The 143,384-nt window shown below is 47.3% G+C and overlaps 2 protein-coding genes and 1 long non-coding RNA gene across 6 annotated transcripts; 1 reads left to right on the forward strand and 2 right to left on the reverse strand.

The window, feature by feature from the left end:
* Window positions 1-480: 480 nt before the first annotated feature.
* ANXA6 (annexin A6) lies at window positions 481-57,104 on the reverse strand. Of its 4 annotated transcripts, none has more exons than XM_054487458.2 (26): window positions 56,730-57,071; window positions 46,809-46,852; window positions 39,073-39,163; window positions 38,273-38,367; window positions 37,598-37,711; window positions 36,126-36,216; window positions 35,153-35,232; window positions 33,340-33,396; window positions 32,010-32,103; window positions 31,364-31,459; window positions 30,121-30,179; window positions 28,304-28,426; window positions 27,089-27,147; window positions 25,296-25,374; window positions 23,192-23,273; window positions 21,827-21,921; window positions 21,060-21,173; window positions 18,214-18,304; window positions 16,663-16,742; window positions 16,032-16,085; window positions 9,545-9,562; window positions 8,681-8,774; window positions 7,404-7,499; window positions 4,251-4,309; window positions 2,560-2,682; window positions 481-883 (listed from the first exon to the last, which is right to left on the reverse strand). In XM_054487458.2, exons 2-26 carry the CDS (start codon window positions 46,824-46,826, stop codon window positions 824-826), a joined length of 2,022 nt encoding a protein of 673 aa, XP_054343433.1. In that variant the 5' UTR covers window positions 46,827-46,852; window positions 56,730-57,071; the 3' UTR covers window positions 481-823. The 4 variants fall into 4 exon arrangements, with proteins under 4 accessions (XP_054343433.1, XP_054343434.1, XP_054343435.1 ...); XM_054487459.2 differs by having other exon boundaries at window positions 56,573-56,828; XM_054487460.2 differs by lacking the exon at window positions 9,545-9,562 and having other exon boundaries at window positions 56,730-57,104.
* Window positions 57,105-80,122: 23,018 nt separating this feature from the next.
* On the reverse strand, window positions 80,123-123,720 carry CCDC69 (coiled-coil domain containing 69). Its single transcript, XM_054487461.1, has 9 exons — window positions 123,493-123,720; window positions 104,982-105,057; window positions 100,733-100,839; window positions 98,150-98,237; window positions 86,447-86,520; window positions 85,101-85,202; window positions 84,500-84,619; window positions 83,424-83,521; window positions 80,123-82,691 (listed from the first exon to the last, which is right to left on the reverse strand). The coding sequence occupies exons 1-9, from the start codon at window positions 123,538-123,540 to the stop codon at window positions 82,514-82,516; spliced, it is 891 nt and encodes a 296-aa protein (XP_054343436.1). The 5' UTR covers window positions 123,541-123,720; the 3' UTR covers window positions 80,123-82,513.
* LOC129036402 (uncharacterized) lies at window positions 111,657-116,382 on the forward strand. The gene is made up of 3 exons (XR_008502533.2): window positions 111,657-111,818; window positions 112,318-112,638; window positions 114,188-116,382. It is a non-coding gene; the product is annotated as an uncharacterized LOC129036402 (long non-coding RNA).
* Window positions 123,721-143,384: the final 19,664 nt, after the last annotated feature.

The following is a 143,384-nucleotide window of genomic DNA, read 5'->3' on the forward strand; positions in this document are numbered from 1 at the left end:
CACCCTCAAGCTCTAATGAGGAAAATCCAGGCTGCAGGTTCTAGGTAGAAGACAGAGGCCCTCACTGGAAATGTGTTTATGTGTTTGTGCATCTCTTTTTATTTCTTCCTTAGAAATAAAGTGTCAAGGGAATGAATCGGAGGCATACTTTAGGATGTTAATGTTAGAAGGGAAGCCAAGATTTTTTTGTCCAACTCTCTCATTGTAGATAAGAAAATAGAGACTCAGGGAGGGAAAGGGGCTGGCCTGAGGTCAGAAACAAGTGCATGGCAGATGCAGATTTGAACCCAGGCATCCAAATTCCTGGTCCAGTACTCTAGCGCGGCCTGGATGGAGATGGGTGGTGAAATGGATGGGAAGATTTGTCAGTTTGCCCCAGCACATTTACTATCCTTCCCACCACCCCGCCCAGCACATTCAACTGGCCCCTGCCACCAACCCTGCCACCAACCCCCTCATTCAAAGTACAGACACTACTCATTTTACAGACAGAGGTCCGGGATGTTTTTGGATCTGACATAGCCCAAACCAGGACAGAGGCTGTAGCAAGGGGAGGAAGCTGGGAAAGCCTGAGGGTCAGAGGGGAGTGGAGGTGGACAGGATCTATGGCTACGGTTTTTCAGCCGCTCAGCCGTGCTGGGCCCTCGATGGCCCGTGGGAGTGGGAGCCTTTCCTAAGCTCCACTGAAGATAAGAGCCCAACCCAACCCCTCCCCCCACCCCTGCCCCTTCCTTAGTCTCTGGAGCTGGAATAATCAGGCTTGGCCATGGCGGCTGGTGCTGATGACCATTTCTTGGCAGAGGTGCCTGCCAAAGCTGTGGCCCTAGTCCTCGCCACCACAGAGAGCCAGCAAGGCCTTCAGGAAGTCTCCGGAGGTGTCGCCCTGGCAGAGGCAGAGAGCAGAGTGAGTGAAAACAGTCCTTCCAGCCTCAATGCCCCCTCCTCCTGGCTGCCCATCGGTCTGGACATCTCCCTCAGCTTCTCTCCATGACCAACATAGGATCCCATGCCACATGTAGGCTAGTGGGATCTCCCAGACACATAAATGTGACCACGTCCCTTTTGTTTATCCCCAGGAAGATATGCAAGCTCTCGGCTTGGCTTCAAGGCCCTTTGGGATCTGACCTGTGCAGAGCTCTGCAGCTTCACCTGTTCCTTTCCCCCAGGAGCATCTCATTCCTCTCTCCACCTGCCACTCCCCTGTCCAGCATGCCCCTGTGCACTCCCAATCCCATCTGCCAGCAGGGCCCTCTCCTCTGAGAAGCACCCTGGCCACTCTCTTGTGTCAGGAGGCAGAGTGAACTCTGGCCTCTCTTGGTTCCCCTGGCACTCTGCTGATACCCTCCCCCATGGCCCTTGGCATATCGTGTTAGGTGATTTCTTATTTGAACAAACAATATTGAGCGCTAACTGCCAGCCATTGCTGGGAATGGGTACAAACACCATCACGCTCACCACACATCACAATGGTCTGGCATACGTTCAGACTGGGGAGGCCAAACTTCCTGACCCCTATGGTATGGATCTCCTTTCTGAGGGACTCCTATCATTGTTATGAGACATGGTTTTTGGGATTTTGTTTGTTCTTGTATTTTTTGATGTATGATTTTAAAACATAATATAGTATCAAAATGTGCCAACAATTTACTTACATTCCTACTAAGTCTGTAAGAGATTGCCTGTGAGATGCCCATAGTCTTGTTAGCCAAGTAGAACCAAGCATCAAACTTTAAGATCTTGGCTGATCTCAAAGAGCAAAAATATAAGCTCCATATGTCAAAAAAGTCAGACACAGCCAGGTGTGGTGGCTCACACCTGTAATCCCAGCACTTTGGGAGGCCAAGGCAGGTGGATCACTTGAGGTCAGGAGCTAGCAACCAGCCTGGCCAACACAGTGAAACCCTGTCTCTACTAAAAATACAAAAATTAGCCAGGCATAGTGATGCATGCCTGCAGTCCCAGCTACTCGGGAGGCTGAGGCAGGAGAATCGCTTGAAGCCAGGAGGTGGAGGTTGCAGTGAGATGAGATGGCACGAGTGCAGTGGCGTGATCTCAGCTCACTGCAACCTCTACCTCCTGGGTTCAAGCGATTCTCCTGCCTCAGCCTCCTGAGTAGCTGGGATTACAGGCATGAGCCAACACACCCGGCTAATTTTTGTATTTTTAGTAGAGACAGGGTTTCACTATGTTGGCCAGGCTGGTCTCAAACTCCTGACCTCAAGTGATCCACCTGCCTTGGCCTTCCAACGTGCTGTGATTACAGGTGTGAGCCACCACGCCTGCCCATGATATGTAAGTTATACTTCCATAACATTGCTTTTAAAAAAAGCAAAAAATGGGCTCTTGTTTTATTTGGAAATCTTTAATTATAAACCTTTGATTCTTTTGGAATTGATTTTGGTATAAACAATGCAACACAGACCCCCTTTCATTTCAATATCCTGGCTGTTCTAAGCAGTAACCCACTGGGAAAAAGTCCACGGGAATAAAGACTTCTAATCTTATATTAGGGATCTGACACTCACCCCCTTCCTGCTAACCTCTAGCCCCTCTCCTTACCTCAATGGCTTGGTGGAGAGACTTGTCATATTTCTCAATGAATTCCCTCCGGATGTTGAGCAGGTCAATCTCACTGCGGGAGACCATGATCCTGGTGAGAGTCTTCTCATCTGTGCCAGCACCCTGGTGGAGCCAGGCAGGAGGGAGACACAGGCAGAAGGAGAGACAGAGCCCAGTCAGGCAAGAAACAGTGGTATCCCATCTGCCTTTCTCCCTTGTTCCTTCCAAAAACAGGGCGGATATTCCACCTCTATCTTCTGCAAACAGTCCTGACCAAAATCCCCTTGTGCCCAGGACTGGCCAGACTGACATGCAAAAAAGATGTGTATGGGTTGAATAGTGTCCCCATGTCCACCTGGAACCTCAGAACATGATGTAATTTGGAAGTAAGGTCTTTGCACATGTAATTAGTTAAGATGAAGGCATACTGAATTAGATTGAAGCCTAAACCAATAACCAATATCTTTAGAAGAAGAGGGAGGGCACAGACATACACACAGCAAAGTGACTAGGTGAGGACAGAGGCAGAGACTGGAGTGATGCATTCACAGCCAGGAAACACCAAGGACTTCTGGCAACCACCAGAAGCTAGGAGAGGCAGGGGAGTGTTTCTCCCCCAGAGCCTCCAGTAGGACCCAACCCAGGTGACACCTTGATTTTGGGCTTTTGGCCTCCAGAACTATGAGAGAATAAATTTCTGTTGTCACCCAATTTGTGGAATGTGTTACACCAGCCCTAGGAAACTACCAGCGGGCCCAAGGAGCAGGCACAGGGCATGGAATGTGTAGGCAGCCAGAGCTGCCTCTGCCCCCAGGAAGCTACAAGCACCAGCCTAGGAGTCAGAGCTAGGTTCGAGTCCCAGCTCTGCCTCTTAGGAGCTACATAAATGTGGGCAATGTTTTACCCTACCTAGGCCTGAGTTTCCTCCTCTATCAAATGAGGATGCTACCATAATTTCACATGACTGCCATGAGGGTCAACTGTAGTCAGAGAGATGAAGCCCTTGGCACAGGCTTGACACATAGTGAGTGCTCAATGAACGGTTGTCACATTTGGAGACTGTAGGGTGAGGGTCTCAGGTTCCTTCCTACCCTCCCACCTACCCAGGCTGTCAGCAGTTGAGACTCCAGTGGCTGAGAGGGTGGCCAGTGTGGCTTGGGCTCTCCCGGAAGGGCAGGCCTAGACTCAGAGGGGAGCGCTTGTGACCTTTGATCCTTTGATGACTATTTGTCATAGGAGACCCTGTGTCACCTGATAGATTGTGAGCTCTGAGAGGGCAGAGACTGTGTCCTACCCAGCCCTGTGTGCCTCCAGAGCACATTTCTCAACCTTGGCATTTGGGGCTGGATAATTCTTTGTTGCACAAGCTTATCCGTTGCACTAAGGTTGTTTAACAGCATCCCTGTTCTCTCCCCACCAGATGCCGGTGGCAACACTCTCCAAGTTGTGATGACCAAAAATGTGTCTGGATATTGCCAAATATCCTCCGGGGGAGGGGGAAGGTGGGGGAAATATCACCCCCAACTGGGAAATACCATCCTAGAGCCAGACAAGGGCAGATGCTAATAAATGTCAAATGGGAAGAAACAGCTGCCAGGAATCCTGATCTGGGGGATGGTGCACATCTGTTTGTCTGTGTGTGTATGTAAGTCAGTGCTTGAAGGGAAAGGAATGCCAGCACGTTTTCTTACCTTCATAGATTTGTAAAGTTTGTCGGCAAAGAAGAGAGGCTTGTTCTTGACACTTTGAACTGGTAGGAAGAGCAGAGAGATGCAGGGAACGTGGTCAGAGGCTGTGAACCCAGATTCTGGACTGGCCTCCCCCATCTCCCCACCTCGTCTATCCCTGCATGGGTCTGCAGATCATTGTCAACCCCAGGGTCATGCTCAGATGACACCTTCGCTCCCCTTCCCCATGCTTCCTCCTCTGGCCCACGCTTAGGCCTGGCTCTTACTTGGTTGCAACTCTCTTCCTTCTAAGGTGCTTACAGCTAACCAAGGTCAGGAGAGGATTCAAAGGTAATTAACACCTCATGAACCCAAGGCACGGGGCCTCAAACTTTTAAATGCATTGGAATCACCCAAGAAGCTTGTTTAAAACTCAGGGTTTAGGCTCCACCCTAAAGACTCAGATTTTGGAAAGATTTTGAGCAGTGGTTCTCAAAGTGTGGTTTCTGGACCAACAACATTAGCATCGCTTGAAAACTTGGAAGAAAGGCAGATTCTCATGCCTCACCCCAGAGATGCTGAATCTGAAACTCTGGAGGTGAGTGACCAGCTTGTCCTAGTTTGCCTGAGACATTCCAGGTTTTATTAGGTTGGTGCCAAAGTAATTGCAGTTTTGCCATCAGTTTCAATGGCAAAACTGCGATGACTTTTGCACCAACCTAACAGCACTGAAAGCCTTGCGCAAATCAGGATGGTTGGCCACCCTACTTTGGTGCAGCCTAATGCTTGAGAGTTACTGATTTAGAGAAATATTGCTCCAAAGAATAACTGTCTGTTGGTAAAATTTAAGGGACCATGCAAATCCCTGGGGCTGAGTGTTGCCCCACTGCTCCCTACCCTGGCCGCAGATAATGCCTGCCTCGTTTCACCAACCCCGCCCTTTCTCAAGGCCTAGGGTTCTCTAGGCCTTTGCAGCTGCTTGACTGCAAGGCTCCAGAGCCCACGCACGGGTGTCTCAGACAGCTTAAAAAGGAGGAACCAGACACCAGTACTATAGCTGGAATGACTCTGGATATAATGAGAACAGATGGCAAGAGGCTGGAGTTGCGTACCCCAGTGGCAGAGTCAAGCAAGACTCCTCTGCAACAGGCTCAGAAACCCCGTGGGAAAGATCACATCACACACCTCCCGTCTCCAGCTCCTTACGTATCTCCCTACTACCTCCCAAACAAATCCCAAGCTCCTTGGCTTGAATGTCAAAGCTCCTGGCCTCCTTTGGAACCTCATGGCCCTTGCTCCCCCATTCCCAGAACAAACTGCAAATTCCTGTGTCTCTCTGTCCTTCCTGGATAGATGCATTTCCTATCTGCCCTTCACTATGTTATCTCTCTAAATCAAATCTCATCCTGCAAGGCTGTACTTGCTGTCCATGTCCCCAGTCATGACATCACCTCCAGGAAGCCTTCGCTGACTTCAGACCTAGGGCTTTATCAGTCTGGCTAAGAAGCAAGCTGGGCAGAAACTTCTCTCTTCTGTAACCAACCCCACAAGCCTTCCTAAAAACTGAGCCTGTCCATCTGCCACGGGGCACCCCGCTGCCTGCCATTGGATGGAGGGGTGTGAAATGGTGTGTTGTGGTGTGTGTTTGCACGTGTATACCTGCTCAAGGTGGGAGGAGAAAGGCAAGAGGGAAATACATGAGGAGGGTAGGAATCTGAAAGTGTCTCCAAAGGCTAATTATTCTGGTGTTAAGAACATGAGCTTTGGAGGTAGGCAGCCTGTGGTTTGAGTCCTGGTTCTACTGCTATAAACCTCTCTGAACTCAGTGTCCTCTTTTGTAAAATAAGCTGGTAAGAGCACCTGGTGAGAATGTAACTAAACCTGCGTGCAACTAACTTTGCACAGGGCTTGGTGGGAAACAACAATACAAACTAACCCTTGCCCAGTGAGTATTACATGCCAAGAGGCACCGTTCCAAGTGCTTTACATATAATTAACTAATTTCAGTCTTACAAAATCCACCCTATGGGCTGGGCACTGTTGTTATCTCCATTTTACAAAGGAGGAAATTGAGACACAGAGGATTTGTGACCTGCCCAAGGACATATAGTGAGTAAGTGGCAGAGCAGGGATTCAACCTGGATTCCATGCTTTTATTCACTGGGCTATCCCACCTCCTAGATATTGCTCCTGGGTGGTAAAGGCCCATCACACGCTAAACAACACCCCTACCACCACCTCCACTTCACCCAAATCTAACACACCTTTCCCCCACATTTTAATGTCTCTGAAATCAAGATGTGTTTTATAATTGATGGCAATTATGTGAAAATCTTCCACAGACACCTCTTGGTAAGATTTTTTTAAAGTGCATTGATGCAATGCGTTTTATAGTAAATGAAACAGGATACCACTAATGATGAATATTAATGAGAATAACTTCAGTCCTAACCCATATCCACTCATCCATATTTATACATGGTGGAATTAAGATCCAAAAGGGAAAAACCTTTTCAAAGTCAAGAGCTCAAATTATATAAGCGTAACCAAAAAGCCAGGTACTGAGGGGAGACGAGAGTGTGTGTGTGTGTTGTCTGCATCTAGCGTGTATGTGTCTTGTATGTGTGTGCATGTGTGGTGTGTATATGTGGTGTGCGTGGGTCATGTGTGCATAGTGTGAGTGGTGTGTGTGTAGGTGTAGTGTCTTGTGAGGGTGTAGCATGTATGTGTATGTATAATGTGTTCTGTATGTAATGTGTGTATGTGTGGTGTGCACCTGTCACATGCATATGTAACGTGTTTTATGTATGAGTGTGTGTCACATATGAGAATGTGTGTATAGTATGTGTCTTGTATGTTAGGTGTGTGTGTCAAGTGTGTGTGTGGTGTGTGTGTATATACACCCTAGTTGTGCAGGACAGCGTGCCCCCTCCCCTGCCTGCCCCAGTCTTCCTGGTCCTTCCCCAGCGACAGTTATTTTCTCACCCTCTCCTGCAGCCTGGAACAGACCTCATGACATTCCTGCACAATCACACATTTGGCAGCACCCCTGGGGGCGAACTGTGGCAGTGTTTACTTCCCAGTACTAGCTTCGGAGGCTGCCAAGGTTCTATTCTTCCAGAGAATCTGGTCAAGTTCCCAGTGCCCCCAGCCCTTCCCTTAGTCCCTGCCAGTTACCAATGGCCACAAATGCGTCCCTGACATCCCCAGACATCTCCTTCTTGATGGTGTGCTCCACGTCATAGTTGGTCATCTTGATGAATTCCTGGAAGACTGGCCACAAGAGAAGCCCCAGAGGTGGGGGTGAGCTTCAGTGCAAGAGGCGGAGGACCCCTCCTCAGCCCCACCCAGCGCCTCCCACAGGCTATGCCTGAGAAAGTGGAAGGGCAGCAGATACGGCCACAGCCCAGGACTAAATGCATTGGGCAAGATCATCCTGATAGAGAAGCTCTGACATCAAGGCTGCTGTGGGCTCAGAGCCAAATCTGTCCCAAGTCAGTCCCCGTGCCTGGCCAATGGCCTTAGAACCTCGGCCAAGTTCTGGGAACCCAGGCTGGGGTAGTAAAAGGAGCACGGGTCCTAGTCATGGTTCTGCCCCAGCTCACTGAGGGACCTTGGGTGATCCCTCTCCTTTCTGGGCCTCCTCTTCCTCCTGTGTCCGCTTGGGATGAAGACACAATGATAACACTCAGGAAACACTCACTGAGTCAGGCTTGCGCCGGTGCTTTTTGTGTGTTATGTTTTTTGTATCTTCACAACAATCATATGAGGTAGAGCTAAAACCCTGATTCCTACGTAAGGGAGCTCAGGCACAGAGATTTGGTGACTTGCCTGAGGTCACATGGCTGTTAAGTGAGGGATTCAAATCAAGGCGGTCCAGTGCCCAAGTCCATTCTTTTAGCCACTATGCTAAAGCACCTTAAATACTGAGAAGTGCCAGACAAATGCATGTTAAAGTGTAAATGTCTCAGCGCAGGACACTTGATTACCAGGCGCCAGGGCCACTGCATACAGGTGTGCCCTGAGCATGTGGCAGCCTGTGGTTTAAAGATGTCTATGTGAGTCTTGTGCCGCCACCACCTCTTGCTGCCTTGCTCCTGGCAGGCATCGCCAGTGAATCATGACACGGGGCCCCAGAATCCTTCACAACCCAGCACTCTAGGCAGCTACTACCAATCAATCAGAGTTGGCCTTTGAGGTGAAATCCAGTTGCTATACCTAATCCTGGGCATCCCACCTGCTTCCCTAAGGAGGAAAAGGAAGGTGAGGTATAAGTGGTAGAGCCAGGACTAGAACCCAGGGCTCCAGAGTCGCTGTCACCCATGATACGTTACTGCTGGGTTAAGGAGGAGGTGGGTGGGCAACGGGCTCCTCCTGCCACAGAGAGCTGAGAGGCTCTCATCAGATTCTGAGATCTTCCTGCTCAGCTGGGAAGGGAGGAGATCAGGCCTCACCTCTCCGGAGGTGCGGATAGCTCCGGGTACACAGGACCGTCATGAAACGTGTCTCCAAGGAAGTTTTGTCTCCGCTGGGTGTGTCTGCTATTTCCTGCAGAGCCCCAGTTGGAGCAAGGATTTGGGAGGGGAGACATGAGAAAGCCTTGGTTATTATTCACTTTCATGTCTTTGCCTGGGCTGAGGGCAGTCAGAAGCTGGGCTCACCCAGCCATCCAAGGGGGCCGAGACTGGTCCCCTCTTCCTTCTTCAAGCACAATGGCTGCTATACTCCCCTCTCCAGTTCACAAGGACCCTGTGAACTGCCTTAGCACTGGGTACTTCCATCCTAGCCTCAGGACCATGGGGCCGGGGCTCCTGGGAGGACCCACATAGACTCTGAGCGTAGCGACTGGGAGTTCCCCTTCCATCCCTCAACCTTTCTGCAAGCCCCTCTGGGAAGTGTGTATGGGGTCATATGCAGAGAAGATGGCCTGGCCAGTGTTTCCCCAAGCGGGGTCAAGGGCAAACATACCCGATCACACTGCATATTAGTGTTTCCACGGTTGTCTTCTAGCCAGCTACTAGTTCTATTTATACTGATACTAAATTCCCCTTAACTCATTTTGGGTTTAAAAGTGAGTCGATTTAAAGATCAGTATTAACAGCTGGTGGTTACACAGCACAAATGATGCCAGAGATGACTAGCTGAAGTTTGGGAAACACTTGCCTGGCCTATCTTTTACCAAGCGGGGCCCTGAAGGGGAGAGAGAGAAGCCGCACAGCAAGCTCCCAAATCACTGCTCGATACTGCCCCACTTGGCCCAGTAAAGGCGGACTTTACTCAGAGGCCGTTAAAACCCAAATGAAGAACAGGACACTCACCAAGATCTCAGCAGCCACCTGAGAGCAGGGAGGGGAGAGAGGAGGGAGAGAAGGGAGGCAAGAGTCAGAGGAGGTCGGGGAGGCTGGTGCTGGGGCCCTGGGGTGCAGGGTGAGGGGCCTGGCTGGGAGTGGGAGAGGTCCCAAGAGACCTGAGAGAACCCGGGATGCGATGGGAAGGGGGGTAGGGACAAGAGAAAAATACCTTCCTATGACCTTTTGGGCTGGAGCTCAGAATGCGGATAGGCCTGGCAATAACTAAAAATGTATTCACTTGAAGGATAAGAGAAAGACACAGAAACGGGGAACTCTGCCCTTCGCACCCCAAAACACAGAGCAGATTCCAGGCGGCCTCTGTTTCTTTGTCTGAAAGTGGAAATAATCCCTGCCACTTCCTTACAGAACCACTGAGATGTAATTGTGAGCAGTGCAAAGTTCTCTGCACCCTTTAGCATATTCAGAGTTCCAAGGCAAGAGACATGTAATTTTAGCCTTCATGTTACAGACAGGAAAGACTGGCCAGCTGAGGCCTTAAGGGGAGCTGACCTGCCTGGGGGCACACAGCAAACAGTGATGGGAAAGTCATTTTACAAGGGTTACTTTTAATCACTGCACTGTGCAGAGCGCAAAATTCTGTGGTTAGGACACTATTTTGTTAGGCAAATAGCTGTGACTTGGAGAGCCTGGGAACAAAATACCCAGGCTTGTGTACCTAGGCTGCGTATTGCTTTCGCCTTTCCCCCAGAAACTCTGCTGACTTTATTCTATTGGATAGACCGAACTCTTTATAAACTTCGCAATAGCCTATACTCTGGAAACCTTCGTCTTCTTTTCATCGCATAATTGGCAATGTCCGTTAAAAGTTAAAAGGCATATGCCCTTTGATCAAGCAATTATATTGCTAGGAATTTGCCCTACAGATATACTGGCAAAAGTCTTCCACGATAGAATACAAGACAGTTCACTGCAGCATTCTTTTTTCTTTTTGGAGACAGGGTCTTGCTCTGTTGCCCAGGCTGGAGTACATTGGCACAATCTCGGCTCACTGCAACCTTGACCTCCTGGGCTCAAGCGATTCTCCTGCCTCAGCCTCCTGAGTAGCTGGGACTATGGGTGTGTGCCACCACATCCAGCTAATTTTTTTATTTTTTGTAGAGAAGGGGTCTCACTTTGTTGTCCAGTCTAGCCTCAAGCAATCCTCCTGCCTTGGCCTCCCAAAGAGTGCAGTGGTGTGATCTCAGCTCACTGCAACCTCCGCCTCCCAGGTTCAAGCGATTCTCCTGCCTCAGCCTCCTGAGTAGTTGGGATTACAGGTGCATGCCACCAGCCCAGTTAATTTTTTTTTTTTTGTATTTTTAGTAGAGATGGGGTACTGCCATGGTGGCCAGGCTGGTCTCCAACTCCTGACCTTAGGTAATCCACCCGCCTTGGCTTCCCAAAGTGCTGGGATTACAGGCACTGCGCCTGGTCAGCATTTTTCGTAATAGAGAAAAACTGTAAACCACCCTGAGATTGACTTGTTAAACAGGCTATGACTTATCCAATCAATGGAAACAATCCATGCAGTTCTTACAAAGGATAAGATTATCTACAACGCTGATAAGGAGAGTTTCCATTTAAATTAAGTAAAGAAGTAAAGTATAGCATATTTTTATGTAATATAGTGTTTCTTTTATCTAGATTCAAAAAAAAATAGACACTCACTTTCTCATACTTCCTGGGAAGTACTTAAGAAACTGTCAAGACACCTTTGAGGAGAGGGACTATGTGGGAAAGCTTTTGCATTTTTTTTTATTCTTCCTGAAAATTTCTTAAATATGCAAATATATCATTTCATTTTAAATTTAAATGTTAAATAAGAGTTATGAAGGCTACTAGGATTATGGTCTGCTTCTGGTTTTTAAAATATGTTTCTGTATTAAAAACAACCTATGCCAGGCACAGTAGCTCACACCTGTAATCCCAGGACATTGGGAAGCCAAGGTGGGAGCATCACTTGAGCCTATGAGTTTGAGACCAGCTGGGACAACATGGAGAAACCCTGCTCTACCGAAAAATTAGCTGAGCATGGTGGCGCACGCCGTTAATCCCAGCTACTTGGGGGGCTGAGGTGGGAGGATTGCTTGGGCCTAGAAGGCAGAGGTTGTGGTGAGCCAAGATTGTGCCACTGCACTCCAACCTGGGTCTCAACCCTGTCTCAAACATCACAAAACCAAAACCTAGTTGAACCCTGAGGACATCATACTAGGTAAAGAAAGCCAGTCATAAAAGCATAAATACAGTATAATTTCACTTACATGAAGTCCCTAGTCAAATTCACAGACATAGAAAGAATGGTGGTTGCCAGGGGCTGGGGGAAGGGAGAATGGGGAGTGACTGTTGAATGGGTCCAGAGTTTTGGTTTTGCACGATGAAAACAGTTTTGGAGGTGGCTGATGGTGACAGCTGCCCAACAATATGAATGTACTTAATGCCACTGAACTGTATACTTTAAAATGATTGGCCAGGCATCATGGCTCATGCCTGTAATCTCAGCACTTTGGGAGGCCAAGGCAGGTGGATCACCTGAGGTCAGGAGTTTGAGACCAGTCTGGCCAACATGGTGAAACCCTGTCTCTACTAAAAATACAAAAAATTAGCTGGGTGTGGTGGCAGGTGCCTGTAATCCCAGCTACTCAGGAGGGTGAGGCAGGAGAATCGCTTGAATCTGGAAGGTGGAGGTTGTAGTGAGCCAAATTGCGACATTGCACTCCAGCCTGGGCAACAGGAGGAAAACTCCACCTCAAAATAAATAAATAAATAAATATAATGACTAATATGGTAAAGTTTATACGTATTTTATCAAAAATTTGTAAAAACTTATGTTAAATAAAACTGTATCATTTTTAAAAAGAGAGAGAGAGGGACATGTTTAAAAAATTTAACAGAAAAGAATCCAAAGTCCCAATTGTTCTCACTTACGCAGGTCAGAGAACCCTAGACATATTCGGTTTTTCAAAGCATCTTTAAGATAATAATATCTGTAATGTAAAAAAAAAAGTGGTGGGGCACTAAATTAATATTCACCACAAAAGCTTGTTCTTATTAGCCTAGCTACTTCATGCAAAAATTAATCTGGACAGTTCCTCAAATGGTTAAACTTAGAGTTCTCATATGACCCAGCAATTCTATCTAAGAGAAATGAAAACATATGTGCACACAAAAACTTGTACACAAATGTTTAGAGCAGCATTAGTCATAATAGCCAAAAGGTGGAAATAACCCAAATGTCCATCAGCTGATGAATGGATAATAGAATATTATTTGGCAATGAAAAGGGAGTACCAACATGCTACAACACGGATGACCCTTGAAAACACTGTTAAGTGTTTAACATAGTGTTTAAGTTAGTGTTTTCTTAAGTGAAGAAGCCAGTCCAAAAGGCCACGTATTATATCACTGTATTTACATGAGGTGTTCGGAAGAGGCATATCTGGAGAGACAGAAAGTAGATTAGTGGTTGCTTAGGGCTGGGGGGTTAGTAGGATATGACGAGTGACAGCTAATGAGTATGGAGTTTCTTTTGGGGGTGATGAAATGTTCTAAAATTGATTGTGGTGATGGTTGCATTAAGTCTGTGAAGATACTAAAAACCACTGAATTGTACACTTTAAATGGGTCAATAGTATGGTAGATGAATTCTATTTCAAGAAAGCTGTTATATTTTTGAAAGTCTGGGCCGGGCGCGGTGGCTTACGCTTGTAATCCTAGCACTTTGGGAGGCTGAGGCGAGCGGATCACTTGAGGTCAGGAGTTCATAACCAGCCTGGCCAACATGGTGATATCCCATCTCTACTAAAAATACAAAAAAATTAGCTGGGCATGGTGGTGGGAGCCTGTAATCCCAGCTACTTGAGAGTCTGAGGCAGGAGAATTGCTTGAACCCAGGAGGCAGAGGTTGCAGTGAGCCAAGATTGTGCCACCGCACTCCAGCCTGGGCAACAGAGCGAGACTCCGTCTAAAAAAAAAAAAAGTCTGAGTATTGATTATCTAAAAATGACCACAATCCTTCATTTCATGGTGGGTCTATAATAATTATTTATAATTTATTGCTCAAATTGGACAACAGAGTGAAAGGGGAAGCTATTAACAATTACTGTGGGGCCACAGTTGGAAACTGGACATATGTTCAACTGGTTAATAGTCCCAGACTTCTAAGAGCTTGAGGGCGTTCTAGACATCCAGAGTGAGAGACCGCCAGGGAGGGAGGCAGTGTAAAACAGGCAAATACAAACTGCCAAGTACTCATGTGCATTATCTAAAGGGGAGCTTCACTCGGCCCTATCAAATGCCCTTAATTTTTATATACATTTTGCTCCCACATTTCCATTTCATCTCTGGAAATTCATTCTAATGAATAATTCATGAATGTGATAAAAGAGTTTGCTACTAGGAAGAAGGCTGGTTAAATAACACGGTAGATTCAGATATGGAACAGTATATAGCCATTAAATGATATCGTTGATTTAAAAATGCAACAATATTCACATAGTATTAATTTTTAACTGTCAGAAATAAAGAATCCACTTTTATATATACATAGAGAAACAACTAGAAGAATGTATGCCACAATACTGACAATGCTTATTACTATTAGGTTATGGAGTCTTTTTTGGTTTCTCTTTATTTTCTAGTTTCTATAAAAGAATGTACTGCTAGTTATAAGAAAATGAGCTTGGGTCTAGCATCCTAAATCTGGAGAAGCAGCCGAGTTGGGCGGGGATCTGGCTCAAGGGTCCCTTAGCTATTTCCACCCGGGTTCTCTCTCTCCACTTCTCTCCTTTTGCGAAGCAGCTGTCAGCAAGGCCCACCACTGCCCCCTGCTAGCGGCAATTGGAAGCACAGCCTCATTGGCAAACGAGGCACCAGGCAGAAGCAGTCCCTGGAAGATCAATTCAGGGTTGGAGGATGGATTTGGGGTGAGAGCTGAGATTTTAAAAAAACTCTCAGCAGCACACGAGACTGTTCACAGTAATACTTAATAAACGTCTGTTGAATGAGTGAATGAAATGTGGCCTCAGCAAGCCACCCTAGTGTCTGGCTGGGTTCTCAGCCTAACCCCCATCCATGTGCCCACAATGTAGCTGAAATGCCATACATTTAAATGTAACCCTGCAGCTTTTGACAACCATATTCCAAAGCAAGGGTTGGACAACTGGACAACAACAGCTATTTGATGTGGAAGCTGCAGGGGACCTTAACTCTACTGGGTCTTGGAAGATATTACTGTAAATGGAATTAAGCATAGACTCTGGCATCAGGCAAGCCTGAGTTCAAATAAAACAGCACCACTTAGAAACTGTATCATTGAATAGGTTAAGGAGCTTCATTTTGCTCTAGTAAAAAGGGGGAACATAAAAACGTATAGAATAATCTTGGCATCGTTCTCAATATATAGTATGCATTCTAATAATTATAATTACAGTTCTGTAACTGTCAGGTTCCAGCTAAGGATTTTTCTAGCTCAGATGCTGTTGTAGCAAACCACACTTCTGTTATGGGACCTGGGAACAGAAAAGTTGGTTCCCTGACTCTCAATCCATCAGTGCTCTTTTCAACTCACCACCTATAAAATAAGGGGGCTGGATGTCTATAAAAGTCTGTGGTGTCTGTGCCCCACATCCCTGGACACAGCTTTTGGGGACAGGAGAATGAGGCAGTCAGAAGAGATGGAGATGTGGACCTAGGTCAGGCTACTGGGTGCTGGGATCAAGGTGCAGGTCAGTTGGGGACAATGCACTGGCCTCAGGGACTGCCCAGCCACAGAACCCTCAGGGAAAATGAATTTGGGGTTGTCCAACCTCCATAAGAAGCCATTTCCAGACCTCAAGCTCACTGGGCTAAGGAGGAGGGCTGAGGCAGAGCAGCCAAGAGACTCCTAGAGAACCTTTTTCCCTGCTATTCATTCAACAAATATTTATTGAGCACTGATCATGTGTTACTTTGGATATATCAGTGAACAAAATGAAGATTCCAGCCCTTGAGGAACTTACTTTCTAGGCTCGTCCCAGGACACTCCCTCCAATCTTGGTCCCATTTTACAGACAATAAACCGAGGCCTTTAGCACTCAGGCCCCCTTCTCAGCAAGTTCCCAGACCAGCTCTTTAGGGGTCAATTCTACTGGGGCCACTGATTTGCTGTGTGACTTTCAGAAGTCATTTACCGTTTCTGGACCTCCATTTTCCCACTGTAACATGAGGGCTTTGACCTGGGTGATCTGCAGGTCTCTGCCAGCTCTGAGGGTCCTGCTATTCACCTAGGAAATGCCAGTAATACCAGCACCACACTTCTAAACCTCATTTCTACAGTCTAAGTATCAGCCAATCAAACCAACCACGCCCCTGCCAGGAGCCTTCACTCGCAGACAGGGCCTGGCGTAGACAGGCATAAGCTGGACCTACATCTCAGGGACACCCGGCAGAGGTGACTGGGGTGGGCTGGGGGTCTTACCTGGGCATCTTCCCGTGCCTGGTCCAGGTTTTCTCCTCCCTCCTCACGATTCCCCTGCAGCAGGAGCAGCAAGAAAGTTCAGTCCCCAAACATCGACCCATCTCCATCTCTGTACCACCACACACCCTGCTCATTTTCACCTCTCTGAATGCTCTTCCTCATCAGTTACACAGGGACGAAAATCCTGCCTCTATAAGGTAGGCTGTTGTGGTCATTAACTGAGAATGTGTGCAAGGCACTTAGCACCAATGCCTGACACACAGCAAGCTCTCGGTAACTGTCAATGACGGTCTGCCGTTTTGGTCATGGGAATTCAAGAGATGGTGACAGAAGCTCCCAGGTAACAACACAGGAGAGGGTCACCCACATGGCTTTGTCCTGTGAGCTGGGGGCCCAAAAAGCCAGGACAAGGGCCACCAGAGAGGACTGTCTGGAGAAGGTGGTACCACGCCAACTTTGACAAGTGAACAACAGGAGTAGGCGGTGGGACTCTAAGGAGGCAAGTGGGGAGACACCCCCTCTCCATCAGGAGTGCACTTGAAACTCCCCTGTGCTCTCCACTCAGTAAACCTTCCCTTCCTCCCAGGCCTCCCGATGGGCAAGCCGACCTGGGGCCGATGAATTCACTCACCGTGGCCAGAGAAATGAGGATTCTCCTGAAGTGGCCAGATGTGTCTGAGCTCAGAGCATCCTCCAGGGACTTGTGATAGTCTGAGGCAGAGAAAGGGGGTGTGGGTAGCTGCTGGCCAAGAAGGATTTGGTTCGGGGGAGGGAGGTCCAGGAAACTCAGGCTTGAGCCAGGGCAGAATTGGCAGGGGGAGGTGGGAATGAAAGGGTTTGTAACTGGCTCATGGGGGCATCCAGCCATCCTCTTGCTGATTTTGTAAGACAATGGGCATTCCCATCAACCCATCACCTCCCCTCCATCCCCTCAGCTGTCCCAGTTGAGGTCCCATTGCATCTCGCCTTTAATATTTAACAGCCTCTTAAGTCACCTCCCTGTTGTCATTCTCTCTTCTACCTTCCCTCCTGCACGGCAGTTGCTAAACCCAAAAGCAGAGCTCTGACTATGTCACTCCTGTACTCAAAAATTCAACCATTTTAAAGCTGCTTATTAGATAAAAAATTTAAACTTTTTTTTTTTTTTTTTTTTTTTCAAGACAGGGTCTCACTCTGTCACCCAGGCTGGAGTGCAGTTGGCGTGATCAAGGCTCACTACAGCCTCGACCTCCTTGGGCTCAGGTGATCCTCCCACCTCAGTCTCCTGAGTAGCTGGGACTATAGGCACATGCCACCACACTTAGCTAATTTTTTTGTTTTTTGTTTTTTTTGAGATGGAGTCTCGTTCTGTCTCCCAGGTTGGAGTGCAGTGGCATGATATCGGCTCACTGCAACCTCTGCTTCCCAGGTTCAAGTGATCCTCCTGCCTCAGCCTCCTGAGTAGCTGGGGCTACAGGTGCATGCCACCACGCCTGGCTAATTTTTGCATTTTTAGTACAGATGGGGTCTCACCATGTTAGCCAAGTTGGTCTTGAACTTCTGACCTAAAGTGATCCACCACCTCGGCCTCCCAAAGTGCTGGGATTACAGGGGTGAACCACCGCACCCAGCCAACTTTTATATTTTTTGTAGAGATGGGGTTTTGCCATGTTGCCCAGGCTGGTCTCAAACTCCTGGGCTCAAGCAATCCGCCTGCCTCAGACTCCCAAAGTGCTGGGATTACAGGTGTGAGCCACCGCACCTAGCCAATTTAAACATTTCTGACTGGTACTCAAGATTCTTCAGAATGAAAATATGGGGCCACTTGCTTAAAAATTAAGAATTTCTGGACAGTGATAGCATAGCTTGCAACCAAGTGTGGGGCCCTTCTGGCTGTGGGGCCCTGTAGAACTGCATGGACTACACACCCCTAAAGTTGCCCTCCCTCTCTCCAGCAGGCCAGAATGTTCTCTGTTCCCACTTCCAGCCAAGCCCTTTTCTACCTCCAGGCCTTTGTCCTACCAGGACACCTGTCTTTTCCCCAGACACAGGGATGGGCACACCCAAGAGGCTTATTAAATCCTCAAGGACTGAGGGAAAGGAGACAGGCCAGAGTCCTGGGCAGAGCTGTGGGCTGGGGTTGGAAGCTGGGGGGCCTGGCTCTTCTCCTCCCAGCATCTGGGCCCAGGCCTCCCAAACTCACCCTCCTTATAGGCCTCATTGATGGCCCGGATTTCAGCATTGGTCCGAGTGGCCAGGATTTCAATAAGAGTCTTTTCATCTGTGCCGGCTCCCTGGAATGTCAAGGCAAAGATGATCTCAGCCATAGTTCTGACCTCCTGTGCAGAGGTCCATGGGGCCCGGACGGCTAAAGCTCAGGCCAAGCATTCCTGGATTTTCTCCTCACCTCCAGACATGGCCCCCAGGCCCAAGACCTTGGCACAACCAAGGCTGACTATGCCAGCCTCTCAAGATCCCCAGAACCTCCCATGTGAACTGCTTTGCCTTCCAGCCCCCCAAAAAGAAAAGGTATATAGGCGTGTGTGTATAACACCACATATACACATGAACAACTGAATAGAAATTTCTACTTGTAAGTATTGGAAGAGAACAGAAGGACACGCACGTGCCTCACAGTGTTAACTAGCAGTTTGGTCTCTGTGTGAGTGAAGGATCACAGATGATTGCTATTTTCTTCTTTTTTACTCTATATTTCTTCAAGTCTTCACAGTGAACATGTATTATTTTGTTAGAAGAAAAAAAGTTTTGAGCTTAAGATAAAATGCTAGATTTTTTTTTCTTTTGAGACAGAGTCTTGCTCTGTCGCCCAGGCTGGAGTGCAGTGGCGTGATTACGGCTCACTGCAACCTCTGCCTCCCAGACTCAGGTGATCCTCCTACTTCAGCCTCCCAAGTAGCTGGGGCCACAGAAGCATGCCACCGTGCTTGGCTAATTTTTGTATTTTTTGTAGAGACAGGGCTTCACCATATTGTCCGGGCTAGTCTGGAACTCCTGGACTGAAGCCCAAAGTTTTAGGAATACGGGCGTGAGCCATCATGGCTGGCTTACATTTGTTTATTCTTGGATTTGGGGAGTGATTTATGAACTGAGGCATTACATGCCCTGGACTAAGGCAGGCTGGGGACCTGTTATGCAAAGATCTGCACACAGGGAAGGGGGGAAACTATCAGGGAGGAGAGAAGGCAGGCAAGATTGACTGACTGATTGATTGACTGAATGAGTCAATTACTAATTCACTCATTCAGATACTTGTTAAGATACCTGTTATGTGCTAGCCACTGTGCAAGGTGCTGGGGCTACAACTACAAAACAAAACAAAACAAAAAGTCCGGGCATGGTGGCTCACGCCTGTAATCCCAGCACTTTGGGAAGCCGAGGCGGCGGATCACCTGAGGTCAGGAGTTCAAGACGATCCTGGCAAACATGGTGAAACCCCTTCTCCACTAGAAAGACAAAAAGATTAGCCGGGTGTGGTGGCGTGCGCCTGTAATCCCAGCTACTCAGGAGGCTGAGGCAGGAGAATCACTTGAACCTGGGAGGTGGAGGTTGCAGTGAACCAAGATCACACCACTGCACTCCAGCCTGGGCAAAAGAGTGAGACTCTGTCTCAAAAAAAAAAAAAGAAAAAGGCAAGAGGCAAGACATGTTCTCTGTCCTCAGAGAGGTTACTGACTAGTGCTCTAATCGTCCTGCCTTCTCAGATCCTAGGAGATTCATCCTGATTGAGATCTTCAATAATTTCTTTGTTAGAAGCAGGTATGTGATGAGGCAATCAAGAAAGTCCTGAGACTAGGGTCTAGCCCTAGTCTCCCCCTAACTCACTGACTCTCTGAGCCTGTTTCCCACTTGGAAACTTTGAAAATGGAAAGGACTGACTTGGGTTAACTCATTGATCTCTTCTATTTCTGAATGTCTTTAGATCATTTGCTTTTTGGCTTAGGTATTTTAAGAAACAATCATCTCAATCTGCTTAGCCTAGGCAATGTTTTTATAAAGTCCTCTAGCTCCCCATTGCTGCCCTCCTCTTAATGCTCAAGGGGCCAAAAGCACTACTGGTTTTATGCGGTTGTCAAGACAGGCTCCAGAGTCAGAAAGACTGGTCTGAACCTCGGCTTTGCTACTTCATAGCTCTATGACCTTGACCAAGCAACTTAACCTCCAAGTCTCAGTTTCCTCATCTGTAAAATGGGGACAAAATAAGAGCCTTGCCTTGTGCCTTGAGGAAGCAACTCATTGAACTAATGTACCTAACCTGGGATAGTTACCATATGCTCTTTATAAACAGTAGCCACTAGTACAATTGGTACCTTGGGAAGCAAAGCAGTTCTAGCAACTTCTGGGCCAGGACATAATGCTTTCTTGTTTAATGTAGGGTCAGGTCTTCGGAGTTAACAATGCCCTTCATACCTGTGACCTTGATTGACCTGTCCTAGTTTGAAGGGCAGAGGTGACCATTTCCATTTCCCAGATGAAGGCACAGAGGATTGGGAAGTGTAAGGAATGGCCCAGTCACACAGTGAGTGAGTGGCAGGGCTGGGCTGGAGTACAGACTCCAACTGCTGCTGCTTTTGTTCGAGACCCAACCCACTTCCTCCAGTGGCTCCATGAGACCCTTCTGACACCAGTGGGCATGTGACTCAAGCTGAATCAACTTGGAGTAAATGCCAAGACTGTTGTTGGAGCTCCCAGGAAGAAGGAACTCTTTCTGCTGGAGCTGCTAGCTGGCGGGATGGACATATGCCACCATGGGGAGAAAGGCTGCCTGAGAGTGAAGCCATAAGAGAGGACAGCAGAGCCAAGACGGGGTGAGCCAAGGGTCCACAGAACATCATTTGAGTCTCTGGACTCGGATCTAGTCCTGTAGTTTTCAGTTATAGGAGCCAACATCTCCTTTTGTGTTTATGCCAGTTTGAACTGAGTATGGGAGGAGTTCTACCAAGAAGTTACAGCTAATCCACCTGGGCTTATGAGGGTCACCTGTATCCCTACCGGCACCCGCAAACACTACCCTCTGGTGCCACACTGTACCTCCATGGCCTTCTTCAACTGCTTGGCATCATAATGGGCCGGTGGCATCATGAGCCCCAGAATCAGCCTTGCCAGGTCTCCAGAGATCTCAGACTTCAGGTCAGTCATTAAGTCCTGCAAAGGGCAGGGCCACAGTCATGCCAACATCAGCACTTGCCCACACATGACCCAGGATGGGGGAGATGGAAAGAGAAAACGGGTTGCACATGAGGGATCATGGAAGCTTGTGTCTGTCTTTGCTGATGTTGCACTTATTATTTAGATGAAGCCAAAGAGGGTAGGGAAAAAACAACCAGGAGGAAGACCCACTCTCCTTGACACAGGAGACAGGAACGGGAAGGGAGCAGCGCTGAAGGACACTGTTTCCACCCAGGGGGAAACACATCAACCTAAGCCAGATGCCACCAATGTGCAATAATCCCTGACACTCAGTTGGGGCCTTGAAGCCAGCTGTATCTGTGTAGAGGAACTGCAAGATGCCCAAAGCACACTGAAAACAACCCATAGCCCTGATCTTGGCCCCATGCTGCACCTCTGAGTCCACTGAGCATCTCACACAAGTGTTGCCCATCACAAGGAACTGGGGGCATGGAAAGATACGTCTGCCCAAACCCAGTGCTGGAGACACTCTGAGATCATATGACCACACAGGGTCCCTCTGCCATGAAGACCCTGGTGCCCAACTGTGCAGAACCGATGGGGACAGGTGAGCTCAATCAGGCAAGGTGCATGCATGTCTCACAGAGAGCCCAGGAGGAGGTCCTTACCCGGCCAAAGTGAGACTTGAAGGTCTGCCGGATCTGCTGCCGCTGGGCATTGCTGCGGTGCGTGATGATATCGATGATTGTGTCTTCGTCAGTCCCTGAGTCACCAAAGCCACATGCCTCAGAAGAAGGCCTGTGGCTCTCGGCTTTCCCCATGCACTGCCCACTGATGGCCCCTCGTCGATCTTTGTCAGGGTAGAAGCCTGGCTAGGCGGCCATGTGCTCCTGAGTCCCTGCAGTCCACTTGCCTATGACTCAGGCCACTGATTTCTGCTGGACTCCTCCCTCCCTTTCCTTTTGACACGCTGAGGAAAAAGGACAGCTGGGAGGTAGAGAGTACTGGGTTGGGAGTCAGTGCCTCTGAGTTCTAGTTCTGGCTCTGGCAATGGCTGCCCACCCTGGACAAGTCCCCTTCCCTTGATGGGACTTGGTTTCCACATCTGTAACATGAAGAGGCTGGAGTAGTCACAAAGGGATCCTTCCAACCCTGACAGTCCAAGTCCTGTTAGCGACTCTATGTCCTTTCTCTTCAGCTCTCTGGAAGCTGGACCCTGAGTCCCCCTAACCACAGCAGGTTGACTCTGGAAGGCATTAGGATACCACTTCCTGCTTCTCAGATTAATGCCATCAACCACAGACCCAGCACAGGGGTCTCTCATGGCATTTTTACCTCTAGCATCCTACAGTCCCAGGCGAGCTTGGCAGGTATCATCATTCCCATGAGACACATGGAAAGGAGGCTCAGGAGGTGATGGACTTAACCTAAAGCCTCCTGGGAGTTGCTGTCAGACAGATGGGGCAGAAAAGGCAAAGAAAGCCAAACCCTAGATGGCCTGTCCCAGGCTGGACTTTCTGAGCACAGGCCCAGCTGATCTGAACCTGCGGGTGCAGTACTCTTCCCATTGGTGCCAAATGTAGGTCTGAAAGACCTGCCCAGCAGGGCATACTCTAACCACAGAACCAGAGTTCTTGGGTTCCAGGGTCCACAGCCCTGATTTTACACATGGGGAAATTCAGACCCAGAGTGGTGGAGAGGCTCACCCAGAGTCACACGGTGAGTCAGCGGTAGAGCCAGGGCACCATGCCGATTTTGTGACCTGGTACTTTCTTCAGTGCCAGGATACTGCTCCCAGGAGGCTGGGGGACACCTTGGTCCCTGGAAAGGGCTTCTGCCAAGTTCCTTATGAACCCTCTCCCGCCCCTCCTCTCTATATTCCGGGAGCTAGGAGGGTGGAAACTTCAGATCAAGCCTTCCTCATCCTGCATACTCTAATTTGAAACCTCACTCCATCGCCTGCCAGCCCACGGCCAAACCCACCACACCTGCTGCCCCGGAGACCAACCCTGCTCCATTTCCATCCCCCATACCGAGTCCCTTCATGGCTTTCCGCAGCGCTTTGGCATCTGCGTCAGGGTTGAAGTCATTGGCTGGGCGCACAGTTCCCTTCAGCTGTGAGAAGCAGAAAGAGACTCAGCAGGTGTCTGAAGGCCCCCCTGGGGACCAGGCTGAAAGACAGCATGCGAGGGTGGGAAGCTCACCCCACGAGCCCAAACCAAGCGGCGTGGGTGGGGAAAGAGGCAGAGGTGAAGCCACAGCAGACAGACCCTGCACGAGAGCTGAGAAAGAAAGAGACAGAAAGATACAGAGAGAGGGAGAGAGGGACTCAGGGCTGGGAGCAGGGCAAGTCCTGGTCAAGAGAAACTGGCTAGGCTCCCGCCTGCCACAGGATCTGCCTCGGTTCTAGTGCCCCTTGGCTGCTTATTCCACCGGGGCCTCCCCAATTCTTCTGAATCCTACCCTGCCCCCGAGGCCCCCTCTGCCTCTTAAAGAGTCATTCCCCTTGAAAAGGCAGCAGAAATGTTCTGAAATACCAGAACAGAGTTTCCCAAATTTCAGTCTCTCCTAAAGGACTTTCACTATTCCAAATTAGCACACACACCATATGCCATCTCTTAATGGTTTTATGTAATTCAGCGTAATTCAACTTCTTTTCTGTCTACTTAAATGCATCAATTTTTGAAGTGCATTTAAAATTACTCCCAAAAGGCAAGGAATTGTATCCGTTTTATCCTGTTACATATCCCAGGTGCCTACAACAGTGTCTGACATAATAGGCACACTCAAAAAATAATTGTTAAGTGGATTAATGAGGCTTGGCACAATGGCTCATGCCTGTAATCTCAGCATTTTGGGAGGCCAAGGCAGGAGGATCACTTGAGCCCATTAGTTCAAGACGAACCTGGGCATCATGGTGAAACCCTGTCTCTACACAAATTAGCCAGGTATGGCAGTGTCCACCTGAAGTCCCAGCTACTTGGGAGGCTAAGGTGGGAGGATCACCTGAGCCTGGGGAGGCTGCAGTGAGCCATGATCGTGCCACTGTACTCCAGCCTGGATAACAGAGTGAGACCCTGTCTCAAAAAAAAAAAAAAAGAATGGATGAAATTAACTTTATATGACTATCATGAATTAGGAAGTTGATACCATGTATCATAAACTGAAAATTTACCACAAAAATCAATGTAATAAAAACAAAAGAGGTGAAATACCATGAAATTTAACATGATGCCTCTACTTGCCAGAAGCTCTGAAACTTAAAGCGAGATCTCTCAGCTTTCTCTTTGTGAAAAAGGAAAATCAGCAAGTGTTGCAGAGATGGCGGCACCAAACTGAGACTTCCTCTTTGACATAATCAGAAACGCTGATGAAATTGGAAAGGAGTGCCTTTCTCATTCACTCTGTGGAGTTCAGCGTTATTCAACCCTGTCAAACTAAATTCACTTCTCACATCACCTACAATCATCTGCAAAGATCTCTTGCCGTATCATTTGGGGAACACTGTCCTAGAACATCAGAGCTCAAGAGCCCTAAGAGATCACCGAGATTGCCATGTTAACCCCTCACTTTAAAGATGGAGACATAGAGGCCCAGAGGGAGGGGGAACCTTCCAAAGGTCGCACAGCGAATAAATAACAGAGAGCTCCAAGGTCCCACGCTTTTTTGTGTGGACCAAGTGTTGCAGTCTCTGGAATGGTTTGCCTAAAGTACTTTAGTGAAATCTTTCATTCCTGTCCTTTGTGGACCCCCAGTCTGAGGATGCTCAGGAGGACAACCTGAAATCCTCCAGTGCACCCAGGGACACCCATCTGTTCTCAGCTTTCACGTCTGAGGCCAACTGTTTCGACTCCGGGTGGGACAGGCCCCTCCATGGAACCAGCCAGGTCTCCATTTCAGCAAGCCCTGTTAGTAAGTGGGCCAGAACCCTTTCCAGAGTGTCAGAAGCTAATGCAGAAACCAGGTGCGCCCCTCCACTGATTCACCACTCCAAGGGAGAAAAGGAAGCTTCAGATGTGAGAATCAACGTGTCGGGTTGGCCGCCAGGGGGCAGCTGGGTGCCAACCAGAGCAGCAGGAAGGTGCAAGCAGAGAAGCCGTGGTCAAGAGGTCAAGCAGGAGGAGGGGAAGGTCTGACCTCTACTCGGGCCACTGCACTAAGTTCCCACATCTGATAGGCCACCTGCGCTGCCTCCGGGAAGAACTGGCCAGCAGCACTGGAATGGAGGGGTTTAGGGAGAGGACAGGAAGGAATGTCATCACGGGCAACACTCCACACAACAACACACACACACACACACCCCAACACGTACACACACCCCCCAACACGTACACACACGTGCACACACCACACACACATTAAGCTTTCTTTCTCTCCAGCCTATGCCTCCTCCGTTCGCCAGAGTCCTCCCTCCATTTCTGAGAGCCTTCCATCTCTCTTGAGACCCCCTGCAATGCTGCTTTTTTTTTTTTTTTTTTTTTTTGAGACGGAGTTACGCTCTTGTCACCCAGGCTGGGGTGCAGTGGCGCGATCTCAGCTTACTGCAACCTCTGCCTCCCAGATTCAAGCAATTTTCCTGCCTCAGCCTCCCGAGTAGCTGGGATTACAGGCACCCGCCACCACACCTGGCTAATTCTTGTATTTTTAGTAGAGATGGGGTTTCGCCATGTTGGCCAGGCTGGTCTTGAACTCCTGACCTCAGGTGATCCGCCCGCCTCAGCCTCCTCCCAAAGTGTTGGGATTACAGGCGTTGAGCCACCGCGTCTGGCCAATGCTGGCTTTTAAGGGCAGCCTTCCTGGCTGCAGAATCCAAGTAGGATAGGATTTTTCCAATCCTTCAGCCTCCCCTTTCTTCCTTAGAATTTGAGTGGCTTCTATCCAACTCTCTCCTCTCAAAGAGGCCAATGAGCAGGCTATGGCCATGCCAGCCCTACGTCTCCTCCTGCAAAGTGCCTGGATGCATCAGGAGCTCAGTAGTATCTGCTGAACTGCATCAACCCCTATGGTCCTTACCAAAGGTTCGCAGGAAATTCCTGCATCCCTTCCGTAATTGGATCTTTATAAGATCCAGAGAAAGGAAATCAGAGCACAGCCTGTTCCCTTTCTAGACACAAATCTGGTCAAGTAATGTCCCAATTTAATATTCTGGGAAGAGGCCCCCAGGCCCTCCCACTTCTCTGCCTTATTTCTCTCTCTAGTACTCCATAAATGCATGACCTTGGACATATGAATGAATCAGCCTGCTCCTTCTCACTCCTCGGCTTTTCTATAGGTGATTTCCTCCACCCAAACACTGTCCCCAGACCCTCTTCACCTGGCTCTTCCCCTTAGGTCTCACCGTGTATCTCCTAAGAGCCTCCCCTTGGTCTGCGCTAGGGCATCTCTGTGTGCTTTTATATATGCTTTCTACGTGGCACAGCCACAGCAGTTCTCCCCAGCACAGGACTGCTCCCTTCTGGAAACTGGACTATACCCACTTCTGGACTGTGGCCTTCATCAGGGGCTTCCTCACAGGGTCTGCACCCAGAAGGCACTTAACCCAAATATGCTGCATAAATGAGTAGGCAGAGCAGGAATGTGTCCTTTTCCCATTTAACAGGTGATGAAACCGAGAAACAGCTATGAAATAGCAGGGCTTGGATGCTCATATTCCGGTTCCTGGTCCACAACCCCAGACTGACTTTCCAGGTTCACAGGAGCAGACATCTCCATATACAGGAGACCATGCTCATGTTCAGACCCCCACACGCTCAGACACACAGACCCACAAGCACAGCAGCTACCAGCAAAAGCCACCTTTCACTTGCGCAACGCTCCTGGCTCAGGGGAATCCCCGGCTCATCCAATCCACCCATCAGGATGCGAACCAGGAGTCCCCACCTGGCACCCCAAGGACACGCCCTGCAGCCACGGGCCAAGAAGCCACTTACTCATCATCTCCCCCACACAGCTTCAGCAGAGTCTTCTTGTACTCGCCAGAGGTATCATTCTGGAGAGAAAGAAAGAAAGGTTACCTCTCACCCAGCCCTGGGCTCCTCTCAGACAAGGAGGTGAAGGTTCTGCACAGCCTAAAAGAGGGGAAGGCTGAATGAACACTTATTCATAGCAGCCCTGGTCCTCCTGTGCTGCTTAATGTTGAATAACTGGTTCTCAGCGGGCAGGTTGGGGGAAGCCCTAATTTATAGCATTTGCCAATCTCTGTGGTGTAAATACTTCTAGCAATGGACAATTTCAAGTTACCAATATGACTTTGCTACCAATATGCAGAGTTTAGAAGAGACGCTCGCTGCCCTTTCAAGCCAGTGCCCCAGCACAGCACTGCCACCAGACAGTCCCCAGCCCACGTGAAATATGCATGGAAATGGGGTTCCATGAGCAAAAATATTGGGAAATGCAAAAAATCAAACAAATATATATAATACAGATGCACATATCCGTATGGATGCATATTCCATATCCCTCTTGGGGCTTCATGATGGACTTCAAAATGTGAAAGGCTGTGAGAAGTTCTGAGGTAAAGAAACTGGCTTATTTATCTTTGCTTATTCTGGTTTGTTACAAACTTATTTTCCCATAGAACATTTTGCACATAACACCTAAAAAAATTACCCTTTAGAAACATATTTTGGAGAACACAACTTGGATCTCTTTCTCTGTCACCCCACAAAGCTTTATTTCAGTCATCCAAAAAAAAAAAAAAGGGAAAACCCCTAGCTTTACATATGTCTCCTGATAAAGCCTCAGGGGCCGGATGTCCCAGAGTCATCACCAATCACCCGGCCCAGGCCAAAGGTTCCCCTTTAGCCCTCATTTGTGTTCTTCAGTGTTTCCCAGCCTTCTTCCAGGAGACTCTGAACTCTCACTGCCCTTGGGGCAGAGTCCTCGCACTTAATTCAGCTTGCGTGTCCTTCATGACCCAGCCCCTGCCTCCTTCTGTAGCCTTACCACTCACAAACACCCCTAACACTTGCTTTTCTGTTGAATATCCTTAAATTCCTTGAATGAGCCACAAGGCAGGAGCTCCTGGAATGTCCAAGAGACTCCCACTTCCTAGGATATTTCCTTTTCCTGGGAATAGTCCCCAAGCCCTCTGTCTTGGCTAAAAGCTCTTTGCTCCCTTCCCTGCCCCCATGAGCTCTGCTGACCTTGATCATGCTGTAGAGGGACTTCTCATACTTGGTCCGGAAGATCTCCCGAATGTCGAGCATGTCCAACTCACTACGGGAGACCATGATGCGGATCAGGGTGTTGTCCCGAGTCCCCAGGCCCTGCAAGACAAGTGGGTTTGGGGAACATGGACTTGAGAGGAGGCTAGAGTGCTGATAGCTCCCAGCTTAGCTGAAAATCCTATTTTCATAATAAAAAGTTAAAATTTAGAGCAAAAGAAGCAGACATTGCCATTCCCATTGAAGCTCTCTCTATGCTCCTCTTACTGTTGTTTGTTTGTTTTTTCTGAGACAGTTTCTTACTCTTGCCCAGGCTGGAGTGCAGTGGTACGATCTCAGCTCACTACAACCTCTGCCTTCCAGACTCAAGCAGTTCTCCTGCCTTAGCTTCCTGAGCAGCTGGGAGTACAGGTACCCACCACTACGCCTGGCTAATTTTTGTATTTTTAGTAGAGATGGGGTTTTGCCATGTTGGCCAGGCTGGTCTTGAACTCCTGGCCTCAAGGGCTGCCTTGGCCTCCCAAAATGCTACGATTACACACATGAGCCACCGCGCCCGGCCCTCTCACTGTTATAGACCTCTTCTCTCTTCATGTATAATTTCCACACTTGATTTTCCTTATCATTTTACCATAGGTTTGTAACTCTAAGCAATACACTTAGATTTATACATTTTGGAACTTTGCAAATATACCACTGTGCATTTATTTTTTCGCCATACTATTCTTGATGGTCACTGGGTTGTTTCTAGCTTTTTCCTAATATAAGCAATAGTGTTTTAAGTTTCCTTTTTTTTTTTTTGAAGAGACAGGGTCTCACTCTGTTGTCCAGGCTAGAGTACAGTGGCATGATCACATAGCACTGTGTTCACTGAAGCCTCAAATCCATGGGCCCTGTGCTCAGGAAATCCTCCTGCCTTAGCCTCCTGAGTAGTTAGGACTACAGGTATGTGCCACAGCCCCTGGCTAGTTCTATTTGTTATTTTTGTAGAGACAAGGGTCTTACTATGTTGCCCAGGCTGGTCTTGAACTTTGGGCCTCAAGTGATCCTCCCACTTTGGCCTCCCAGAGTGCTGGGATTATAGGTGTGAACCACTGCGTGCACTCAGCCTTGTGATGGGCATTCTTAATGAATTCATGCATACAGGCAAACATCTCTCTAGGGCTGAGCTGCCCAACCTCATTATGGCACACTGGTGGGCAGAGAATGGCCAACAGTCTACTTTGTCCTTTCGGAATGGCCAACCAGGGCCAGGAAGGCCCAAGCTCCTGGGTCTCAGGCCTCAGGCCTCTGGCCTCTGGCCTCTGGCAGCAAATAACTGCATTCATTTCCTCCAGTGCATCACAAAAATACCAGTTTCTTTGTGCGTCATGTGTGTAAAAGCCTGGGAAGCTTTCTCAGAAACACACCGAGAGTGGAACTGTCACAGGGTGAGCATCATGAGTCTTAGCAGGCAAGGCCAAAGTGGTCTTGCCTACATACGCTGTATATAAACATTCTGGTTAATACTTCTTCAAAGTCCGAGCCGCCAACCCATTTGGCTGGAGGGATCAGGTGCAGGCTGCCACCCTAAGTCCAGCTGTTGACTCATGACGTCAGGCAGGTATGCAGGTGGCAGGACATGTGACCAGCAGCATTCCTGGCTCTACAGCTCACCTAGGACAGAGCACCTTCACCAGGGTCAGTCCTGTGGCCATCCCTGAAGGGCTCTCTTTGGCCACTGGATCCCAAGGACTTGTCAAAGAGCCCCAATAGTTCTCTCCCCAAACCCCATTTACATCAGCCCCACCACGCACCTTCATAGCCTTGAAGAGCCTTTCAGCAAAATATTCCGGGGTGCTCCGGATACACTTCACTGTGAAGAGGGAGAAAGAGGTAGAGTTATTCTGGCTGCCTCAGAAGGGGGATGGGATGGCCTGACTCCCTCTTTGTTTCTGTTCCTTGAGGGCCACCTAGCTCAACATAGGAAGAACCGTGGTTCCTGATAGCTCACAGCCCCAGAGCATCCCAGACCAACCCACTTTTACCGCACACCCAGGGAATAAACAGGAAATAATCTTGTTGAAATAATCCTTTTGAAGTCCATCACAAAGACCCCCTTTATCTTTCTAGTCCTTTTGGTTTTAACAGGGTATTGAGCTGGGGTGGGGGTAGGGTCTGGGGCGAAGGAGGAAAAGGTGTTTGTTTAGACCTGCTACACCAGAAAGGTACTGGCAGCTGAATCATTGTGAATCCCACTGAATCACTGTGAGTCCCACTGGCTGACTACTTCAAACAGGGAGGGCAGGGGATGGCTCTGGGAGGGACGATAAAGGAGCTGCAGGTTTCCCCCAAGAAATACAAACACACAACATATCCCTGACTCAGACATGCTAACTGCTGGAATGCCGGAATTGCAAGGGCTTCTGGGGAGGCAATTAAGGCAGTCCATCCTTCCTGTCCCCCACCCCGCACCCCACTTAACATGAGGAAACTGAGGTCCAGCAAGCAGAAGTGACTTGCTCCAAGCCCATTTGGGAGAAGCCCTGGTTTGAATCTTGGCTCCACCACTGACTGGCCAGCTCCTCACATCCTCACGTTCTCAGTACCCCCAACTCATTACAAAACTACCCCTCAGCAAATGATCAGCCTGGTGAGACTCAGTTTCCTCATCTGTGAAATAGAGATCATTGCAGTGGCCACTCCTGGGTCTTTTTTAAAGATTACACACTCAGCACAGTGCCTGGCACGCAGGAGACGCTCCACAAAAGTCAACTATTATGATCATCATTATCCTCAACCCAAGTTCAGAGCTCTTTGTCCCCCTGCCAATGGTGGAGAAGAGAGCTGGAGGAAGTCAGTACCTGAGGCTCAAACCCCCTTCCCTTCCCCAGCCTCAGCCATGCTGCCCTGGAGAAACCTTTAGAATTCACGGCCCACCTGGTTTTCTCCTTCCCAATTCTATACCATGTAATTCCCCTTTCCATTCTCAGCCCCTTGTTCCTAGGCCAGTGTTCCAGAATCCCCTAAAGCCCCCAGGAATGCAATGTCAGGACATACCTACAGCCAGCATTAGCTTCTCAAAGTCCCCAGACAGCTCCCCTCGGATGCTGGCTTCGATCGGCTTCCCTGTGGTCTTCAGATACTCATCGAACACTGCGTCAGACAGAGAGACAGGGAGGTTTGAGAGTGCCTCTGTACCCCCAAGAAGAAATGAGGACTTCAAGAGCAGGGGGGTGCAGTGGCCAGGACCTGACTGTCCACCATGAAGCTAGGGCTGGTGCTCTGATGGAGGCGACTGGGAGGTCACGCACATCACCAGCGCTGTGCAGATGAGCTTCATAGCTGGTGAGGGACTGTGCCTCATCCCCTAACGTGGAGACAGGACTGGCACTGAGATGGAAGGCCAAGCATCCTGTTAATGACTTTGCTGAGGGACTATACAAACTGCTGTCTGATATTAGGTTGGTGCAAAAGTAATTGCAGTTTTTGCCATTCCTTTTAAAAAAAAAAAAAAAAAAAAAAAAAAAAAACAGCAAAAACCGCAATTACTTTTGCACCAACCTAATAAACTCAGGACTAAAGTTTGGGTTGGGAATGAAGTAGGTATCATGTTCCATTAGTGGTAAAGAAAAGAAAAAAGATTAAAAAAGGCATTATTGGCATCAACCCAAGGGAGCAGCTTCAGGTCTTCTCTGGAGCTTACCCAATCGAAGATGCTGCTTGCTGCGATTTCCCAAGATGTAAATGAACTGGGCTTCATCTGTTCCCCATTTCAGTTCCCCTGCCTCGTATAGGTCCTGAAGGGGAAGAGGTGGCACTTGACTGAAAGAGGAAACCTCAGGAGACAGGACACACTGACCAAGCCACTCAGAACTGCTGCCTGATCCCTGAACACACCAGTAATTGGTAGCCTGAGGACCTTTGCATATAAAACAGTCATGCATCATTTAATGATGGGGATACATTCTGAGAACTGCCATTGTTAGGCGACTTGCCATTGTGTGAAGATCATAGAGCACTTGCACACACCTAGATGGCATAGCCTACTACACACCCAGACTCCATGGTATAGCCTATTGCTCCTAGGCAGCACACCTGTTCAGCATGTTACCTTACCGAATACTGTAGGCAACTGCAACACAATGGCAAGAATTTGTGTATCCAAACATAAATAATCATAAAAAAGGCACTGTGAAAATATGGGGTTATAATCTTCTAGGACTAGCATCATATATCTGGTCCATAATCTTATGGGACTAGCATCATTTATGTGGTCCATCATTAACCAAAACATCATTATGTGGTACATGACTATACCTATATGCCTTTCTTCCTTTCTTTCTGGAGAAACTCCTACTCAACCTTCAAGGCCCAGATTAAGTATTCCGTTTTTTCTTAAAGTACTTCCTGATGCCCCCAGGCACAGTTCTATTTCCCTCCTTTCCTCCCTCTCCTAGGCTCCCATAGCTTTCTACTTCTTTATCACTTTGATCTACTGTATATGATAATGATTTCTTCACATGTCTATCTCCACACTACTGCATGAGCTCCTCAACAACAGGGACTATGTCATAGCATTCTCTGTATCTGCCCCTGTAATGCTGCCGGCATGTACTGGGTACTCAAAACACCTGCAATGTACAGTATATTGACAGAGAAGGTGTTTGTGTGATTAATGTAGGCCTGTCTCTCCTGGTACCACATGATTTTGTTCATTAGTGATTTCTAAATGCTTGGCAGAGTGCCTAGCACATGCTAGGTATTTTACTTCAAGAATATCTAACAACTGAATGAATAAAGAAAGCTCCAAAGTACATCTCACCAATATACCAATATTACATATGGGATATACTTTTGAAAGATAACTTGTATCTTTTCTTCAACAAAGCACTGGTATACATGACAGCTGTGGCTGGGTTATTTCTGGTATTTGATGCAAATGACTTCACCTCCAGCCCTTCCCAGGGCCCCAACCTCTCCCCTCCCAAGGCTCTTCTGCTGTGCCTCAGGGACTTTCAGTGGTGCTTGTTTACCTGGACATCCTGTTGTACCAGGTCCTCGCTCACTACGTCATCCTCCTCCCTGGTTCCCTGGGCAGAGAGACAGAGAATATGTGTTTCAAACACTGCAAAGCCAGGAGGGAGGCCTGGATGCCAGTGGTGGAGATAGGGAAAGCAGGAAAACCCTGGTGGCCCAGATGTGTCCAGAAGCAGTAACTGCTATTGCATGAAGACCACAGTATCTATTTTGTGAGGCAATCAAAGGGACCCTCCCTCTGGCCTTTCCCTTCCTCGTCAGGGCTGGGTCCATACAGGAGAGTCCGAAGAACAACCAAGGTTCTTCCAGGTATCCCCAGCCCAGAGGTAGGCAGAGCTTTGTCCTGAGGACCTCTCTGAGGACAGGGCCCCAGGTTCTCGAGGGTCCCTGCCACAGATCCTGGCATGGCCCATGACACTCCTCCAGCAATGATTCCACAGGGGCAAAGGATGTGAACATTTGCATTCTATTAGGAGCTCTTATACCTTAACTTAAAGAATTCACCAATAAGAATTTGGGACTCCGGTCCCAAGATCTGAGCTCATAAGCTACAAAGTCACCAAATCCTGATGGTGCTTCTGTTGTTCTGCCCGTGCCCTTTGCCCCATCTGATACAGGAAGCTTACAAATAGGAGGATGCACAAAGGGAACAGGGGTGAGCACTACTTCAACTCCTGCAGAGATCTGCAGGTGGCCTGGAGAGGTCTACGGCCATCCCCTCTTCCCCCGGATTGTGCATTCCAGGATCTCAAACCCCCTGGGTTCTCTTTGGGACTAAGCAGAAGACAGGGCTGGCAAGCTTACAACGTGTGCCGTGCTGCTGCTTACTGTCAAACCTTGAGGATACAAAATGCTTGACTCCAAGATACAGGGATAGGACTCTCCTCTCCAGAACAAGCAGCTTTGAAAATGGGGCACAGGTCACACTGTCCCACTCCTGAGGTTTCTCCTGATCATTCCCCAGCTGGTTAATATGGGATTGTTATGGCAATGAGAGGAACAGAGTTGGGAGGAGCTGGTATAAAAGGGAAATGGGGGAAAGAGGCAACATAGTGGTGGCTTAATTTATATATAAAGTTTCATAACCATTTGGTCCTTGGAGCTGAGCTTGAGACATCTCAATGCCTGTTCCCCCAGTGCCTGTGGTCACAGAGATACCTACAGAGCCAGGTAGATACCATTCACGGTGAAGCGGGCAGGAGGCATATGCTCTCCAGCCCACTGCAGTCGTGCAGAATGCAGGTCTGCTGCTACCACAACTTTCAATACATTAAAATAATCCAGAAATCTGGTTTTTGAGCAAAATCTCACAATTTTTACATGTTAGCAACTAACTCAAACTTGTTTTGCTTTCTTTCTTAAAACGCATTTTATGGGAAAACAAACAAACAAAAAATCCAACTTGGCAGGTTGAATTTCAGCCACAGACACCAATTTGTAGCCTCCTAATAGTCTCTTTGTGATATACTTTGGGCAGGCTGTGAGGAGGCAATAAGGCTCAGATGTGGGAGACTCCACACAGCAGCCCCAGGAATGCTGGGGTCCAGAAATGCTGCATGTGCAGCTGCAGAAGCAATGGCAGGAAGGAGGCCCAGAGAGGAGCGGGAGGAGCGAGTGCGGAGAGAGGAAGAAAATCACAGCAGAAGACACTCCTGGGCACGAGAGGACTGTGTGCCAAAGGGAAGGAGGATTAGCCAAATACACCTGCCTACGCAAACCAGGGGAAGCTGGACATTCAGATCTATACCCAGGTGAGCCAGATAAAAGCTATTCCAAGCTCCAGAGGAAAAAAATAGGCTGTGAACCAACCTGGAGCAGGACCACAAGCATCTTCTGGAAGTGGCCAGAGGTGTCGCCAATGATGTCAGCCTCCAGGTCCCGCTCGTAGGCTGCAGAAAGAAACACAAGCTCTAGTCTCATCCCCAGAGACCTCAGGGATCCAGGATAAAGGCCCCTGCTGCCCCTAAAATGATCAGATATTTTTAAGAATTCCAAAACCCAGTCTACACATCCATCATGGCAAGACCCAGGGTATATTTTCACAGCTCTTTGTACTGACCATGATATGATGAAATGGAATCTGTTCACTCTCTCTAGCCCACCTATAGCATGATGGCCCACCTGGACAGTGGCTATAGCTTTCCGATGGTTCGCTCCTCCTCTATTCTCAATTCCTTTCCAACCCACGGCGACAAGGGTGGCTGTCTTAAAACCCATATCTGATCATCATACTCCCCAACTTCTCATCAGACTCAGAATAAAACACCATCTCTCTTGGCCTGCAGGCCCTGTGTGATCCTGCCCTGTCCTCTACCTGTCTAGCCTTGTACCGGCTATCAGGCCCATTTCTGTTTCGGGGCCTTTGCACTTGCCGTGACCTCTGTTGGAAGGATCTTCTCTCCATTCTTTATACAATTGGTTCCTCATTTCCTCCCAAGACCTCACTGGTAAAAGTTTGATTCTTGTTACCTTATTTCCTTCATAACACTTAGCTAAAATCCATCATCATCGTGTTTATCTGTTTACCTGTTTATTGTGTGTCTCCTTCATTATCTCATTATCTCATTGGTCTAAGAGAGAGGGACCCCTTTGGTTTTATCCTGAGAACCTAGCACATCACCCAGCACAGAGCAAGTACTTATTGGGTAGATGAATGGGTGGACAAATGGATCAGAGGAAAGGAGGAGAGAAGGTAGATGGCTAGAATCTTAGTGTCCCCACTGTTGCAATCATCCTCATTTTGTATCTGAAGATCGTAAGTGGCCCCTCCTGCTCATCTCACCATCTTTGTATGCTGCCACCAGCTGGTGCATCTGCTCATTGGTCCGGGAAGCCAAGATCTCAATGAGGCACTTCTCATCAGTGCCAATGCCCTGGGAGTAGAAAAAGAGCGCATGAATTAAGGGCAGGGATGGGAGGCCACTGGACACAGGTTGGGATCAGGGAGTGGCCAGAGCTGTGACACCCCAGGACTCAGAGGTTCCTACCCAGCTCTTAGGCACTGATTGGGAACTGCTGCCTTGAGACTCATGAAACATGCTCATATGATTTGGATGTTTCCCCACCAAATCTCATGTCGAATTGTAGACCTGAATGTTGGAAGTGGGGCCTGGTGGGAGGTGGTTGAATCATGGGGGCGGTTTCTCATGAATAGTTAGCACCATCCCCTTAGTACTGTTCTCACGATCATAAGTTCTTGTGGGATCTGGTTGTCTAAAAGTATGTAGCACTTCCCCACCTCCCGCCTTGCTCCTGCTCCCACCATGTGAGATGCCTGCTCCCTCTTTGCCTTCTGCCAAGACTGGAAGCTTCTTGAGGCCTCCCCAAAAGCAGAAGCCACAATGCTTCCTGTTCAGCCTGCAGAACCATGAGCCAATTCAACCTCTTTTCTTTATAAATTGCCCAATCTCAGGTGTTTCTTTGTAGCTATGTGAGAATGGACTAAAACACAAAGGTTCTAGTTCTGCCTCTTCCAGCTTTGTGAATTCTCTTCAGAAACTATCTTTTTGGGCCTCAGTTTTCTCATCTGTAAAACATAGATGATATTAGTTGCTCTGCCAAACTCACAGGGAGATTGAGAAGATAATAATCTCACATTGCTAAATGCATCAGTTTATAAAATGAATTAATGCTTAATAGCTCATAGAAGACAAAGATCATAGCACTTTATAGACTGTAAAGTGCTAGATACACTTAAAGGGCTTTGCCTCTCTTCTTCCTAGGGGGCAATTCTCTACCTCTACCTCAACCAGGCTGAGCTACTCCTCATACCCTAAACACAGGTCCACAACTTCTCCTGCCATTTTTACACCCTGCAATGACCTTGACACTCCTATCCACCAAATCCTCTCTGGGCTTTGGGGCTTAACTTGATCCTATTATCCTTTAAGATGCCCTCTCAAACAACCCTTGGCCCAGGGTCATGTTGATTACCTTTAGTGTGCCGTTGGCCTCAGAAGTGTTAGACACAATTTGTCTCCATGTCCCTATAACCTGTATCCTTGGACTACAAGCTCCTGGTAAGGGGGTCTGCGCCAAGGACCCCTTTCATGGGGTCTGCATCACGTTGACATCTGTCTGCATCTCTCTGTGTGTGGATCGGGATGCTCCTCTGGGATAAATTTAGATGAGTCTTTGAAGCAGGACACATCTACTGGGTGGGTATGGGGCTCACCAGTTGCTTTTGGAAGAGCCCAGAATCTTCCCATTAACCACATCCCCACCCCAACACACACATACACCCCGACTTCTTACCGAGATGGCATCTTTAATTTCTTTGGCATCACAATAGGCAGGTGGCCTCATCAGGCCCACAATCAGCCGTTCAAACTTGCCCGTCAATTCATACTTTAAATCAGCAATGAGGTCCTGGCGGGTGGGGAAGAAGAGGAGATAGAAGAGGAAAGAGGAAGAGTAGTTACAATAGTAAGAATTACACTTAATGAGCACTTACCCTGGCAGGTGCTGGGCTAAGTAATCTCATTAAATCATCACCCTTGGAGGTATGTACTGTTACCAACCCTAAGAGACAGGCTCAGAGACAACAGGGGTCTTACTCCAAGTCATGCTGCTAGCAAACGGCTGTGCAGGGTCAAGTCCACAGCCCTGTGCCACTTCCCCACCACTGTCTGTTTCCTCGTTTACTGTGTATCTCTCTCACTATCTGGCAGTCCACAGAGTTGACACCTCACCCATCTTATTCACTAGTGCAGCCCTAACACCTAGCACGAGCCCAGCATACAGCAGGTGCTGTGGGTGTATTAAAGGCTGAAAGACACCCAGCTGATGAGAAGAAAAAGAGCAGGGTAAGGTGTCAGCCCACAGGCTAACCTGGAGTGCCATATCCAGGAAATAACCTGAAAGAGCACACAGGTGAATGAAATCATTCTTCCACCTGCACCCCATGGGCCCTCCGGTTGCTGTGGTTACCTTGCCGTAGAGGGACTTGTAGCTCTGACAGACCTCCTGCCTCTGCCTGTTGCTCCGTGAGGTGATTATGTCCAGTATGGCCTCCTTGTCACTGCCTGGAATAGGGGAGAGCAATCATCATCCTACCCACCCTGCCTCCAGGAAGCCCACCAGGGCCACTTCCCTCCCTGGACACAGGCCCAGTAGCTCCCTGCAGGCCTCAGCATGAGCCTTCCGCTCATCAGGTGCTGGTGTCAGGGCAGAGGGTCATGGGGACTTATTAAGTCACAACTGAAAGTGGACACAGCACACACAATATCTGTGCTCAGAAGGCCCCTGATCCAGCTCCTCACTGCACAAATCAGGAAATTAAGGCCCAGAGAGGGGCAAGAACTTCTCCAAGGTCTCACAATGAACCTGGCTTAGAAAACCCAGGTATCCTAACACCCAGTACAGGGTTCTTTCCACCACAAGACAAAGAAGAATATAAGCACCACCTTCAGATTGTGGCTGCCTCTGAGCAAAGGCAGCAGGTGGCATTATCAGGAGGGGGATCTACCAAGGAAACTTCAACTATGCTAATGAAGCACTAGTTTTTAAATTTGGTGGTAAATCTAAGGGTGAAATTTCTATTATTCTTTATACTTTTTTTCTGAAACATTTTATTATAACATCATGAAAATTAATAAAAACAGGAGACCAAAAAAATGAAAAAATGTACTTCGCCATTTCACAGACCCTACCACCACCACCAGAAGGGCTCTGGGCTGTGTCTACATTTGGGGGATACCCCCCAAGCTCCCATGAAGCCTGGCACCCACCAAAGCCCTTCATGGCAGTGTACAGAGCCTCGGCATCCTGGTTGGGGTCAAAGCCTGGGAAGTCATGGATGGAGCCCCGGTACTTGGCACCCTGTGGAGAAAAAAGTAGAGGGTGAGCTGCCAACCCCGGACTGAGACCAAGCTCCCAGCCCCAACCTCAGGTCAGATGCCTACCCTGGTCCAGGCTGAGCTGCTTTCACTGCAAAATTGAGTGCTGGCCACATACACCCTGGGGAACAGTGTGGATGACATTCCCATACCACCTGCTGCAACCCGCCCAAAGGACAGTGCCATTTCCCCAAGGGAGGGGGGCTTGGCCAAGGCCTGCAGCCCTGCGCCACCTTCCAAAGCATCCAGAAGAGGGTAAAAAAGCCTGGCTGAGTATAGGAGATGAAAATGATCCTGCAAGAATAGCAAGAGTCAAATATATATATTTATATATATTTTAAGAGATGGGGTCTCACTCTATTGCCCTGGCTAGTTTTGAATGCCTGGCCTCAAACAGTCCTCCCACCTTGGCCTCCCAAAGTGCTGGGATTACAGGCATGAGCCAGTGCACCCAGCCAGCCCCTCATATTTTTACGGCATTTTATGTTTACACTTTCACCTCTGTGAGTGTCATTAGTGTAGCCATTTGTAGATGCTCTTAAGATTATTTCTATCATGGAAGCCAAGCCCAAAGGAGAGCCACTTGTGGGAGGTCACACAGAACCCAGACCTTTTCCCTCTGGTCTCCAGCCCTGCTCTGCTCTCCAGCTCCAGGAACCTTGCAGGTGCCAGCTACTGAGAGTGGGGTCTTGGGCACAGGGGGCCCAGAGACACACTCAGTTCAATGCCAAGACAAGGTGCTGCCTCTCTGGGCCCAGTAAACTGCGCTGTGAACTGGCATCTGAGGACAAGCTGGCTTGGTCTTTGAGGGGAAGGAGAGAAGCGGCAGAGAGCCAGGGGATCTTAGACATCGAACCTGAACCTGAATGCACAATGGGACTGGTTCACAGAGAAGTCAGATGTGGGTCAGTTACACGGCACTGAGAAGTGGGGGGTCTGGGAGAGCAGCCGAGAGCTGGCAGAGTGGAGGATGCCAGAGCCTGTCACTGAGCACACAGCACAGTGACAAGGCACTTCATCTGTGCTAGGCCCTACACTAATGGCTGAGAAATTGGGGAGAAAGGGGACCCAATTCCTGTCTTTCACGAGCTCCTGGCCCGGTGGCGGAGACAGACAAGCACATCAATTACTATAAAGCTTATAATAAATACATTAAGACAAAAATAAGGTAATGTGGGAAAACAGCAGAGGCTGATCCAGCTGCGGGGAATCAGGAAAGAATCCAAAAAAGAGGGAACTGAGGGTGGGCCACATAGACCTTGCCTTCAGGGAGTCAGAGGTGGAGCAGAGTGAGCCCTGGACCGCCTCCCCACCTCCCTGTCTCCGTGCCTCCCAGTGTCTGCACTGCAGGACCCCGGCCAGGCCTCTGGATACTCTCTGGTCTCTGTCTACAGAGGCTGGCTCCTCTGAGGTATGCATGCATCGGCGTGGAGTTACTATTTAAAGTTCTGACCAGAAAGGAACACAGCTCTCTTTCTGCCACCTGGGAATCCCCTGCAACCTGATCACGCCCCTGGGCAGAGACTTAAAGAGTAACACATGCCGAATACCCAGAGCAGGGCGCCTTGCAAGGAGCTCAGTGAGCGCAGGATGGGGGCTTTACCGTCAGCGCTCCCCTTGGCCTTACTTCAGACCTCACGGCCAGAGCCTGAGAAATTCCTGCTGCCTTCTCCACCCCGGCGGGCAGTTTGATTCAGAAACCTCTGAGAGCAGATACCAGATCCATTCTGCCCACTGCACAGAGGTTGACCAAAGGGGGCACTCAAGTAATTGCCACATGAATAAAATGAACAAGAACACGGAACAACTGGGGTCCTCCAGGAATTTCACTTCTAAATCCTTTTCTCTTTCTTTCTGGACACTTTCAGTCCAGCAATATCAAAAAAAGTACAGCAGACAATATTAGCTACTGGGATGGATGGAGAAACAAGAGGTGCCTGGGCACAGTGGCTCATGCCTGTAATCCCAGCACTTTGGGAGGCTAGGCGGGAGACCACTTGAGGTCGGGAGTTAGAGACCAGCCTGGCCAATGTAATGAAACCCTGTCTCAGCTAAAAATACAAAAATTAGCCAGGTGTGGTGGCAGGCACCTGTAATCCCAGCTACTCGGGAGGCTGGGTCAGGAGAATCACTTGAACCTGGGAGGCAGAGGTTGTAGTGAGCTCAGATCGCATCACTGCACTCCAGCCTGGGCGACAGAATGAGACTGACTCTGTCTCAAAAAAAAAAGGAAACAAGAAGGCTCAGAGGCTCAAAATTATTTCTTTGCAAGGATCCTTAAAGACCTTTTGGTTCAGCTTTCCACTCAGTTATTGAGTCCATGGAGAATGGAGACTGTCGTGAATAAGACAAATCATTCTGCCTAAGAAGAACCGTGGAGACCCAGCTCTAGCACAGGCTTGGCATAGAGGCTGGAAGTAACTGTGACTGGGCTAAATGAATGGATGGAGACACCCATGACGGCCCAAGCTCTGAGATGGTGGATGCCGAAGGGGAAGACGGTGAAGGGAGACCTCCCTGGCACTGGATCCCTAGCCATGCTATCTCCAATGCCAGGGCCTCCTGGGACCAGTGTGGAAATATTAAGCTTTGAAAGATGCCACCAGGGGCAGGTCCTCCAGGGTCTGTCCGGGCCCTCCGCAGGCTAGCCTGTTGCCATGATTCATGGCTGTTTTTCCTTCCAGCTGTCTGGACCAACCTGTCCTAATCCACAGTAGCACCAGCCTCCAATCCACTTCAGTCATAGGATGTCCCTCCCACGGCTCACTTGGAATAAGAGAGGGAAAGGACTTTGAGAACCACAAGCTGAGAACTAAATGAGGAAGGTACGTCTATTACCACCTGTGTCCCAGAAGACCCAGAACAGAGAGGGCAGGTGACATGTCAAGACCACACAGCAAGTCAGAGGCCCAGCTGGGAAGGGAATCCAAGGCTCTTTCTAACAGACCAATCTCTCCCTTCCCCTCAGATTCCATCTGGGTGGGAGCTGGAGATAAGAAGGGACAACCACCACATAGCCCACTGCTTCCTCCTGGTCAACCATGCCAGCCTGCCCCTCTCCTTGAATACTGAAGCATTTGAGTTATTGCCTGTGCTGTTTGCCTCTATGCCATTTCGACCCTATATTCAAGGCTATAAAAAGGCAGCAATGCTGTCCAATCCACAGCATCCTAAGTGCTTCTCACATTCAGATACTCACAATTCCAGGGCAGCTAGGGCTACCCTACCATTCATTCACTCAATCAAGCAAGGAAGCAACATTTACTGAGAGTCTACTAAATGGATGCTTAGGACCAGGGATCACTAAGAGCTCAGAATCTGATAGAGAGATACATGACAACTTCAACTACAAGACAGTGTGGTGGATACGATGCTAAGGGCAGCATGGGACCCAGGAAATATTTCCTTTACAAGCTCTGGGAGGGCAGGGACTGTGTCTCTCTTGCTCACTGATGCATTTCTAGCACCAAGTACAGGGCCTGGAGCAATCAAGCACTCACTAAATATGTTTCATAAATGGATGGATGAATGACTGTGAATATATTCCAAGCAGATCAGAGAAGGCTTTCTGGAGGTGACATCTAAGCTGAGTCCTGAGGGATGAGCAACAGGCTGGCCCCAAGGAGTAGAGGAGGGAGCGGAAAGGCAAAGAGGAAGAAGGCATCACACAGAGGAGACACATGGCAAAGACATGGAGGGAAGCAAGGGGCATTCGGGAAAGCCAGCCCAGAGTCTCCAGTGCTCAGAGCAGATGCTGGCTGTCACTAAGATCATCCACTAGAAGCAGGGAAGGCAAAGAGATGAGGCTGGAGAAGATGATGGGGTTAAACAATTGAGACTTCTTGTAATGCTAGCAAGGGCAGCTCTAGCCCTGCTGGGCTGGCCTGGGCACAACACCTAAGTCAGGACCTGGGTAAGGGCAAGGCTCTAACATCCTGGCATGGTTTTCCTTATCCATTAAACTCAGCTGACCACTCACAACCCTGTCCCTAGTATTTGGCATTCTTTACCAGGTTGAGCCATGTAACTTGCCTTGTACGTAGATTAAAAAACAGTCAAATAGCAGCAGATTTCATATGGTTCATATGATGGGTATTTCATACAAATACCTGTCTGGTTGATACGTGGGATCTAGAAACTATTTTAACTTGTCTGCTGGGACAGGGGTGTGTGGGTGGTGACAAGTACTTAAGATATAGTCTGATTCTTCAGAGCTCACAGTTAGATGCCCAAAGTCGCTAAAGTCATGGGATTGTAAGCTGCCGGGAAGGGATGCAGAGAAGAGGGAAGCATGTCCCCAGGATGAAGGGCGGGAGATGAGGCAGCACGCAGACCCGCCTTTCCTATTGCTGCTCCTCCCCCTCCACTGTTCTCCCCCTCATACAGTGTGGGTGGTCACAGCAGTGTCTGGAGAAGGGGCTGAAGTGCTATGCTGGGGGAAGGGTGCCTAATGACCTACACAAGCCTTGATCAAAACGCTCACTTAGAGACAAGCTTCTTGAGCAGCAAGCTCGGGCTCCTGCACTGTTCTTTGCACAGGACTAATAAAATCTTCCAAGTGACGACCTACTAGATTAGTTGTCCCGGGACCCCACAGGATCATAGCCACTAGAAGCAAAGGTGGGGGGCTTAGCACTGGTCACATTTGGAGATACAGAGACAGCCCCTCAAATCATCCAGGCCCAGGCTTCCCACCGTGTCATTCTCACACCAACTTCATAAATTCCGCATCTCTAAGCGCCACCTGTGCAACCGCACAGGCTTCTCCTCACCCACCCCACCCTGATTGCCTGTCGCACCTCCGGCAGACAGGTTCCTGGCTGCAGGAACCCATGATCAAGGCAGGGGACAGCAGAGAAGGGACTTTCCACCCTGAAATATTCAGCAGGTCCTGGTGCCAGCTGGTGAGCAGCCGGGCCCTGGGGCTCTGCGGGGCTGGGCCCCACCCAGGCTGCTGCTGGAGCAGGAGTCCTGGTGGCCTCTTGGGAGCAGAAGTGATGTCCCCAGAGAGACAGGTACATGGCCAGAACTCCAGCTGAGAGCTGCCTTGGCCGGTCCTGACCCAGGCCTCACCTCCACAGCTCCCAGAAGTCCCAGGAACAAGCACCTGCCTATCCTGCCCTGTCCTCAAGGTGTTTTTATGTTCATTATTGCATTCAAACCCAGAATGTCCCTGTGAAATGGAGGCCACAGCGCTATGCCTCCTGGGTCTTCCATGGCACCATCCTATTTCTTCATGTCTTTGGGCCTCAAGTTCTTCTCTTCCAAAAGGAGAGATAGGGAGAACAGCACAATAACCACAGTGGAAGGAACAGGGGGTGTCTAGGCCAGAGAAGAGGGAGCAGTTTGCTGTGTGCATGCATATGTGTGTATGCATGCATGCATGTGTGCGTGTGTTGGAGTTTTGGAGGACACCAGATTCAAGCTAATAATTGAAAGCCAAGCTAATAACTGGAAGCAACAACTTCAGCTCAGCAGCAGGGAAGCTTTTCTCACATTTCTGTTATTGTCTTCTGCAACCCTCACCTCTCCCCCAAACCACTGCACCCCAAGCACACCAAATTACTTTTACTCCCCTGAGCACGCTGCATTTGCTCTCCCTCTAGCCTCTGTCCCAGTTGTCCCTACCGAGACCACTCTCAGCCCCCTTGTTCCTCCCCTGAGTAGCTCTCCCTAGGCAGCCTCCCCTCTCTCCTCAACCTAGGTGGGGTGCCCTCCTGCATGCCCCAGAGCTCCTTTACTGCCCCACCAGAACACTGTGCATGGAGGGTGCCAACTCACCCCATAGGAGGAGGGTTCCCTAAGGCCCTGCCACCCTGGGACTCACTTGCAGGAAGTCTACTGACCCCCAGTCCATGGCAACAAGAAACCACAGATCAGCCAGGCAGAAGGCATGGCCCAGGAGCACTGGACCAAGGTCCAAAGATCTGCATCCTAAGTCCTGGCCTCTCTGATCTCCCAGGGCATGGCCTGTCCACTTGGATCATCTAGAATCCTGCAGTTCAAATGCCTTTCAGGAAGTAGCTCTAGTATGACTACACATAGGAAATGGGGAACAGTGAAAGTTCCACCTTGGATTTTTGCCCATAATCTGTAACATTCTCTCCTCCTGGTCAGAGAGGCCACTTATACACACAGTATACTCCTCAGTGGCTGTGAGGAAGGCCACAGCTAGAACTTCTCTGAGGGTACTGATCCTATAACATCCTGTGCTCTTCAGAAACTGTGAATATCCTATAAGCCCAGGTTCACTGGGGGCAGTCATGATGTCAAGGATGGATGGAGTTTTGTTATTACTGAGTTCAACCATTCTGTAAGAGGAATGTGAGGCCCAAAGACCTCACAGACAGCTTCTGTCTGTGCATTGTGTGGCCAGTAGTTCTGGGTTGGAGTAAGGGACAACGGGGCCAAGTCCCATGATTTTCTTCAAGATCCCCAAGTTTCTTCTCCCTGCCAATCCCATCGTCATACTGACTGCATGGCTTTCTCCAATGCCAGCCAACAGACAGCACCCTCAGGCAAACCCCAATGGAGTAGAGTGGGGCTTTTTGGTTTCTGAGACTTGCTCTGTAGCCCAGGCTGGAGTGCAGTGGCATGATCTCAGCTCATCATAACCTCAATCTCCTGGGATCAGGTGATTTTCCCACCTTCGCCTCCTAAGCAGCTGGGACTACAAGTACATGCCACCTTTGTATTTTTTCTAGAGATGGGGTTCCGCCATATTGTCCAGGCTGGTGTCAAAATCCTGGGCTCAGGTGATCTGCCCACTTCAGCCTCCCAAAGTGCTGGGATTATGGGTGTGAGTCACCGTGCCCAGCCTCAACAGAGTCGAGTCGAGGTCAGAGTCCTACCTCTGACCATGGCCAGCACCTAGTCTCAGCCACATGGGAGTAAAAGTTCTCATGTGCCTCCAATTCTATTGCCTGGCAGAGTGGTCAGACATGAGAGACTGAGGTTAGAGTCTCCCAAGCCAAGGAAATTCAATCCCAAATCGATGTGACAGAGAACATTTCCATATCCAGAGCAGAGAAGCCCCTCGATTGCCTTTTTGCCTGTCAAGTATCCATTTCCCTTCGTCAGGCCAAACAGTTCAGGTGGGACCAACTCCACCTCCTTGCTCCAAGAAAGAACAGGTTACTCAGGCCCAGCCAATAAGAACCAGACCTGGGCCTTCCCCTGGAATCACTGGGCATTGAGTTATGTTGTTTTCTCCCTGGGCTGCCAAGACAGCAGAATGGAAGCCTGGAGCTGCTGATGACTACCATGCCAATGCAAGGAAGAACCTACCCAAGAATGAAGCCACCGGAAGAAGCCCAGCTCACACAGGCAGAATCTTGACACTATCATTTGAACCCCTGGATTCAACCAGACCTGAAGCCCTGGGCCTCTCTGTCAGACAAGCCAATACACACCCTTTCCTGCTTAGGATGTTGTGGGTTATATTACATTATGGTGACCTGCATCTGAAGAGCCGTGACTTGTAACAGGAGCAAGCAAAGCCTAAGAACCTTTCCTCCTCCTTTCAAGCTGAAGGTACCAGGGGTCTCTGCAGCAGGCCTAGTGACTTCAGGAGGATCCCAGGCCCAGAGAAGGCTGAGTACCACCTTCAGGAAAGAGAGGCCCCTTACCTGTGCTGGTTTGGCCATGGTCTCCGGTTCTGCAGCAGAATCCACTGTGGAGAAGAAAGACAGCATGTGAGATTCCCCTCAACTCTAACCATCCCCTTTCTTTCCCTTACATTTCCTCCCTCTGCTGTTTTCCAGCTGCCCCCAGCCCTTCAGGTTAAATCAGACCCAATGACCCAGCTCAGGGCCAATCACATTTTTTTCAGAAGACAATGGACAGACTAGATGGTGTCCAGACATTCACAGCAGTATGGGAAAGGGACGCGGATCCCCGAGGGAGGGTGGGCATGGCATTGACCCACCACTGAGCCCTTGACTCCTCCAGACTAGGCAGGGTACCTGTCTCAGCACCGTCTCAGTTAACACTCACAGAAATCCTTCCACACATCAGATTCTCCTTTTTATAGAGAGGAAATTGAGACTGGAGTATCACAATAAATGAGCCAAGATCACACAGCTTAGAACTGAATTCAACAATTTCTAGATCCCAGAGTCTATACTATCTGCACCATGCATGCCCTCTTTTCAAGTCAACAAGGATGGCTTCAGAACCCAGAGCTTGACAGCCTGCAGATAGGACTCAAAGGGCTTCCAACCACCTGCTGCAATATCTGAAGGACTGTCATTCCTGAACAAGTCAATATGTACTCATTTAGCACCTGCTCCGAGTCAGGCACTGCTCTGGGCACTGCGCTTACAGAAATATGAGAGATTTTTAAAATTCTGTTTCTCTAGAGCTTATGCTGTAATGGGAATGAATAACAAATGCACTCATCAGGCTGAGATAAGAACTACAGAGAAAAGACAAGGCTTGGTCAGGAGAGTGACAAGGGGTGTAGTCCCAGGTGGAGGGGTCAGAGGATCTCACGAATGCGCCTGGGGTACACCGTGGGGCAGTGCAAGTGAGGAACCACCACGAGCTCAGTGTGGCTGATGTGGTAGCAGGGAGTGGTGTGGTAGGATGTAGGATCTGGGACCAGTGCCTGAGACCACTGTAAAGACTGGATTTTTCAGGCTGGTCGTGGTAGCTCATGCCTATAATTCTGGCACTTTGGGAAGCTGAGGTGGGAGGATAATTCGAGCCCAGGAGTTCGAGACCAGCCTAGGTAACATAGTGAGACCCGATCTCTATTAAAAAAAATAAAAATAAAAAATAGCTGGACATGGTGGCACATGCCTATAGTCTCAGCTACTTGGGAGGCTGAGGCGAGAGGATTGCTTGAACTCAGGAGGTGGAGGCTGCAGTGAGCCAAGGTTGCACCACTGCACTCCAGCCTGGGTGACAGGGCAAGACCCTGTCTCAAAAAAAAAAAAAAAAAAAAAAAAAGACAGGAACACACAGGAAAACAGGACACATATCTCATTGAAAATGGATAAGGAATGCAGGCGGAGGATATCAGGAGACAGGGTCTACAGTGAAGGAACAAAGATATGATACGTAAAAATAAATGCAAAAAGAGATGTAACTGATTTGGGAAGGATAAGAGAAGCGGGTGGGGAGCTGGCTAATGACACTCAGGAGGGCAACAGATGAAAGTTTAACAATCTTCTTAAGAGAAGGAGAAGAGAAACAAAGGACCACTACTTTCCACTTTAAGCAGGTCTGGGCAATTTGATCTCTTTTTTTTGAGATGGAGTCTCGCTCTGTCACCCAGGCTGGAGTGCAGTGGCGCAATCTCAGCTCCCTGCAACGTCCACCTCCCGGGTTCAAGCGATTCTCCTGCCTCAGCCTCCTGAGTAGCTGGGATTACAGGTGCACGGCACCACACCTGGCTAATTTTTATATTTTTAGTAGAGACAGATTTCACCATGTTGGCCAGGCTGGTCTCGAATTCCTGCCCTTGTGATCTGCCTGCCTCAGTCTCTCAAAGTGCTGGGATTATAGGCGTGAGCCACCAAGCCCGGCCTGATCTCTTTTAACGGTGTCTATGTATTGCTTTTTAAAAGTAAACATAACAGAGGCCAGAAGCAGTGGCTCATGCCTGTAATCCCAGCACTTTGGGAGGCCAAGCGGTGAGGACCACCTGGGGCCAGAATTTTGAGACCAGCCTGGCCAACATGCGAAACCCCGTCTCTAAGAAAAAAATACAAAAATTAGCCAGGTGTGATGGTGTGTGCCTGTAGTCCCAGCTAGTCAGGAGGCCGAGGCAGGTGAATCGCTTGAGCTGGGGAGGCAGAGGTTGCAGTGAGCAGAGATGGCACCACTGCACTCCAGGCTAGGCGACAGAGTGAGACTCTGACTCAAAAAACAAACAAACAAAAAGTAAACATAACAAAGTCAATCAGATTTACCCAGTAAGACCTAAAAGGAAAAGAACTAGGAGAGTAGAAATCATGGGGACATTTCAGCTCAATGCCGTCCAGTTCTCCACATATTCCCTGTTCCCCCAAGACTTAGGGAAAATCTTAGCCATGTGACTGTGGGCTTATTGCTTATTTTTGAGTTCAAGGTGATCTCAAGCACAAAACTGAAGCTTTCCCTTTTCTGCTTTGTAGGGTTGTTGGAGGATAAGACCTAAGTTATGTCAAAGGCAGCACATAAGAGGCCAGGCACGAGACCTGTTCTTAGTAAATGGTGATATTCACTGTGCTGGTGGGAAGTTGAGGACAGGGCCTCTGTCGTGTTTGCCTCTGTGTCTCCACTGGCTGATTATGAGTTCCCCAAGCTGCAGTCAGCAGAGAAATCAGCAGATGGGGTTGGGAGTGGAAGGCAGAGGACAGATCTGCCTGCAAATGCAGCTCAGCTCAGCTCAGCTCAGCTTGAGGAAACCTTGCTGTTTCCCTGGCAACCAGGGGCCCCTTGGTACAACTGTGCAGCTCTCACCAGGAAATGGAAACTGTACCCCCTTTCCAGTGTGTGTTGGGGGGAGGATGGGGCCCACATCTACCCCAGGATAAGGCTGGAGGCCAGCTCTCGGTTTCCTCTGACCTGGGGGATAGTAGGGGGAGACAGTGAAGGAAGCCCAAGGCTAGCAGAGAACCAGGGACTGAATGAGACCCAGGAAGTTAGTTGACACAGACAGAGGGAGGGCTGAGGACTGTCACCTGCACCTCCAGCCTTGAAGCACTTTCCTCTGGGCTTGTTGCTGGCAATTTTAGCTGCTGGCTGCAGCCCAGGCCCATCTGGAGGAGCTCCCCTTTCCAAGGAGAGATGGCTCCAAGGAGGGGCCTCTTACTCTTTGGGAAAATATTCTCAGCTCTGAGAGCAGTTTCTGTGTGCCTTGTGTGAGTGTACGGTTCATATGTAAAAAGCAAGCTCCTTCCAGAACTAGATGTTCAGACTGCAGTTCTGAGGGCCAGTCCCCCTACTGATTCCACAGCCCCTCCTCTGAGGGCTCTGGAAAGCTCCTGAGCTAATCATAAACACACCATTTACCCTGGCTTTAAGATGGCTTCTGATCCCTCCCAGAGCAACCTAGACCATACTGCTCAAATTGGCTGAATATTTTACATCTAGCGTTTCAGAATCCCAGAAGGGCCCTTAATAATCCATGACTCCAAGTCCCTCATTTTCTAGACGGGGTAAAGGCATCTCAGAAAGAGAAAGTGACTTGCCAGGGCCCAGGAAGCAGCCAACATCTCAGCCTAGCAGCCCTCGATCATAACAAGCCCCCACACAACTGTGGGTCTTGGCTGCAACGGGACACCAGGAAGAGTCCAAAGAATAAGACCCCGGTTCTGGTTCCCAGCCTGCCCCCATGTAACCTCAGGCAAGACAGATCCCTCTCTGAGCCTTAGTTTCTTCATCTCTAAAGTAGGGACAATACATCACTCCCTCTTTGGTAGGATCTATAGTTAGAGGCTTTTAGAGACTTCAACCCAGGATTTTCACAGCAGAATATCAGTCCAAGGAGGGTTATCTCCCAGGCCACAGGATTCCTCCCCATCTCCACCCGCCAATATGCAACGTTCTTCATCTTGGTTGAAAGAGCTGTTCAAGACTAGTAAACAGAGTCATTCCAGACCTGTGCCTCTTTCCTCCCAGGAACGCTGATTCTCTCAGATCTAGATGAGATACACTGTGACGACTTATCATGACTGATCATTCCTGAAACCCACACAGGAGCAGAATGAATGGCCTGGGTGGCTTTGTGCTGCTGTGGCCACCTGTTGCCTCATCCTTTTGCCTGCAATCAATCACATTTTCTTCCTTCCCCTTCGAGAGCTCCAGGCTGACTCTAGAAGGAATGGCTCACCACTGCCCAACCACAGAGATGTGGATAGGGGAAGGGTTTTGTCCAAGTCATGTGAAGGCATGGGCCTTCAGGCACAGATGTTGCCCAGCAGTTTGTGATGTAAGTAAGTTACTTAAACTGAATCTCAATTTCCACATCTGTGAAATGCAGATAGAAATACCTATAGGTACTGAGAAATAAATGAAGTAACAGGGGGAAAACACTTAGCACAGTGCGTGGCACACAGTAAAGGCTCAAGAAATGGTGGCTTTTATTATGATAAGCCCAAACATTTACAATGGAGGCAATGTGGCATTAGAATCAATGCAGGCTTTGTGGTCGATGCCCAAGTTCAAATCCTGACCAGGCAAATTTCGAGCTCAGTAACTTGGGCAAGTTATGGAATTTCTCTGCCTCAGTTTCTTCATCCTGAAATGACCCTCTTGTAAGGTTTTTGTGAAGATTCAATGAAATAAGGCAGGTAAAATACTTAGCATGGCCAGGTACAGATTAAATGTTTAATAAACGGTGACTTCTATTGCCACAATCATCATTATTACAGCAGTAGTCTCCAAAGTGGGGTAATGGGTATGACAATCCACTGGGGTGCAGGACAAGAGTATCACCACTTTCCAAATGTTTTAATCTTACCCTTTTATGTCCCATTTTTATTTGTTATATGTGTATAAAGTTAAAGAAAATATTAGGGGTGCAGGCTGATAGAGGTGCACAGTCAAAACCTGGATTCAATGGAATGGAGGCGGGGGCATGCCAGGAAGAACAGTAACACCAGGGTAAGAAAAAGCATTTCTGTCATCGAAAGGTAGCTTGGGCTGTGGAGGAACAGAGTGCACTTTTGAGGGAAAGGAGATGTTGAGCGTAAGGGGGTGAAACCAGGTGCGGTGGGAGGGTGATTTAAGAAAAAAGGCATAATATGGAAAATCATGCCAAAAAAACCCACCCAGACCTCTGCCTCAGGGGAGTGCCTGAGGGGCTACAGCCTGAGCCACAGCACTCCTCTGCTCACAAGTCTCCAATGATGCCCCTTAATACTGGGCCTCTAAGCTCAGCAGTCGAGGCCCTTGGTTCTCCTTCCTGACTTCTTTGCCATCACCACCTTCCTGTTCGCCCTGTCTCCCCTGCTAAACCAGGAATGCCTTCCACCAACATTTTTAATCCAGCTTTCCAGAATCTATATCAGTGCTTCTCAATTCTAGCTTCACTAATAGAACCGGGGGAATTTTTCAAAATTACCAAAGATTTAAGGTCAGCCCTTAGAGATTCTGACTCAACTGCTGGGGTGAGGCCTGGCCTTTGGTAATTTCTAAAAACTTTCCTAGGTGATTTTAATGGCAGCCAAGGAGGCTGAGAACCACTGTTAGCTGCTGGATTCCAATGTCACCTTTTCTAACAAGCCAGAAGGTATTCCTCCGTAGGGTGCTCTGAAACCACCTTGATTTGACAGGTTTTGGTCAAACACTGTGGACTTATCATTTCTCCATTAGATAAGGGCTGCCAGCCTCCAAGGTATTATGGGAAAGAATCTGTACTTCAAATGAAAACCCTCCAGGTTGTCTGACTCTAGACTTTCATTGTCTTTGAGCTATTTTACAGGTCAGTAAGTTGCAAATAATTGATGGTAACACAAAGCAATTCTAATATATACTCCTTGCCCTATCTGGTAAATGTGCAATTGATTTCCCACCCCCTCAGGTAGAAAAACCAGTTTTGTCTCTAATTGCACATTTCTTTCAATACATATGTGTCTTTTGAGCTAGTTATAACATCTGCCTGGTGTGGTCATTGATTAATAAGTAGAACACCGCACCAGCATGGCACATGTATACATATGTAACTTACCTGCACATTGGGCACATGTACCATAAAACCTAAAGTATAATAATAATAATAATAATAAAGAGAAAAAAAAATAAGTAGAACAGCACATGATCATTTTTGTATCTGTATGAGTCATAATTTTACACTTTTTAGAAAATTACTGCATATGCCTCTTTCCTGCATCCCCTCCCACAGGGCGTGGCTCCTACGGATGGTTGGGGGTAAAATGCACTAAGTGGCTTTCATGCTTTCTTTAGTGACCTCAGCAAATGGAACCAACTACTATTGGTTTTCAAACTGTGCTTTACTCCTCTTTCTATAGCCAGGAGATCAACTAGAGAGGTTAAGTCACTTACCCAACATCAGAAGAAAATCAGTCATCAAGCAGGGACGTGTTTTTCCATAAACATTTATTTGAGCATCTCCTACAAACTAGGCCCACTGGTAGGAGTTGGGGGTCGAACAGAAAATGAGACAGACAAGGCTCCTGGCCCCACAAAGCTGGTGATAAGGTGATATCATATGGCAGTTTGCAGTATATATATATATTTTGATCCCATACACAACCCATAACCAAAGAAAAATTGAGTATTTACCATGATAAACAGAAATATACTTTTAAAATATGACATTAAAAGTACATTTAATAAGGAGTCCAATAGTTTCTTCCTGTAACCCCAAAAGATCATCTTCAGTGCATCCTGGGTTATATCCATCCTACTTAGAAGGCCCCTGGCCTATAAAATCTAGATCCTTCCCTCTTTGCCCTTTCTTTCTTGCTGGCTTCTCCCCCGGTCTGCAGGAAGACACCCAGGACCTGCTCCATAACCCTCCAGGAGCCTTGATTCTGATGAAGCTGGGGTAAATGCCATCCCCGGCTCTGTGTGTGGGCACACTCCCCAGCTTGACACACTGGGGTTTCTTAGAGAGCAGTGTCTTTTCCTCTCCTGACCCAGAACCATTGATCCTAGGGCTGGACAAGGCCTCAGGAGATCATCTGTCTGCCTCAGGATTGGAACTAGTCTAGCCTAGGTTTGAACCCCAGCTTGGGTCACTTTTGTGAGAGGCAGCAAAGTAGTGTCTCACAGTATAGACGCTGGAGCCAGACTGCCTGAGATTGAAGCCTGAGGGCGATATTTAGTAGCTGTGTGGTGTTGTGCAAGTATTGAGCCTCTCTGTGCCTGTTTCATATTTTTAAAAAAATGATGGGTTAAAAATAGCACCTCCCTCATAGGAGTTATGATGAGGATAAAAAAAATTAAGACAAGTCTAGAGCTTAGAAGAGGACCTGGCACACAGGAAGCACTATATTTTATAAGCATTTATCATTATTATTTCTTCCTTAAACTGTTAAGGGCTGGAGTTTCCACGTCTGCAAAATAGGCATTAATAACAGCATCTAACATAGCAAGGCTTCAGCCGGGGCCTGGCAAATTTAAGGGTTCAAGAGGTAATAGTGGTTACCATTTTATTGCTATTATTTAAGGACCACTAGGACATGGGTTTTTCAGAAGAGGAACTTGAGGCTCAGGTCGTCTGCCTTCTCAAGCACCACACCCTTTTGAGATAACACAGCACTTTCATATCTGCCATCTCACAGCCTCATTAAGGTATCAATCTCATTCTCATTTTGCAGATAGGCGGGACATCCAAGGAACCTATGGACAGTCACTCCTCCATAGCCAGTCTCTGTGGGGGCTTCTCAACTCCAGGAGGAAAGGGAATGAGGCTAGATTCCAAGGCAAGTTTATAGGCATAAAGATACCCCTCCGACTTCCTCCCCTCTATTGGCAGGAGAAGGGGTGCATGCATGCTCAGGAATCATGGTAGAGACCACATCCTGTGCTTTGTCGCCACCCTGAAAGTATATCGGAGAGGCTGGGTGGGGTGAGGCTGGTGACTCCACAGGGCCTCCCTAGAAAATCCTAGAATGGTAGAGCAAAAGCCATTCAGATCCAACCCATTTTATTAATACCAGTGGGGTGTCCTGGGTATATGTCCCGTCCCTGTAGAGAGGAAGGGGCTAAGCCCCAGAGGGGTAGTAGGTGTGCCCAGGGTGCCTAGCTGATTAGTGGCAGGGCAGGGGCTGGGTCTGAGGCTGGATCCTCGTGGCCCAGGGCTCCCTCTGGATGCTGCAGTGTGGATGTGCCAGTCACTGGCAGCTACCCAGCACTGCAGTCTCCCCCACCTCATCCCAGGAGTCAGTCTCAAGAGGCCAGGCCTTGGGCTTCCCTGGCCCCTCCTCTACACACTCACATCTACATTTTGCCCCAGCAACAGCTGTGGCCCTTATCCAGAAACTGCAAATATTTTCTGTATCTCAGCAGATGCTGCCTTAGGAACAAAGGGTAGATAAGGCAAAGAAAGATGGATGAGTGATTGTCACAGCTGCAGAGGGGGATGAAAGCCTCTGCCTCCTGCCCTCCCCAGCCCCACCCAACTCCCAGAATCCTAAATGTTAGAACAGTCGAATCCTAGAATGTCTGCACTGGAAGTGGCAGCCAGTTCAGCAGACTTTGCTCCAGATGGGGCACAAAGGCTTAGAGAAAGGGCTTGCTCAAGAAGCCCCAGCACATCCGGACTGTAACCGGGCTTTCATCTGACCCCAGGCCAGTGCCCTCTGCATGGCTCAGGGCCTGCCTGCTAGAAGGTCAGGGTCCACAGGGGCTGAAACTGGGGTGGTCATTCACTTCACCATGAAGGGCTACGCAGGTCAGGATATGCCATCTGGGTCAGTGGAAGCAATCCCAAGCATGTTTTGGGCAAGGGGGAAGGAATAATGGAGGGAAAAGGGTGGACTCTTGGGGGGAAACCAGAGTCCTTTCACAAACCCGGGAGCCATATGTCCAAATTTGGAAGTGTCAGAGAAGACCCACTAGAATCTAGGGAAAGGAAGGAGGAGGCAGGAAGCCGTGGCCAGATTAGTTGTCCCAAAGGACCTCCTGCCCTTTCCCCTTGTAGGGCCTACAATGGTTGTGCCAGGCTTCCCAAATCTATAATCAAGACTCCCAAACCTGCAATCATTCCATACAGCTGACAAATAAATCAATTTTCAAAGCCATTGTTTCCTTTGAAAGAGACTGGGTTTCTCAACTATGGACTTGGAGAAGGAAATTCAGCTCAGAGAGGGAAAGCCACCGCCCAAGGTCACACTGCAACAGGGGCTGGGATTCCGATTCAGGGTATTTTGCTCCCATGCTGGTATATGGGGAATCATCTGAAGCCCCTAAACTTTGGGAAGGCCTAGACCGCTTAGGGGAAGCAGAAAGAAGCGTTGTGCCCCTGCCTCACCATAGGAGGCCTCGGAGCCCCGTTGGGAGACTGCATTCATAGACAAGCAGTGGCCCAAAGGGGATGGGGTCCAATGAGGCCCTGAGGTATGTACGACTGGACTTTCAGCTCTCTGCACGCAGACAGCCCTCCCCGGACACCACATACAAGCCATTTTATAAGCAGCTGGAGGGTCCAACGCTCCCGCTCTCAGTCTTGGGCCTCAGCCACACCCTTCTCTGCGGGTCCTTTGACTGGCGTCCAGCTGACCCCAACCCCGGACCTTCAAAGTCTCTTGAGCCCCCCAAATTAAGGCCGGCAGGACCAGCCCCTGGCTCAGCTCCGGCGCCCAGGACCCTCAACCAGACCCTCTGCAGCGCCGGGACTCCCTCCCCTCCCCTCCCCTCCCCCAGCCAGGGCGCCCTCCGCGCGCACCTCTCCGCCCCGGCCCCAGATTTGCTCCGCTGCGCTCCCCAGACACACCCAGTCTGCGACACTCTCCGGTTACCGCGCCCTCCCGTCCCCGCTCCTGGCGGGGGGTGCCGATCGGCCGATGACTGGGCGCTTATTGCTTGTGTCTCTGCAGCCCCCGGGAAAGGGTTCCCAGAGCGACTCCCCTCTCCAGCCTCAGCCCACTCACCGCGCAGCGGAGGCCTCGGGTCGCGGACGGACGCACGGGCGCAGGGACTCGAGGACGCAGCGCTCGCTGGATCGGAGCCCGTTAGCCCAGCAGCAGCCGCAGCGCGGGGCGGGCCGGGAGGACAGCCGTGGGCTCTGAGCCGGACACGTGGCGCGCAGAGGCCAATCCGGCGCGCCCGCCTCACTCTTCCACCCCACCCCTCTAGCTCCTTCGTTCTTGGAATCTTAGAATGTCACTAGCCCGAGGGGCTTGCCGGGAGAACCTCCTCAGTTTCCAGCCCCCGGATCTGAGACCGAGAAGGATTAGGGGCTTTGGCCAAGGTCACGCGGCCCTTCAGGGCAGAAGTCAGGGCTCCTGACTCCCGATTCTGGACACTTTCCCGCAAATCCTTACAACTCGCTAAAGCTTTGTTGAGAAACAGAAAATTGAGGTTTGCCAGGGGCACTTTATCTGCCTGATCAGATTCCATGCCTCAACAGCCTCATTAGGTCGGTGACATTATTTACCCACTTTCAGGAGGAGAGCCCAGTCCAGTTCCTGGACCAAGGTCACACAAATAGTGGGTTGCGGAGGCACGCCTCTTCGTGCTCTGGGAAGCAGGGGAAGGCAGGCAGGGAGACCAGCAGTTGTAATCCAGCGCTAGAACAGGAAAAATTGATAAACTGAGAATACAGAGGAAACTGAGAATTATTGTCCCCAGGGGATTGGTAAGGAGAAGATGAGGAAGTTAGAAGAATTGGACAGATACCTGTGGAAAGAGTGTTCCAGGCAGAGGAAACTGCTGGAGCAAATGCTCCTAGCAGGAGGGCGACCTGGCGCCTCCGAGTATCAGCAGGGGGGCCAGTGTGGCTGGAATGGAGTGAGTGGGAGGGAGAGGAGAGATAAGAGGGACCCAATCAGATGGGACCTCCAGGGCCCTTGAAGGCACGCTGTCTTTTACTCTGAGTCAACTGGGGATCCATTGCAGGGTATCTTTACTCTGAGTCAACTGGGGATCCATTGCAGGGTATCGAGCAAAGAAAGGATGTTATTTTTAGGTAGATGAAATCCACACAACATAAAATTAACCATTTTAGAGTCAACAATTCAGTGGCATTTTGTACAGACACAATGTTGTGCATCCACCACCTCTATCTAGTTCCAAAACATTCTCTTCACGGAAAAAAAAACACTATACCCACTGAGCAATCACTCCTGACTTTCCCTTACCCCTTGTCTCTGGCAACCACCAATTTGCTTTCTGCTTCTATGGATGTGCCTATTCTGGATATTTCATATAAGTGGAATCACATGAGATGCAACCTTTCTTGTCTGACTTCTTTCATGTGGCATTTTGTTTGTTTGTTTTTGTTGTTGTTATTTTTTCACTCTTGTCGCCCAGGCTGCAGTGCAGTGGCGTGATCCCGGCTCACCACAACTTCCGCCTCCTGGGTTCAAGCGATTCTTCTGCCTCAGCCTCCCGAGTAGTTGGGATTACTGGCATGCACCACCACACCCAGCTAATTCTGTATTTTTAGTAGAGGCGGGGTTTTTCCATGTTGGTCAGGCTGGTCTTGAACTCCCGACCTCAGGTGATCCACCTGCCTCGGCCTCCCAAAGTGCTGGGATTACAGGCGTGAGCCACTGCGCCTAGCCTCATGTGGCATGTTTTTGAAGTTCATCCACACTGTAGCATGTATCAGCACTCCATTACTTTTTTTTTTTTTTTTTTTTGGTTTGGTTTAGTTTAGTTTCAGTCGGAGTTTCGCTCTTGTTGCCAAGGCTGGAGTGCAATGGCGTGATCTCAGTTCATTGCAACCTCCGCCTCTCAGATTCAAGGAATTCTGCCTCAGCCTCCCGAATAGCTGGGATTGCAGGCATGCGCAACCACGAGTGGCTAATTTATTTTTGTATTTGGTAGAGATGGGGTTTCACCATGTTAGTTAGGCTGGTCTTGAACTCCTGACCTCAGGTGATCCACCCGCCTTTGCCTCCCAAAGTGCTGGGATTACAGGCATGTGCCACTGTGTCCGGCCCAGCACTCCATTCCTTTTAATGGCTGAATAATTTTCCATTGTATAAGTACACCATAGTTTGTTTATCCATCCATCTGTTGATGGATAGTGCAGTTTCCCCCTTTTGCTGATTGTGAATAGTGCTACTAATGAACATTTGTATACAAATACTTATTTGAGTATCTGTTTTCAATTGTTGCTGTGGACTTACCTAGGAATGAAATTGCTGGGTCATATAGTAATTCTACATTTAACTTTTTGAGGAACTGCCAAACATTTTTTCAGAGTGGCTGCAACATATTATATTCCCATCAGCCATGTCATGTATGAGGCTTTTAATTTCTCCATGTCCTTGCCAACAGTTGTATTTTATTTTTTAAAAATTTGTACCCGGCCAGGCACAGTGGCTCACGCCTGTAATGCCAGTACTTTGGGAGGGCCGAGGTGGGTGAATTGCTTGAGCCCACGAGTTTGAGACCAGCCTGGACAACATGACGAAACCTCATCTCTGCAAAAAATTAGCCAGGGGTAGTGGCAGATGCCTGCAATCCCAGCTACTGGAGAGGCTGAGGTGGGAGGATCCCTTGAAGCTGGGAGGTTGAGGCTGCAGTGAGCCGTGATCGCACCACTGCACTCCAGCCTGGGTGACAGAGTGAGACCCTGTCTCAAAAAAACAAAAGTACAAAAAACTTGTGCTCTAGTCATTATGAAATGGCATCTATAATTGTGTTTTTGATTTGCATTTCCCTTCTGACTAATGATGTGGAACATCTTTTTTGTGTGCTCATTGGCCGCTATTTGTACATCTTCTTTGGAAAAATATCTATTCATGCCTTTTGCTCATTTTTAAATTGGATTGTTTGTCTTTTTTGTTGTTAAGTTATATGAGTCCTTTTTATATTCTGGATAAGACTTTTGTGTTTGTTTGAGACAGAGGCTCATTCTGTTGCCCAGGCTGGAGTGCAGTGGTGCCATGTTGGCTTACTGCAACCTTCGCCTCATGCGTTCAAGCAATTCTTTCTGCCTCAGCCTCCCAAATAGCTGGGATTACAGGCACCTGCCACCATGCCCAGTTAATTTTTGTATTTTTTTAGTAGAGACGGGGATTCACCATGTTGGCCAGGTTGGTCTTGAACTCCTGACCTCAGGTGATCCACCTGCCTTGGCCTCCCAAAGTGCTGGGATTACAGGTGTGAGCCACCGTGTCCGGCCAAGACATATTTTTTAAAGGGTCACTGAAGTCTCCTGTGTTGAAAATACTGAATACTGTTAGGGGGAAGAGTAGAAGAAGGGGATCTGCTAGGAGATTTTGCAGTAATCCAGGCAAGAGACAGGCTGGTATAAATGCAGGTGGGGGAAGTGGTTGGAGATGGGATGTATTTGAAGGTTGAACATGATTTCCGAAGGATCAGTTGGGAGATGAGAAAGAGTCAAGAATGGCTTCGGGGATCCTGGCCTGAGCCACTGGAAGGATGGAGTTACCATCAACTGAAATGAGCAAGGCTGCAGGGAAAGCAATTTTGGGAATTAGAAGTGGGGAAAAGATCAGGAGTTCAGTTTTTGACCAGTTTGTTGAACATTTCTATTAGACACCCAACAGGAGATGTCAAGTAGGCAGTTGGCTAGTCAAGTCTGGAGTTCAAGAGATGAGATCCTTAAGGGAGAAGAGAACTAAATATGGAGTCCTAATTCGGGAAAAGGAGTCAGGCTGGCGGGACCAAGGGAAAGCAAACAGAGAAAGCAGATAAGCTCTAAGTCTGCCTTTCTTCATGGCCCAGGATGCATAGCCCTCCTGTGCGAATAACTCACAATCTTATCTGCGCCCAGCTATCGCCAGACCCTCGCCTGATAGAAAAATGCACGCAAGCTCCCTGCACCCTTGATGTTATCAGTACTGCGCAAAGCCCTCTTCAGCACACAGCACAAGTACCATCCTCTAAAATCCTTAGCCAGACTTTGTTTTCTTGCAGTTAGCTTCTGTTTTACTAACTTGCCCGTTGCACCCTTGCAACGTATTTTCTTTTCTTTTCTGTTTTTTTTTTTTTTTTTTTGAGGTGAAGTCTCACTCTGTCGCCCAGACTGTAGTGCAGTGGCGTGATCTTGACTCACCACAACCTCCGCCTCCTGAGTTCAAGCGATTCTTCTGCCTTAGCCTCCTGAGTAGCTGGGATTACAGGTGCGTGCCACCACACCTGGCTAATATTTGTATTTTTAGTAGAGATGGGTTTTCACCATGTTGATCAGGCTGGTCTCGAACTCCTGACTTCGTGATCCGCCTCGGCTTCCCAAAGTGCTGGGATTATAGGCATGAGCCACCACGCCTGGCAGCAACGTATTTTCATACTTTCTCTAATAAATCTGCCTTTCTTTACCTACAACTGCCTTGGTAAATTCTTAACTGCCTGTACCACCAGCCCCAAATAGTTGCTGATTACCCACGACACTAAAGACCAAGTCTGAGACACTCTTATGTTACCATTTGGGGAGAGGCCGGGCCCGGTGGCTCATGCCTGTAATTCCAGCACTTTGGGAGGCTGAGGTGGGTGGATCACTTGAGGCCAGGAGTTCAAGACCAGCCTGACCAACATAGTTAAACCCCATCTCTACTAAAAATACAAAAAATTAGCTGGGCATGGTGGTGCATGCTGTAATCCCAGCCACTTGGGAGGCTGAGGCAGGAGAATCACTCCCAGGAGGTGGAGATTGCAGTGAGCTGAGATGGCACCATTGCACTCCAGCCTGAGAGACAGAGCGAGACTCTCAAAATATAAAATAAAATAAATTTAAAAAAAAGAGTTGGGGAGAAGAAAAGAATTCAGCAAAGGTGACTGGGAAGGAGATTGTAGTAAGATGGGAGGAAACTACCCCAGGAGAATGTGGCAGCAAAGTGAAAAATAAGGGAGTGATCAGGTGTGTCAAATACTGCTTTTAGGTAAAGTAGGACAAGGTCTACAAATCTATCATTGGGTTTAGCAATGTGAAAGCCAACTTATCTTTTGCTATGAATTGCAGAATGTTGGGGGTAAAGGCCTGATGGGAACGGTGTAAGATAAAAAGCCTAAACTACTTATTCCGGGAGTTTTGCTGCGAAGGCCAGCAAGGGAATGAGGCAGTGTCTGGCAAGGGAACTGGTGTCAAGGGCTTTTGTTTGATTTTTTTAAAGATTGAAGACGTAACAGCATATTTGTATGCTGGTGGGAGTTATCATATAGAAGGTAAAAAAATTGATAGAGGAGAGAGAAGAGAGAATTCCTGCAGCAATTTGGAGACAGAATGGGCTGTAGTGTACAAATGTCAGGGCTATTTGTATTCTTAATTTGCAATAAAAGTAACTGAAAGTTTTGGTCTTTGCCCAAATTCAGCCCACGTGACTGAGGCAGGATTGAAAGCCAGATTCCCTTGACTGCAGAGCCCAGAGCCTTAATTCCTGAGCTACAGCAGCAAGTAGGAGTAAACACTAATATACTGCTCATCACTTACAGGAATCAATCCTAAGAAAATAATCTAAAATACAGGGGAAGCTGTAGGCCCAACACTGTTTTATTGTTGTTGTTGGAGACAGGGTCTCACTCTCTCACTCAGGCTGGACTGCAGTGGTGTGATCATGGCTCAACTGCAGCCTTGACCTCCCCAGGCTCAGGTGATCCCCTCAACTCAGCCTCCCAAGTAGCTGAGACTACAGGTGTATGCCACCTGCCCAGCTAATTTTTGTATTTTTTGTAGAGATGGCGTGTCACCATCTTGTCTAGGTTGGTCTCCTGTGCTCAAGCCATCCTCCTGCCTCAGCCTCCCAAAATGCTGGGATTACACCAGCATTGGTATAATGTGAGCCACCATGCCCAACTTTTTTTTTTTTCTTTTTTTTGAGACAGGGTCTCATTCTGTCCCCCAGGCTGGAGCAGTAGCACAATCTCAGCTCACTTCAGCCTCAACCTCCTGGGCTCAAGCTATCCTGACGCTTCAGCCTATGGAGTAGCTGGGACTACAGGTGTGCACCACCACGTCCAGCTAATTTGTTTCATTTTTTGGTAGAGACGAGGTTTTGCTATCCAACACTGTATTTTTAAAATTGTTTTTTATTTCAATGGTTTTTGGAGAATAAGTAGTTTTTTGTTACATGGATAAGTTCTTTAGTGGTAATTTCTGAGATTTTAGTGCACCTGTCACCCAAGCAGTGTACACTGCACCTAATGTGTAGTCTTTTTATCTCTTCCCACTCACTCCAGAGTCCCCAAAGTCCATTATATATCATTACGTATTTGTGTCCTCATAGCTTAGCTCCCACTTATAAGTGAGAACATATGATATTTGGTTTTCCACTCCTGAGTTGCTTCACTTAGAATAATCGTCTCCAACTCCAATGCAGGTTGTTGTGAATGCCATTATTTCATTCCTTTTTATGGCTGATAGTATTCCATGGTGTATATATACCACATTTTCTTTTCTTTTTTTTTTTTTTTTTTGAGTTGGAGTCTTGCTGTGTCGCCCAGGCTGGAGTGCAGTGGCACAATCTTGGCTCACTGCAACCTCAGCCTCCCAGGTTCAAGTGACTCTCCTGCCTCAGCCTCCGAGTAGCCAGGATTACAGGCACCTGCCACCACTCCCAGCTAATTTTTGTATTTTTTTATTAGAGGCAGGGTTTCACCTGTTGGCCAGGCTGGTCTCGAACTCCTGACCTCAGGTGATCCGCCTGCCTTGGCCTCTCAAAGTGCTGGGATTACAGGCGTGAGCCACCATTCCTGGCCCACATTTTCTTTATTTACTCGTTGATCGATGGACATTTAGGCTGGTTCCATATTTTTGCAATTGCGAATTGTGCTGCTAGAAACGTGTGTGCAAGTGTCTTTTACATATAATGACTTGTTTTCCTCTAAGTAGATACCCATAGTGGGATTGCTGGATCAAATGGTAGTTCTATTTTTAGTTCTTTAAGGAATCTCCATACTGTTTTCCATAGTGGTTGTACGAGTTTACCTTCCCCCACCAGCAGCAACACTGTATTTTTTAAGTGCAAAAGGGAAACAACCTACACATCCAGGAGCTGTGGAATTGCAAGCAAGCCGGGGTCACGCAGCCTTGCTTCCAGGTGGACACAAACCCTGGAAGGAAGCATACATAGGTTGGAAACACGTGAAGATGACATCATCTTTTTGGCACTTCCAGGCCCCTTCCTCTGTGGAGTGGCCTGTCTACAGGTGTCTGTAAAGGAGACGGCATGATGCTGTGATATGGGCTGGAACAATGGACTGAGATTCCAGATTTTCTCATGTCCCTTGTCAGGGCTGTAGTTTCTCTGATTATAGAAGAAGAAAAGTTCAAGATCTCCCAGTTGCCCTCTGAGGAAGCTGGAAATGGTCAAATATTGCCACCTGCTGGCAAGTTCCAGCTCTGCCTGGCTTCCGTCAGAAGAGGTTGTATATTCCCAGAGACAGGTCTTACTTTAAGCTCACTAGAGGAAGGGGCCAAAAGGGACACTGTTCAAATGACTACCTGGAACACCCCCTTCCTCCACAAAAAGTCCCCTTAAGACCTCTCTCAGTGTCTGGAATTCCTCTATAAGGGTTGAGGATTGTTTGTTTTTATACGAGAGAAAATAAGGAGATTCTAACCACTTGGAATGAAACATTATTTTCTACTATGAGGTCTCAGCAACGGGAGGCCGAGTTGTAGGATGGCAGGGGCCCCTGTGAGAAGGAGAGGCCTGAAAACAGCTGAATTAGAAAAAGAAGGGTAGTACAGTGCTTTCCAGTACAGCCTTTACATTTAAAAGAAAATGAACGAAAAAGCCCTGGGCTTTTGGTTCCACCACATTGTAGCTCAGTGACTGTGAACCACTTATTTATTTTTTTGTCTGAGTTTCTGTTAGCTTAGTTATAATAATGAATATTATAAAAGTATCCACCTTGCAAGATTGTTATGGAATGCACTGATATGACAACAAATCATTTAGTAGCAACTAGCACATAATAATGAGAATAAATATAAGTATTACTACCACTATTAATTTAATGGATGAAGTCCTGGCCTATTCATCATAAGAGGTGAGAGCTAGTTCTAGCTGGGTTCTATTACCTTGCTCTTAAGTTTTGTTTGTTTCTATACATACAGAGAGGGGAATGAGAATGAATTATGTCTTAAAATTCTTTTTGTGTTCATACACGATGATTCTGAGTCTCTAACCATCTAAGAGTCCATTTCCCGGTTGAAGAGTCTGTTTCAAGATTCTATGACTCTGAGATCCTCTTTCTGGAATTCCAGAGTTCTATAACTCACTCAGAATTCTACCGAAAGGTTCCATTTGCACAAGCTATTCCCTCTGCATGGAATGAAAGTTCTTCCAAGCCTGGAAGAGCTTGCCTCACAAGCTCTTACTGCATATTTCACCTTAAACAGCACTTCTCAGAAATTCCTTCCTAATTCATCCTCCAATGTCTTTTATTTTTATTTTATTCTGTTTCATTTTTTTATGCTCATTCTGATGCCCAGTCTGGAGAGCAGTGGCATGATCAACCTCCATCTCCTGGGCTCAAATAATCCTCCTACCTCAGCCTCCTGAGGAGCTGGGACTATAGGCGTATGCCACCACACCCAGCTAATTTTTGTGTTTTTTGTAGAGATGAGGTTTTGCCATGTTTCCCAGGATGCTCTTGACCTCAGGGGCTCAAATAATCTGCCTGCCTCGGCCTCACAAAGTGCTGGGATTATAGGTGTGAGTCACTGTGCCCAGCCCTCCACTGTCCTTTTTATTTATTTATTTAATTTTTGTTTATTTATTTATTGGTAGAGATGGGGTTTTGCCATGTTGCCCAGGTTGGTCTTGAACTCCTGAGCTCAAGTGACCCACCTGCCTTGTCCTCCCAAAGTGTTAGGATTACAGACGTGAGCCACCGCGCTCGGCCTCTCGATGGTCCTTTACGCATCCCTTCCCATCGTCTCCTAAAATTCTGGTTTTTTTCCATGATCATACAGATCTTAATTGGTAATTATATTTTTATTTATGTGATTTTGGTTAATGCTTGTCTTCTTTATGTTTCCATTGCTTGTTAAAGTAGATAATAACTATTAGATGAATGAAAAATAAATGAATGGATTAATTCTACAATTCAAAGTTTCCACGAGTGTTTATTCCCAAGGTCTTCTATTTCAAACACTCCATACCACCTGCCCCACCTCAAGGTTGACACCTGGGAAGGGAGTGACCTTTCCAATTTCATAATGTTGCCTGGACCATGTGTGCCCTGCCCGCTTGGTTTCCTACCCCTCCATTATCAGCCTCTTTGGGATGCCTTGGATTAGAAGAGAAGGCTGAGCCACGTCTCTGCTATTGAAACCAGCCTGCATCAGCTATTCATTCACAGCATGTATTTGTCTAGTGCCCACAAAGTGCCAGGTGCTGTGCTGAGGTACTGGGGACAAAGCATGAGCAAAGCAGACCTGGTCCCAGCTTTTGGAGAGCTCAGAGCCTACGAGCCCAGAGACAGACATTCATGACTCAATTACACAAATTCCATAAAATTACAAACCATGGTAAGTGCTGGGGGATGGAGAGGAACAGGGCGCTCTGAGAGCGTACAACAGTTCACAGTCTAGACCCAGGACCTTGGGCTCAAGGGCACAACGGGGCCTTGGGCGGGTCCTGCATGAGCGTTATCTGGGACATGTGGATACTTTTTTTGTGGAATCTCTGCCCTGGGAAACCATCAGCTAGAACTTGGGTTCAAGGTGGTGGCCTGCCAAGCTCCCAGCACTTTCCTTGAGATTCGTAAGCCTGTGAGGCTGGAAGCTAAGCAATCACCTCTCAAAGCCCTTCCCCTCCTTTTCAGTGGACTTGGTCACTGAAAAGAGAATGGTAAAGCCCTGGAAGGCCGGAATTCTAGGCGTCCGACACCCTCCTTGAACAGGCCGGGAAACTGGGGCCTAGTGAGAAGAGGCTGTGCAAGGTCACACAGCAAGGAGCAAAGCGATAATGAGAACCCAAGCTCCCCAGCGTCCCATTCTCTGCTGCTTTCTACCCTACCTCCCTCGTTCCAAGAATGGTCATTGATTTTATAGAGGGAATACTGTTTCAAACAGAACCTGGGAGGGTTTCCACTGGCTACAAGAAATAGTTAGGACATAGACAAAATTCTGCAGGAGAGCAAGAATCTTACAGCTACATTTGGAGAGGTTTGCCCTGTGGTGGTTACTTAGGACACAAACACACATGAGAGAAAATACATCAGGTGACATGTTTGGATTGAATAGCATTCTTTCATTTTCTTGAAGGAAAATGTAGCTATTTGAGCCTTGAAATGCTAGTTCTTGCATTCTGCAGTGTGGTTTCCAGTAGCAAAAAACTGAAACAATCTAAATTTCCTTTGGCAAAGGAATGGATAAACTGTGGTAAAGCTCAACCTTACAGTACAATGCAGCATTCAAAAAATAATGAAGGTTGAGACCAGGAGCTTGAGACCAGCCTGGGCAACAGCCTGGACAACATAGTGAGACTCAGTTGCTACAAAAAAAAAAAAAAAAAAAAGCCAGGCCTGGTGGCATGCACTTAGGGTCCTGATACTCAGGAAGCTGAAGTGGGAGGATTGCTTGGACCCAGGAGATTGAGGCTACAGTGAGCTGGGATTGCACCACTGCACTCCAGCCTGGGTAGCATGGTGAAACCCTGTTCAAAAAAAAAAAAAAAAAAAAGGTGGCTGGTCGGAGGGAAAAAAGGTAGGTCTGTATAGGGCACTAAAGCACATTGTTGAGTAAAAAAATGCAAATTAAAAAAATGTATATATAGTATAAAACCACTTACAGAAAAAAGAACTCATGAAAATACTGTATTTTTCTATAGATACACATATAAGTACATAAATGCAGAAAAAGGTCTGAAAGGAAACACACCAACGTGCTAACCTCTGAGGAAAGGTGAGGATGGCCATGTGTGTTGGGAGGGGGCTGATGGGTTGGTCAAATGGAACTTAAGCTTTATCTGTATTTTTTTGAGAGTGAATTTTATTTCTATATTATTTAAGTGAGATTGTTTTCTAGAAATACCATACTTTAGCGCAAGTGTCAACACTTTCTGTAACGATGTAGACAATAAATATTTTAGACTTGGTGGGCCACACAGTCTCTGTCCCAACTCTTCCATTCTGCTGTTGTACTGCAAAAACAGCCATAGACAGGATGTGCAGGAATGAGTGTGGCTGTGTTCCAATAAAACTTTATTTACACACATTGAAACCTGAATTTCATACAATTTTCGCATGTCACCAAATTTTAATTTTTTTTCAACTATTTAAAAATGTTAAAACCATTCTTAGCTCACAGGCTATGCAAAAGCAGACAACCAGCCAGATTCGGCCCACGGCTTTGAGGCCAGTTTAAGCCTCACCACCTTCCTAGCCCCACTCACCTATTTTGTCCTCTCATCTTCCTGTCCTTCAGCACCCCCATGACCTTCCTGTGACCTTCAATGGCCCCTCCAGCTGCCGCCCAGCCCTGTCTGTCTGCCCTTGGGGACCCTCTTCTCCTGGCTGCAGGACTGTTTTTTCCTGAGCAGGTCTCTAAATAGCTCCATTCGCCTTGGCAGGGGGAATCCAGAGAAAGGAATTTTGTTTGGAGTCCTGAGAAGCCAGGACTCAGGACTTTGATTTGCTTTTGAAATTAGGTCCCCTCCCCTCCCATGGACAGGGGTCCCTGGCCACTTCCCTGACCATGCCCCAACAGTCTCTCTCCTGTATTCCCTGCTACCAACATTTGCGTCTTGGCTCCTGGTTGCTCCGCCATGGACCCCAGAGTTCTCTGCTTCTTGGCCTGTTGCCTGCTCATCTAGGTCATTTCAGGTATGGGCATCTTCCATCTCAGCAAATCTTTTTACTCCCCTGCAGTGTCCTGAGGCCCCCGTCTCTTCATTTCCCAGGAGCACTCCAGGCTGGAGTGCAGTGGTGCGATCACGTTTCCCTGCAGGAGCAGAAGGAAGGGTGATGAGCACCGGAACCTTGATGTCAGGAGGCTGAGTTCCCAGCTCAGCTCCTTTGCTCACTGTGCTGCTTTGGCCAAATCACCTCTCTGAGCTCAGCTTCTTCATCTGTGCAATGACAAGGTTGAACTGTGTGCTCTTCCAGGTCTTTTCCAGACCTAATGGTCCCCTCTGATCTGAAAGATCATATTTTTAGTCTAGCAATCTGGGACTCATGTCATGGTTTGAAGAGCATGGAACTCTGGAATCTGATGGAACTAATTCTGGCTCCTCCACTAACTGGCAAGATTTAATGAGACTGAGTCTTTAAGACTCAGTTTACTTAGGAATATAATGGGAATAATGATAACCTCAAAATTACAGGGTGGTTTTAAAGTTAAATGGTGTATATAAATGCTTAGCCTACAGCCTAGTCCATAAACACTCAATAAATAATAGCAATATTATTTTAATTTTAAATACCCTGAGTCTAGCCAGGCATGGTGGTGTGCCCCTGTAGTCCTAGCTACGCAGGAGGTTGAGGCAGGAAGATCACTTGAGCCCAGAGGTTCGAGGCTGCAGTGAGCTATGGTTGTGCTACTGCACTCCAGCTTGGGTGACAGAGAGAGAGCCTGTTGCTAAAAAAAAAAAAAAAAACCAAGCAAACAAGTGAAACAAAAAACAGAAAACACCCTGAGTTCATCATACTAAGATTATATAATCCTATGATCCTAAGTGTTTACTCCTAGCTTCTTTGAATCTAAGCATCTATAATTTTGTTCACAAAGATCAGCAGTTTTAGGGCTTTATCGAGGGCAGGGCCTGAAGAATTTATAGTCCAGAACTTGATAGCAGATAAATCCCCAGGAGAGGCTGAGGCCCCAGAGAGCTATCACCTCTGTCTCTCAACTTCCAGACATTCTAGGAAGAGGTTGGGGCCATAATAATCTCTGCAAAAGCGTGACTGTGCTCAGAACAGGATTTAGAGGGATGTTGTCATCCCAGATTTCCTCTTCCAGATACTGCTTGGCTGTCAGATGCTCCTCAAGGAGCCTCATATGGAAGGAAAGGGGCTGGCACCTTCATGGTAAGAAAGTAGCAGTTTAGCAAAGGGCTGATGGTTGGGGTTGGTGGGTTTGTTGGAAGGAGAAGGAACTGGAGAATGGGGGTGCTGGGAGTGAGGTGAGCTCAGACAGATAGGTCATGAGCAGTGAGAAGGAGCCCCGAGAGCTCATGTAGTCCAAGGATTTAAAACTATGTTCTGAGGAATTCTGCTGCCTTACTGCCGCCTTAGAGTAAGAGTGGGTGGTGATTGAGAAGCTGATGGGTAGGTCTCCAGCTCCCACCCTCTCCAATCAGAGTAACCCTATTATTTCTTTTTTAACATTGACCTTTCAGTATTTCAAGGAATTGTTCTGTTATCTATAGTCAACCTATCGATTGGTTTGTTTTTAAACCTGAAAACCTCAGGTTTAGTCTTATCTCTTTATTTCAAAGATGAGGGCTGGGTATGGTGGCTCATGCCTGTAGTCCTAGTGCTTTGGGAGGCCAAGGCGGGAGGATCATTTGAGGCCAGGAGTTTGAGACCAGCCTAGACAAAAAAGCAAGACCCTGTCTCTATTTAAAAAAAAAAAAAAAAAAAGGCCGGGCGCAGTAGCTCACACCTGTAATCCCAACACTTTGGGAGGCCAAGGCAGGTGGATTGTCTGAGGCCAGAAGTTTGAGACCAGCCTGGCCAATGTGGTGAAACCCTGTCTCTATCAAAAATACAAAAATTAGCTGGGCAAGGTGGCAGGTCCCTGTAATCCCAGCTACTCGGGAGACTGAGGCAGGAGAAACACTTGAACCAGGGATGGGGAAGTTTCAGTGAGCTGAGATCTCACCATTGCACTCTAGCCTGGGCGACAAGAGTGAAACTCCGTCTCAAAAAAAAAAAAAAAAAGATGTATGTGATATTGTGTGTAAGGCAGATTAGAGGCCAGGTGACAAACAGGGGGCTAATGTAATAGTCCAGATGTGCTCTGACCAGGGCTTGCACAGATGGTGTTAGCAGTAATGATGGAGAGAAAAGGATGCCTCTGTGAACTATTAGGAAGGACACGAAAGAGCCTCAGGACTCGGCACAAATTGTGCAACCTTCTCTGTATGCAGAGATGATTTGGGGCTGGGTGGCAGAGAGGCACATGGAACAGTATTGCTTCCTCCTCCATGAGGAAGAAAAATGAGATCAGTGGGTAAAAGTTAAGGACAATTTTTCTTCCTCTTCCACAAGGAAGAAAAATGAAATCAGTAGGTCGATATCTAAAAGGGCTTCCTAGCAGTTGGACCCATTCTGCACTAAGGCCACAGGTGGGACTGCCACGGGCTCTGGAGTTAGGATGGCCTGGGTTTGAGTCTGGGTCTCCTTCTTGGCACAGTACAAGAGAATTTGGAAAAGTTAGTCTCTATAAGCCTCAGGTGCCTCACCTGTAAAATCAGAATACCTTCTTTGCAGTCATTAAGACAGTGAAATAAGAAAATGTATTTTAAGGGGCTAGTACTGTTCCAGAAATACTGTAGGCTTTGCCAGTGATAGCTACTGGTACTGTTAAGTGCTGAGTTCCCTATCATTAGGCATATTTAACCTCACGTTGAATGATCTCTTTTGTAGCATATTCTAGAAGGTTTTGAAATCTTGGTACAAGCTTGGAAAAAACAATGTGTAAAATCCATTCCAGGGCCCACCAGCAGTTCTCCTTCTAAGGAATTCATTCTAAGGAAGTGACCTGTTCAAAGGGGCATGCACAAGATGTTTATTCCAGAATTGTTTATTTTGGTTAAGAATATGAAATAACCTAAATACTCAACAATGAAGAAATAAATCATGATACATCCCTACCATAAAATACCATGCAGGTCATTTAAAATGTTGGTGCAGGGCCAGGTGTGGTGGCTTATGCCTGTAATCCCAGCACTTTGGGAGGCTGAGGTGGGCGGATCACCTGAGTTCAGGAGTTTGAGACCAGCCTGACCAACATGGCGAAACCCTGTTTCTACTAAAAATACAAAAATTAGCTGGGTGCGGTAGTGCACATCTATAGTCCCAGCTTCTTGGGAGATTGAGGCATGAGAATTGTTTGAACCTGAAAGGCAGGGGTTGCAGTGAGCCGAGATGGTGCCACTGCACTCCAGCCTGGGTGACAGAGCGAAACTCTGTCTCAAAAAAAAAAAAGTTGGTGTAGGCAGGGTGCAGTGGCTCACACCTGTAATCCCAGCACTTTGGAAGGCTGAGGTGGGCGGACCACTTGAGGTCAGGAGTTTGAGACCAGCCTGGTGAAATCCCATCTCTACAAAAAATACAAAAATTAGCTGAGTGTGGTGGCATGAGCCTGTAATTCCAGCTACTTGGGAGGCTGAGGCGTGAGACTCACTTGAACAGGAGGCAGAGGTTGCAGTAAGCCAAGATCGTGCCACTGCACTCCAACCTAGGCAACAGAGTGAGACTCTGTCTCAAAAAATAAAATAAAATAAAATGTTGGTGCACATGTATTTCTTGACATAGAATGATAATAACATATTCCTAAGTTAAAATGCAGATTAACAATATGTCTTACATTTTCCATTTTATTTTTTAACAAAATATTTAAAATATTTGCATTTAAAAGCCTTGGAAAAATATGCTTCAAAATATTAACAGTGGCTATCTCTAGATGGTAAGCTTCAGAGCAAATTTAATCCTTTGTCTTGGTTTGGCTATGTAATTTATTTTTTATTTATTTATTTTTTTTCTGAGATGGAGTCTTTCTCTGTCACTCAGGCTGGATCGTGCAGTGAGGATCTCAGCTCACTGCAACCTCCGCCTCCTGGGTTCAAATGATTCTCCTGCCTCAGCCTCCCGAGTAGCTGGGATTACAGGCATGAGCCAACACACCCGGCTAATTTTTGTATTTTAGTAGAAACGGGGTTTCACCATGTTGGCCAGGCTGGTCTCGAACTCCTGACCTCATGATCCGCCCACCTCGGCCTCCCAAAGTGCTGGGATTACAGGCGTGAGCCACTGCGCCTGGCCGGCTGTATAATTTTTTCTCTGAGTAAGAATTATTTGTGGTAGTAATAAATGTAAAAATTGACAGAACTCTGAGGTTCCACTGAGGTGAGTGAAGGCTGGTGATCCCAGACCCACCCTGTCTTCTCTGCAGGTGAAATCCCGGAGCACGGCAGAACTCCAAAGGCTCAGAAAATGAGGGACTCCAAAGCAGCTGGCCCCAGTGAGGTGAAGCTTTCAGGAGCCCCCTGCCAGAGAAAACCCAAAGCAGACGGGAGCCAGAAGCCCATGAAGATGAAGACCCCCATGGAGGCTATAGCCTCTGCAACCCCAAGCTCCCCATGCCCCTCCATCCTGACCCAGGTGTTAGGGAAGGGCCGATTCCCGAAGGTGGGGACCCTTTGAGCCCCTGGAACAGCACTGCAGGGGGAAGGTGGTCCACTGGAGGGTGCCTGTGTATCTGGAGGAGGGCGAGGGATGCCTGAGGTATGGGGTGGAAGAACTCTGGCAAAATTTTAGTGGGTCTAGGAGTGTGTCAGAGGATGTTGGGCAGCAGTTCACAAGCACAGTGACAACAGTTTACAGGGATTAAGATGGCTCAGGACCCACACTGGGCATCCTGTTATGTACAACCATAGGGACCTAAAAGAAACAGTAAGATGGGCCCGCGAGCCCCATCAGATGCATAGTGATTGAACAGAGTAGGAGACAAGCAACCTTCCTACAATCCTGGGCTGCTTAAATGGGAGTAGTGGGTGGGCCACAAATAGTGCCTCTAGGGAGAGAGGTGGCAATGAAAAGGCAAGAGGCTGCCTGTCTGTCTGACCTATCTGTGGTGGATGGCAGGCTGGATACCACTCTTCTGCCAAGGACACCATAATAGGGAGGCCAAAAATGAAAGCAAAGTTGACCCCACCAGCATTTCCCTCTGCCAATCCAGAAGGAAATCAGGCAGAGGCTGGGATAGAAAACTGGGTTCCAAAGATTCGCCTATCCTCTCTCACTTCAGCCTCTTAAGATGGGATCTCCTGGGACTCTGTCTCCTTTGTGGGTGGAGGTGCATGGAAAGCATTTGCAGGCTTGCACCAAGAGACATAAGGAAGGTGCCGAGGAGCACAAAGACGCTTGTGGCATTCCATTCGTGAAGTGCAAAGTCAAAGGGAAGGACGGTTAGGCGAGCCAATCAGAAACTACGGGTTGGGCCAATGCAAATCCTAACAGATCCATTGAGAAAGGGGGAAAGATTGGGTGGGTGGGTGATGAAAGTCGGTGATGGGAGGGAGGACTGTCAGTAGACCAAATGCTGCCCACTAGGAGTCTCGGGCCATCCCCATCGCCTGCCCGTCCCGCCCCTACCATCTGCCTTTCAGAATCAAGCACTTCAGCTAGTGCAGCCAGCTGCTGCTGGTGAACTCCTCTGGCGCGGACACCGGGGAATACAGCTGTTGGGCTCCGCACTGTCAGGACGGCGCATGCGCTGAATGCCTGGCCTACCAGGAAAAGACTGATCTTCTTCACAGGTGCCCTGGAGTCAGGGTCTCCAAGAACCTGCGTCCAGGAAAGTCCTCCAAACATAAGCTTCTTCGGGCTTTCTCTTTAGACTCACCTGTAAAATGAAGGGAGTGTACTAGTCCTCCAAGAGCCTTCATGGACATTCTAAGATTCTATGGCTAGTTCCATGGAGAACTGAGCAGTCACAGAGTCCAGCTTTGTCCAACAGAGGAAACACAGGACTCTTCACAGTCAGCAATGTCTCTTACTCAAATGCAACCAAAACAGTAATAATTATCCAATCTAGAGGTTATTGCTTTTGTTTTGTTTTTTTGAGACCGGGTCTTACGGTCTTGCCTAGGCTGGAGTGCAGTGACATGATCACAGCTCACTGCAGCCTTGACCTTCTGAGCACAGGTGATTCTCCCACCTCAGCCTCCCAAGTAACTGGGACTACAGGTATATACCACTATACCTAGTTAATTTTTGTATTTTTTGTAGAGATGGGATTTCACTATGTTGCCCAGGCTGGTCTCAAACTCCTGGACTCAAGCTATCTTCCTGCCTTGGCCTCCGAAAGTGCTAGGATTACAGGCATGAGCCACTGCGCCCAGCCCTATCTAGAGGTTCAGGACCCCTACTACCAAGCATCACCTGGGAGCCTGTTGAAAACACAGATTCCTGGGCCTCAATCCCATTAAGACTGTGTGAAGTCTGGGCACCTGCCATGTCAACAAATCCTACAGGTGATTCCAATTGTCAGACAGCTGTGGGAACCCATAGTCAGCGCTTCTCAACTCTGGCTGCACATTAGGGTCACCTGTGGAACTTTAAAAGCACAGACACCAATCCCCTTTTCCCCAAGGCAAGTTCTAATTCACTTGGTCTGGGGGTCAGGAATTGGTCATTTTAAAAGCACCTCAAGTGATTCCAACTTCACCTAATACAGAAGCCACTAAACAGATGTGGCTATTTAAGTTAATTGGAGTTAAAGAACGTTAATTATTCAGTTCTCCAGCTGCATTAACTGTATTTCAAGTGCCCAGGAGCCACATATGCTGAGTGGTTACGTATTAGGCAACATAAATACAGAACATTTTCATCAACACATAAAGTTCTATTGGACAGCACCGCTCTAAAAAGCTGGTCCCCAGACCATTCCTGCTCATTACATCACAGTGCACCCAAGAATCTGACCTGAGATTGTGGTGTTAAAAAGTACTTTGAAGGCTGGGCGCGGTGGCTTATGCCTGTAATCTCAGCACTCTGGGAGGCCGAGGCAGGCGGATCACCTGAGGTCAAGATTTCGAGACCAGGCTGGCCAACATGGTGAAACCCCGTCTCTACTAAAAATACAAAATTAGCTAGGCGTGATGGCATACGCCTATAATCCCAGCTGCTCGGTTGGCTGAGGCACAAGAATTGCTTGAACCTGGGAGGCAGAGGTTGCAGTGAGCCCAGATGGCACCATTGCACTCCAGCCTGGGTGACAGAGCAAGACTCTTTCTCAAAAAAATAAAATAAAAATTCTCTTGATAGAGTTTGCTTAATGTTTTTGTCCCATAGGCCTCATGCTCATAGCCGATATCTCATTTGCTTCTTATCAGTTCTACTAAGTAGGCTGGTGTGGGATTATTGCTCCCAATTGACATTTGAGAACCAAGGTCCTACAGCTAGCAGGTGGTAGGATTGGGAATCAAAACTTGACTTCAAGAAGTTCAGTATTTCCTGTAATCTTTTTTTTCTTTCTTTTTTTTTTTTTCTTTAAGACAGATTCTCACTCTGTTGCCTAGGCTGGAGTGCAGTGGCGTGATTTCAGCTCGTCACAACCTCCGCCTCCCGGGTTCAAGTGATTCTCCTGCTTCAGCCTCCCAAGTAGCTGGGACTACAGGCACGCACCACCATGCCTGGCTAATTTTTGTATCTTTAGTAGAGACAGGGTTTCACTATGTTGTCCAGGCTAGTCTCAAACTCCTGACCTCATGATCCGCCTGCTTCGGCCTCCGAAAGTGCTAGGATTACAGGCATGAGCCACCATGCCTGGCCGTCCTATAACCTTTTTTGCATTTTTTACATTGAAGGGCCCTTAAAGATCAAGAAGTCTGAATCCTTGCATTGTGCATGATTGCATGTGCAGAGAGGGAAAGATTTCTTTAATACACACAGCAAGCTAATGACAGAGCTGGAACTAGGAGGCTTGTCTGCATCATCCTCAGTCCAGGACCCCTTCCTTATGAGACAGGAAGGAGCATACAGAATGCGGATGGGAAGAGATAGTGAGGTTTCAGGTCCCCAAGAAAGACCTCATGCTCCTGGGTGGTGGTAGAGCCACTGGGAAGCAACAAATCTTTTTCCCCACATTCCCAGACCCTGAGGAGCTCTTTGTCCCTACATATAACTACTATGAGGTGGTACAGCTGTGCACTCATCATCCAGCCTTGCTTCCCTTCCAAGTTAAAAACCCCCTGGCCCAGATGACACTACACTGGGAGCTCCCCCCGAGGAGGTCCCAGTGGGAGACAGGCATTTCCTTTGATCTGAAGAAGGGCTTCACTATCCACCAGGCCCAGGCTTCCTTGGCTGGCTCCCTCTTCTGCATGGCCAGCCTAGGCGGCATGAGACAAATCTCTACCAAGTACATGCTGGTCTATATAAATTGCACATGGGTCTAGGGCTCTGGGTGGGCAGGGAAGGGGAGGATATGGGGAGATATACCTTCTTCAGGAACCTCTGGTTTTGGCTCTGTGGATTATGGAGCTCTAAACAACATCAGCTTTCGATGACTCTCCATGTAGTCAGCCATTTTGTCCAGCCAGCCGATCAGCCATGGAACCAGCTGGTACCAGCTCAGCCTTTCTATCCATTGACCTATTCACAATCAAGTCAAACTGTTCCATGCATGAATCCTCCATCAGTCAATCATTCCATCACCTACCCATACTCCATTAATTCATTTTACCCATTCATACATCTACCCATCCTCTATCAATTCAACCACCTCAACCATTCACCGTCTACCCATTTAGCCATTCTGCCCATTCATTCTATTCATCCATCTACCATCAATTCAACAATTCTAACAATCAAGTCAACATGTTTGTCTCTAACTTCTATACTCTCTTAACCATGGCAGACCCATCTTCCTCCCCCAAACCCATCATCCAAGCTTCAGCAACATCAGTATAACTAGGAGAAAACTTCAGTGTGACCTGCATGGTTCTGGGCGAGCCAGAGATTGCTGTGGACTTTAGCTAGGGATATTCAGGGCAGAAGGTAAGCAGCAGGTAATGGAGGCTTTGTGTATGTGTGTACATGGTGGTGGAGTGTTGGGGCAGGGAGGTGGGAGTGAAGGATTAGTTAGGACCAAGAGCAATCATGGTGGGATGGAGCTACTGCTTGACTGGGAATCTGATGAACCTGGATTCTGGTCCCAACTCTGATGCTGCTTCTCTGAGTGACCTGGGGCAAATCGCTTCCCTTTTCTGGGCCCCAGTTTTCTCATCTGTCAAATAGTAACTTCTCAGATTACTGCGTAAGAATGCATAATTTGTTCCTTTCTTAATTTAACCAAAAATGAGCACTTGCCACATGCCAGACACTGGACTAGGTACTAAGGTTATGAGGATGAGTCTAAAAGAGATGGCTTCTGCTATCTGCAAATTTATCATCTAAGCAGGGAGGAGAAGTGAAATATGGACAAAAGTGCCCATGTAGACAATGCCAAATGATACAATGAGCATAAAACAGGGCAATGTGGTAGGGTCTACCTAAGATATAGTGGTTAGGGAGTCATCTCTGAGGTGACATTCAAGCTGAGACCAGACTGGCCTCAGCCACACAAAGAAGGGGCTGGAGCAAATGCTGAGGCTCTGTGGCTAGGTGTGTATGTGTAACAGGAGATGAACGTTGGCAACTGTTTTCTTGGCATCTGCTGTGAGATCAGACCTTCCCAAGTGGTATTGGAGAGGTAGAGTTTCTTTCTTCTCAAAGAACTTACTCCTGTGAAATTCAAATATCTGGAGAACAGCTGTGCTAAAAGGTATGTTACCAACATGGAGGACCTGAGGAATTTGTAAAAGGACTTCCTGGAAGAGCTGGAATTTGATAGGAGCCTTGTGGAGGAGGAGGGGGAAGATCCAGACCTGTAGTACCAGGAGAAAGAATCAGGGCAAACATGTCATACCCACATGAGACCCAGAGACTCATCTGTCCCACCACTGCCACCTGTGGAGAATGCAGGGGAGCATGTGGGCCCAGGAACTCAAGCATCATTCTTGAGACTCCCAGGAGCCATCAATGACATCTGAGCAGTGAGCTGATCTTGTATGGGTCCCAGGGAAAGAGTGGCTCAGAAAGACCCATGAGGGGCTATCACCAAGCTGGAGGCCATTTAAGAAAAGTATAGGATAGGGAAACAAGGTGCTCTGCAAGCTGTGACTTGATAAGATCTCCACTTTCAGTAGCCCTGAAAAGGAGGCCAGTGGAACCCAGTGAGGGTGCCCTGTTCCCCCTGACTTAAAATACTCTGGCTCCACCTCGCTCCAGTCATTTGTGTAGCCTGAACTAGCACACAGCTACTTCTTGAGTTCATCTCTCCATTCCCTGCAGTGGCTGCAAAGATGTGATAAAGGTGAACTCCACAGAGGCCTTAGGAGTTGGAAAGGGTAAGGGATCATTCTCCTACTTGTCAGAAGAGGAAACTGAGACCCAAGAAGGGGAAAGGAGCATATAGATGGTCAGGAGACACTGGCTTGGCTTTACCAGGATTTCCCCAACATGTTCTTTAGAAGGATGGAATACCAGAAAGCGCCCTCCCACCCTACCTCACTTCCTCTTATAACCATTACCTGTCTTGGAGATTCAAAATACACAGGTACATGTAACAGACTCAGTGGTCGGAGTCTACCCAATTTCACTTTGCTTTTCTTAATGTTTCCGAAACACTTTTGGTAGTAAAATTCTTCCCCTTCCTCTCCTTTGAGGAGGTAGCATCCCTACAGAAGCAGAGGGCCACAAAACCTACATTGGGAAGTACTTCCCTGGACTGAGTTACCTCTGGACACTCTTTGAGTAGGGGAGGGAATCCCAGCTTCTCTCTGCAGACTTGAGAAGCTTAACGTTTTCCACAAAGAACCTGGCCTTTAAGGTGCTCTGACACCAAGCTGAAGTGTGACCTTGGGCAAGTCACTTCTCCTTTCCCCAAACGGATAAATTGTGCCTCTTACCTGACCCTGGTGCGTGAGTCAGAGATGCACCTGGGGCAGCTGATGGACAGTCCATTTTTATCCCCTACCGTTGGGCTGACCACTCTACATCAGTGAATGGGCCCATGTGGTACACGGGGAGAGCCAGGTACAGCATGAGGCAGAGGGCACCCTGTATGTGGAGGAGACCTGGGCCAGGGATGCTTGTGTCTACACCTGCTGGGCCACCAACCTTCAGTGCACTGGTTTGGCCACCACCCATGTCCACGTGACTCGAGGTCCTCATGTCTCCTCTACCCCTTCCTAGCTCCCTCCCTGGCCGCAGGCATCTGGATGTGGAGCAATAGGCAGAATCAGGGGTAGGTATCTGTGGGAACCTCAGTGTTTCTGATGCCAAAGAGGGGTCCTGCAGTGCAGAAGTTGCCTTCTCATTCATTCCTTGCACTGTCCCACCCCATCCCTCTGTTTTCACCACTTACTTCAACCTCAGCCTCACTCCAAGCCTTGGTCTATTTTGAAGGCCATCCTTTAATCCAGCCTTCACCCTAGCCCCAGGCCCCACATCCACAATTAGGGCAAAGCAAGGGCCAGTGGGGCTTTGGTACTTGAGGAGGGTGCCCAGAACCACGAGTGGGCTACCCAGGCCCCAGATTTATTCTTCAGAGAACCCCGCCACTGGCAGAAGTCCTCGTGAAGACCCACCTCCCCACTCTCCCAGAAAAACACAGAAGCCACGTAAATAAGGTGCTGCATGTTCTTTTTAGTTTCCATACATCATCTGTCCCAGAGTGAGAAGTTGATCTCCTTCCCACATCCACCACAGGCTGCATGAGGGAAGCCTGGCTCCCCACAACTTGCTCCTTCTCCAGCCCTGCCCCTCTCAATTAAAACAATGCTTTCTTTTTTCTTTTTTTTTTTTTTGAGACGGAGTCTCTCTCTGTCACCCAGGCTGGAGTGCAGTGGTGCGATCTTGGCTCACTGCAAGCTCCGCCTCCCGGGTTCACACCATTTTCCAGCCTCAGCCTCGCAAGTAGCTGGGACTACAGGCACCCACCACCATGCCAAGCTAATTTTTTGTATTTTTTTTAGTAGAGACAGGGTTTCACCGTGTTAGCCAGGATGGTCTCGATCTCCCGACCTTGTGATCCACCCTCCTCGGCCTCCCAAAGTGCTGGGATTACAGGCGTGAGCCACCGCGCCCAGACTAAAACAATGCTTTATAAAGCGCATTCTGCAGCCTGATGTGCCTGTGAGGAGAGGTGTGGGAGGTACAGAAGCTTTGCTCAAAGAGGTTTGGGAGAGGCTGGATACTTAGCTCCCTTCTTGTAAGTTTGCCACACACATTGGCATATTAAAGGTTCTGAGAAGTCATTCAGGTCGCTGATCTGTTTAGGTGTCCCCAAATAACTTGGCCACCAATCACGCCTACTCCTGGACATAGTTCAATAAACTAGTGTATCGCAGATGTGCTTTGCAAAAAGCTTCATGAAAAAGTACACATGTGATTCCCTCCAGGGCTTTCCTTGAGGCTCCCGGGTGACCTGTCTGACTGTGGCTGGAGAATCAGCACAGCACTCCCCTAGCCTCACCTCTTCCCCCGTTTGGCTGTGGAAATGGAGAAACCAGTCACCTCTTAACTTCTAAACCTAGAAACAGAAGGAGACTGTACACAGGGGAATACAGAAGGCAGTCTGGGATGATGTCACTATAGAATGACTGATAAAAAATGCAGATTGACTGTTCTGACGCTGGCTTAGGGCCTGGGGCTGAAGCTGGGGACCTTGAGCAAGGCCCTTTGACTCCTGTGATCTGTTTGCCGTGTTGCCAATGAGGAGTAGCAACCTGCTTCAAGGATCTTATGAGGACCAGGGGAGGGAGGGGTATGGAAAGCCTTTGATGCAAATGCTCTATGCAGAACAGGAGTTATAATTATAGTCTCCATTAGACATGAAGCTTCCTGAGAAGGATCTGAAATCCACAGACTATCAGGACTGGACGGCCTGCTGAGGTTAGTTACTCTAGCCACCCCTTGTCACTGATGGGGGAGCTGAGCGCCAGGTTGTAAAAGCCTGGGCCTGGGATCAGGGGCAGTGGGAGGAGGAGTTAAGGCAGGGAGCAGGAGTGAAAAAGAAACTAAGTGGGTGAGGGCCAGGGAGAGGAAGATTCAGTCGGAAGATTAAGTCACAAATCTGATTTTCCAGAGCCTGAAGAGAAAAACAGAGCAAAGGATAAGACCTGGATGACAGATGAGATCTAGATTTGACTCTGGGAACTGCTCCATGCCTTGGTTTCCTCATCTGTGCAGGGATGAGGTTCCAGCTCTGACAGATGAATGGACTCAGAACCACCAAGCTTGCCCCTGTGCCCAGGTGGCACCAAGACTGAAGGGCCAGGAGGGCTGAGGGGATGCACCTTGCCTGGTAAAGGAAGAGGAGCTCTGGCTACTGTCCCTTGGTGGACCCGACTCTGGCCCAGGAATGGTGCCTCAGTTGGGGAGGCTGCCTGGCCCTGTCAGCCCCAAGGGCCTTCAGAGGCCCCTCTCCACCACTCACCTTCCCCACTCTGATTTGCAGGGTTTGTCCACACTCCCCCCAACCCCTACTCCGGCCTTCAGACAATCCTAGAATGGGACGCTGCAGTGACATAAGAGTCCTTTGACCAGTCCCCCCACCATTTTAATGCAGGGGTAAACTGAGGCTCTGAGCAGGCCAGGGTGGAGTGGAAACACCTAGAGGAAGTTGACAAGTCAGCGAGTTGGCAGCAGAGCTGACAAGCTGGGTCCAGGGGCTGTCTCCTTTATGTCAAATGGCCAACGTGACACAGGCTGCCCCTGGGAAAGCCTCGGAAGTTCTCGGATTGGGACAGAGTACCGGGGGAGGGAGGAAATGTCTCCTCTTGCTTATTCCCTTGGCCAACTCAAGGGAAGATGTTTCTCGGGCCTCCAAAACCCTGTGGGTGATTCCATGTAACCCAAGGCCCCACGGCTCACTGGGCACATACCCAGGATCCCCATCTCGCTCCCACCCTCGTTCCTTCCTGGAAAAGAACTGAGAGGCTCCTGCTGTCTTCTCCAGAAAAACCTTGGAAGGAGCTGTGACTTCAGGCGTTGTGGTGGGCCCTGGCCCTGCACCCTATGTGGCGAGGAAGGAGACCTCAGTGGGAGTGACAGGGGCCAGGGGGAAGGCGGGCGAGGCATTGGCCCCAAGGACCCGGTACAACAGCTCCTCCTTCTCCTGCTGGAGCTGTCGCCGCAGCTGCACCTCCTTCTCCAGGGCCTCACGTGTGAGAAGCAGGTCTTCTGAGAGCTGCCTGTGGATGCACACAGAGCCCAGGGTTGCGTACTGGGAGCAGCTGCCACAGAGACCAGCCCATTCCCCCAGGAAGCCTTCCTTAGATGGACCAGCAGCCCGCTGCAGGGTTCCCACTGCCCCCCTTGTTGGCCTGTATGCAAGAGGCAATTCAATCTGTTGACCAAGGAGCGGGGGCCTCACAGACAGGCAGGCAGTTCTGAGCTGCTCCAAATCTCTGCTCTACCACTTAGCTACATAATCTTGAATAAGTTATTCATTCTTCTTAAATTTCAGTCTCCTCATTTGTAAAATGGGAAGAAGAAGAAGAATAGGACCCAGCTCTTAGAGTAATTATGAGGATTAGATGAGAAAATATGTACAGTATTCAAGAAATTATGTCTGACACATGATACTAGCTCTTATTTACTAAGCCCTAAGAACTGATTCATTCCACTTAGGCCTGGTGCACTATAAATTTCCTGTTTCCTCTTCCCTATGTTGGGCTTTCCCATGGAGTACACTCAGCCAGGACAGAGACAAACAGATACTAATCAAGGCATTGGGACTTTGGTTTCTGAGCAGAGCTGCCCCCTTGGGTTTCTTGACTCCTAGGGAAAGAGGAGCCACATTCCCTAAATAGGCCCTGGGCCCACCTGTCAGTCCATTCCTCAGGCCCCTCTAAGACTCTCCCAGCTGGGAATTTTGGCAAAAAGGGTGGGGATGAGAGTAAAGGAGGCAGGAAGACAGCTACCTTGACAGGACCACCTGGTTGCGGCTTCGGACATGGAGGTCCTCATTCTCCTGTTGCAGGGTCGTGATTTTTTCCTCCAATATCAGATTTTTCTCTTTCTAGAACAATAAGAATGAGCTCAGAAAGCTGCCAAACTCACGCTGCACGATGTGTGCTGTCACCTCCCTCTTATCTGTGGTCACTGAAAGCACTGATTCATTCTAGACTAGATGTTACGTTTCATGGAGCAATAAGGTAACTTAGAAAAAAATAAAACTAAAAAGTTAACAAAGGGCTGCTGGCTTTTTGCCACAGGATAATGGCAAAAAAAATTACAGGCCCTACCATCTCATATCACCATGAGTTCATGAAGAAAGAATACGTTTTGTTCTCCAAAAGTCAGAAGGATATGATCTATATACATAAAATTAAGTTTGTCTGTTATGTGTTTCCACAAAAATGAGCGAACAAAATCTACAGGGAATGTTTGAGATGATCTGATTAAAATAAAGCCCTGTGGGTGATTCCATGTCACGTGACCCAAGCCCCCAGGGCTCCCTGGGCACACACCCTGGCTCCCCATCTCCCTCCCACCCTCTTTCTTTCCTGAGAAAAGAACGGATGGTGACATGAGATGGTAGTGCCTATAAGACTTTTTTTTAAAAAACATTCTCGTGGCAAAATTAAAAGTCAGCAGCTTTTTGTTAACTCCTTAGTTTTATTTTTTTAATTATAAGTTGTATGGCACACAGAAGGCCAGGGAGACTTCCACAGCAACATAATCCCTGCTTAGATTCAACCCTAGGGTTTCTGAGGCTTCTGTCCTCCCGTGTTCTCAATGCTACCTGCCCTAGTGTCACCCAAGCTACAGCAACATCAGTAGCCTCAAAAGGCACAGGACTCAGATGATAAGGAGCCACTGCTTGACCCAGCCTGGCCACAGACCAGCTCAGTGGTCAGCACAGGTGGCAGGTCAAAGCTGGAGTGAACTAGGCTGGGACCTCCTCAAACCACCTCCCCTCTACATGCTTTACAAAGGTAACACCCAGTAAGCGGGAGCCTGAGGCTGCATCCCCCAGCCACTCCCAGCCACAGACCACTGTTTCCATGAGGATCAGCCGCTTGTCCAGCTCATGAATACGCTCATTCTTCATCTCGATGACAAAGTGTAAGCTCTCCAGCTCCTGCTCCCAGAATGGGCTGGGGCTCCCATAATCCTAGACAGGGACAGAGTGACCTCGTTAGGCCAGTAGGCTACCTCCCTCCTCCCCATTCTGCCAGCAACTCATTGTTGGACTTTCACAAGTCACCCACCTTCCTCTCTCAGCCCATGTTAAGTGTTTAATATGCTTTATCTCCCTGTATCCGAATACCACCTTTTGAGACATGTACTAACACCACAGATGAGGAGACTGTGGTTCGGACAGGTTGAGTCACTTGTGCTAAGTGGCAGGTTTGCTATGTGCACCTAGTTCTCTCTGAATCCAGAACGTGAGCACTTTACTATTCCAGATGCCGCTCTCTGGGCCTTAATTTTCCCATCAGTGAAATGGGAACTCTTTTATTTCCAGGCCCTTGTGTAGGTAGGAGTGCCAGGTCTGAGTCTTGTCCTTGAAGAGGGGCTGGTCTTTCCTGTTGCCCGGCCCTGACCTCCCTGAAGACTCAAGGAGGAAAAGCGCCCAGGGTGCTGCCACCTACCTGGATATGTTTCTTACAGTTTCGGCTCAGAATGGACTCCTCCACCCTCTTCATTTTGGCCTGGAAAGCCTCCAGCTGTGAGGTCAGTCTGTCTATGGTCTCCTGGAGCAGGGAGTGGGATGGAGACAATCAAAGCCTGCCTCATAAAGGCTGTAGGTGAATTTCGCCACATCCCAGAGGGAGAACAGTTTTGGGATCTTTAATCTGTCTTTGGGCTACCCTACATGACAATGCAAGATCAAAATACTTCAACAACTGCTTGAGATCTACCAGCCCTTACAGTGCAGAATTGCATGCCAGGAAGAGAAAGAAAGAAGAGAAAAGAAAAGGGGAAAGAAAAGAAGACGGGAGGGGAGGGGAGGGGGAGGGAGATGGGGAGGGGGAGGGAGGGGGACCGAGAGGGAGAAGGAGAGGGAGGGAGAGGGAGAAGGAGAGAGAGAAAGAGAGGAGATGAAAGGAACATACCAACCCCACTTCTTGCTTTAATGCCTTTAACGGCTCCCCATACTGCAGGGGACAATGTCCTGCTATAAAAGATCATTGTTAGCCTGGCATTCAAAACCCATCCAAACCAGGCTCAATGAATTTTTCCAAGCTCACCTCTCACTGCTCCTTCTATACATCCTCTCCTGCAGCCACAATACTCCCCCAGCTGCAGGGTACATTCTTATCTCCAAACTGTTTCACTGCCAAGAACTTCCTCTACTTGAACCATGACCATTACCCTTAGGATAGAGCACAACCCCTTAAGGTGGCTCACTGGCTCCCACTCTGGCCCTTGCTCACGTTCTTAGCCTTAGTCCCCTCTCCCACTGAAACTCATACCCCAGGCATCCTGGACATCTTTCAGTTCCTCAGATATTCCATATTTTTCCTTTTTCCTCCATGTCTTTGAACACATTGCTTTTTTTCTGCCTGAGGCACCCTTCCTACCCTTCTTTACCAAAGAATTCCAACCCATCCTTCAGATTCCAGCTTAGATCTCACTCCCTCTAGGAAATCTTTCCTGCACAGCCACATTCAGTCAGATGCTTCCCTGCATCCTTCCACAGGTCCCTGTGCATCCACCCATGAATCTAATCACACTGTGGCACTTGGCCCATGTCTCTCCAAGATCTCCCCAGCAGTCCCTGGAAAAATAGGCCCAACTCAATTTCACACTCAGTCCTCTTGAGCTAATAGCATGGTTACCACGTCCAGGGCCCTGGATACACAGAAGACAATCACCTCAGCTCCTCACTCCTAGGCACACGTAATCAGTTTTGGCGGCCTTGGTGCTCCATGCTGCTTTCCCATTGGTCCTCGCCTACCCTCATCTGAGACTGACATGACTCAGCCCCTCTCACCTGCTGGGTAGCACTGGCCTCCTGGAAAGAGTGGGTAAGCGCTTCTTTCTCCTGTTCATATGAGGCCCGGAGGACTGTAGGGAAAGGAGAACTCCATAAGCTCAGACACTTCTCCCCAAAGCCTTCTGGCAGGCCCCTTGGTGGCCAGGAAGGTTCAGATGATTAACTGGGGCCCATAGAGGCCAGGCGTCTAGGAATGGTCTTATTCATCCTTCTGTCTCCTAGGCTTGCTTGGGGGCTGTGCCAGAAATGTACTAGGTATTTAATAAAACCTCATGGAAACTGAAATAAGCTATAGCCTGGGAGGAATGCTACCAGATTGCAGGTGCCATCCACACCTCACTAAGGCTAAGATCCAAAGATCTTGCAGGAAGCATGTTCACCTAAGACCACCTCGGGCCACGGAAAATGTGTAGGACAATGCTTTGTAAACTGGATTAGCCAAATCATAAAATCATTAAATCCTTAGTTGTCAAACTAAAGCACAAAACTGCAGTAAGTACATTGGATTTGTGGCTAGGAAAACCACCTGGTCCTGGCTCTGCCTTTCCGAAACTGAGAGACCTTGAGAAGATCACATCAGACATCTAAAAGTCCTGTTACCTCAACTGTGAAATGGGATCAATAAACTGGATCTGATTGTCTCAAAGGGGTCATTTGAGGATCATATGAGAAGGACGTGCAAGGGCTTTACAGACAGGGCGGTGCTGTACACAGCTGAAATTATCGTCATTCCCCAAATCAATACAGTTGTATGTATCATCCCTTCTCCTTCATAAAGTTCCTTTTGGAAAATTCCAACCTTCTCTCAGCTGAAAAAAGACAATAGGCAACTGACAATCAACGGGCAGAATGGGCAATAGAACAGAGGAGACAGGAAAGTTTAATACAGCCAAAGAGCCAGGTATCTGGCAGTGATAAAAAAAATAATGTTCAAGGCCGGGCGCGGTGGCTCATGCCTGTTATCCCAGCACTTTGGGAGGCTGAGGTGGAAGGATCACTTGAGGCCAGGAGTTTGAGACCAGCCTGGCCAACATAGCAAAACTCTGTCTGTACTAAAAATACAAAAATTAGCTTGGCGTGGTGGCATAAGCCTGTAGCCCCAGCTACTCGGGACGCTGAGGCAGGAGAATGGCTTCAACCCGGGAGGCATCAGTTGCAGTGAGCTGAGATCATGCCACTGCACTCCAGCCTGGGCAACAGAGACTCTGTCTCCAAAAAAAAAAAAAGAAAAAAATAATGTTCAGTAATATAACTGTGGTAGACTAGTAAAAAATTGATAAGAATTTATCAATACATAATATCAATTTATCATATAAAAATTACAGCCTTAACTTTTTAAAATTATTGGCCTAATTTGTTAATTTGCCTATCAAGACAGGTTCTGGTTTCAGGTAAGATGAAGGAAGCACACTCCATCCAGTTTTTCCTACTGAATGTAGCTATAAAACCTGGAGAGAATGAATTCTGCAGTTATTTGCAGACTGAAAAGTAAATGGTAGCAGCAGACTGAGCAAGAAGACCAGAATTTGAAGTACCACTGACCGAACAGATTTAAACAAACTCAGAATCTCATGTATTTAGACATTTAAAATGTCCAGGATACAACCCCAAATTTCTCAGCATACAATACAAAATTACTCAGCCTAAAAAGGAGCAGAAAAAAAAACTCCCTTGAGAAAAGATATTCAACAGATGCCTAAACTGAGATCCTATAGATGTAGGAATTATTAACAGAGTTTTTATGGTAATCAGTATAAAAAGACTCCAAGAAGTATGGGTGTTCTGCCACTGACGGCAAGAAGGAAAAAGAGAAAAGGAAAGTAAGAGTGAATATACTTTTAGGAATAATAGAAAAATAGAAAGTCTTAGCAAATAAATAGAGTTATTAAGAAGAACCAAAAGAAAATTTTAGAACTAAAAAGTATAATAAGTGAAATAAAAACTCACTAGGTGAAATCAATAGCAGAATGGAGATGAGATGATAAGAAAGAGCCAGTGAACTTCAAGATAGATCAATAGAAATTATCTGATTTGGACAATAGAGGAGAAAAAAAGATTAGAAAAAAAAAATGAACAGAGCTTCAGAGACCTGTAAGATAATGCCCAAATAGCTAACATTTCTATCATCACAGTCAAAGAGTTAGAGGAAAAAGGGTGCAGTGCAAAAAAAAAAAAAAAAAAAAATTGAAGAAAGAATGATTGAATATTCCACAAACTTGCCAAAACATAAACCTACAGATTAAAGAAGATCATTGAACTCCAAAGTAAGCCCAAAGAAATCCGCACCCAGACAACATCATTTCCAAAAGCTAATGACACAGAAAAGGTGTGGAATGGAACCAGATAAAAATGGTACATTGTGTATAGGGAACAACAGCTTGAATAACTGTGTGTTTCTCATCAGAAACCTTAGAGACCAGAAGAAAAAAAAAATTTAAAAACTGCTGGAAAATGTTGATGTTCATAGTGTTGGGTTAAGGTCTACCATTTTAGGATGTGTTTTCTGTTTGTTCTTGCTGATCTTTATCCTCCGTTTTCCCTTTCCTGCTTTCTTTGGAGTACAAAACCAAAACAATAAGCCCAGAATCCCATATGCAGTGAAAATATCCTTCAGGAAAGAAGATTAAATTGAGACATTCTCAGATGAAGGACACTTAGAATTCATCACCAGCAAACCTGCTCTAAAAGAATTGCTAAAGGAAATTCTTCAAATGAAACCAGAGGGAAACTTGAAACTTCAAGAATGTAGGAAAAGTAACAGAACTGGTAAAGACCTAAGTAAATACAATAGACTATTCTTTTTCTCTTGAGCTCTTTAAAACATGATTGATGATTAAATGCAAAAATTATAACCTTGTCTGATGGGGCATTAGATGTATGTAGATGTAATACATGAGATAAATGTAACAAAAATGGGGGAGAACAGAGGAACCTACATGATGGTAAGCTTTCTACATTCCATCAGATGTGGTAAAATAGCAATTCTAGGCCAGGCATGTTGGCTCACACCTGTAATCCCCGCACTTTGGGAGGCTGAGGTGGGTGGATCATCTGAGGTCAGGAGTTCCAGACCAGACTGGCCAACATGGTGAAACCCGGTCTCTACTAAAAATACAAAAATTATCTGGGCCTGGTGATGGGTGCCTGTAATTCCAGTTACTTGGGAGGCTGAGGTAGGAGAATTGCTTGAACCCAAGAGGCAGAGTTTGCAATGAGCCCAGCTCATGCCATTGCACTCCAGCTTGAATGACAGAGCAAGACTCTGTCTCAAAAAAAAAACAAAAAAAAAAAAAACAACTCTAAGTAGATTGTTAAGTATATTGTAATTCTTAGAGTAACCATTAAAAAAAAATACAGAGATACAGTAAGAAAGACAATAAATAAGTTAAAATGGAATACTAAAAAATGTTCAAATACTCCAAAAAAAAGCAGGAAGGGGAAACCAGAGGATAAAGATCAGCGAGAACAAACAGAAAACACATCCTAAAATGGTAGACCTCAACTCAACATTATGAACATCAACATTATCAATAACAACAGTAAATTAAATGGCTTAAACATACCAAATAAAAGAGTATGTCAGAATGGGTTTTTAAAAACCCACCTGATGGGATCATTCATACCCCAAACCTCAGCATCACATACTATACCTGTGTAACAAACCTGCATGTGTGTACTGAATCTATAATTAAAGTTGAAATTAAAAAAAAAAACCACCCACCAACTATGTGCTATTTACAAGAAACCCACTTTAAATAGATGTTATAGGTAGGTAATAAGTAAAAGGGTGGAAAAAGCAACACTAATCAAAAGAAAGTCATAGTAGCTATATGATTTGCAGATAAAGAATTGAAAGGAGACATAGACAAATATGCATTATAAATGGAGACTTCAACACTCCTCAGCATTCCACATAAAACAGCGAGAAAATCAGCAAGAATATAGAACTGAACACTACCATCAACCAAACTTTATCTAATTGATTTATTTCTAAAATACTCAACCCAGTAATAGCAGAATACACATTCCTTCCAAGTATACATGAAACAAGATAGACCATATTCTGAGTCATAAAACAAACCTTAACAAACTATAAAAGCAGCAAAATACAAACTATGTTCTCTGACTGTAATGCAATCAAACTGGTAATCAAATAACAGAAACAGAACCAGAAAATCTCCCAACACTTGGAAATACACTTCCACATATTCAATGCCAGAGAGGAAGTCTCAAGGAAAATAAGACTGAAAATATTTTGAACTCAACAAAATGAAAATAAAACCATCAATATGTAGGATGCAGGTAAAGCAGAGTTTAGGAGAAAATTTATAGCTTTAAATGTTTATATTAGAAAAGGAGAAAGGTCTCAAATCAATATTCTAAGCTGAAGAACTCAGGAAAAGGGATCAGGCCCAGTGACTCACACCTGTAATCCCAGCACTTCGAGAGGCTGAGTCAGGAGGATTGCTGAGACCAGGAATTTGAGACCAGCCTGGGTAACATAGAGAGACCTGCTTCTATTAAAAATTTAAAAATTAGCTGGCTAGGTGTGGTGGGGCACCTATAGTCTCAACTACTCAGGAGGCTGAGGTGGGAAGATTGCTTGAGTCCAGGAGTTTGAGGCTGCCCTGAGCTATGATCATGACACTGTACTCCAGCTTGGGAGACAGAGCAAAACCCTGTCTCAGGAAAAAACAAAAAAAAAGAAGAATGAAAAGAAATAAATAAAAAAAAGAAAAGCTAACCAAATATAAAGCAAGCACACAGAAGGAAGGAAATAAAAATAACAGAAACCAGTGAGATGGAAAATGGTAAAATAAGGGGGGTGGGGTGGGGATATCAATGAAACCAAAAGCTGGTTCTTTGAAATAATTAATGAAATTGATAACCTCAAGCAAGACTGACAAAGAAAAAAGAGAACACACACATGACCAATATCAGGAATGAAATATCACTACAGACACAGCAGATATATGAAATGATATTAAGGAAATATGCTGAACAATCCTATGCACCTAGATTCAACAACTTAGGTGAATGTACCAATTCTTCAAAAAAAAAAAAAAAAAATGACCAAAACTCACCCAAGGTGAAGTATATAACCTGAAATTCCTTTAAATATTAAAAAGAAATTGAATTTGTAGTTAAACACTTTGAAAGACATGCCAAAGCACAGATTATTTCATTGAAAAATTCTATTAAACATTTAAAAACGATATAACACCAATTCTATATAATCTCTACCAGAAAGAGAAGATGAGGGGACATTACTACATGGGGCAAGCTTTATCCTGATACTAAAACCTGATAGTGTAAGAAAACTACAGGCCAATATTCCTCATGAACATAGACACAAACATCCTCAGTAAAACATTAGCAGATCAAATTCAGCAATACATAAAAAGAGTAATATAACACAACCAAGTGGAGCTTATGCCAGGAATGCAAGGCTAGTTCAATGCAATCAGCCTTCTGTATTTGCAGGTTTCTCATCCTCAGATTCAACCAAGTGTGGATAAAAAAATATTTGAAAAAATAAAAATAAGAAATACCAAACAACAATAAAAGATAATACAAATAGAAATACAGTCTAACAACTATTCACCTTACTTTTACATTGTATTAGGTATTATAAGGAATCTAGAGATGATTTAAAATGTATTGAAGGATGTACATAGGTTATATGCAAATAATATACCATTTTATATAAGGGACTGGAGCATTTGCAGATTTTGGTATCCAAAGTGGGTCCCAGAATCAATTCCCCATGAATACCTAGGGATAACTATATTTGAAAACTCAAACAAATGTAATCCACTATATTAACCATCTAAAGAAAAACCAGGCCAGGTGCAGTGGCTCACGCCTGCAATCCCAGCACTTTGGGAGGGAAAGGCCAGTGGTTCATTTGAGTTTGAGACCAGGCTGGGCAACATGGCAAAAACTCATTTCTACAAAAAAAAAAAAAAAAAAAATTAGATAGGCATGGTGATGTGCACTATAGTCCCAACTACTTGGGAGGCTGTAGTGGGAGGATCACCTGAGTCCCAGAGGCGGAGGCTTCAGTGAACCAAGATAGCACCACTGCACTCCAGCCTGGGCATCAGAGTGACATACTGTTGGAAAGAAAAGAAAAGAAAAAAGAAGACAGGAGAGGAGAGGAGAGGGAAAAAAGAGGAAGAAAGAAGAAAGAGAGAGAGAAAGAAAGAAAGAAAGAAAGACCACATGATTATATGGATCTTAGATCTAAATATAAAACCATAAGGCTTTGGAAGAAAACATTGAAGAAAATCTTTGTTACCTGGGGTTTAGCAAAGAGTTCACAGACATGACATAAGAAGTATAATCAAAGAAAAAAATAAATTGGACTTTATAAAAATTAAAAGCTTGGCTTTGTGAAAGACATTATTAAGAGAATGAAAAAATAACCCCACTGGCTAGGAGAAAATATGTGCAAATACAAAGAACTCTTGTCTAAAATATATAAAGATATATCAAAATTCCACAGTAAGGACAAGCAAGTTAATTTAAATGGGAAAAAGACCTGAACACACATTTGACCAAAGAGGATATGTAGACAGCAAATAAGCACATGAGTCATTATTGAAATGTAAATTAAACCTATGGTAAACATTACTGCACACCTATTAGAACAGCTAAAATAAAAAACCAGTGACAACAAGTATTGGCATGAAGTAGGAACAGTATAACTCATACATCACAGATGGTAATATAAAATAGTGGTCACTCTGGAAGACAGTTTAGCTGTTTCTCATAAAGCTAAACATACATTTATCATATGACCTATCCCACTCCTGTGTATTCACCCAAGCTAAATGAAAACCTATGTCCACACAAAGCCTGCACACGAATGTTAGAACAGCTCTATTCATAATTGCCTCAAATGTCCTGCAACAGTGAATGAGTAAACAATGGAATATAACTCCACAATGAAAATGTATGAATTATTGAGATATGCAACAATTGGAATGAATGTCAAAGGCATCAAGATGCGTGAAGGAAGCCAATATAAAAAATCATATTGTATTATTTCATTTATGTAATAGCCTAAAAAGACAAAGCTACAGAGATGGAGAACAGATCAGTAATTGCCAGGGGTTAGGGTGGGAGGAGGATGTGAATACAAGGGTAGTTTGGGACAGCTTTTTGGGGGTGATAAAACTGTTGCGTATCCTGATTGTGGCGATGGTTACAAGAATCTATACATGTGGCCGGGCGTGGTGGCTCACGCCTGTAATCCCAGTACTTTGGGAGGCTGAGGCGGGTGGATCACGAGGTCGGGAGTTGAAGACCAGCCTGACCAAGATGGTGAAACACTGTCTCTACTAAAAATACAAAAATTAGCTGGGCATAGTGGCACGTGCCTGTAATCCCAGCTACTAGGGAGGCTCAGGCAAAGAACTGCTTGAACCCGGGAGGCGGAGGTTGCAGTGAGCCGAGATCGCACCACTACACTCCAGCCTGGGTGACAGAGCGAGCCTCCATCTCAAAAAAAAAAAAAAAAAAAAGAATCTATACATGCATTAGAATTTATGAAAATGCACACCCCCTCAAAAAGAGTCAATTTTACTATATGATAATTTAAAAAATAAAAAAAACACAACGAAGGGTCATCAAATGTGGAAAACCACCACTAGTCTCTCCTGGTTATCTGTGTACCTCTCCCCACACATATAAAATCTCATATATTTCCACCATGCTGTGCTTTCATTCATTCATTATAGACTTATGTAGCTCTTAATATGTGCCAAGCAATTTAAAAATAACTATAGAAGAATTCTGAGTGATGGGAAGAACTCAAGACAGGCAATCTCTTCTCCCCTGGATTTTACAGTAGGAAATTCTTCTTATTAATATATTTGTAACACTAAAAATAATATCAAAGCAATGCTTGGAGAATAAAGTTGTTTTCCCATAAAGCCTTGTGAGGTACAGAAGGTAGATTTTAGAGATAGAGAAACTGAACCGAGATTCAAGGAGGTTGAGTGATAGCCCCAGTTCAACAGGGTATGGTATTATTAAAACACAATTCTTTGGCTGGGCGAGGTGGCTCACGCCTGTAATCCCAGCACTTTAGGAGGCTGAGGCAGGCGGATTATGAGGTCAGGAATTCGGGACCAGCCTGGCCAACGTGGTGAAACCCTGCCTCTACTAAAAATACAAAAATTAGCCAGGCGTGGTTGCGGGTGCCTGTAATCCCAGCTACTCGGGAGGCTGAGGCAGAAGAATTGCTTGAACCTGGGAGGCGGAGGTTGCAGTGAACCAAGATCATGCCACTGCACTCCAGCCTAGGGGACAGAGCGAGACTCCGTCTCAAAAAAAAAAAAACAAACAAACAAAAAAAAACCACGCACACCCACACCCACACACACCCACACCCACAAAACCACAATTCTTCAATTTCCAGGCAAGGACTTTAATTCCATTTCACAATGTTTGCAATAATGTGTGCTAATGTTGCAATATGTTTCAAGATTCTTAAAATCATTCAGACCTCTGTTCTAGTTATTCCATCTGGGTAAATCTAAGGACATTATGTGAAATACAGGCAACCTTATGCAAAAGCTGTTTTGAGATCTAGAGGTCTAGACACACAAGAAATAAGGAAAGCCATACACTTTACGGTCTTGCCTTTATAAACATTTTAGTAGCAGCATAATTACTTGGAAACATATTTGATACAATGTTAAATGAAAAGAACAGGATATACACTTTTACATATAAAATAATCACAACCATCTGTTTTGTTGTTCTGTTTTGTTTTGTTTTTTAGATGGAGTCTTGCTCTATCACCCAGGCTGGAGTACAGTGGTGAGATCTTGGCTCACTGCAACCTCTGCCTCCCGGGTTCAAGCAATTCTCCTGCCTCAGCCTCCTCAGTATCTTGAGTAGCTGGGATTACAGGTGCACACCACCACGGCAGGCTAATTTTTTTTATTTTTAGTAGAGACGGGGTTTCATTATGTTGGCCAGGCTGGTCTCGAACTCCTGACCTTGTGATCCACCCGCCTCGGCCTCTCAAAGTGCTGGGATTAAAGGCGTGAGCCATCGCACCCAGCCACAGCCATGTTTTAAGAAGATAAATAATTCTGGGGAAAGATCATGCAAATACAGATGATGAAAGGAAAAATCAGTAAAGCATTTTCAAGGTCAATTTCAGTAACATCAGTAACACACATAACCTTCTCCAAAGAAGATACACAAGTCACCAAGAAGCACATGAAAAGATGCTCAACAGAATTAGGCATTAGGGAAATGCAAATCACAACCACAATGCGAAACCACTTTACGTGCACTAGGATAGCAACAGGTGTTGCAGAAAATAACAAGTGTTGAAAACGATGTGCCACCATTGGAACTCTTGTGGGTTGCTGATGGGAACATAAAGTGGTACAGCCCCTGTGGAAAACAGTTTGGCAGTTGCTCAAAAAGTTAAGCACAGAATGATCGTATGACCCAGCAATTTTCCTGGGTGTACACCCAGGGGGAACTGAAAACAGCTGTTCAAGTAGGTGCTTGTACTAGTGGCACTATTTACAGTGGCTAAATGGTGGAGGCAGCCTAGGTGTCCATCAACTGATGATGAATGGGTAGAGTGTGGTGTGTCTGTGCAATGGCAAATTACCCAGCCATAAAAAGAAACAAAGTGTAGATGCATGTTGCAACACAGATGAGCCCTGGAAACATTCCAAGGTGAAAACATTCTAAGGTGAAAGAAGTCAGATGTGGGTGATCATATGGGTTATACAATCCCGTTTATATGTGTGTCCAGAATGGACAAGGCCATAGAGACACACAGTGGATTGGTGATTGCCAGGGGCTAGTGGTAAGATAAGAAGTGACTGCTTAGGCTGGGCACGGTGGCTCATGCCTGTAATCCCAGCACTTTGGGAGGCCGAGGTGGGCGGATCACTTGAGACCAGGAGTTTGAGACCTGCCTGGGAAACATGGCAAAACCCCATCTCTATAAAAAAATATAAAAATTAGCTGGGCATGGTGGCATGCGCCTGTAGCTACTCAGAAGGCTGAGGAGGGAGGATTGCTTGAGCCCAAGAGGCGGAGGTTGAAGTGAGCCGAGATCGTGCCACTGTACCCCAGCCTGGGCAACAGAGCGAGACCCTGTCTCAAACAAACAAACAAACAAACAAAAAACAAAACAAACAAACAAAAAAAGTGACTGCTCGGTGGGTGGGAGTTTCTTTTTGGAGTGATGGCACTGTGAATGTACTAAATGTCACTAATGGTAAATCTTATGTCTATTTTATCAAAATAAAAAATATATATACATAAACTTTACCACACCAATTCTACTAGGATGTTATTCTAACGCTGAAATCATGAATGTGACAAAGATTTTATAAAACCGGGTTTCATTATGTAAATATCATTGCTGTTATAAACAATGACAAAAATCTTGAAATTACCTAAATGCCTAACAAAGGGACTCAGTTAAATGAACAAGGGTGCATACTGGAATGCTATGTAGTTACTAAAACTCTTGGTATAGAAGAGTTCAATGACAGGATGCTAATGCAACACAAAGTGAAAAAAATAATTCACTTCCTCTCCCCAAAGTGTGTGCATATAGATGTATATTCTATGTATATATACAGAAAAAGAAATGGAAGGAATCTATTTCAAAGGGGTAACAGTGGCTAACTCTGGGTGGAATTATGATTTAAATTTTCTCAATAATAAAATCAGTGCTAAGAATTATTGCTAAGTATCTTGCACTGTTCTAAATTCTATCTCTGTCTATCTATCTATCATTAAATTGTTTAATTCTTACAAACAACCTACTAGGGAGGTAAAGTAACTTCTTCAAGGTTACAGAGCTGGTAAGCAGTGGAGCTGAAGTTTAGACCCAGGGACTGGAGCTCTAGAGAATGAGATCGATCTATCTATCTATCTATCTATCTATCTATCTATCTATCTATCTATTTTTAATAGTGACAGCATCTTGCTATGTTGCCCAGGTTGGTCTTGAACTCCTGGGCTCAAGCAATCTATCTATCTATCTGTCTGTCTGTCTGTCTGTCTGTCTATCTATCTATCTATCTATCATCTATTTATTTATTTTTAATAGTGACAAATCTTGCTATGTTGCCCAGGTTGGTCTTGAACTCCTGGGCTCAAGCAATCTATCCACCTTGGACTCTCAAAGTGCTGGGAATACAGGCGTGAGCCACTATGCCCAGCCAAGAATGAGACATTAACCACTGTGCTGTAAGATCTTTTTGTCTAATCTACAGTTTCCAAATTTTCTATGATGATCACATTTGGTGATACAAGAGGAAAGAAAGTTATTTTTCAAAATAATCAATCTAACAATAAATAAGAGCTATCATCATTGTGGGGATGGAATATGTGTATTTAAAGATTCTATTTGTCTGGGTTTTCCAAATTTCCCTTAATAAATATGGATTGCTTTTTAAATGGAAAGAAAAAAATACCTCTCAAATAAGGAAAAAGAAAGCTTGATGCCAGCCTCTTAAATCCATGCCCCAAAGGAAAAGTCCATCACCCCTCTAGGGCCAAGGATCCTGTAGATTTGAGTCAACTACTTGTGGATCAGACAGACAGGGAAGGGAAGAGTGGGAATGCCCAGGTGAACTGGGCAGGTGGGGCCAGAAGGAAGCGCCCCCCACACCCTGGCCAGTGGAACATCTCTACCCTTACCTTGCAGGGCCTCTTCATTCTTTCCTTCCAGGATCCTTTGCTGCTCATCCAGTCTGTCTCGAAGCTCTAGCTCCCTTTCCTTCTCCACCTGCGGGCAGAGAGTCCCGGGCAGGACTGAGGTTGAGCAGGATTAGCACAGCATCTCTTATCCCCTCACCTGGGCCTTCGTGGAACTTGGTGACCAGAGTCCTAACCCTTCCTCTGAGGGATGGGAATGCCATGCCCAGAAAGGACACAAGACTTGCAAGACACAGCAAGCGTGGCAGAATTTGCCTTCTTTAGGGTTTAGCAGGGGGTTCCCATATAATTATCTACATGGAAAAGGATTTAGGAGTATTCTAATCCTGATGCTTACTCAAGGCAGGAAGCCTCCCATGGTGTTTCTCTGCTTGCGTAAGGCTTACTGTTGCAAGTGACCTCCAACTTCTACCATCAGGTCCCAGATCTGCCCTCTGGGGTCACACAGAGCCAGGCTGTTCCCTCAACCCAGGCAGCCCCTCAGAGATCTGAGCACAGTGGCCCATCTTCCCAACATTTCTCTTCCCCAGGCTGAACCCTCCCAGCCCTTCTCATTGTCCCGCACTTGAGATGTTTTCCAGTCCCTTTGCCACCTGTAAGGTACAGCTGATGGGGCATATCCAGAGGCAAAGCATGACTTAAAGGGGTTCTAGCCCCAGCATAACACTGAGTTCCTGTGTAATGAGCTCCCTCTCCTGTATAATGAAGGGACTCAACTTGACAATACCTGGGGCCCTTGCAAGTCTCAAGGTTAAGGATTCCACAGGTAATGGTCAGGGCCAAATGACATTACCATGGTAACTCTACCAAAACAAACTAAAGACCAGCAGTTGCATACAGTTAACCTACCTTTTATAAAAGGTGTGTTTCTGAAAACTGCGTCTAAGCTAAGACCATTTTAATGTGTGTGGGGGCACTCGCCACAGCCTTCCACCCAGCGAACACCTGAGGGCAGGGTCTGGACCCGATTTCTCCCTGTACCCTTGGCAGTGCTGAGGCTGCACCCTCCCCGCACATAGTAATCTCCCCCAGCAAGTCGACTGGGTGAATAAAATCTAGCAGAAAATCTTTTAGTAATAAATAACTATGCAATTTAATAGAGTGATTAGTTTATAACTACAGAGTCTTTTTTTTTTTTTTGAGATGGATTCTTGCTCTGCCACCCAGGCTAGAGTGCAGTGGTGTGATCTCAGCTCACTGAAACCTCTGCCTCCCAGGTTCAAGCGATTCTTCTGCCTCAGCTTCCCAAGTAGCTGGGATTACAGGCATGCGCCACCAGGCCGGGCTAATTTTCGTATTTTTGTAGAGACGGGGTCTCACCATGTTGCCCAGGCTGGTCTCGAACTCCTGATGTCAGGTGATCTGCCTGCCTCGGCCTCCCAAAGTGCTAGGATTATAGGCGTGCCTGGCCCAGATCCATCTTAAAGAAGTGACTTTAAATTTCAGAATTTTGAATATTTACCCTGAACATATTTCATATTTATAATTTAAACTAAAGCAAATTTAGAGAAAACTTGTGTACACCACCAAATCTTTCCTGCTGCTCTACCCACTCCCTCTGGTAAAGGAAGAAATGGAGGCAAAGAGAGGCGAAGGGTGAGTGACCAAGTTAGAATGAGGAAAAGGAAATCCCGGGCTGCAGGTTACATTCAGTCATCCCATCACTTTAGTGTCCTTCAATCTAGAATTGTTCCCCAGTCTTTCCTCATGTTTCATGGCCTTGACATTTGACTAATATAGGCTGGAAATTCTTTAGAATGTCCCTCAATTTTCATCTCTGGGTAATTTTAAAGCCTCAGTGTCATCCCTTTAGAGAAGCCTTCTCTGATCCCACAGCCTTGGTTAAGGGTTCTATCATGTCCTTTCACGGCACTGTAAACTTTTCATAGCACTTATAACTGCAGTAAGTATTTCTGTGAAATTGTGTTTAGCATCTGATGTCCCATCTCAGTCAGGATAAGCTAAATTATGCTGCCATAACAAACAGTGGCAAAGTCTCAGTGGCTTAAGACAAAAGGTTTATTTTGCCCTCACTACCTACCCATTTTGTGTGTCAGGGAGCTCTGCTGCCGGGGATTATCCAGGATTATCCAGGGATAATCATCCAGAGACCAGGCTGATGGAGTGGCCATTACAACAGTCCCATCACTTAGCTAGACAGAAAGGCCTTGAGGGTCTTGAACCGGCAACTAAATGCTTGCCCTAGAAGTGACACTGGTTCTTCTTTCTATAACGCATCAGCCAGAACGAGTTCCGTGGTCCCACCCAACCATGAGGTGGGCCCAGAAAGGCAATTAATCTAGCAGCATCAACAGCTTTTACTCTTCCCAAATAGACTCTCAGCTTCGTGAGAGCAGCTGCCAGCTCTGCTTGTTTTAACCAATGTGCCCAGCACACAGTGCCCTGATAAAAATATGTGTTCAACAGATAAAGGACTCCCTTCTTGGCAAAATGAGTAAGGGACTCTTATAACAGCAACAAAAACCTAAGGTAGGCACTCACTCTGGGATTCACCAAAGTTAGCTGAGCAGGAGAAAGACAGGGGGTGGGGGCACCTGGACTTACCTGTTGTGCCCATTTCTTCTTTTCCTCCTCATGTTGCTGGAGAATTCTGGTTATATCCTTCTGGTGCCGCTCAGCCTCCTCTGATGCACAGAGCTGGACAGTTATAGCTAGAGATGAAAAAGCAAAAACAAAACAAAACAAAAAAACCCCACAAAACTCACAGAGTGGAAGTATAGTCAGAGCTGGCAGAGACAGTGTGGGAAATGGGGCTAAGGTATGAGAACCCTGGTCTCTGCCTCAAGAATGATTTCAGGTGGGACCAGTCTCCAGAGACAGCCCCTCGAATCTCTTTGGACTTGGAGATCCTCTTTCAAGGAATAAGCCAACGGTCTCATTTTGTCCTCTGGTCTCCATGTTCTACCCCATTTTTTAAAAAATTAGTTGCTGGCCAGACATGGTGGCTCACACCTGTGGTCCCAGCACTTTGGGAGGCTGAGGTGGGAGGAGCACTTGAGACCAGGAGTTGGAGACCAGACTAGGAAACATAATGAGACTCTATCTCTAAAAAACAACAACAAAAAAAGGCTGGGCATGATGGCATGCACCTGCAGTCCCAGCTACTAGGGAGACCAAAGCAGGAGGATGGTTTGAGCACAGGAGTTCAAGGCTGCAGTAAGCTATGACTGCACCACTGCACTCCAGTCTGGGCAACAGAGCGAGACCCTCTCTCTAAAATAATAATAATAATTTAAAAATTAGTTGTTGATACTTAACAACTGGGAAGCTTTTACTTAATAATTCTGATTTCCAATTTTTCTTGAAGAATCCAAAGAAGAACTGGCAATGTATGCCTTTCTTGAAGAATCCAAAGAACTGGCAATGTATGCCTTCATGTCAACCAGGGGCTGGAGCTGGAAGCAGCTGCCTCCTCTTTGGCCGGCCAGGATGGGGCTCTGCAATTGGCTACAGTCTTCACCTCCTGCTGTTATTAAAAACGTATACAAAGAGCCACATGTCATTTGCTTTATCTGCTGGGGGCCATGAGCATCTGAGTTTGCGGCCCCTCACCTTTAGCGTCTCCTCAGCTGGTAGCAGAGGGTGCTACTTGAGAGCAGGAAGGAAACACAACCAGGAAGTCTAGCCCCTGCTTCGGGAAACTCCAAAACAGGCCCTGCCAATGCCACACTGAGTCTATCAGATACTAGGTATGACCTAAGGCAGTGGCCATCCTCTCTGTGCCCCAGTTACCTAATACATGGGATCAGGATAATTATGGCACCTACCACATGAGTGAGGCTGAGATGATTAAATCAGGAAACAATGGCAATAAAAATAATAAAAGCAGGATAGGAGGACTGAGAGCTTACCATGCCTGCAACATGTCCAGCACTGTTCCAAGTGCCTCAGAGGGATGACTCACCTGCTCCTCACAGCTACCCAATAGTCGTGAGTAATATTATTACCCCCATCCTACAGATGAGGAAGCTGAGGCTCAGAGGAGTCGTGCAACTTGTTCAAGGTCACCCAGTTCAAAATTAAGGGAGCAGGCATATGAACCTACACAATCTGTTTCCACAGCAAATACTCCTAACTACCACCTTATCCTGCTTGCTTGTGCACAAAATGAAATGTAGGCCAGGCGCGGTGGCTCACATCTGTAATCCCAGCACTTTGGGAGGCCGAGGTGAGCAGATCACTTGAGTCCAGGAGTTCGAGACCAGCCTGGACAGCATGGTGAAACCCCATCCCTACTAAAAATACAAAAAATCCCAGCTACTCGGGAGGCTGAGGCAGGAGAACCGCTTGAACCTGGGAGGCGGAGGTTGCAGTGAGCCAAGATGGCACCGCTGCACTCCAGCCTGGGCCACAGAGACTCCGTCTCAAAAAACAAAAAAACTTGGTGCAGGCCGATTGCAGAGGCTCACGCCTGTAATCCCAGCACTTTGGGAGGCCAAGGAGGCTGGATTGCTTGAGCCTAGGAGTTTGAGACCAGCCTGGGCAACATGGTGAGACTCCATCTCTATCTAAAAAAAAAAAAAAAAAAGAAATACAGTGCCAGGCACTTTGGAAGTGCTTAATAAATGTTCCTTATTATTCATGAAATGTTCTCTAAATGTTTGTCAGTGCTCACGACAAGCAGTAGAGCCTAATACTAGTGTTGTTGGGATTATTATTAATGTCAACATTATTATTAGCAAATTCCATAAGCAAGGTCTGGCAACGGATATGGAAGAAATGTGAGGATGAGGACGACCCCAGTGCTGGTCAGTCCCGTCAGGATAGAAGAAGTGAGCTGGTGCCCCTGAGTCCCAGAGGCCATGAGCAGATAGACAGAGGTCAGCTGATGGCAACAGTTAACATCAGAGAGCCCTAAACTCTCACAATTCATTTGGCTCAAATTTTGGTCCACAAGATTAGTACCAGATTGACCACAACTGGAGAGAAGCTTATTAGAATTCTCTCTCTCTCTCTCTCTCGCTCACGTCTGTAATCTCAGCACTTTGGGAGGCTGAAGTGAGTGGATCACTTGAGGTCACGAGTTCAAGACCAGCCTGGCCATGGTGAAGCCCTGTCTCTACTAAAAATCCAAAAAAATTTAGCTGAGCATGGTGGCAGGCGCCTGTAATCCCAGCTACTTGGGAGGCTGAGGCAGGAGAATCGCTTGAACCTGGAAGGCGGAGGTTGCAGTGAGCCGAGATCCTGCCACTGCACTCCAGCCTGGCAACAAGAGTGAAACTCCGTCTCAAAAAAATAAAAATAAAAATAAAAATAAATATACATATTTACTAAATATATATTAGTAAATATATATATATTTAGTAAATATATATATATATATATATATTTACTAAATATGCAGCTTCTTCAGCCCATTCTCTGAGATTTTTATTTAGTTGGTCTGTGGTAGGTCCCTAGAATCTGCATCTTTGAAGTTCTTCAGGTAATTTTTCTTTTTTTGAGACAGGGTCTTGCTCTGTTGCCCAGGTTGGAGGGCAGTGGTGCAATCACGGCTCACTGCAGCCTCAACCTCCCTGGCTCAGGTGATCCTCCCTCCTCAGTTTACCAAGCAGCTGGGACTACAGGCACACCACCACGCCCGGCTAATTTTGTGTGTGTGTATTTTTGGTAGTGACAGGGTTTCACCATGTTGTCCAGTCTGATCTTGAACTCTTGGGCTCAAGCATTCCATCCACCTTGGCCTTCCAAAGTGCTGGGATTATAGGCAAGAGCCACCACACCTGGCCTGGATAATTCTTATATACAATCAGATTGGATTTTGTGGTCCAATTACTTATGCAGTACTTGAACTTCACCTACAATAATCCCAACAGCCTCTAGGCTGTAACTAAATACCTTCAGAGATAGGGAGCTCCTCCTATTACCAGGTAGCTCTGATGGTTTTAAACCAACAACCACACAAAAAATTCTTTGAGATTGAGCTCAATTCTGCCTGCATGTTGCTGCTACCCTGAGGCCTTAATACTGACCTCTGTATCACACTAAACAAGGCTCATCTTTCTTCTCCATTCGGGCACTTCAGACATGTGGAGAAAACTGTTGTTTTATGGCAACATACATTTTTTTCTGGCTGTAGTAATTTTTATTTTCGTACCATGCAAATTTCAAAGAAAACAAAATAAATATTATTTCATTGTATTTAGCTCTACTCATTTGAAAAAGAAAATTAGATATTCAAGTTAGAAGGTTCCCAGATGATCCATTACAAATTAAAATTGATTTTAACTTATTTTATATATATATATTTTTTCTTTCTCAACTTTTGTTTAGATTTAGGGGTATGCATGCAGATTCATTACCTGAGTATATTGGGTGATGCTGAGTTTTGGGATACAAATGATCCTGTCACCCAGGTACTAAGCATAGTACCCAACAGTTTTTTAACCCTTGCTCCCATCCCTCCCTCCCTCCCTCCCTATGGCGACATCTTCTTTCCAGATGAACATTCTCCGTTCCTTTAACCGTTCCTTATAGGACATGTTTTCCAGATTCTTCACCAGTCTGATCTTGCTCCATTGTGCTCCATTTTACTCCCTCCAATTTTTTTCTGGATCTCTCTAAAAATGTACTTTCCAGAAACATATATAGCACTCTAGGTGTGGTAACAACAGCCCAGAATAGGGGAGCACAGGTCAGGACTATTACCTCTCTGATTTTAGACACGATACTTCTATTAAGGTAACCTATCTAAGATCTCATGAGATATTTCAGCAGCTATATCATCTGCGTTGATTATAAGGTAGGAACATCATAGATGGCAGTTGGGGCCTTTGTGGGGCTGGCTACTCACCTGTGTCCCCATTGAGGGGACCTAATTCCTGGGGCTCTGGTCTGGGTGGCTGTTCTGGTTCTGGTTCTTGGCGCTTCTGGAAGAAATGAGACAACAGCGAGGCGTGGGTAGAGGGTGGGAGGTCAATGCGAGGACGGGCTGCTACAGTGGGACTCTTCCAAAGGCAAGGCAGGACCTTCAGTTACACCAGACCCTGCCCCACGCCTGTGCATTAGGCTGCCTCGCAGCCCCAGGCAGCAGACCCTCTACCAGGGGGAGGGGCCTCAGAACAGGACTTCTCATCTCTGTCAGGGAAACCCTCAGGGGAGTTTGACACTGCTTGACCTGTCCCTAGATCCTTGCAGTCTGGCTCTTGCTGCCATCCCTGGGAGCCTCTCAGACCACCCTTTCTTCTCCCAGGATCTGGCCAGACCTGCTATTACTCTCACTCCAGCTATGCACTTGAGATGCCCTAAAAACCTCCCAACCCCCAATTCAGAGATGATTTTTGTTTGGAGAAAACTCAAACCATTTTTCCTCTGCTCTCACACCACAATAATCATCCACACAGAAGAAGACTTCCGTGTGTGTGGGAGGGGCTCTCCCCATCAGTGCTGCAGCAGACATCAGCTGGGTGTCCTCTAATTCAATTCTGACACTGCCTACCTGGAGATAGTGTCACAAGTCTGGGCCTCCAGAACTTTTGACAGATGGGCTTCAAGTTGAGGTTTCCTTGACCTCCTCTTTGGGTTTGATTAATTTGCTGGAGTGGCTCACAGAACTTGGGAAAACACTTACTTACAATGACTGGTTTATTATAAAGCCTAGTACAAAGGATGCAGATGATGAGCTGCATAGGACAAGGTATGGGAGAAAGGGAGGGAGCTTCCATGCCCTCCTTGGGGGCCACCATCCAGGAACCTCCATGTGTTCAGCTATGCGGAAGCTCTCCAAACCCAATCCTCTCGAGTTTTTCATGGAGGCTTCATTATGTAGGCATGATTGATTAAACTATTGACCATTGGTGATCAATTTGACATTCTAGTCCCTCTCCCCTCCCCAGAGGTTGTCAGGTGGGGGTGAGAGTCCCAAACCTCTAAGAGAAATAACTAATACAAAAGGGCTTTCTGCATCACAAAGCAGTGTCGGTGGCTCCCAGATTTCATAAATGAGTAATTTTTTAAAAATTTAATTAACTAATTAATGTATTTATTTTGAGACTGAGTCTTGCTCTGTCGCCCAGGCTGGAGTGCAGTGGTGTGATCTCGGCTCACTGCAATCTCCGCCTCTCAGCCTGGAGTACAGTGGCGTGATCTCGGCTCACTGTAACCTCCACCTCCTGGGTTCAAGTGATTCTCCTGCCTCAGCCTCCTGAGTAGCTGGGACTACAGGTGCCTGCCACCATGCCCGGCTAATTTCTTGTATTTTTAGTAGAGATGGGGTTTCACTGTGTTAGCCAGGATGGTCTCGATCTCCTGACCTTGTGATCCACTCACCTCAGCCTCCCAAAGTGCTGGGATTACAGGTGTGAGCCACCACACTCGACCTTTTTTTACTTTTTGAGACACAGTCTTGCTCTGTTGCCCAGGCTGGAGTGCAATTGCGCGATTCCGGCTCACTGCAACCTCCGCCTCCTGGGTTCAAGTGATCCTCAGCCTCCAGAGTGGCTGAGACTACAGGCAGGCACCACCACACCTGGCTAATTTTTGTATTTTTAGTAGAGACGGGGTTTCGCCATGTTGGCCAGGCTGGTTTTGAACTCCTGGCCTCAAGTGATCTGCCCACCTTGGCATCCCAAAGTGCTGGGATTAGAGGCCTGAGCCACTGTACCTGGCCAAATGAGTAATATTTTTTAATGGGAGAGTTGATATGGGCTGATAAGGATGCTGAAAAAAACTATTTGTAGATTATTATTATTATTATTATTATTTTAGATGGAGTCTTGCTCTGTCACCCCGGCTGGAGTGCAGTGGTGCAATCTCAGCTCACTGCAAGCTCCACCTCCTGGGTTCAGGCCATTCTCCTGCCTCAGCCTCTCGAGTAGCTGGGACTACAGGCTCCCACCACCACACCCAGCTAATTTTTTGTATTTTTAGTAGAGATGGGGTTTCACCGTGTTGGCCAGGATGGTCTCGATCTCCTGACCTCATGATCCGCCCACCTTGGCCTCCCAAAGGGCTGGGATTACAGGCGTGAGCCACTGTACCCAGCCTAACTATTTGTAGATTGTTACTATCATTATATAAAATAAAGGACATTTTAATCTTCCAAAATATAGTAAGGAAAAGCTTAAGAATAGTCTTCCAGGAAAGGAGAACTGACATGCTTACTGAACATTACACACTCGCTCACACCATCATTTTCTTATCTAATGCTGGAGAGGTGAAAAGTTGGTTGAAGTCTGGCGGTGGTCACCAGACCAGGATTTGGGTAAAAAAAATGTAAGCCCTTTTGTATGCTTTTCAAGATGCTCTTACAAAGAAGAGAAAGAAAGAGAGAAGGAAGGGAAAGGGCAGAAAGGAAGGAAAAAAGGAAGGAAGGAAGAAGATGTTCTAGGTTCAATTTTAAGAAACACTTTAAAAAACAAGTCAGGCCTGGGCGCAGTGGCTCATGCCTATAATCTTGGCACTCTGGGAGGCCGAGGTGGGCAGATCATTTGCAGTCAGGAGTTCAAGATCAACCTGACCAACATGGCAAAAACTCCTCTCTAATAAAAATACAAAAATTAGGCAGGTGTGGTGGGGCACACCTGTAATCCCAACTACTCAGGAGGCTGAGGCATGAGAATTGCTTGAACCCAGGAGGTGGAGGTTGCAGTGAGCCAAGATCTCGCCACTGCACTCCAGCCTGGGCAACAGAGTTAGACTCTGTCTCAAAAAACAAACAAACAAAAACACAAGTCAAACTATGAAGAGGCTATGAAAATGTTCGACAAAAATTATTAAAAATGTCCTAAACTGAAGAACCACTGAAATACTTCTAGAAAGCATGCTTCTCACTGGGGAGGGAAGATGTATCAAGGGAAGTCTTCTAGAATAGCCTGCTTCTCCCCCATGGTGCTGGGCACAGAGCCTGGCATGTGTAAGCCCCTGGAGAACTGAGTGAGTCATGGGGCCTCCCCCAGGTCCTCACGCCCCAAATCTGCAGAGTGGCTGGGCAGACCTGACAATTTAGCTCCCCCACCACCCTGGGAAGACTCAATCCTCCCTTTCCAGGGAAGAGGAGGAAGCCTGGTCCAGGCACGACTCAGAGAAGCTGTCAACGCCGGAATCTGGGGAAGTGACAGCAGTCAGCCTCCCCACCCTGGGCTGGAGGAAGAAGGGAGATAAACATAAATCGTTATCTCTTCCTTGTTGCCATGACTGATTAGCTGAATTCAGACAATGTTTTTATGGGAGCCAGAAGGCCTAGATTCTAGTCCCAGCTCTGTTACAAACTTGGGCAAATCCCTTCCCACTCTGGCTTCTGCTTCCTCCTCTGTGAGGTGGGGATGAGGACGTCTGGATGATCCCATAGTGTTCAAACTCTAAGCTCTCATCTCAGCTCCTCTCAACAGCACTGTGAGGCAAAGGTCACTACAGGCGAGGAAACTGACGCTCAGGGAGGCTTAAGACACTGTCACACTGTGCCTTAATGTTCAAATCAGCATTAGAACCAGGTGTCAGAATATTAGAGACTGCAGAGCAGAGTGGTTAAGAACTCTAGAATTCTAGAATCACACAGGTCTGGGTTCAAATACTAAATCCAACACCATGTGACTGTATGACCTCTCCATGCCTCAGATTTCTCATGACGCTTTTTTAGGATGAGATGAAATAATGCAACTGCAGTGTCTGGCACATACTAAGAGCTCAAATATTGCATAAGACGATTGCCATGTTTCAGAAACACGGCAAGAACAAAGATCCCATGTAATCTGCTTTGGCAGGCCTCTTGGGCTGCCCCTGGGTCTCAGTTTTGTCATCTGAAATAAGGTCATAAGCTCATGAAATGCTGCCTTCCTTCAGATAACTACTACCAGAGGATGGTGGAGAACTCTTTTCCACAAACAGCTTTCAGACCACAGGCAGCACGTGGCCTTGTACTTGAGTCCCCAGCTCTTGACAAAACAAGATAACTCCTTCAGAATGGCAGTTAAGCCTATCACCATCTGTCCCCAGTCTACCCCCACTCCAATTTCTTTCTTTTTTTCTGTCTTTTTTTTTTTTGTGAGACAGTGTCTTGCTCTGTTGCCCAGGCTGGAATGCAGTGGTGTGATCAGGGCTCACTGCAACCTCCGACTCCCAGGCTCAAGCAATTCTCCTGCCTCAGCCTTCCAAGTAGCTGGGACTACAGGCGTGTGCTACCACACCTGGCTAATTTTTGTATTTTTGGTAGAGATGGAATTTTGCCATGCTGCTCAGGATGGTCTTGGACTCCTAGGCTCAAGTGATTTGTCTGCCTCGGCCTTCCAAAGTACTGGGATTACAGGCATGAGCCAAGGCACCCAGCCTCAATTTCTTAATACTTAAATATTTATAAACATCTTCTTCCAGTTACAGCACTAGTAGACATTTGTTGTAGAAAATACAGAAAATACATGAAAATATAGAAAGAAAATCTCACGACCCAGAGAGAACCCCATAACCTGGTAGCATATATTGTTCATCTACATATACATATTCAATGATATTACATATACTTCCTCATATCTTACTTTTTCAAATATATTATGAGCATTTACTACACAACATTAACTATTCTGCAAATGTGTTAATTTTAATGATGAGCAGAACATCCCTATGGATGAATTTAGTCATTCACTGTTGAGTGTTTAAATTGTTTCCACTTTTTAATTTGCAGATTACGCTTTAATAAATATATTGATTTAGGCCAGGTGCGGCAGCTCATGTCTATAATCCTAGCACTTTGGGAGGCAGAGGTGGGTGGATCATTTGAGGTCAGGAGTTCGAGACAAGCCTGGCCAACCTGGTGAAACCCCATCTCTACTAAAAATACAAAAATTAACCAGGCGGTAGTGGCGTGTGCCTCTAATCCCAGCTACTTGGGAAGCTGAGGCAGGAGAATCGCTTGAACCCAGGAGGTGGAGGTTGCAGTGAGCCAAGATCGCACCACTGCATTCCAGTCTGGGCGACAGAGTGAGACCCTGTCTCAAAAAATAAAAAATTAAAATTAAAATTAAAAAATAAACATATTGATTTGTAAAATTTTATACACATCTAATATTACATGTCTAATATTGGAAGGTTCGACCAATTTACTCACCTTCAAATGGCACGCAAGACCAGTTTCAGCTAGGTGTGGTAGCTCACACCTGTAATCCTAGCACTTTAGGAGGCCGAGGCGGGAGGATCACTTGAAGCCAGGAGTTCGAGACCAGCCTGGCCAACATGACAAAACCCCATCTCTACTAAAAATACAAAAATTAGCCAGGTGTGGTGGCATGTGCCTGTAATCCCAGCTACTTGGGATGCTGAGGCACGAGAATTGTTTGAACCTGGGAGGCGGAGGTTGCAGCGAACTGAGATTGGGCCACTGCACTCCACCCTGGGTGACAGAGCAAGACTGTCTCAAGGTAAAAAAAAAGAAGACCAGTTTCACTGCAACCTTGCCAACGTGGAAGATTATCACTTTTTAAAAAAATGTTGGCAAATGTGCTAGGTCAAAACCCAACCAAAATAACCTAGTGCTACCTATTACATGCCTGCCCCCAACACAGGCATCTGTATGTTCGAGACATCTTACATGCTCAAGACCATCCCACCGTGACACATGGTTAGGTCTACCTCGGGCCCCCAGGCTCAGTGCACACACCATTTCTCTGCTTCTCTCCTGACCTGCCCTGGGGCGGAGTTAGTTCCTGTCTTCTCCACGTTCCAGGCACCCCTGAGAGTATCTACATCTGGTTAGCTGCCTGTCTCTCCTGCTAGCCCAAGGGGCTCCTTGGGGACAGGATTTTGAAATCATATTGGACTTGCCCCAGTATGTTATGATGCCCAGAACAGGATTTCTTAGAAATGTGGTCTATGGACTTCCTGTACTAGAGCCACCTGGAAAGCTTGCTTAACACGAATGTTCAGGCTGCATTCTAGACCTACATATGTGTGCTGGGAATCTGCATCTGCTTTTTTTTTTTTTGAGATGGAGTCTGGCTCTGTTGCCCAGGCTGGAGTGCAGTGGCACGATCTTAGCTCAGTTGCAACCTCTGCCTCCGGGGCTCGAGCAATTCTCCTGCCTCAGCCTCCAGAGTAGCTGGGATTACAGGCACATACCACCACACCAGGCTAATTTTTGTATTTTTAGTAGAGACGGGGTTTCACCATGTTGGCCAGGCAGGTCTCAAACTCCTCACTTCAAGCGATCCACCCACCTCAGCCTCCCAAAGTGCTGAGATTACAGGCATGAGCCACCACGCCTGGCCGGAATCTCCATCTTTAGCAGTCTAGCCCAATGATCCTAGTGCACACAAAAGCCTGAGGACATGTGACCCTGAGCTAGGTAGGTCTCAACGAGCAACTACTGAGTGGAAAATCCCCAGGTTGGGGTCCTGACCACTTCCTCCTCAGAGGTCATGGAGCAGAGGGCACCTGCAAGTGCATGGGTGCGTGGGTGGTGGTGGGGGGGGAGTTGGGAGGGGGACATAAGAATTTTCCCTTCCAAAAGAGGGGTGGGGAGGATAGGGCTGGGGTGGGGTATCCGGACTACACTCTGGAAGAGAGATGACAGCTTCCTGAGTCAACGGAAACTTGGTAGCAAGAAAGCTGCAGAGGAGGCTGCCAGCAGTACAGGATGCAGGGAGAACCCAGGCCTGGGGTTGAGGCCAGGAGACTCGATTCCAGCTTTACTGTGTGACTTTAGGTAAGTCATGTTCCTTCTCAGTTTCCCCATCTGTGAAGGGTCAGGGCTGGAAGAGATGCTCTCTTCAGTCCTCCTGAGCTCCAGGGCAGCCCTTCTCCTAAGAAGGCTGGAAATAGAGCCCCTATACCCAGGTGACACTCACAGCTTTGGGGCCCAGATCCTTGCTGTCAAGCAGACCAGAGCCCTGCAGTAGGTTCAACCTGAAGCAAACCTGAGATAGTAGGACACAGCTGTCAAAAGCAGACACAGTCGGGGAAGAATGAGAAGACAGTGTCCAGAGCCATGGAGAGCCACATGAGCTCAGATTCAGGCTGGTGAGATGCTCTAGAGTATGCTCTCATTTTAGAGGGTAAACTGACACACTGGAAGAAGTCCCAAAGAAACTGACAGGATGTAGGAGGTGGCTCAAAACCAAATTATAGGAGGGGCTGTTAACAGAACAAGAGTTGGTCAGCCTTGAGAACAGGCAGGAAGACCTGATACTGTCTTCAAATCTCAGCAGGACTGTCATGGGTAGAAGCTGCTGGCATGTCATCTACAGCCTTGGAGGACAGGATTGTGGCCAAGCACGAGGAGGTTCCAGAAGTTTCAGTTCAGTATGAAGAAAAATTTCAGAACCATCACAAACCGGTAGGCTGCCTCATTGGAGGGTGGAGCATGGTGGTGGAAGTGAGTACTCCATCACTAATAGCATGCAAGAAGAGGTTGGAGAGTCAAACTTCATGCTGTAGACTGGACTGAGTGATCTTTGAGAACCCTGAACTCTAACAGTCTATAATTCTAAAAAGCATCACTGATGTTCGACAAGTGAAAGCCTCTGGTAAGCATAAAAAATGTATCTACTAAAGGTGGCATGTAAAGACCACCAGCATTAATGGAACCTCAGGGAGCTCTGTCGAATGCTATTCAGGGAGCAGCATTTTGGGGTGAATGGCTATAGTCACATACTCAAGCCTTTGGGATAGACTCCTAAACTTCCCTCAAATTATTATTATTATTACTATTATTATTATTATTATTATTATTTATTTTTTATTTTTTGAGATGGAGTCTCGCTCTGTCGCCCAGGCTGGAGTGCAGTGGTGTGATCTCAGCTCACTGCAAGCTCTGCCTCCCAGGTTCACGCCATTCTCCTGTCTCAGCCTCCCGAGTAGCTGGGACTACAGGTGCCCACCACCACGCTCGGCTATGTTTTTTTTTTGTATTTTTTGTGGAGACAGGGTTTCACCACGTTAGCCAGGATGGTCTCGATCTCCTGACCTCGTGATCCACCCGCCTCGGCCTCCCAAAGTGCTGGGATTACAGGCGTGAGCCACTGCACCTGGCCAACTACCCTCAAATTCTGAGCCTTGCCAGGCAAGAGTGAATTAGGCAGGAGCAACTTGGATAGAAGCCGCCCAGCTATTCCCTACCTTGGGAATCCTAGTAGGATGGAAGGTAAGAGTAGCCCTGAGGGAGGTTCAGCCTGTCCTGCAGACACTTGAGCTAGCCCTCTTTGGGAGCCATCACTCCATTCTGTTTGTCAGCCTTCAAGGCTTGTGTATTTCTGATTAAGTGCTTTGTGTCCTCATTGTTCCCGCTTAACTTAGAGAATTTAGTAATTAAAGAAGACCCCTTAAGAGTTCACCCAGCTCCTCCGTGTCCCATACATCACAGGCCTGGCTTCCTCTGAGCATGTAGTTCTATCACACCGATCCTGGCTGAGGAAGGCTTACGGGGACCCAGAGCAGGGTCGGAAGGGCCCTAGGAGGCAGCTGACTCCAATCCCCACCTCCTTTTTCCAGATAGAAAACCTGAGGCCCAGAGGTGGGTGGGCAGATAACTTGTCAGAAGCTGCAAAGCAGGGAAGCAGAGCCCTGGGGAGAATCCAGACTCACAGCTGAGGCTGGAGTCCTTTCCATCCCCCTGATGCCAGGGTCAGCTTTATCCGAGTAGCTGAGCCTGTAGGGCAGAGGTGACTCTAAGTCTCAAGGGGCTCAGGTCACACCCTCCTCAGTATCACAGCTGCCTTTCCGGTGCCTGGCCCAGCACCACTAGTTTTGGGATCTGAGTAACCACAGTCAGAGCCTATTGGCGGAAGGTAGAGGCAGGAAGGAGGCGGGGGGTGCAGAGGCCCAAGGGGCCCCACTCCAGGGCCTTCGGGGAGGAAGGGCGGGGCCTAAACGTTCGGGGCTGTTGAGAAATGTTAGTGTTCACACTCGAATTACAGAAGCTCAGACGGAAGAACACCATAAATACAGGCCTTAGCCTCCCCATCTCTAAGATGGGCAGAGATATTCTGCCAAAGTAATGCCTGAATTTGATGTCATTGAAAATCAAACACTGCCAGAGACATTAAAGATTTCATTCATCCCCTTCATATCATACAGTGTGTGGTCAACATTTTCTCACTGGCTGGAGGACAGTCCAATGTGACTGTACAACCAACTTAAAGTTAGAAGTGCCAGGCTGCACCATTCCGCTGCACCGGGGACACGGCCTACGCTCTGAACACCTGCAGGACCCCCAGAGCACACAAGTCAGGGGTGGATGTGGTCTCCACTGCTCCTATCTGAACGACTGATGAGGTGTCTCAGGGGAGGAAAGGACCACTTCCTTCTTAAACACCCCTGCACCTGCTGAGCCAGCCCACAGCAGACAAGCGTCAGAAGGGCCTTGAGTGCAAGGCCTCACTTCGCAGACGATGACACTGAGGCCTAGAGAAAGCCTTTCTAATACACCTTATTTATTTTCTTCCTCCCTAGGGCTCCCGTTTTCTTGTCCCATATCAGCTTCCCAGGGTGTCTGCTAGTTCTGGTTGCCTCAGAGGGCCTGGAGCTGGCAAAAGCACTAGACATTATTTCTAGCATTTGGGTCAGCCTGGCAGGCAGGACCCTGAAGAAGCTGGACAGAAAATGGTGTCAGTAGCTGGATGGGGGTGGAGAAAGAGACAGGCTGAGGGCCCAGATACCTGTCTCCCAGTCCAATGACAAACTGGGAGTCCAGAGCCAAGGTCCTAGTCTGCAATCTGAGGCTGAGCGCCCGGATACCTGTCTCACAGTCCAATGGCAAATTGAGAGTCCAGAGCCAAGGTCCTAGCTTGCCATCTGCTTGCTGTGTGACCTTGAGTGGACACCCTTCCTTTTCTGTGCTTCTGTATCCTCTTCTGCATGGCATGGAATTGTGCAATGGGATACATAAGAGCCCTTCTGGTTTTGACATGCTGTGGATGGGGAAGAAGGGGCAGAGTGAGGTCATCTTGCTATCTCATCTTCTGTCGATCCTGTCCTGATTGTTTGCTCTGGGCAGGGCAGGGGCAGTTTGACACACTCAGCTGTTAGCTCTGGTCATGGAGGGGGCTTCTCTGGAGAGCAGGAAAGGAGGGCCCTTGCTCAGGAGGCCTGGCTGAGAACCTGGAGCCCTCCACACCATCCCCTGTTCTTCAGCAGCCAGTGTAAGGGTGGTTGTAAAAGAGAGGGCAGGATTGCCTGAAAGCAGAGAATGACAGAGCTCAGCCACCTCCCAAGTTGCATGCAGCATGCTCCCAATTCTACAGTGGCACTATGAGCAGAAATAAGTACCCATTAGTGAGGACAATGAGGAGGCACAGGATGCTCAGGGCAGGACCGTTTGCAGTAGGGAAATGCTGTAAACTGGGGACTGGCTGGATACACTCGGACATAATACTATATCATTTCATTCATATGTTTAAGAGAGTGAAGTAGACCTTTATGTACAAAGACGGAAAGGCATTTGGTAAAATACCAATATCCAAACTAAACTATTTCTTTTCTGTCACCCAGGCTGGAGTGCAGTGGTGTATTCTTGGCTCACTGCAACCTCCGCCTCCCAGGTCCAAGCAATTCTCCTGCCTCAGCCTCCCCAGTAACTGGGACTACAGGTGCGTGCCACCACGCCCAGCTAATTTTTGTATTTTTAGTAGAGACAGGGTTTTACCATGTTGATCAAGCTGGTCTTGAACTCCTGACCTCAGGTGATCTGCCCGCCTTAGCCTCCCAAAGTGCTGGGATTACAGGCGTGAGCTACCGTGCCCGGCCAACTATTACTAATGATAAAAAAATGCACAGGAAAAAGTACCTAGAAAAGCACAAACTGATAACAGTTGTCATCTCCAGAGAATGGACTAAAATTACGGTGGTCAAGGAAGGGTAGCTTCCATTTTACCTAAATTCTTAGGATTTTTTTTTTTTTTTTTTTTTTTTTTTGAGACTGAGTCTTGCTTTGTCACCTAGAGTGAGTGGTGTGCAGTGCTGCGATCTCGGCTCACTGCAGCCTCTGCCTCCCAGGTTCCAGCGATTCTCCTGCCTCAGCCTCCTGGGTAGCTGAGATTACAGACACGTGCCACATGCCCAGCTAATTTTTGTATTTTTAGTAGAGACGGGGTTTCACCATGTTGGTCAGGTTGGTCTCAAACTCCTGACCTCAGGTGATCCGCCCGCCTCAGTCTCCCAAAGCGCAGGGATTACAGGTGTGAGCCACCACACCTGGCCAATTCTTAGGATTTTTAAAGCAACAATGCATTCAAGAATTACTTGTATACAAAGAAATTAACAACAAGAAAAAGGTACCTCTCTTGGAACCCGAAAGCCTCCACCAGAGTCATGGTACAGACAGAGAAATCAAGGCTGGGGAAGAGAATAGTTAGCAAAAAAGGCAGAAGTGGACCCATTGTTAGAATGATGAATACCAGAGGTTGGGAAGGACGTGTGTGTGGGGTGTGGGGAATGAAGAAAGGCTGGTCAAATGATACAAACATACAGCCAGATGGAAGGACTACATTCTAATGTTCCATAGCAACCATGAACTGTATACTTTAAAATAGCTAGAATAGAGGACTTGAAACGTTCCCAACACATAGAAATGATAAATACTTGAGGTGATGAAACTCCAAATACCCTGACTTGATCATTACACAGTCTATGCACCTAACAAAATATCATATGTACCTGAGAAGTATGTAAAATATTATATATCAATAAAAAATACAAAGAAGTAGGCCCCATTCTTGACTCCCAGTCCAGTGTTCTTTCCTCTACAGATGCAGCTGCTGGTGTCCAAAAGCAATGGGCCCTGTCCAGGCACCTCCTTGTTTACAGTGCTGCCTCTTCTGCTGCCTAGCTGGGTTCCAAATGGAGGCACTGGGTTCTTGCTGTCGTTTTTGATTGCTGGCCAGTTGGGGCTGGGGGTGAGAGGGTGGGTAAGGAGCAATTAACCTTGCGATATGAAAGTTTCCTAAAGCTGCTGTAACAAATTACCACGCACTTCGTGGCTGAAAACAACAGAAATGTATTCTCTCACAATTCTGGAAGTTAGAGGTGCAAATTCAAGGTGTCAGCCGAGCTGGCTCTTCTGGAGGCTCTGAGGGAGGATCTGTTCCCTCCCTCTCTCCCAGATCCTGGTGGGTGCTGGCAGTCCTTGGTTCTCTGGCTTGGAAGATGCGTCACTTCATTCCCTGCTCTTCTCCCTGTGTGTCTGTGTCCAAATTTCCCTCTTCTTGTTGGGACACTAGTCACTGGATTAGGGCCCATCCAGTGTGACCTCATTTTAACCCTATTTCAAATAATGTCGCATTTACAGGTTCTGGGTGAATGTAAATGTAGGAGGGGACATTACTGAATCCAGTAAAGGTAACAGCTTTTCTGATGTCCAGGCCATTTCCTTAAGGAAGGCACAGGGGCAGGGTCACATGGGACAGTGGAAAATGGCGAGGAAGGCCACGAAGGTCATTGTACATTCAGTGAAAAAAAAAACTCCATTGCGGAGAGAGGAGGAAATCTGGAAGTAGGTCAGACTGCATATCACTTGTCTTGGGGGGATGCATGGAGGTGGATGGCTGTTTTAGGTATAGTACAGTGTTTGGCCTAGATGTTCTGGAAGGTTCAGATTTGAAAATAAGGTGACACAAGATAAACTATTTTTAGGGATTAAGATTCACCTGGCAAGACAAATAGGATGGCTTGTCTTCAGGTAATGGATGGGTTTAGATCTGCTAAAGATGGATGGATCTTCTCTTGCTCCTTTTCTCTGCCAAGGTGGGGCAGCAGGAGCTCCCTCCCCGCTGCCAGTCCTGCTGCAGTGGGGCTCCCAGTCTGGCCCTCTCCCCTGGTCACTGGGGATGGCTCACAGTGCTGAGGGCGGAGGACAGAGGACTGAGTGCCAGCGGTGCGGACAGAAGCCCAAGTACACCTTGAGGTGTCAGAGCCAGAACTAGGGTCATCTGAGAGGCTCTTCCGTTCATTGGGAGGGTACTTACACTCTTCAAGTTTATTTTTTGAATATGAACATTCATGAATTTCATACTGAGACCCCTTAGAGCTCCTTTTCCAAGCAGGTCTCAGACTCTTGTTCACTGGCTGATCTATGCACCCTGAGATGTCAGGGGGCAGCCCCTCCTTCCCAGAGTTTCACTGTCTTGATTTATATAGCAGCCTGCTTCTGTGCAATTAATTTAAAATTTCATCTTTTCTGCCCCTTTTAAGACAAAAAAGAAACACAGTGCTGACATGAAACACAGGTCCCAAGCCTAACAGCCAACTGAAGCAAAAATGGGAGCCCTTAGGTGTCTGGGAACTTGTCAGGCTCTCAGAGGACCTATAATAGCCACCCATGAATTCAATAGAGGAAAAGAATTAAAAACATGTACATGTGCAGAAAATACATCACCAAAGATTGTATCTCAAAGGCAGAGAGTATTGGGAATTATTCTAGTGTGTTTTAGGTTGCCAAACACAAAAGTCTGGTATTTAATCTCACAGGTCTTCCAGAGTGCCTCGTGCATGGAAGCCTGTACTGGCTTTAGCTAGGAAGATTGGTGGGCATTAGTTTCTAGGTTGGGCAAAATCACCAGCTCGGAGGCCATGTACATGCCAACATCTCCATGATGGTTGGGGCAGGGAGCTGAGTGTTGCAGAGGCAGCTTTCCTTCAGGCTTCTCAATTGTCCCGCCCTTACCAATCAAGCTAGAAGATCAGATTTTCCCACTCCTCCTGACCAGGTGTCAAGGGCTGCTCCCATATTCCTTCTGCCTAGGATGCCCTCCTGAGTAACTCGCCTGCCCCATAAGTGCCTAACCCCTGCCCACCTTCAAAACCCAGCCAAGATGCCATCTCTCTAAGGGGCCTTCCTGGACCCCCACTAAGTCCAAAGCCACACTGGCCCCAGGTGGGAGGAAAACACAAGGAATGTTCATCAATTACCAGAGTAGGAGTGCAGACTGCAAAGAACCACGTGTCCAAACTGGTTAAATAAGCCACGGAACAGCCACAGGACATTAGGTAGCCATTAAAAAGTCCATGTTTTCATGGACTACTTAATATGGGAAAATGCCCCCGGAAGAATATTAAGTAACTGGAATATAACCATATAAAACATATTCTTAGCTTTATACAGATAGTCATACTCACATCGATGATACACATAGGAAAAAATAGTACAAAGAAGGACACTGAAATGTACACAGTGGCTATCTCTTAATTGTGAGATTAAAAGATTTTTTAATTTCTTATACTTTCCCACATTTTGAAATTTTGACTCAAAATAATAATCAGAACAATTCCATTTTTTAATGGAATCGTAAATACTTGCTAGTCGTAGGTTTGCATCCCCTCTAATATTCTTGCCAAAACGCCACCTGACCCCTGCTTGAACCCTCCAGTGACGGGAACTCACTACTCTTTGAGGCCTTTTTTTGGCCACTTATTCCTCATGAGTAGATATCTGCTCGATTTAGCCTCCCCTACTGGCCACTGTGCTGCCTTCTGGAACAACAGAGAAAAAAGCTGCTTTCCATGCCCCTTGACAAGACTTCAGAGATTTGAAGGAAGAGGCCAGACGCTAGCCTGCATCCTCCCACCCTGTCCACATCAGCCTTCAAAGGACACTAATGTCCTTGACCTCCCACGTCCCGGGGTACTTTCCTTGGGTACAATCTAGGCAGTGATGTCCTTAAAGCATAACATTAAGTCTATGCCTCCTTATCTCTTTCAAAGGCATCCTTCTTGCTAGTCAGGGTATCAGAGACTGTCACATACAGTCTTTCATCTAATCTTTAGAACAACCCTATGGCACAGGAGCTAGTACCACGCCTATCTTACAGATGAGGAAACTGAGGCATGGAGAAGCCAAGCCACTCTTAAGGTCACTTAATGGATCTTCCATGTAGTCAGGACTGAACCAGCATCCAACCCAGAGCCCGGTGTGGTCGACCCACAAATGTTTGCCAAGTTAGCCATGCCCTTGGTGTCTACTGGTTGATTTCAGAATTACCCAAGCCTGCACCAGCCTCTTCCATATCATTCACTTCTATCACCTGGCTTGCTACATGGACGTGCTCATGAAGGGCTGCTGAATGACTGACCCACCGAGTACCTGTCACCTGAGGCCCAGCTTTGGCAGCTGTGCTGAGCCCCTTCTCAGAGGCCCTGCTTGGAACTGTGGAGCTGTAGCCACAGCCTTCGGGACTAGAGAGTTCAGACATCATTCCTGGTACTCTGCAGTGTCACACAAAGGGGGTTGGCCACGAGGTGCCTCCTGTACCACTCCCCACTCCCCCTCCGCTTCCTACCCTATTGCCCAAGGGAGGCTGGTAACCTGTTGGGGATAGAAAGGCCCCTCCTTACCACCGTGGCCGGCAAGTCCCCAGAAGGCTTGTTTCCTTGACCCCTACCCACTCTGCCTGGCCTTCTCCTGAGTCCTCCTGGGGGATGTGACCACATTAGCCATGGTCTTTGCCAAGAAGAAGGGTTTAGGCAGGACCACATGATCCAGATGTTTCCTCAGCACCCACCCCCAGCCTGCCAGGAACCCCATTCATTCATTCCCAGCATTTCAACTTGTCCCAATAAGGCAGTGACCTAGTCCCAGGCCAGGCCTCTCGGGGTGGTCTAGAACATCTAGTTGGCCAAGCCCAACAGGCACCATAGACCACAGAACTCAGCAGACCCCCAGATCCTTGAACCTGGAGGGACATGAGAAGGCCTCATGGTCAAGCTCCTGTCTCTAGCCAGGATAATCCTTGCTAAAAGTGCCTGCCTCATTCCTTGCGGCCTGCCACCTCCATTCTCCACAAAGAACCCCCTCACGCTGTGCTTTCAGTGGCTCAGCCTTTGCTTAGGCCTTGGCCGTAAGTGGGTAACTCCCGCCATACCTTCCAAACCACCCTCCCTCAAAAAACCTTCCTGCATGTCTCCAGGCTAGATGTGATGCTCCTGCTGCTCCCTGGACCAACCCCTAGCATGGCTCTTATTTGTCCCTCATTCACTCAAATATCTATTTAAGCACCTGCTCCGTGATCTGCATAAGGCAATGAGCACCAGATGGGGAGTGCAGAAAGCCAGGCTCAACTGCACAGCTTTGCCACCAACTGGCTGTGTGACTTTGGACCGATCATTCCTCACTGAGCCTCAGTTTCCTCGGTAAAGTGGGAAAGATTCTGCAGCTCAGCCTAGCTTCCAGGGCTTCTGTGAGACTGGGCAGGATGTGAAAGCATTCTGCAAACACGCAGGGTGACTCCTGATTATCAGAACCTAACCCCTCTGTAGCCTGACCTCATTTTTGTCCATCCCATCCCTGGTGTCCCCCTCTCTCCCAGGGGGCTGGTAGCCTGTTGGGGATGAACTTGGGAGCTCATGCCTTCCAAGGGGTTGGCACCTGGGTGAGAAATTGGGCAGGAGCACAGCCTACAGGGATGAGAACTTTAAACAAAAACAGCCCATAAATCTTGCCATATAGGGGCAGGGGCCTGGCATGGCTGGGGCCAAGAAGGCATGCCAGGCTGTTCTCTGGGGCAACAAGAGTAAAAGATTTTATGCTTAAAGTCATCAAGAAGCCACTGGAAGCACAGTGGGAAGAGGTGGAGACAAAGAACACGGGGCTAGGGGACTAGATACCTGGGTTCTGCTCTGCGTTGCTCTGTGACCTCGGTCATGCTCCTTCCCTTTTCTAGGCCTTAACCTCCTATCTGTATAGTGGGTGTGTCAGCCCAGGTAGTACCCAAAGGCCCTTTCCAACTCAGACAGGCTGTGCCAGCTTTACTTGCCCTTCAGAGCTTTGGCTGTGCCAGGGACAGGCAGGAACAGCTGGTAAGTCTCTCGGAAGGAGCAGGAGCCAAAGAAGCTGTGCTTACTGTGACCTCCTCTTCCAGCTTGTGGAAGGGTCAGGCTCTTCCCCATTTCCTCCACCTCTAGGTAGATGGAATTCACCCTTGGTCCACTTTGCAAGCTACAAGGTTGACACAGGTGCAGAGAACACAGACTCTCAGATGCTTAGGGATCATCCTGCTCATCACTCCCCAAACAGGGAGAAACTGAGACCCAGGGAGCCACAAGGGCTTGCTTGGGGTCACCCAGTATGTTTGTGGCACCACAAGGACTTACACCCAGGGCTAATGTCTGCCTACCGTTTGCTCAGTTACAAGCCTCAGCCAAGGCTCAGGTCTCTCCACCTTGTCATCCCTGTCAGCCAGCTGCTTCCTTCTACTGATAGAGCCAAGCCTCAATTTCCCTGTTGGAGTGAGTAAAGACGTGAGGGTTTCTAGGTCAGGAGTTGGTGAGAGTTTCGATCTGGTAATAAAGGGAGAGCAAGGAAAGCCAGGAGGTATCAGAGAAGGGAGTAGAATCCTCCAGGCTAGGACAGTACTGTTGGGCAGAAATACCTGTACTCAGGGCACAAGCAAAGCAGGAGCAGAGAGAGGACTAAAGTTCATTCCAAAACTATTAAACACTGTCACAGTTTGCAGCCTCTCAGGGTCTCAAGGGGGAATGATGATAAAGTTTATGGGATCATCTAGTCCCACCTGGCTAGGGGGCAGGCAGTGGTAAGAAAAAGGGCCAGAATTTGAGGGTCCTTCTTCCCCTCTGCCTCACAGTGTCCCCTGAGGAGGCGATCTTTCTAGCTCCAGGCTCTGACCTTCTGGGCTCATCAGACCCCAAGGGGCAGCTGGTCTCACTGCAAGAAACCTGAGAATTGTCCCCTGGGCCCTAACCCAGCTCCAAGGCCCCTTGGGGGAAGAACAGGAAGGGAGGAGAGGGCCCAGAACGCAGTAGATCTCCTCCCTCTTTGGCCCCTCCCTGCTACCCCAAGGGCAGCCCACACTCACCAGCTCTGGGGCCTGCAAGAGCCCTAAGACCAGAGCCTCAAACTTTAAAGCGTCATCACCTGGGCATACTGTTAAAACGCAGCTTCTGTCTTGTCAAGACGGGGCCTGAGCCTGAGATTCTGCATTTCTAACAGGTCCCCAGTGATGCTGATACTGCGAGTCTGTGGAACACTCTTCGAGCAGCCCTCAGATATCAGCCTCTAACCCGGGGGGGAGGAAGCCGAAGGCCCAGAGAGGTCAAGTCACTTGTCCATGGCCACACAGCGAACAGCCCCAGACCGAAAGCAGAGGGCACCTGCCACAGACACACGACATCTCCCCACCCGAGGCAGCGGGAATCAGCTGCCGTTCTCTGGCCCGGGTGCCGTGTTTGTAAACTCGGCTGCTTGGTGCGGCTCGGGCCGGGGTAAAGGGCGCCTCCCAGCAGAGCCTCCCTCGACTCTAAGCCGGCCTTTCCAGGTTCTCCGTCCGGTATCCCGGGCCGACCAGAGAGAGCCCGGGGCGCCGAGTCCGCTGCGGCGGAGCGATTCCGCACTCCCGTCTCCTCTGAAAGCAAACTTCTCCGCCGGCGCCCTTTACCTTTTTCGGGGGTTTGCAGCTGCTCAGCCTGCTGTGTCTGCAGCCCATCCTCCTCCGGGGGCTCCCGGACGCCGCTTCCCAACTCCGGGGCCCCCAGAGGAGCCTGCGGTCCGGGCCCCGCTGCCCGCTCCGCGCCCGCCGGCTGCGGCTGCCGGCGAGACCCTGAAACTGAACCTGGAAGCGCTGTCTTGAGCCTGAGCTCGGGCGGCCGCCCGCCGTAAATACCCGAAGAGCGGGGCCTCAGTGTAGCCCGCAGGGCCAGCGGCGCCGCCACCAGAGGCAGGTGACCAGAATCCTTCTAAATAATAGGAAGCTCTGGTCAGGGCAGAAAAAAAAAAAAAACCTTAAGGAGCAACAGATGCTTTTCCGAACCCTCAGCTAAGAAAGGGCCAGGGGAAAAAATAATTAAAACAATTATTTGATAAACTAACAGCTATCATTCATTGAGGGCTGTTTTTGTCCCAGTTGTTGTATACATTTTATTTCTATTTCTTGCCATATCAGTGCAACAAAGGTATTACTTCCTCCATTTTACAGGTGAGGAAAATGGTGTTCAGAGATGCAACATGATTTGCCTAAGGTCACATGGCTAGTAAGTTACCACAGCCCAGATAGAATCCAGTTCCTTTTTTTTTTTTTTTTTTTTGCCGCTATCATAGTTCACTGCAGCCTCAAACTCCTGGGCTCTAGCGAGCCTCCCAGCTCAGCCTCCTGAGTAGCTGGGACCATAGAGGCTCACCACCATACCCAACTAATTTCTTTTCTTTTTTCCAGTCTGATTTTGAACGACCGCCCTCAAGCGATCCTCCCACCCTGGCCTCCCAAAGCGTTGGGATTACAGGCATGAGCCACTGCACAGAATACAGTTCTAACTCCAGAACCTAAACTTTGACTCAATGGCCTACAGATAAATACTAATACTAAGTTTATTTTATTTATTTATTTTTGAGACAGAGTCTCGCTGTATTGCCCAGGCTAGGGTGCAGTGGCACCATCTTGGCTCACTGCAACCTCTGCCTCCCAGGTTCAAGTGATTCTCCTGCCTCAGCCTCCCAAGTAGCTGGGATTACAGGCATGCACCACAACATCCAACTAATTTTTGTGTTTTTAGTAGAGACAGAGTTTCACCATTTTGACCAGGCTGATCTCAAACTCCCGACCTCAGGTAATCCGCCCGCTTCGGCCTCCCAAAGTCCTGGGATCCCACACCTGGCCGATAATACTAAGTTTAATTTTAATGCCTCCTCACTTCTGGGCTGATAGTTTTTTCCACCTCACAAGCATCTGTAATATTTGACTCTATCCATCTTGGATAGATGTTATTCATCACAACAACCTCTTGAGGCAGGCCAGGTATGGTGACTATGGGACATAAAATGTCAGTGTCTAGGAAAAGGAGCTTTTGTTTATCTTCACTTTGTTATTAGCTGAGGTTTCTGAAATGGCAATGCAGGAAAAAGATAACCAATTCTGAAAATCAGTGTGTATGCCTGTTTGCGTGTATATTGGAATATTAAAGTCAGGCCCAAAACTCTTGGAAAGGTGTGCTGTGAAAAGGGCTTAGAGTCATGAATGGGGAAAGAATATGAGACCTCAAAAAAATTGCTCCCTCCATAGGGTACAAAACCAATTGCAAAAGTGTGTAAGAAAGGAAACTAAAGAAATGTGATATTAGGTTCTCAAAAGCAAGTATAATAGAGAATGGTGGCTCACAAAGTGTGATTCCCAAATCAGCAGTGTCAGCACTACCAGCCACCTTTGTTGGAAATGCAGATTGTCAGGCCCCACCCCTGGCCTAAACTCTAGGGATGGGGCTTAGGAATCTATAGCTTCATAAGCACTCCACTCATGTCTGGCCTGGGCTAAGGTTTGAGAACCCCTGCCATAGGACGTGCTCCACAGGTACTGAAGAAACAGGATATACTTAAATTATACTAAAATTAACAATGTTTATTGGAACAGTGCTCATGATTAAAAACAAAGAACCCAAAACAACCTAAACAGCCAAGAAAAGAAGGTTGGTTAAATACATTATGCTATATCCATAAAAATAGAATGCCACATAACCAGCAAAAATACTGATGAAGATGAATTTTTTGTGTTACAAAACATAACAAACTCATTTTCATTAAAAAAAAATATTGAGTGACTACCACCGTGTTGGTGAGATTTGGAAATTTTAAAACTGTTTTTTTGTTTTTTTTTGAGACAGGATCTTGCAATATCACCCAGGCTGGAGGGCGGTGGAGTGATCATGGCTCACTGTAGCCTTGATCTTCCAGGCTTAAGTGATCCTCCCACCTGAGCCTCCTGAGTAGCTGGGACCACAAGTGCCTGCCACCAAGCCTAGCTAATTTTTTTAAAAAAATTTTTGTAGGCCAGGCACAGTGGCTCATGCCTGTAATCCCAGCACCTTGGGAGGCTGAGGTGGATGGATCACCTGAGGTCAGGAGTTCGAGACCAGCCTGACCAATATGGTGAAACCCTGTCTTTACTAAAAATACAAAAATTAGCCGATGTGGTGGTGTGCACCTGTATTTTCAGCTACTCGGGAGGCTGAGACAGGAGAATTGCTTGAACCCGGGAGGCGGAGGTTGCAATGAGCCTAGATTGTGCCATTGAACTCCAGCCTGGGCAACAGAGCGAGACTCCCTCTCAAAGAAAAAAAAAAATTTTGTAGGCCAGACACAGTGGCTTATGCCTGTAATCCCAGCACCTTGGGAGGCCGAGGCGGGTGGATCACCTGAGGTCAGGAGTTCAAGACCATCCTGGCCAACTTGGTGAAATGCCGTCTCTACTAAAAATACAAAAGTTAGCCGAGCATGGTGGTGTATGCCTGTGATCCCAGCTACTAGGGAGGCTGAGGCAGGAGAATCACTTGAACCTGGGAGGCAGAGGTTGCAGTAAGCCGAGATCGTACCACTGCACTCCAGCCTGGGCAACAGAGTGAGATTCCATCTCAAACAAACAAACAAAATTTATAGAGGGTCTCACTATATTGCCCAGGCTGGTCTCGAACTCCTAGCCTCAAGCAATTCTCCCACCTCAGCTTCCCAAAGTGCTGGGATTACAGGCATGAGCCATTGAGCCTGGCTTCATTTGCTTGTATTAAAAAATGAGGGCCGGGCACACTGGCTCACGCCTGTAATCCCAGCACTTCGGGAGGCTGAGCTGGGAGAATTGTTTGAGGCTAGGAGTTCAAGACCAGCCTGGCTAACACGGTGAAACCCCTTCTCTACTAAAAATACAGAAAATTTGCCTGGGCGTGGTGTCGGGTGCCTGTAGTCCCAGCTACTTGGGACGCTGAGGCAGGAAAATGGCGTGAACCTGGGAGACAGAGCTTGCAGTGAGCCAAGATCACGCCACTGCACTCCAGCCTGGGCGACAGAGCGTCTCAAAAAAAAAAAAAAAAAAAAAAAAAAAATGAGCATGCACTTATTACTATTATGATAAACAATATTATTTTAATATGAAAAAGTTTTCTTTTAATATGTTTTTAAACCCATACATGAAACTATCATTAGTTTTTCATCATCAAGCCATGGGCAGTTCTGTGAAATCCTAAAGAAATGGACAATGACTGTGATTAATTAGGTAGAAAAACAACATAAAGGGCAAAGATGGCTAAACTTTGAGCATGAGATCCAAACCCGTAAAGTGATCCTGAACCAGTCATTTCTCCTTTCTGAGAGTTTCTCTTCTATATGTTGAAGAGTCGAACTCTCCAAAATTGACCCCAAATTTTAATGTCAACAATTGAAATTAATAACTTGGGGCCAGGCATGGTGGCTCACACTTGTAATCCCAGCATTTTGAGGCAGGGGGAACACTTGAGGCAAGGAGTTTGAGACCAGCCTGGACAACATAATGAGACCTTGTAAAAAAGAACATTGTTTTTTTTAATTAGCTGGGCGTGGTAGCGTGAGCCTGTTGTCCCAGCTACTCAGGAGGCAGAGGCAGAAGGACTGTTTGAGCCCAGGAGTTTGTCATTACAGTGAGCTACGATCATGCCACTGCACTCCAGCCTGGGTGACAGAGGAAGGCACTGTCTCTAAAAATAAATAAAGCAGAAGAAAATCGAAAGAATAGCTTGGAGTGGTGGGTGGGAACTAGGAGGCAAGTTCTTTCCCTGGAGCCTCAGCTCTCAAGACGTCTTGCCTCTAGCCTCTTTGAGCCTCCTGGGAGAGCAGGTTCGGATTTCACAATTTCCCACTGCTGGATTTTTGGTCATGTGTTTTAAAGTTCATGCCTGAGAAACTTGAGCAGCATGAGTTCAACAAATTTGCCAATGAGATTTTTGATGGTTGGTGTACCAGTCAGGTTAGGTTAGGTTTTGCTGAGATAATAAAAAGCGTAACACAAGACTTTGTGACTTAACACAAGAGAAGCTAAGTTTTTGCTCACACTACATGTCCAGAACGGGCAGGCAGAGGGCTCTGCTTCACAGAGAAGTTCCACATCAGCGTATAACACAGCCTTCTCAACATGACGGCTTTAGGATTTGCTGCGCAAAGAGAAGGGAGCGTACCGAGAATAGTGCATAGGGCCTTAACTGCTTCCACTTGGAGGAGACGCACATTAGGTCCACTCACATTTCATAGGCCAAAGCAAGTCAAACAATCATGCCCAACTGTAAGAGGATGGGAAAGTGCAATGTGTGCACAGAAGGAGAGGAGAATCAGAAATATTGGCAAATAGCATAATGTCGACTATAGTTAGCAATCAATTAGTAGCTACTACTTCTTGGGCAAGTAGGGTGACTCATCCTGATTTACCTAGGATTTTCCCACTCTTAGCCCTGGAAGTCCCATGTCTCCAGAGACTCTTCAGTCCCAGGCATGTTGGGATGGTTGGTCACCCTATGGCCAAGGCATAGTCAAGGTGCAAGAGAAGACTCAGTTCTTGTTCTTGAATTAGTTATAATCTGGGGTGCTTTTGTTTGACATTTGATCTATACGTAAGAAAAAATGGGAAACAATACAAAATAGGTTTTATAAAGCTAATGCCAAGTCATGTGCTTCATGCAGGAGGTATTAGCATTAAAGGGAAATAAGATACCAAGGTGGGTGGGGATAGTCAAGGAGGACTTCATGGGGGAATACTACAGCCAAGAGTATTCATACCAAAAGGAATTCTAGAACGTCAGGTTGGGTTGGAATTTGATGCTTGTCTTCTACTGCTTGCAATGAAGAACACTGACTAATATAAATCTTTGTTATCATTTCCTTTCTAGGTGCTTATGCAGCCTACGTTTAATACTTTCAGTGATGGGGAAATCACTACCCATCTTTTCATATCTTGCGGGAGGGGAGAAGCAAGGAGGAATGATTATAAGAGGGAAGAACAGCATGAGTCAAGTCAGGTTAGAGCATGGAGGCTGGCAAGTTAGGCAATGAGGGATTCATGTTGGTAGCTAGGTTGTGTGTAAAAGAACAAAAGTTGATGTTGTGGGCTCTTGGGGGGAAATATTGGAAACAACAATACGAGGATTATTCTGAGCATCTTTCTTTCTTTCTTTCTTTTTGAGATGGAGTTTTGCTCTTGTTGCCCAGGCTGGAGTGCAATGGTGCGATCCCGGCTCACCGTAACCTCCGCCTCCTGGGTTCTAGTGATTCTCCTGCCTCAGCCTCCCAAGTAGCTGGGATTACAGGCATGTGCCACCACGCCCGGCTAACTTTTTGTATTTTTGGTAGAGACAGGGTTTCTCGATGTTGGTCAGGCTGGCCTCGAACTCCCAACCTCAGGTGATTCTCCTGCTTCTGCCTCCCAAAGTGCTGGGATTACAGGTGTGAGCCACTACACCCAGCTTATTCTGAGCATCTTTCATGAGAAAAATTTAATATACCCATATGTAAAAAGTTTTGCCTAGAATTTCAGGCAATTCAGGGACCCCACACAGCCCATGCAGTGGGGCTATGCGTGGATCCCAGGTGAAGAACCTCTCAGCTCAGTGGTCCCAATTACCCTGATTTGATCATTACCCATTGTGTACATGCATGAAGTATCACACGTATGCCCCAAATATGTACAGCTATTAAAGGTCTTTCTAGCCCTAAAGCTTTTTCTGTACAGGTTCTTCTGATTGGGCCCAAATATTCCCCAAGCACATGTCCTCTGCCCAGAGTGACTTTCTTCACAATCCACCTCTGTGGGTTATAAAATTCTATCCATACATCGAGGAGCAGCTCCAATGCCCTCTCCTTCCAAGAGCCTGGGAGCACTTGTTCTCTGGCTCTCTGAGCACACGTGGCAGTTTTCCTCTGAGCTTCACTTGTTTGTGTGCTCTGGGTGTCCTCCCTAATGGATGAAGGATTATACAGCTCTGTCTCCTCCCTCCTCACCCCATCCCATCCCACTGAGAGATTGCCAGTCACCTTACTCAACTTCCATTCTTCCCTCTTCTGTAATTACAGAATCCTGATCATTCTTTGGGCCAGCAAAGTACTGGGCTAACAGGCTACTTACACAGCTTTCCTTACATCTAGGGGTGGCCAGGGATATGTAAGGGGAAATTATGGGTTAAGGCTTCCAGGAAAACTTTTAATGGGAGGATGACTCAGCTGGGAGCAGGGCTCCCCTGTTTTGTGCTCCCCCTTTTCCTGCCTGGAATACAGACCGGATGGCTGAATCCTGGCAGCCATCTTATTACCTGGCGCCAAAATAAGGAAGGAGTCTTGATCTCTGATTAATTTATGGTGTCCCAAGACCAGCCTTGATCAACTACTTCCAAACCTTTACACATAATAAACAAAATAGTTTAAGCCAGTAGGGAAATTATAGTTAACAATAATTAACTGTATTTTTCAAAATAGCTGGAAGAGAATTGTAATGTTCCCAACACAAAGAAAAGATAGATGTTCGAGAGGATGAATATCTAAATTACCCTGATTTGATCATTACACGTTGTGTACATGTATGAAATAGCACATGTATCACATGTATGCCCTGAACATGTACAACTATTATATATCAACTTACAAAATTTTTAAAAAATTTGTTTTAGTCAGTGCTGTTGAGATTTTGTTACTTATAGCAGAGTGCATTTCTAACCAATACATAGGTCACTAATTAAGTTTGATTATATTGAATTTAATTAGAATAATTTACTCTTAGGGATACTCTGTGAAGCCCCAGCTTCAGTTCTGGAGATGGGAAATGAGGCTGTGTTGATTAAGGTTCCCTGGGTTTTCTGGACTCTGGATAGAAAGGCTGGTTTTGGCCAGGCACAGTGGCTCATGCTTGTAATCCCAGCCATTTGGGAGGCTGAGGCAAGTGGATCACTAGAGGTCAGGAGTTCGAGACCAGCCTGGCCAACATGGCAAACCCTGTCTCTACCAAAAATACAAAAATTAGCCAGGCATGGTGGCATGTGCCTGTAATCCCAGCTACTCGGGAGGCTGAAGCATGAGAATCTCTTGAACCCAGGAGGCAGAGGTTGCAGTGAACTAAGATTGCACCACTGCACTCCAGCCTAAAAAGTTTGGTTTTGACAGGCTCCTCTTGAAGAATGAAAACACCTAAAATTGTTGAGTCCTTAGAATTCTATTGGAGTCTTTCTCAAGATATGGGCAGGCTCATTTGCTTCAGAAGCATCAGAGATTGGTTAAAGTGCAGTTTCTCTGGAGTTCTCTCTCTTTTCCCCATCCACTGCATCAGGACTGAGAGGACTGAGTCAGAGGAATCTTTACACTCAAGGTTGAGCTTTACTGCCCCAAAGCTTGTGTGGGTCTCCTTGCCAGGGAACTGAATTGCTACATGGATTGGATTGGATTGTGTTGAATTGAATGAAAGGGTAAGTCCTTGGAAAGGAGAATTGAATCTGAGTAACACTAATTAGCGAGAAGCCATCCCTGCCTATTTTCCCAGGTGAGCTGTAGTTTGGGATTTGGGCTGCCTTGGGAGAGGCATCAAAAGATTCACTTTACCACTTTCTTTACCAAGAGTCAATTCATGTAAATCATGGTCGGCCAGTGCTTTCTCTGTTCAGTGAAGTTCAGATAAAGATCCTTAAGGAGCTTGGGTGGTAAGAGTAGGAGGAACACAGAACATCACCTAGAAATGCTCTCTCTCTTCTTTTTTTGAGACAAAGTCTCGCCGTGTTGCCCAGGCTGGAGTGCACTGATGCAATCATGGCTCACTGCAGCCTCGACCTCCAGGGTTCAGGTGATCATCGCACCTCATCCTCCTGAGTAGCTGGGACTATGGGCATGTGCCACCATGCTTGGCTAATTTTTGTTTTTTGTAGAGACAGGGTTTTGCCATGTTGCTCAGGATTGTCTTGAATTCCTGGCCTCAAGTGATCCTCCCGTCTTGGCTTCCCAAAGTGCTGGGATTAGAGGTGTGAGCCACCATGTCCAGCTGCCTGGGAATATTCTCTAGGGAAAACTGCACATGCTCTCCTTAAGTAAGCTGCAGGGTCTGGAGGCCACTAGGCATGAACAATAGTGAACATTTCATTGCATCAGTGGCTCTCAAAATGCGGACCAGGGTTTAACAGCATCAGCATCTCTTGGGAAATTGTTAGAAAAGCATCAGATATCCTGGGTATGGGCCTCAGCAATCTGTGTTTTAACATCTCCTCCCCATAATTGTGATGTGTGCTTATGTTTGAGAACCACTGCTTTAGACCTTCATGTCCTCCTCATGTCTGATAGATGTCTGATAGACTTAAAAAAAATGGACACAGAGATGAGGGACAAAGTAGGGTCCAGGGCTCAGTGAGTTGATGGGTAAGCACTGTTTTCTAGGTTTGAGACACCTTTGGCGACACTGGGTGTCTAGTGTCTAGACCACCCCTACCCACATCTTTCGTGTGAAACATGGTGGATTGTTCCATGGGCTACATGAGCCAGGCCCTGAGCCACCCCACATCTAGAGACCATAGGATAATCCTTCCTTGCTTTGGAGATTCTGAGGCTCCCTTTTGGATACAGTCTTCTGATGAGCAGCGTGTTGATTTATATGTAATTGACTGAGCAGGACTCCAGCATTAGCTTGGGTCTTTCCAGGATCATAGCAGAGCTGGGTATTCACTTGCCCAGCTGCATGCAGACAGTAAACTCCCTACCCCTCTACCTTGCCTCCCCCGATATACATCTCAACAGGGGACCGTCTGCACCTTCTGCATATTCCCACTGACATCATGCTCTCAATTCTATCCAACTGCAAACACATTAACTGTATAGCCTTGTTCAGTGGATCCTCATTTCCAGCAGCCCACTTCATTCTTTGATTTGAAAAGTGAATATTTTTCAACCTGTATAACCTGCTATGTAATCATAACTTAAGCAACCATTTTCCAACAGACGACTATGCCTTGACCCCTCCTTCTGGGAAACCTGGCATTTCCTGGTCCTGGGTCCTGATGCATCTTCCTTGTTCTACCCTAGTGGGAGGGTCTTACCCACATAAAACAATGGGAATGAGAGTTGGAGGATGGTGAGGTCAGCAACTGGGCTTTCCAAACTGAAAATTGGACCACATGAGGTAGCAAAGAAATTTTGTGACTTATGTATATTTTTATTGATCTGATTCTATTCATGCATTACTGTTCGCCAAAATATTGGAATTTCTGGGACATTTAGAGGGACAAGGAGGTAGAATAATATTTGTAAATTGGAGTGGCCCAGAATATATGGGAGATATACCTAGGTCTGCCGGTTAAAACCCAAATGTCTATAGGGCTAGGTAGGTACCTAAATTAGAAAAAGGCTAGTATAAGTTGGGGACAGGTGCAAACTGGGGGCCATATACCAAACCAAAAGGAGCACAGGTGGCTGCACTGCAGTGGATTGGTGTTAGAAGGAAATGGAGGCCCTGACTGGCCTGACCTTCTAATTTTCTAAGTGAAACCGAAAATCTTTTTTCTTTTTTTTTAAGAGATAGGGTTTTGATGTGTTGCCCAGGCTAGAGCGCAGTGGCTATTCACAGGCACGATCATGGTGTACTGCAGCCTCAAACTCCAGGGCTCAAGTGATCTTCTGCCTCAGCCTCCCAAGTAGCTGGGACTATAGGTGCATACCACCATGCCCGGCTCAATCTTTTTTATTTTTATTTTTGGCAAGGTCTCGCTTTGTTGCCCAAGCTGGAGTGCAGCGGCACAATCATGGCTCACTGCAATCTCAACCTGTTAGGCTCAAGTGATTCTCTTGTCTCAGCTTCCTGAGTAGCTGGAGCTACAGGTGCATGCTACCATGCCCAGATAATTTTTGTATTTTTTGTAGAGATATGGTTTCGCCATGTTGACCAGGCTGGTCTCGAACCCCTGGGCTCAAACAATCCTCCTGCCTCAGCCTCCCAAAGTGCTGGAATTACACGTGTGAGCCACTTTGTCCAGCAACCCCCCCCCCCCCGCTCTTTTTTAATGTAAAATCTCTCTTTCTCTTTTACACAAACACACGCACACAAATCACCATGTAAGCTAAACAAAATATTTGTAGGAGGTTACATTGCCTGTATTCCAGGTAGACAAATAATGCAACAAGGGTTATGGAAAAATACCATGGAAGCAAAAGCAGTGATTAACTCTGTCTGGGAGAGTGAAGGTCGGGGCAGCTTCTCCAAGGATGTGATGTCTGAGCTGAGCTGTGTAGATTAAGCAGGGGTTCTGCTTGTCCACAAAGTGGGAAGAACATTTTATGCCCAGTGGCACTTTCAGGGGGGCCTCGGAGGCTCAATGCAGCTGGAATGCTGGGGGAATGCAGAGAGTGAGGACGATACAGATAGGCAGAGGCCTTGAAGGCCTGGCCAAGACATTTTTCCTTTATCCTGTAGGAGTGGGAGTGGTGTGGTCAGATAGGTGGTATCCAAGGTCACTCTGGGGCTCACGTGGAGAATGGAGAGGAAGCGCTGTGCTGAAGCAGTCAAGTATCTACTGGAATAGTTCATGAGAGTGTGGGTGAGGATCCCAAAGGCACTTTGGTGCAAAAAGATTGCAGCCTTGAGGGCCAGCTCAGGCCCTGTCCTCACAGAGCTCCCAGACTGATATAATAAGGTAACTACGGTGTGCAGCAGTGTGGGGTGCCTTTGGGTAGGCGGAGAGCAGTTTCCTCTACTCTTAGCCTGGGAGGCGGCAGCTAGGGGCCGGCAGTGTTGTGGTTACCAGGGCCTTGGGTTACAACACATGTTTGTTTTTTAAAAACGTTGCGATACCTTTTAAATCAGGGCGCTGGACAGGATCCAAGGACAGTAGCAAGGACCAGCCCCCATGGTGCTTCTTAAAGAAGCAGCTGCAGAGGAGGGAGGGAACCTTGGGAACCTGGATTTCTGGGGGAGCCCAAGTTCAGGCAGGGCTTGGAAGCTGGGCAAGGCTGGATGCAGCCTCCAGTTCACCCCATTCCTCCTCTTCCTTCCTCAAGGCACTTTTGGCTCAGGAGCACTTGGAGAAGATTAACTGTCTTCCAAGCTGTCTTGGAAAGCTAAGAGTGGTAGGCAGAGGCACCCAGGAATGTGGAGTCCAGCTCTTCGAAAGAAAGGAAGACCAGGCCAGGCATGGTGGCTCACACCTGTAATCCCAGCACTTTGGGAGGCTGAGGCGGGTGGATCACAAGATCAGGAGGAGTTCAAGACCAGCCTGGCCAAGATGGCGAAACCCTGTCTCCACTAAAACTACAAAAATTAGCCAGGTGCGGTGGCAGGTGCCTGTAATCCCGACTACTCAGGAGTTTGAGGCAGGAGAATTGCTTGAACCTGGCTGACAGAGGTTGCAGTGAGCTGAGATCACGCCACTGCACACTAGCCTGGGTGACAGAGCAAGACTCTGTCTGAAAAAGGAAGGAAGGAAGGAAGGAAGGAAGGAAGGAAGGAAGGACGGACCTTCCAACTGGTCAAAGATTCAGGGGTCTGGCTTGACAGGGAGTGAGTGCCCCATTGCGGGAGGTATTCAAGCAGAAGCTAACATTGGTCAAGTGTGTTGGAGAAAGCGTACAAGGGTCTGCTGGAGGAGGGGTCTGGAGGGAATGGACTCTCAGATTTGATTGGGACTGGAAGAGATCTTCGTTGTAGTCCCTTTTCAGAGGCAAAAGTTATTCTTTTCTTTTCTTTTTTTTTGAGATGGAGTCTTGCTCTGTCTCCAGGCTGGAGTGCAGTGGTGTGATCTCGGCTCACTGCAACCTCTGCCCCCTGGGTTCAAGCGATTCTCCTGCCTCAGCCTCCCGAGTAGCTGGGACTACAGGTGGGCACCACCACACCAGGCTAATTTTTGTATTTTTAGGAGAAACAAGTTTTCACCATGTTGGCCAGGATGGTCTCGATCTCCTGACCTCGTGATCCTCCCACCTTGGCCTCCCAAAGTGCTAGGATTACAGGCATGAGCCACCGTGTCCGACTAAAAGTTATTCTTTAAAGGAGTCAAGATTAGGTAGGATTCAAGAGACTTTCACTCTTGTGCAGTGTTGGTGAGAATGTAAATGGTGCAGCCACCATGGAAAACAGTATGGAGATTTCTGAAAAAATTAAAAACAGAACCGTATGATCCAGCTATCCCATGAAAAGAGATCTACTCTCCTGTGTTCATTACAGCATTATTCACTATAGCCAAGATATGGAAACAACCTAAATGCCCATTAACAGACGAATGGGTAAAGAGAATGTGGTGTACACATACGTCGTACACATACGACGAAATTGTATTCAGGCTGGGCACGGTGGCTCACACCTGTAATTCCAGCACTATGGGAGGCTGAGGTAGGTGGATTACCTGAGATCAGGAGTTTGAGATCAGCCTGGCCAATATGGTGAAATCTCATCTGTACTAAAAATACAAAATTAGTTGGGTGTGGTGGCTTGGGCCTGTAATCCCAGCTACCCGGGAGGCTGAGGCAGGAGAATTGCTGGAAACTAGGAGGCGGAGGCTGCAGTGAGCCAAGATTACACCACTGCACTCCAGCCTGGGTGACAGAGCAAGACTCTGTCTCAAAAAAGAAAAGAAAAGAAAAGAAAAAGATAAAAGAAATAGTATTCAGCCTTAAAAAGAAGGAAATCCCGCCTTTTGTGATGGATGAACCTGGGGGACATTATGCTAAGTGAAATGAGCCAGTCATTATGCCATTTGTAAGAAATATCTAAAACCATCAAACTCATAGAAGCAGAGAATTGGATGGTAGTTGTCAGGAGCTGATGGGGGAGGGTACCGGGGAGTTGTTGCTCAGTGGGTATAAAGTTTCTGTTATGCAAGATGAATAAGTGCTAGACATCTGCTGTACAACAGAGTGCCTATGGTTAATAATACTTTATTACACACTTAAGAATTTAAGAGGGTAGATCTCATGTTGTGTTCTTACCATAAAAAACAAAATGAAAACAAACAAACAAACAAAAACCGAAGGGGCACAGGAAACTTTTGGAAGTGTTGGATATGCCTATTACCTTCATTGTGGTGATGTTTCATGGGTGTATGCGTATGTCCAAACTCATCAAATTGTTCACATTAACTATGTGCAGTTTTTTTATATATCAATTATACCTCAATAAAGCTGTTGTTTTTGTTTTGTTTTGTTTTTTGTTTTTTGTTTTTTTGAGACGGGGTCTTGCTTTGTCGCCCAGGCTGGAGTGCAGTGGCGCTACCTCGGCTCACTGCAAGCTCCGCCTCCCGGGTTCACGCCATTCTCCTGCCTCAGCCTCCCGAGTAGCTGGGACTGACTACAGGCGCCCGCCACCACGCCAGGCTAATTTTTTTGTATTTTTAGTAGAGACGGGGTTTCACCGTGTTAGCCAGGATGGTCTCGATCTCCTGACCTCGTGATCCGTCCGCCTCGGCCTCCCAAAGTGCTGGGATTACAGGCGTGAGCCACCGCGCCCGGCCAATGAAGCTGTTTTTTAAAAAATAGAGACTTCCATTCTGATGCTTGGTTTGCTATTGACTTGCACCGTGACTCTGGATAATTCATATACATTCACATTCCCCACCCCACTCTTTGCTCAATTCCTCGCTTCCAGTAAGTACTGCAAAGATTTGTTGAACAAATGGGCGAATGAATGAATTAGTTGGACTGAGTATGAAGTTTACATTCACAATTGTGCATGTATGAGTAATTTCATTTTTTTTTTTCTGGGTAAAGGCCTATATCTTGAATTGCCATCACCATCATTTATTGAGAATTTACTATGATATGCTGAGGGCTTCGTATACTTATCACATTTAATCATCAGAACCCGGAAGGGAGACCGGACGGGCTACCACTTTCACTGTATTAATGAGGAAGCTCAGGTTTGGGGAGGGCAAGTCTCTCGCCTAGGGTCCTACTCTGAGATTTGGACCTAGGTCTACCAGACTCCACAACCGGAGCTCTAAAGCCCCATCATAAATTACTTCAGCTTCTCAAAGAGATCTGTGACCCCAGAAGGGTGAAGAGAAAACGCCCTACTGCCCTAGATTCTAATTATCCGAGAGTCTTTGGGGGAACGGGTCGGGTGGTTGCTGGGGCGGGAATGGAGGAGAAAGCAAGTAAGCAAGAACACAGGAAGGCAGAGCCCAAGCCAGTGAGGGCTGCTATTTACAGTAGCCCCAGAGCCCCCAGAGAGGATGATAAGGGGGAAGACTGGGAAGAGCAGTTGTAAGAGGAGCCAGGGAGCGGGAGGGGGCGATCTCCTCCCCTGGGCCCTGCTGCCTCCAGCTCACCCTGTCGCCTGATGTCTAAATAAGGCGCAGAGGCACACTCCCAGCAGCTAAAAATAAACTTCCGCTCCCCCTCCTGCCTTTGGGCTCTGGCGACCTCCCCAGCCCCATCGGGACTCCCCCTTGGCCCGACCGGCTCCCCCTTGGCCCCGAGGCATGCCTTCGCCCGAGCTATAGAATCGTCTCCCCTGAAACCCGACTGCAAGAACATCTGGACCAGAAGGCAGGTGGCGTGGGTCTCACACTTGGCTCTGCCTTGACAAACCTGGGCAAATCTGTTTTCTTCTCCGGACCTCAGTCTCCCCACACGTAAAATGAAGGCATTAGAATAATGACGTAAAGCTCTAGCATTTTTGAATGAAGCCAAGATCCCACACTCTGGGGTCACATTTCACCAGAGTTTGCCCACTGCAGTTTTGTAGGTTCGGCAGATCCACGAAGAGTTTTTTTTGTTTTTGTTTTTGTTGTTTTTTTTAGGCGGAGTCTCTCTCTGTCGCCCAGGTTGGAGTGCAGCGGCACGATCTCGGCTCACTGCAACGTCCGCCTCCCAGGTTCAAGCAATTCTTCTGCCTCAGCCTCCCGAGTATCTGGGATTACAGGTGCACGCCACCACGCCCAGCTAATTTTTTATACTTTTTGGTAGAGACGGGGTTTTGCCATTTTGGCCAGGCTAGTCTCAGACTCCTGACCTCAAGTGACACACCCTCCTCAGCCTCCCAAAGTGCTGGAATTACAGGCGTGAACCACCACACCCAGCTCCACGCAGAGTTGTTTTTTTTTTTAATAAATATCGGAATTATCTGCCCTCCATTAAATATTTGGAGAGTTCACATGAAAGTGGATTTCCAGCTTCTCTTGAAAAATCTGGCCACATTTGGCCTGCGTATGTCCAGCAACAATGAGCCTGAGTTGGGTAGCGGCCGCCCCCTCTTGGCGACATGGATGTACTACAGGTGGTTGGAGGCATTCTTAACGTTTCTTCCATCCCTGCGGTCAACGGTGTGTGAGGCGCCGGGAGCGATTACAGTGAGTATTCTGAGTGCAGGCAGATTCTGTTTGCATCCCAGAGCCCTGGTCACTGGTATTGCTCTGCCTGGCAAATGTTTGCTGAAATAGCCGGCTAATGGAATGCTTTGGAAACTGTAAACGATCCACGATGATGGTGCCTCCTGCCTGAAATTTGGTGCCAGAGTACTGCTAGTCCCTGTACTGGAATCCAGGTCCCAAGCCCTAAGAGACAAGGTCCTCATATCCTCACCCCAAACCCAACTCAATCCCTCCATGGGAGGCATTAGACAATTAAGACTCTTTTAGGCACTGCCTGGACCTTCCAAGACATCGGTGGGATTACCCTTCGTTGGAAAACTGCTGGCACAAACAGCCAGGGTCTGCTAAACTCAAATAATCCTCGACAGCCCCTTTGGAGGGGCAAAAGGAAGAGGGTAGGAGGGGAGGTAGGAAGAGTAGAGCAGAACTGTTTAGAGAACAGATTTCTGGTCAGCCTGCTTGGATTCACCCACCTTCTCTTGGGCAACTCATCTGAGATAAATACTTCACTGAATTAAAGAGCACTGAATTCGGGCTGGGTATGGTGGCTCGCGCTTGTTATCCCCTTCTGTACTAAAAATAGAAAAATTAGCTGGGCGTGGTGGTGGGCACCTGTAATCCCAGCTACCCAGGAGGCTGAGGCAGGAGAATCGCTTGAATAGGGGTTGGCGGGGGCAGAGGTTGCAGTGAGCTGAGATTACGCCACTTCACTCCAGCTTGGGCGAAAGAGCATAGCTCTGTCTCAAAAAAAAAAAAAAAAAAAAAAAGGACTGAATTTGGACTGGTTCTCAGACATCACAGAATCAGCCAATCTCAATATAGCAGGACAAGCCCGCAGACAAAACTCCTCAGACACCGAGTTAAAGAAGGAAGGGGTTTATTCCGCCGGGAGCATCAGCAAGACTCCTGTCTCAAGAGCCAAGCTCCCCGAGTGAGCAATTCCTGTCCCTTTTAAGGGCTCACAACTCTAAGGGGGTCCACGTGGGAGGGTCGTGATCAATTGCGCAAGCAGGGGGTACGTGACTGGGGGCTGCATGCACTGGTAATCAGAGCGAAACAGAACAGGACAGGGATTTTTACATTGCTTTTCCATACAATGTCTGGAATCTATAGATAACATAACTGGTTAGGTCAGGGGTCGATCTTTAACTACCAGGCCCAGGGCATGGCGCTGGGCTGTCTGCCTGTGGATTTCATTTCTGTCTTTTAGGTTTTACTTCTTCTTTCTTTGGAGGCAGAAATTGGGCATAAGACAATATGAGGGGTGGTCTCCTCCCTTATCAACATACAGTGTTGAGTGATAGGGCATAAGGAAGAGAATCTAAGAAGAACTGAGGCTCTGTCCTTCCTGTCTTGTTTCAGTAAGGAGAAGGGGTGGGGAAAGTTCCCCAGACACCTTCCTCAGGGGGATATAGTGACTCTATCTGTATCCCACTCCTACCGCCCAATGGTGGAGAAAGTCAGTCTAATGTGGACCCTGGCTATTCAAACTGTGGGACTCAGACCAGCAGCTTTTTTGTCATGGGGAGCTAGTTAGAAATGCAAATTCTTGAGCTCCATTCCAGACTTGCTGAATCATAATCTGCATTTTAGTGAGATCTCAGGTATTTTGCATGCATGTTACTGTTAGGGAGGCCTTTATAACAGTGGTTCTCAATGTCGGCAGCATATTGGAATCCTCTGGGGGACTTTAAAAAATGTAATACATAGGTCCCACCCTGGTGTGCAACCTGAGCATGGGGAGGGTTTCAAGCTCCCAGGTGACTCCAATGTGTAGCCAGCATTGATTATCACAGATTATACTGAGATGAAAATCTCTGGGAATCAAAGCGATGTCTGTCTACACAGAAGCCTCCCATCTTGGGCCCTCAGACTGAGGCTGATGAGGATGCTGCTCCCAAGCCTGCCTTCCCTAGCCCTGCCCAGCCTGCTTGACAAGTCCAATCCCTGCTCCCCATTGTTCAGCCTCTAAGTGCTCTCCAGATTCAGACTGGTGAGGTGAGAAGGGGGTGGTTCTCTTATCAGCTCTGCAATCTTGCCCAGAGGTGTGGCCCTGAGCTGGGAGACTGGAAACCTGAGTACTTACCCTAGCTCTGCTGAGTGGTCTTGGGCAAGGTAATTTCTGTCTCTTACTGAGCTTCAATTTCTTTTCCACTAAAATAACATCCAGTGTTCCTTGCATTTGTATACACATGTATGTACACAGACTCTCAAAGTTGAATGGGACCTTCTAGTTTGAACTTACCTTCTTACAAATGGGGAAACTGAGACACAGTACGATTAAAGACTGCCTATAGTCAGAAAAATCATCACCATTTAGAGAGAAATTTTGACCAGTGAAAAATTATTCATTGTCTAGGGCATACCCTTCTACATGCCTGTGAACCCCAAAAATCTGAGACAGGTCTCAGTTACTTTAGAAAGTTTATTTTGCCAAGGCTGTGGACGAGTGCCCGTGATATAGCCTCAGGAAGTCCTGACAACATTTGCCCAAGGTGGTCAGGGCACAGCTTGGTTTTATACATTTTAGGGAGACAGGAGAACATCAATCAATATATTTAAGAAGTATGTTAGTTCCATCCAGAAAGGTGGGGACAACCTGAAGCGGGGAGGGAACTTCCAGGTCACAGGTAAGTGACAGGCAAATGGTTTGCATTTTTCTGAGTTTCTGATTAGCGTTTCCAAAGGAGGCAGTCAGATATGCATTTATCTCAGTGAGCAGAGGGTGACTTTGAATAGAATGCGAGGCAGGTTGGCCTTAAGCAGTTCCCAGCTTGACTTTTCCCTTGAGCTTAGTGATTCAGGGGCCCCAAGATTTATTTTCCTTTCACATACCTATACAACCTGTTTCTGATTGTATGGGGGCACTGTGCCTTTTATTGCTCCTGAAGTTATAGATAGCTCATAACAATGAAAAATTATCTTTGCCTATACACATGTGAATTTTTGTCCCTTGGAGTTTAAATGGACTGCCTTCTCCTACTATGGAAGAGGCCAGTTTTCCCTCCAATTTGCACATTTATTCCACTACTCCTGATCTATAAATGAATGTTGTTTGGATTTTCCTTGAACTGGTTATAATGTCTTTACAGGTTCCCTCCCTCAGTGAGTTAAATACAATCTTTAACACCTGTTCATTTTATAGCTGTGTGAGAGTTATGGTATCTTCCTTTTGAAAATTGTCTTTTAATAGCAAGAATAGCCAAGATTTGAAACCAGATGTCCTGACTACATTTGGGGTCGAACCCTCACAGAGACCAGGTGATACCAAAAATGGGAGCTGCATATGCTGTAGGGGCTGTGGAGGCTGCAGGGCCTGGCCCCACCTAGAGGGTGGTGGCAGCACAGCTTCAATGAACTGTTGCCCTGGGGGAAAAAAAGCTGGTGTTTCCAAATTGTCTGATTTTTCAGAAAAAGCTGGAAATCTACGGTTTAATGAGAAATCATTTCTTTTTTTTCTTTCTTTCTTTTTTTTTTTTTTTTTTTTGAGATGGAGTCTCACTCTGTCGCCCAGACTGGTGCAATGGTGCAATCTCGGCTCACTGCAACCTCCGCCTCCCCAGTTCAAATGATTCTTCTCCTGCCTCAACCTCCCAAGTAGCTGGGATTACAGGTTCCCATGGATTACAGGTTCCCGCCACCATGCGCAACTAACTTTTGTATTTTTTAGTAGAGACGGGGTTTCACCATGTTAGCCAGGCTGGTCTCAAATTCCTGACCTCCTGATCCACCTGCCTCGGCCTCCCAAAGTGCTGGGATTATAGGCATGAACCACCACGCCAGCCGAAATCACCTTTTAAAATTGTACATTAGCAATTAAGTAATATTTTCTAAGAAACATCATGCAGACAAACAAATCATGTTTGAGGCTGGCATCACCTGTCTGTGATCTCTACATCTGACCCACATGACTGCCACACACATATTTGAGGTGTAAGTGTTACTGATTGAGGGTGTCCAGGTTTTTGGTGTTTTGAACAAAGAATTGGACAAAACGCACAAACAAAGCAAGGAAAGACTGAAGCAACAAAAGCAGAGATTTATTGAAAATGAAAGCACACTCCACAGGTGGGAGGGGGCCCAAGCATGCTGCTCAAGGGCCCGGTTACAGAATTTTCTGGGGTTTAAATACCCTCTAGAGGTTTCCATTGGTTATGTGGTGTATGGCTAGAATGAAGAGGCTAAACTGAAGTTACAAAGTTATTTACTTGGTGTACACTCTATGTAAATG

The sequence above is a fragment of the Pongo pygmaeus genome, chromosome 4 (assembly GCF_028885625.2).
Source record: "Pongo pygmaeus isolate AG05252 chromosome 4, NHGRI_mPonPyg2-v2.0_pri, whole genome shotgun sequence".
NCBI lineage: Eukaryota > Metazoa > Chordata > Mammalia > Primates > Hominidae > Pongo > Pongo pygmaeus.

What these genes read in the sequence shown, in the direction of transcription:
- ANXA6 (XM_054487458.2), bottom strand. An exon ending in CCCTCTACAGCATGATCAAG is followed by an intron (nt 27,148 to 28,303) that starts GTCAGCAGAGCT and finishes CTTTCTCTCCAG; the next exon opens with AATGATACCTCTGGCGAGTA. An exon ending in AGTTGAAGAAGGCCATGGAG is followed by an intron (nt 18,305 to 21,059) that starts GTACAGTGTGGC and finishes TTGACATTCCAG; the next exon opens with GGAGCCGGCACAGATGAAAA.
- CCDC69 (XM_054487461.1), bottom strand. Translation starts at nt 123,540, where the DNA reads ATGGGCTGCAGACACAGCAGGCTGAGCAGCTGCAAACCCCCGAAAAAG. An exon ending in TCCCCTCAATGGGGACACAG is followed by an intron (nt 100,840 to 104,981) that starts GTGAGTAGCCAG and finishes TTTCATCTCTAG; the next exon opens with CTATAACTGTCCAGCTCTGT. An exon ending in ACTGTAAGAAACATATCCAG is followed by an intron (nt 84,620 to 85,100) that starts GTAGGTGGCAGC and finishes GTCCCTGTCTAG; the next exon opens with GATTATGGGAGCCCCAGCCC.